Source organism: Ascaphus truei, chromosome 4 (genome assembly GCF_040206685.1).
Source record: "Ascaphus truei isolate aAscTru1 chromosome 4, aAscTru1.hap1, whole genome shotgun sequence".
In the NCBI taxonomy this organism is placed as follows: Eukaryota; Metazoa; Chordata; class Amphibia; order Anura; family Ascaphidae; genus Ascaphus; species Ascaphus truei.
Window position 1 is genome coordinate 59,193,577 of NC_134486.1, and position 144,179 is coordinate 59,337,755.

Here is a 144,179-nt window from a genome sequence, read left to right on the forward strand (position 1 = left end):
CACTACGACATGTGCTTAGTATGTGGGGCTCTCAGTTAGTGACATATCCCCGGCTGGTTGCTCGCTAGGGCCGCAGACGTCCTGGATCAGCTGCTTGGCTCAGCCTCCTCACTTGCTTCGCCGGCTGGCCTCTCCAGATGGCGTCACTGCTCCCAGTTCTCAGCTGTTTTTGGCTACGGGGTACTCAAGAGTCCTTCAAGTGAACCCTTTCATCTTTGCATCTATTCACCATTGTTATGTTGATTGTATGTGCAATCTGTTTTATTAATTTTTATGTGAATATTAAACGTATGAATTTTCCAATCATCCTACATTAGGCCATTTACTGACACTTCCAGTTCTGAATATACATACCCCCAGAAGAAATGCACTATTGTGGCATTTTCTTTTTCTCTTGTTTCCTCTATATATGATGTCTTTGTCGGCTGACACTACCACTAGTCTTCCAAGAAGTAACAACAGCATAGCTGAACCAGACAGTCACCCTGAACGGATTTGGTTCTCACAGGCCTATCTTCTAAGTTTTTCTGCCCATGCGCCATAAAAGTATTTTTTTTTTCCTAGTTCCACATTCTGGGTCCAATGAAAACCAGCTCGACTTTTTAGGCAGCTACTGGATTTTATTTGCATTGGACTTATGATTTGTTGATCGACATTGTACTCATTTTGATTGTATTTACACATTGATATCACTATCACTGACACAATAATATTATAGAACAGAACAGTGATATACAGCACACACTGGATAACAAAAGAATTTTTGCAGGGTGCAACGGACTACGGAGGACCCAATACCTCCAATACACATATATAGGTAACACAAAGCCCAGCACACACTGTCTATAGATAATAGAACAAATGAAATGGATAATGCCAGAAAGAAATGAAATGACATTTAATATATAACACAAACCACCAAAAACAGAACCACATCCCCTACATCAAACAATGATAACATGCAATAAAAAACATATAACAAGCAAAAACAATAATATTATAGTTTAACTAGCGCTTTATTACTAATATCCACCCACTAGCAGTCCACACTGAATGATTTGTTTTGCCTACTTACTTTAGGAGACCTTTTCTTGACCTTTCCAACACTGGTTTTATTTGTTAAAGCTGATGCTCTTTTCAGGAGATAAATATTTGAAAATATATTAAGTGTCCTGGAGGTTAAAGTAGTTTTTATTCTTTACTAAAGATCAGACAAGCTCATGGGGAAAGATAATAACATTATGTGCATTAAATTCATATAGGCTTCATGGGATAGAGTTGGGATCCACTGAATAATGATTTGGGGCACAAAAAAGATGCACTTATGTTAATTACTCGCCTTCTTCTTGCAAGCCTTCATATGATAGAATAGATAATAGACGTAATATAATTGAGACGTGAAAAACGTTCCAAAATGTATTTGCTAACTTGTTTGCATTTTTTTAACCTTAACTAAAGTTTTTCAAAATCATACATTTTCACCATCAATTTTCTGTTCCGCCAATGAATAACAACTCAGCCACAATTCACAAGTGATTTGCCAAGCATTTTGTCCTCTAAAGCAAAACCCATATTTCAGACTCTGGATAGGAGATAGCATCATTTATTGAAATCTCTGGTGATTTTTTACCGTACAGTAACTGAGCTCTGACCATTATGACACGTGGAAAAAAGGGCCAATTTTGCATAGTTCGTGAACGCGGTTGAAAGCTTAGCACATCTCTAATACAAAAGTCCTTATCCAAAAACTAGATTGGCAAAGTCTATATCATTCAGCCATGCATGACTTGATGAAATAATTTTAAATTCAAGTATCTTCTCTTTTCTATTAAGATCTAAAATACATATTTAATGCACATTGTAATTTGCATAGTAAGTTTCATTGTATCCGGGCATATACAGTATAATGTCACTATTAAAATAGCTGTAGCTTCCGACCCAAATTTACTCAATTGTATAAGACTTATGCCAAGGCTATACTAGGTGCACATACGACGGAGCACGTGGTTTTATCCAAGCATGTTTTCTTTTTAACACAGTGATGTTCGACTGGATTCCAGACTAACTCTAACCAGAACTATCTCTGTCATATAATCGGTGTTAAAAATATATATTATTTATTTTGCCAGCTAAATGAAGGAGATGGAGGAAGCTACAGAGCCAACTGTCAGGTAAGTAGACACTTTGTTCAAACAACCAAGCATGGACATCTGCTTATCATGACTACTGTATATTTGGCTTGTCTCGCTCCTCCATCCTTCCTACAGTAGCACTTTCTCACCTTACATGCCTTAAAAGGACCTTTACCACATTTTCCCTTTAAACACACTATGCATCTGACCCAAATCAAAAACATTCTTGCTGTGAATGGCTCTCCTAGTCTGCACTTTGTGGGGTAAGATAACAGTGCTTTACCATAGCACCCTGCTGCCAGGTCGACTATATTATTTGTATTAATAACTGTTGTAGCACATGTACCCCCACCCTTTAGGAGATACTAGTTGCGGATACAGGTGTTATGGTGCGGCATACATGTGAGGGTTTAGGGAGCGGAGTTGTCTGCGATGATATGGAGACCAGGACAAGCTTTTGGTGTCATCTGAGGTTCCTCAGGGTGCTTAGCACCTCCAGCTGAAGTGGCTCCAGGTTGCCCAGAAATCAGTCCACACTAAAGCACACATCTTTCCTCCTGCCCAGGGACTGACAGACAGGAGTATGATGAAAGCAAAGGTGTCTTTATTTGCAGTCACTGCAGATCTTCCTTACAGTGATGCATAGGGTCATCAGAGGACCCCAGGCCTCTGGATGGTGCTGGCTCTCATAGTGTGGAGCCTTCGATCTTCCTGAGCCAGCCAGCCATGAGGGCCTGGCTGGCCTCTCTCTCCCACAGGGAGAAGAGACAGACCCCACACCTCCACTTGGTTGTAAGGGTGGGAGAGAACTAACTAAATTTAGCACTTCCTCTCTGAGGAACCAGAAGGGGAGGGCTCAAGGTCTGTACCTATAACTAATAGGCTATACACAGGCCATGAGTCACCACCACACTTCTTTCACACAGAGAGGAGCATGAGGGGGTCAAAAGTCCACAGGAAGGCCTATCACAGCCTAGACTGTTTAGAGCTTATGTGATAGGTGGAAGAGACAGGCAGAGTAGACAAATCATGTTACATTCTCCCCTGGATAGAATTTCCATTTCGTCACTGTAACCAAATTTGTTGCACCATCTGTCAGTCTGGAACCTGCAAGGCAACAACAATATACATACACATATTATGCATGGTTACCCAAGTACAGGCACAGACAAAATTTATACCCATCACCCACTGATAACAACAATGACATTACACTACTCCTTCCAACATGAAGAAAAGGGGAAACTACTTATTTGTAATACTTGGGATCGGGTTTCTTGATGGCCCGTCCCTCAAGATCCTTAACCCAAACATAATATACTTTGGGTCCGCCTGTGTCCTGGTGAACCTCTACCCTGTCTTTAAAGATACAAGTCCCAGTGACCCACTCCCAAACGACCTATCCCTCACATCATGAGATAACCCAGGTGACACATCATAATCAGGAAACTTTGTTAACACAAAGGGGGTAACAGCAGGGTCAACATGTCTCACCCTCACTGAGCCAATAGTTGAAGATGGGGCAGTGGCAGGAGCAGAATGGGTCTGGGCAAAGTCCACAATGTCCTGCACAGGGGTAACATGGAGTGGTGGTCGGGGCATAGCAAAGTCCATGGTTTGTCCGGTAGAAAGGGGATTTCCTTTGCCCCATGGAGGTGACAAGGGCATGGAGGTAGGGACATGTTGACCCTGTCCCATACAGTGGGCCACGAAGCAAGGGGCATCGTCCGGAAGCAGTTCCACACTCCCCGTGTCCGACACTGGTAGTGTTGAAGCCAGCTCCATAGCCTCAGCGGACGCCATTTTGGTGATGTCATCTGAGATCTACAGTCTCACGAGACTACCGGGCAGGCTCAAATCTGGCGACGGAGATGACGTCACATCCGGAAGAACAGGAAGTTCGTCACCCCGCTGCGCACCAGACAAGGCCACACCTGGCACCTCATCCAGGTAGGTGCAACGGGACCCTGCAAAGTGGAAGGAGCGGGGACCTCAACAGACTGCAGGTAGGCGACGTTCCTGGATTCCTCCAGAGGCAGGTCTGGCACAGCGCCGACGTCATCCGGGATCGCAGAGCTCCTCTGTTGGTCCGGAACCTCCACAGCCTCTCGGATGGACGCATCTGGACTGGAGCTTTGCTTGACACGGTAGGTGGTAGATGGGCTCTTCTCCTCGGGTTCCGCCCGGCCGATGTCATCGGGAGCAGCAACGGATGGGGACACCTCCACCAGGATGCAATGCAGGGGCGAGTCAGTCACCCGGGCGACCATACTTTTGTAGCTCCCTTGCTTTGGGGTCACCTGGGGACTCACTCCCGACACCCCTGGGGCAGTCCACTCACCCTCAGGAACCTTGTTAAACACAGATCCCAGTCCTGGGACCATCAGTACTTGGACAGACACAGCGTGGTTGATCTCATGGTGTATATGTCCTGGCAGGCAGCGGGCGTTGGCACCGGACCACTTGTGCATACTGTTGCAATGATAAGGGCACACAGGCCCACATCAGGAATATTAGTTGGAGCCGCACCGGTTGGCATGGAGGCTCTAGAACACGGCACCAGCAGCTCTTCTGACCCAGGGCTGGCCTTAAATAATAGGTGCCACAGTGTAGACATCGCGCTTCGAGGCCTACAGTAACTCCGGGTAGGCGACAGTGCGGGCAGATGGGTCTGGCCACCCACACGCACAACTAGGTAGCCACCAGGTAGTCCATAATAATAATAGCATGTTCTTGTATAACACTGCTAGCTTTTATGTAGTGCTTTACAGATAAATTTTGCAGGCACAGGTCCCTGCCCCTTGGAGCTTACAATCTATGTTTTAGGTGCCCAAGGTCACAAGGAGTCGACACCGGGAATTGAACCAGGCTCCACTGCTCTCAGTGCCAGTCGGTGTATTTTACTCACTGAGCCACTCCCTCAGCTGGAATAGGTGATTTCCAGGTCATCTGTATCCTGGTTGGACACCATTGAGGTAGGTTTAGTACAGGCATATCCCTCATTAACGTACGCAATGGGACCAGAGCATGTATGTAAAGTGAAAATGTACTTAAAGTGAAGCACTACCTTTTCCCCACTTATCGATGCATGTACTGTACTGCAATCATCATATACGTGCATAACTGATGTAAATAATGCATTTGTAACAGGCTCTATAGTCTCCCCGCTTGCGCACAGCTTCGGTACAGGTAGGGAGCCGGTATTGCTGTTCAGGACGTGCTGACAGGCGCATGCGTGAGCTGCCGTTTGCCTATTGAGCGATATGTCCTTAATTGCGAGTGTACTTAAAGTGAGTGTCCTTAAACCGGGGTATGCCTGTAGATTTGTACTGTAGCTCCTCATGCTTGCTCAGCTCCAAACAGAATGACTCAGGAGCAGCAACTAAAGACTCCTCCCAGCACCAAGGCAGACTCTGTTGGCTGAAAACTCTTTTTTGCTCTTCCCCTGGGTGGAATTAAAGGCAGGGCTGATTGAGTTAGAGTATCCTTGACTCCCGAGGAGCCAATCACTTACATGGGTGGTGCAAACATTTGTCGCTGAAAGGATGCAATTTGGTCCTACATTCACTGCAATGGCTTGTCCCATAATAGCAGAAGTAAAAGTGGGGTTCACTCTTCCAGGATAACTTTCCTACTGGAAGCCCCCAGAATACAGATTTGAGGAACAGAGAGTGGGGGTCACGCTCCTGGAGAGCACCTCCACCCGGTGTGAATCCCCCACGGCACAGTACGTTGTGCCATTTAAGTGACATGGGTGTCCTAGGTCCTGCTTCAAGCATTATCCTGTCCACGAATTCCAACCTTTCAAAGGAGGATTTAGATAGGGTAGCACACTTCCCAGTATCAGGGCCTCGGGGGGTTGTATCTGTAATAACATCCACGTGGGGGTCACACTCCCAGAGATAGCTAATCCTGGTGTGCCTCCCCCACAGCACAGTACATCATGCTATTTTCTTAGAACTGGGTCACCAGGTCCTGCTTCTTGCATTATCCTGGCCCCAACCTTTCACAGGAAAGATCTTGAAGGTATCACCCTGGTGTCACCTCAGTGAGAAAAGTCCTCCTTCTGGGATAAAATATGGGTGTCCAAGGGCCCCTGGGGTAGCATCAGGGGCCCTGGCCCCTCTCTGCATCATTTCCCTATGCTGCTGTTCTGCTGCTTCAACAAAGTCCCCTTTAAACACTGCTGCAAAAGTCCTGAAAGCCTGTCCTGATCTCAGTAGCACCTCCAATTGTAGCACATGTACCCCCACCCTCTAGGAGACACTTGTTGCGGCTACAGGTGTTATGGTGCAGCATACCTGTGAGGGTTTAGGAGAGCTGAGTTGTTTGTGATGATTTGGAGACAAGGACAAGTTTTTGGTGTCATCTGAGGTTCCTCAGGGTGCTTAGCGCCTCCAGCTGTAGTGAGCTACAGGTTGCCCAGAGATCAGTCCCCACTAAAGCAAACTTCTTTCCTCCTGCCCAAGGTCTGACACTCAAACAGGAGTATGATGAAAGCAAGGGTGTCTTTATTCAACAGTCACTGCAGATCTTCCTTACAGCAGTACATAGGGTCATCAGAGGATCCCAGGCCTCTGGATGGTGCTGGCTCTCATAATGTGGAGACTTAGATCTTCCTGAGCCAGACAGCCATGAGGGCTTGACTAGCATCTCTCTCCCACAGGGAGAAGAGACAGGCCCCACACCTCCACTCGGTTGGAAGGGTGGGAGAGAACTAACTAAATTTAGCACTGCCTCTCTGAGGAACCAGAAGGGGAGGGCTCAAGGTCTGTACCTATACCTGATAGGCTAAACACAGGCCATGAGTCACCACCACACTTCTTTCACTTAGAGAGGAGCATGAGGGGGTCCTAGGATGGCCTAACACAGCCTAGACTGCCTTATGTGACAGGTGGAAGAGACAGGCAGAGTAGACTAACCATGTTACACTGTATAACTGTGTGTGTATCTGGCTCTGTAAGATTGTGTGTAACTAAATATGAACTGTGTGTGTGTCATTGTGTTTGTTTGTCACATAGGTCTATATTCCAGGAGCTGCGAGTTGTACAAATTAGTGCGGAAAAAGCCTTTTATGATCGGATGTGCATGTTTTGCTATTCTGTAAGCCCTTCTCGCATTTCCAAACCGTGCGGATAAGGCTTTTTTAGAAGCGGTTTCATTCCGCTTGTGCAAATCTGGGCAGAATGACCAAAAACGCTCCAACACGCATTTTTGGACAACTAGCTGAATTCTAGTAGCTCCATTAATGTAAAAGGCAAAACCGCTTCTAATAACTCACAATTTTTCTTTAGCCTTCTTCAAAGTGGCGAGATTGGTATTGCGAGCTCCATCCAGAGCCTGAAACATGAGAGAGCAAAACCAATATCTCAGCAAAACCCATGTCAGGCTCTCGATGGAGTTAACACACCTTCAGATCACTCTGCTCAAAAGCAAGTACAATCAGGGTGTTTTGGCTGTTTAAACGTGCGGTTTGTCACTTTTTATAGACGCGGTTAAGACGATGCAATTTGCAATACAGAATACAGATTTTTGGCTTTTTGTGACCATTTCAAAGCGTGCGGTTTTACAAGGACAAACTCACCGCTAGTAGAATATCCCCCATAGTGTGTGTCTTTGTCAATGTGCCCATCTGTCTTAGTGTGGGTCACTTTGTCACTTACTGTCTATATGTGTATGTGTCACTAAAACATACTGGACACCTAACAAGCTCCTATTGAACCCCCAAAATGACCACAACATTTGGCCAAAAATGTCAAACTAAAAGACCATTTTACTTATTAGATATTTATACGTATATATTTAGGCACTGTACCGTGTATGAGTCTCACTGGATGTGCTAAAAACTGAGCTTTGTCTGTGTTTTATGTTCTGTCTCTGGTTTTAAAATATGTGTCACTAAAAGCCAGAATTACTAAACCGGTCTAAGGCTCATGACTCATTCAGTGGGTTAGGTTTTATGGTGCCTTAATGCTGTGCACCATTTAAAAATGGTGTGTGTGTTTGTGTTTGTGTTTGTGTGTGCTCAGGTCACTTTAGTGAATCTGTCATTATGGGCATGTGTCTGGGGATCAATGAGTATGTGGGTTGGAGTGGAGGATAGTATGATAGTATGAATGACCAGTGTGTAAGGGTGGAAATGAATAATAGTAGAAATGTGTGAGGGTCTTGTATGTTCCTGAGAGTGAGGATGTGAATGGATGAGTGTAAGGTATGTTGGAGTAAATAAGTAATTTTCATGAGGGTGGGATGAGGGTTTTATGTCTATATTTCAATTGTGTATCTTATTTGCATTATATCATACACAAAATGGTAGATCATAGTGGAATATAATAAAGGTATGGATAGTAACAACATTTATTAATAAAGATACATTCCTTTTTGATGGAGGGAGCATTATGTTACTAAATGTAATTTAAAGGAGCAATACAGTTTGAAGTAGCAACACATACAGTATTTGAAATGCAATTAAACCACAAGTGACACCTCTGCCCCTGGAAAGGTTTTATATTTTAGCATAAAATTAATTTTGGGACCAAAATCAATGGTAATATTGAAAATCTCTGCAACATGTGGAGGTAACTTGCAGCCCACAGCCAAGGAAACAATGCCCCAGTTTTATAAAGTAACAGATATAAATAAAAAAGAGAGTTTTGTTTATTTTTTAGAAAATGTTCACTGGCGGACAGTTATGCCTAATATGTCTGTGAAATAGAAAGCTATTGTAGGATGCAACAGAAGTTATGAAAAAGCCAAACAAAATGTAGTAAGCAGTGTTAATGGTTGAATCAATGGTTGAAACAATACTGGATAGTTCAATTACAATAATTGTTGAAAGACAGGCTAGAACTAGATAAAGAAAACATACTTCAATGGATAAAGAAAAGATGAAATTATCTGCTCGATATTTCACAAATTTCACTGGTATAGAAAGTCTGAAACATCATGAAAAATGAGGTCGATAGTCTGTTTTTTTTTATTTTGTTTTATGTGTGCCTCCAAGATGTTTGGCTTATTAAATATTACTGGATAGATACAATTGGAATAGTAGGTCTATTTATAACGTAAGTATTGAAAATATCAGGCTTCAAGATCTAATGCAGGGTGAAATACATTTAGAGCATCAGTAATAATGATGATTGCTTCTGGGAACCCTTCAAGGAAAATATTTTCTTTTATTCCAACATTAAGTAAAAAAAATTGTGAGAATTAGAGATAAGAACATTTTTCAAAAATGTTTATACAAAAGGCAAGCCACCGAGTTCAGTATTTAATAAAGATCAAAATACATCAAAGTGCACAAAAATATTTTATCTGGCTCTCCGGTTATAATCAGTGTTGTGGCTGACTTTCAAAAATATATGTGTTCTAAAATTATCTGAAAATTAGTCTAATTTTGAATGACCCAGAGATCAAAGCAGTTGCAATATTTACCCGCATTCAAATTCTTTCCTAATATTAAAGACAAACAAAACACTGGGTACGTTGTCTAGTATGCTTAGTACTCTTTAACGTGCAAAGTAGGACAATTTAATTGTGCTTATCCTCTAACAGAAAATATAGATGGGAAATATAAAGCAAATTGTGCAAATATTGTGGCTCTTGATTCCACTGTGTAACAAATAAAGTGTCTGCGGTTCTCTTATACAGTAAATGCAATACCACTTAAAAAGAGAGACTGGAGTTGCAACAGAGTGAAAACCTTTGTTCCAAAATTCCACCCCTGATTAAAAAATGTATACTATGTTTATTATATTTGAATATTTAAGCATTACTCTAAAAGCAGTATTATATAGTATTGAATATGCAATATATATTGCTCTAATTAGGGTATTGTACCGATCAAATATTTGAAACAAAAATCAGAAGTTGCTAAGCTGCAGTGATCAGGTTGTGAGTAAGTTATTAAGTTGTTTTTAGGAAATCTTGAAGGTGTCCTCACAATAATTTATTTATTTTAATATTTCAATCAAATAGAAAGCACCTGGAGTATTTTACAACATAGTATGTGAGTGTTAAAAACGGAAAATGCAGTACAATATAGTATACAATGTACTATTATGCACCTTCTAAGCCCTAAATCCCGGACCTCTGGATGGCAGCATACCAGGTTTCCATGCAGAGCAATATTCACATTTGATTGAAATGTTTTCTGTTTCCCATAAGTCCTTTGCTGTTGTTTTTTTTTAAATAATAATGTGCGTCTACCTTGGGAGATGTCTGGGTTATATCAATGCTGCAGAAGGCACCATAATATTTTGAAATATCTTCAACTCACTACTACTCAATGCCTTTGCACACCTCCCCTTACCCTTCTGCTCCTATTGACTTGAGTCTGCAGAAGTACATGCTTGGAAAGGAACTGTAGCGTTATAATACTATAATACTATTAATTCCTCATATTCAATAGTAATAATATTAAGTGTCAATGGGTTACCACCTTGAGACCTCTGGAAATAAGAGGACGATGTAATACTTTATAAATTTCTGTTCATGAATTTCCTTTGTACTATATTCATTTTCTTGCTTTTGCATAATGAGCATACATGATAATAACAAGAGAACCTAATATTTCAATTATATATATATATATATATATATATATATATATATATATATATATATATATATATATATACAGTGGTCGACAAACCACCAAAAAATCTACTCGCCGAACAAAAAAATCTACTCGCCACCTAGTACCACTTGTGTGCTGCTTGGGCCAATAGGAGCTCGCCACGATGTTAAATCCACTCGCCCGGGGCGAGCAAATGTATAGGTTTGTCGAACACTGTATATATATATATATATATATATACAGTATATATATATATATATATATGTGTGTGTGTGTGTGTGTGTGTGTGTGTGTGTGTATTGTTTTCTAAATATGACTTGATAAGAACATTCACAATGTGAAGTTCAAACAAAACAGTATTCTCCAGTTTAAAATCATAGCATCTTTATGCGGCTGATGACTTAAATATACGAACTGTCATGCCCTCAGTTAAGGATAGTTATTAAGCCTTCAAACTAATCAGGAAATCCTACATGCAACTTATGGCAAAATATAGTAGCACATGAAAAAAAGACACTACTTAGTGCAAGGAAATCTCATCCAATAGTCCATTAGTGCTTGTCATTTTAAAGGAGACAAATAAGAGAAACATTTACGATCTGAAACCTAAAGTGATTGTTTATCATCAGCCTCTCGACATGTAGCCCTGACGTCTTCTATTCCCAAGTCATGCAATTACATATTGACGAGGTGCAGCCTTAGGTAGGAATAACATACATTGCACTGCGAAGAGAAATGGTGTCTTGACAGATAATACTTAACATGGCGATTTCCATAAATTTACCCGCACACTTTTTAATTTTTATTTAAAAAATAAAGATTCTGAAACATTATAGAAATTCAAAAAGACTCTACCTAGAATCACTTGTTTCTGCCAACCTATTGTTCATGATGGCTAGTGCTCCGACCCCTCCAGAAAAGCCGTTTTGTCTCGTATTGATGCAAACAGTTCTCGGATAACCATTGGCTGTTTCAGATAACTGCTTCTGCAATATGGCAAGAGAAACTTTGTTTGATGCTGTGAGGTCTCTCATGGAAATCATCTCGCCAGACAGTCTCCTGCCCTCTGTGTCACTGTCATAGTTTCTGTCTGTCTCCATAGACAGGTGATTCCTGCGGAAGCGAGCTCCTGGAGTGATGGCATTGCGACGCCCAAGACGGGCATTTGATTTTTGGCACATGGAACAACATCTGCACCTACATTTCTTTATAAGCCAGTTTAAAACTTGCTTGATTACAATCGATATGACGTTAAAAAGAGAGTAAATGCAACAAACTCCCAATAGTATAAACATGAAATTTCCAAACCTGTATAATCCCTGATATTGGTACACTGCATTTTGGCTGCTTACCAAATCTCCAAAGCCGATGGTGCTAAAAGTGACAAAACAGAAATATAAAGAGTCAATGTAGTTCCATCCTTCCACAGGAGTATACATGGCTGATGCACAGCAAGAAAGGATTATAGCAAATATACCCAAGATGAGCATCACATGGTATACTGATGGCTTCCAACCTACAAGGCTGTCCACTTGCGAGACAGCTGACCCTCTCCGAATGGTGGGCGGTAAGAGTCCACTTCTCCGTAGCTGTCTTTCATGACAAGCTTTCATGACAAAAGCCAGAAGAGATATAATACGCTCCAAGAAAAGATTGAAAAACAATATTGTCCCGGCACATCCGAAGAGGCCATAAAAGATGAGGAACACTTTCCCAGTGATAGTGGTTGGTGTGGTCATTCCGAAACCTGCAGAAGCACAGAAAATTGGACATAATTAACCACAGTGAAACCTTGGACAATCACATATATTTGAAATGTTTTCCAAGATCTTCTAAACATCTTACAATACGGGGGGTTATTTACTAAAGCCTCCCAGCTGAAAAACTGGAGCAAAACCAGGGCACTAGAATTGCACCCAATTTGTCAAAGGAAATCGTACACTAGCTTTTTTTTATCGGGATTTCTTTTAATTGATAAATATGTGACTTTTTATTTTACGCTTTTTCTTTGCCACAGTTTTGCAGCCAACTTTAGTAAGTAGACTCCTTATTACCTTGAGATAAAAGTCAATGTTTGATATAAACTTATGAGTAAAACAATTAAAAGTTACACTGCAATACTGCAATGGAGCAATCTTACTATTTATATATGACACATGGTTATTAAGGATGTTTAGCAATCAACAGGTTTATCAGAGAATTTGAATGTTCTGCGTATTGCTATATATAAAAAAATAATAATTTTAAGTGACAGAACTACAAACGTATCAAATTATTTGACTCATTGTTCAAACAAAATTTAAGTTACGTGCAAATGTATTATTAGTGCTGACAGTGAAGAAGAGTGAGAGATAAATATCTTAGCGATAAATCCAGATTTGGGCTTGTTATAAATGATACTGCAAAATCATCACGAAGAAACATAATATCTGTCTCTGGGATTCCTCTTAACAAGAGTGAAATGATATAATAGCATTCACTTATTGCCACTGTATGCTGCATCCCTATCTAGTTTGTCATTCTGTAAAAATGGCCTACGTAACCTTATCAAATCTCATCCCGTCAGTCAAATACAGTACAATGTAAGTGTCTCGAGGGAAAGAAAAATAGAAAAGCTAGCTTACATCAAAATCAATAGCTGGGCTCTTTTTCCATACTTTATTGTGATTTTACAGGATTTGTGTATGTGGTTGAGCAAATAAAAATATGTAGATATAATTTATACTCATCTGTTGTTTGATATTTTCAGTAGTGCCACTCACATGATTTACTATAGCACAGGGGAAACACTTAGGGTTATGCTCCGTGCAGTAGTGGATGGGGCACGAATAAAGAAAATAATAAATAAGAAGGTAGCTGTAAATAGGAGGAAGATTTAAAGTTATTTTTTTAACCATTACAAGAGGCCTCACTAAATAAAAAATAAAAAAACCCTGGGCATCTTGATCAAGTGATCCTCTTCTTTTGATCTATATGCCACTTCTCGTCTCCGGCACAGTATCTCTCTAACCCATGCCCTTGGTTACATTAACAAACACGCTTCGCTTGCAACTGCACTCACTCCTCCGAATGCCTCAGGAGGAAATCTGGAACTCATGCTGATTTTCTATACTACAGTATAAATGTATCCTCTCCTGTTTTAACTCTGCTTTCCCTAAGGCCAAACAACACTACATTTCCTCACTCATCACCACACAAATCCAACCCATGCCATCTTTTCTCTGTATATGACTCCCGCCTCCAACCTTCTCCTACCACTTCCTTCTCTCCCTCCTCTGTTCAAGACATTACCAACAACTTTAAAAGCAAGGTAAATGCTATCCACAATGAGATTCTTTCTGTCCCTCCCAAATCCTCTCAGCTTCTACCTATACCTCCTTCTTCCACTCTTAACTCCCTTTCTCCTTTTACAGAGTGGGCAATAGATCCCATTCCCTCACAACTTATCAGAAATCTTTCTTCTTTCATAGTCCCCACTCTCCTCAATATCTTCAACTCCTCCCTGTCCTCTGACAGTTTTCCCTCACCCTTTAAGCATGCGGTGTGTCACACCTTTGCTCAAAAACACCCTAGAAGCTATGTGGCTTACTAACTACCACCCGTTATCCCTCTTACTTTTTGCCTCCTAACTGCTAGAACATCCTGTGTTTTTCCATACTGTATGCCTAACGTCCTTAATGCCTATGCCCTGCTGGACCCTTTACAATCTTGCTTTCATACAGCTCACTCAATGGAGACTGCCCTCACTAAAGTAGCCAATGATCTTCATGGTAATTTCCCCCTATTTATCTTTCTAGATCTATCTGCTGTTTTCAATACTTTTGATCACTCATTCTCATCTCCTTCATATTTTATACTCTGTTGGTATCCATAACCAAGCTCTATCGTGGTTTGTCATAATCCTCTCCCATCACACATATTCTTTCTCTGTTGCTACTATATCTTCGTGTTCTGTTGATCTGTCTGTTGGTGTACCTCAAGACCATTCTGGGACCTTTTTTCTCTTTCTACACACTATACTTATTAACCTCATCAACTTTTTTGACTTTAAGTATCATCTCTAAGCAGATGATATGCATATATATCTATCCACCCCTAACCTCACACCAGTAATTCAGTCCCAAATCTCTTATTGCCTCCTGGCTATTTCCTAATGGATGGCGTTCCGCTGCCTTAAACTTAATATGTCTAAAACCGAGTGATATTATTAAGGGTTATTCTGGAGTTATTATTGGAGTGGATCCCAATGGCAGGAACAGCAGAGAGCATGGTCTAGGTCACAAGCAGAGGTCAGAGGCAGGCGTCAGATAGCGAGGTCGGGGTCACAAGCAGAGGTCGGGGTCACAAGCCAAGGTCAGCAATGAGGAGACAGGAACAGGACAACAGCAATAGCAACAGCAGCAGCAAACACAGGAACCTAGCAGGAGTTGGAGGAACCAGGCAAGGGAGGTTACATAGTAGATGAGGCTGAAAAAAGACATGTGTCCATCAAGTTCAACCTATGTAAATTTAGACAACAGATACTTTATCCTATATCTACTCTTATTTATTGATCCAGAAGGCAAACCCCCCCCCCAAAAACAGTGTCATATCATCCACTGAAGGGGAAAAATAAAATCCTTCCTGACTCCAACAATTGGCAATTAGATTACTCCCTGGATCAAAATCCTTCCCATGATTACTTATTTGGTATATCCCTGTATACCTTTCTTTCTAAAAAGACGTCCAAACTTTTTTGAACAAATCTATTGTATCTGCCATCACAGCCTCCATTGGTAATGAATTCCACATTTTAACTGCCCTTACTGTAAATACTCCTTTCATTTGTTGCTGGTGAAATCTCCTTTCCTCCAACCTTAAGGGATGACCCCGAGTCCTTTGTACTGCCCTTGGGATGAATCATTCTTTTGAAAGCTCCTTGTACTGTCCCCGAATATATTTGTATATATCCCCAATATATTGTAAATATATTTCTATATATCCCCTCTTAGACGCCTCTTTTCTAATGTAAATAAATCTAATTTAGCTAGCCTCATCTAAGAAGTTAGGTTTATATACTTATTGCTGGAGGCATGGGAACAGGTGCAAAGGTGTCAGGTTTCAGAGTCTGGAAGCAAGAGCAACAGCAGTCCCGGTGGATGTCCATGGGTACTGCAGTCTGGTACCTGACAATACTCCCCCTTCCCATGAGCATTCTCCGGACGATCTTTCCAATGCTTTTTCGGATATCTCTGGTGGAAAGCCCTGACCAGTCGTGGAGCATGTACAAAACTATTCCAGTTTGCCAATAAGAATTTAAGTAACTTATATATATAAGTGTATACATTTAAACCGCTATATCCTACATTGTTAGGGGTCTCTGCAAACTTAGGATCTTTTTCTTAACACAGACGCAACAGTGTATTTAGGAAATCAGCTGTAATCACAGTTAGTTCAATAGTATAACTGTGACCACCAATCAAGTCAACAGCTGATTCATCCACTATAACTACTAGCGTTCTGATGAGCAGACCAACCTCTCCTTGTCTCAATTTATTTTAATTGATTTTATTATTTGGTTCATGTTTTGTGTTCACTACACCACATATATATTTTAACAGATGTGTTTATAATAAAGTTTACTTTTGAGTCCGATTTAGGGGTGTTCTCTGAGTGCAACATTATAGGGAGTCTTTCTCTACTCTTTCTCTGAAAGTTTGAGCTTGAGAACAAGCTGGTCTTAATACGCGAGGAAGAAATGATAATAGTTAGATGTCAGGATAGGATATGTGAAATAGACCTAAATTGTAAGCAATGTCCAGTGTTAGGGTTGAAAAATCAATATTGCAAAAATTCCTAGGACCGCATCAGGAAAACAATGCCAAGAGTATGCTTTGTGGAAAGAAACGCAGGAGAAGAGATTAGCAGAGATATAAAGGAATTGCAAGGGAAATGATGTATAGGGAATCATACTGAACTAAAAAGCAATTCAGCAAAACACCCTTCTCCCCCCCTCTCCCTGCTACACTGAAAGTTAGGCTTGTTATATAGTAGGCGCTAGTGTACATGCGGGCGCGCACCCGGCTTTGCGCATGCATGTGGCGCACGCGTTTCATTTATATGTTGTAAGCGGTGGCGTGCGTGGCTATAGAAAGCACAGCGATAGCCTCGCTGTGATAGGCTTGGCAGCATCACGTGGCACGGCAGCAACGCGGAAATATAATTTTTCATGTATTTGCTGTGATCTGCCGCCCCACCGTTCACTGACGTGCGCGCGCGCGGCTGAAGTATAGAACGCCAGGCCTGGACACAGCCAATTCTAATTGACGCACGCACGCACAGATATATTACACGCCTTACACAGGAATACAAGTATGTGCAGTTCACAGGCATGAAATTAACCCAGGAAGAAGTTGGCAAGAATTCTAAAAATAGTTGTTTTCAATTATTTTTAAAGAAATGAATGCATATGATGAAAGTATTCAGATTAGTTATAATTATACGAATGAAAAAGGAAATTCTTATTAAATTAATTTTTTTTGTGCAGGAATAAGAATCAGACTGTTTTGTTTTCACCAAGTGACATTATGGCATCATGCCACTATGTCACTTGATAAAGACCAATAAGGTTGAAACGTTGTGTTTGGCTCAATAAATGAGTTAGTTATTCCAAATCCATTTGTGCCCTGGGTTCCTTCAACTACTACTTGCATTGGATTGATTACAGGCTATCGTTCAAACACAGGAGCACCGGTAATTGTATCATCTTTTATTATACATTTTTTTTTAGGTGTGTAGCATTTATTTCATATACTTGTTTTTGTTTTCAACATGAATGTAAACAAACACTATTGTTTAGTGAAGATTTTAGTATCAATGACAAGATATCATTTTTTAGGATCATATTTAATTATTTGACTACAAATCAGAAGTTTATGCTTTCTGGTTGTCTTATAATTTCTATGTTCAGAGCTGGAAAAAGGGACATCCTTTTAAATGTTTTTTTGTTCGTTTTTTTTTATAGCCAGATTATAGTTAATTGTGTGAAGGAATAATTATTACATGTCGTGGAGTGAAATGTTAGTTTATCACTCTATAGCATATAATGATTTGAGTGAAAAAATCACGAAGGTCAAAATAAACCTATGGAGTATTGTATTTTAAGTCTATTAATATAATGTTTTAAAAGTAAATGTTTGCAATTTAGCAGTTGTGCAAAGACAGCGTCTGTGTTCTATGGGACAACACAGAGTATGAAATACCTATAGGGGTATGGAATATTATTTTAAGATTCTCTTGCACCCAGTTTGACAAAATATATTTGTATTCCTATTAAACGATTGTGCTGTATAGATCACAGGTATATTATTTACCAGACCTAAGCATGGGTTTTGGTGCCCCTGGGTTGGGAGACTCTATGTTATAATTCATGGATGATCTATGGATATGAACAAAAGATAAAGTAAAGTATGTGGCTAAAAAGAAGAAGTTTTAAATAAAGTATTTTATTTTGCTGTTATAGAGAAGTTCAAAGACAACTGGCAATATTTCCACATGTTATGCCAATGTTTGTTTTTGTTGTTATTGTTATGATGTTATTAAAAATGAGTGATACTGACTGAAGTAAGATTACATAATCACCATAGAAGTTTAAAATTACCATATACAGTAGTTGTTTTTTTTTTTTTTTTTTTTAGGAATAATTATTTGTTTTAAGGATTTGGACATCTTTTATATTAATGACAGTTCAAATGTATTAAGCAGCTAATGGCATTACGTTGATGCAGTACGAAGGTTACATATTTGTACTGAGATGCTGGCGATGGAACAGGTCTCCTCTTTTACAAATTGGAGGAGTCTGATGTCTTTATCGATTTTTGTTTAGACTCCCAGCCTCCTTCTCAGCACCGAGTGGAATTAAAAGCTGTTAAATGGGTTAAAAGTACTTTGACATTAAAAATAAATAGTCATTAATGATTCATTTTTATTTTGTTTTCTAGGGAAGATTTTAAAAGATGTTGTTGTTCAGTTTTTTTTTGTTATGAAGGTTTCTCTGTTCAGACTCATGACAGGAAACTGAATGTTTGTTTTGTAACCGGTCCTGTCCGATTTTCGCGCAGCAGCAATTAAAAAGATTGAAAGTTACAGCAGCTACAAAAACAGTTGCAGTACAATTTGCATCTTACTACAACAAACATGGTTATAGAATATACATCAGCTGAGATAGTTGAAAGGATGAATAGGACATTGAAATAAAGATTTAAAAAGATGCAAGCAGAATATGGTTAAACAATGTTAGTCATTTACGGGGAGTTTTTATGTCTATTCGAGCAACGGCCAATGCGGAAACTTAGTTAACCCCTTCATGAGTTAATGACCGGAAGGCGGGTACCTCTAGATTTTCCATCAGGACCTCAAGTTTCGGGAACATTAAAAATGGCCACCGAGCATACTCAATGGTTGTCTGTATTGCAAGATCACTTAGCTAAACCTTTACAGCAGAAAACATGGCCCCCACAGAAAAAGGGGATGCAAAAATGTCTTTTAACATTGGAATATGGACTGTACGATGATTTGGATATAACGCATCCATGATACAGGAAGGGTATGAGTCAATACCTGATTCAGAACAATGTTCGGATGAACCCCTTCCAAAGAAATTTTACCTAGGAAAGAAGCACGACGACGAAAGATCTGGAACTAGGGGATTTCAGTATACAGAACAATTATATTTATTATTATCTTCTGTACCATAGTTTCTTTGGGAACAAACAATGTAATTCATTCTCAATTTAAAGGTACAATTGAGGTAATCAAATATTTGGCAGAAAAAGAATGGGCTGTAGCAAATGCCCTAAGTGCATTAGCACATGATACAGGCGTAGCTTTTTCAAGTATCACAGTACAACAGGATATCTATGTTAATGGAAACATTCTGTTACAGGCATTGGCTAATCACCAAGGGCGATATGAGATACCTTTACAATTAGAGAATTGGAGTTGGGAATATGCTAAATTATGGAAAAATCAATGGCTAGGTTGTATTAATAAGGACATTTCCAATTGGCACTTTGCAGTATTTTTACCAATTAGTGGAAAAGACAAAAACTATATAAAGTCATAGATATGGGTATGATTTCTAATGACAGATAGATTACTCACGATATTTCGGTAAATTTAAAAATAGTAAGGAATTAGACCCATCCACTATTTAAATATGATGACCAACATTGTATGGAACATGATAAGGTTTTTGTTTCCCAGAAGGAGTAGCAGTTAAACAGGTAATTGACTGGTGCGGGCAAGACAAGAATACTTTTTTATTACATGTAGATCCTATTCCTAATCAGTTGAGTTGGATACTCAAAGTTATGCTGGAATTATTTTATGGGCGATGTCACCATGTATAGTGCAAATTGTTCGGTTACCATATATTTGCCTCAAGGAAACTATTGTACTAATTTGTTATTGAAGTTAAAATATATAATCACAATAGTGTTATGTATTCAGTAAAACCAATGGCACCTATTACTGTAAATTCACATTGACATATTACCAGAGGTATGTATATCCAGTGATATTGGGATATGGTGAAGAATTCTATAACAAATTAAGAAATCATACAAAATTGCAACAGATAATCACAGAATTATCCAAACCATCTCATACTTCACGTATGCAGAGAGATTGTAGATGGAAGATTAACTACGATCAAAAAGGACCACTGTGAAGAAAATACATCCTGGGGGCAGAGATGTTTTGCAGGAAAAATGTCTTTTCTTGCCCAAGGAGTGATACACTGGATGACCCATCCTCTGCTAATCATTGCTATTATAATTGTATTACTCATTATATGTTGTGTTATTCTGTTAATAAGAATGAGAAAATTGAATGCAGATATAGCCAATGCTGAGTATAGATGTAATTTTTTTAATTACCAAAAGAGGTTATCAAAATTATTCTTTCAAGTATCAAAGAGGGGCTTGATATATTATTATATACCTATATATTATCTATATTTAGTAGGACAGCAATAAATAAATATATACAGTATATTCAGATCTCAATTGTTTAAGATGTTTTAAGTTGCTTTTCTTATAAGGGATCTTATGGGCAGTTTGACACTTCAGGGGCAACTTGAAACCAAGACATTTTAGTGATAAGATAAGTTCCTAACATCCCTGGACATATACTTGCTGATAACAATTTAGTATAGTACAGAGCAAGTACAGCCTGGTACAGAAAAACAAGTATATAATTTAGTTGGCAAAAGCGAGTTAGCTAAGACAGTGATTTATATCTCTTTGTTCTGGGGTAATAAAAAGTAAGCTGTGTAAGGTATAAACCACAGCCTTCTTAGATACTTGCTACCTTGAATAGAAGTACTGTATCTTGTATGCTGTATCCTTACTAAAATTGCTGAGCTGAATGAATAAATAAAGACTGCTAATTTGAACTGAAAACCTGATTCCTGATTATTACATCGCAAATGTTTTTCTAACACTGAGCGCCTCATATTTCTCCTAATCTCAGTTTATTATCCCCTTTTCCATCACAATAAATGGTACTACCATCAATCCTGTCTCCAAAGCACGTTGCTAGGTTTTGACATTTGACTCCTCATACTGTACTTCCTTTTCCATTCACATTCATGCCATGGCTGAAATTTGTCGCTTCTTCCTCCATACCATTGTCAAGATCTACCCTTTCCTCTGTCAATTTACTGCCAAATGCATGCCCTTATCCCCTCTATTCTAGCTTATTGTAATTTTCTGCTAACAGGCCTTGCTGCTTCACAACTTTCTCCTTTGCAATCTATCCAAAATTCTGCTTCTAGAAAAATGTGATATCTCCCAGAGCAGTCTCTGCTTATTCTCACCTTAAATCCCTCTCCTGGCTTCCCATCAAGTTTCAGATCATCTACAAAGTTCTCCTCCTTACCTTCAAGGCTCTTCGCCCACTCCACTCTTTACATCTTCTACTTGGCACAATTGATATTGCCATAATCGATCCCACCTCTGCACTGGAGTTTGAGCATCATAATTAGAGACACATAATTACACCGTACAGTACTTAAAGGATTAGATGAAAAAAAAAGTGAAGATATATTGAGAAGTTCTGACTCCACTTTATAAAATGTTATCAGTGAGTGCATGATATCAACCATATCTAGGAGAAAATTGCACAGAAAATATTACTTCCCAATACCATTACCAATAGCAATGTAATAGTGGGTAAATTAAAATGGCTACATTTACCTAAAGATTCCTGTTCCTTAGAAACCCATTGTGTTTTGTATCAGCATGATAGAACCATCTGGCAGAATCATTGCTATCCAACATTTATCACTGTGGAAATTGTGAACATTGTACCTTGTATCAAGCACATGACTTGTTTGGCTAGACTTATATTCAACTTAATTTTTTAGGTTGTGTCAAATGTAACAACCCTGATAATCATGTTACTTGCATTTGATGAAAATGTAACAATTTACATTCCTCGGACTCGACATAGATTTTTGTTGAAAGTAAAAGGGATACATGATTGTCTAACATAGATATGAGCCCTACAACTCCAACTACTGCTATTTGTCTTCAAATCACTTCCTGTACTGCAAGCTAGTGCATAGAGAGTAATAGAGAGAGGAAAATACAGTAGCTTGGTGTACAATAAAGAGGATGAAAGACACATGTTTAAAATATATGTCAATTCCATGGCAAAATCTTCTTGGTCTTGTAAAGCCTTCAATAGATTTTCAATGTTGGCAGAGTTAAAAAGTTAGATAATAAAGGGATTTGTAACAACTACTGTAAGTGAAATGAGTAATACTCACATAAAAAGCTGAATTGATTTGTCTGTTAAAGATACTTGTGGAAAGGTACAGTAGGTAGAAAAACTGTGTCTGCTCCATTTTGCATTGTTGTTTTTTCCTTTTCATATTTAAACATAGATTCCTAGAAACTGGTAAGATTGGTAAGCACCATCTTCTTTTGCCTAGTCCCAATAATGACTATAAAACCACAGACCCTGCATAATCTTATGTTCTTATTCTTTATGTCCTAGGCCAATGGGGCTCAACTCCAGTCCTCATCCCACCCCAACAGGTCAGGTTTTCAGGATATCCCAGTTTCAGCACAGGTGTCTTAATCAGAGGCTCAGTCGAAGAGCCACCTGTGCTAAAGCAGGGACTGATTTAGCCACCTGTGCTGAAGCTGGGATATCCTGAAAACCTGACCTGTTGGGGGGTGGGGGGAGGGGGCTTGAAGAATGGCATTGAGCACCCCTGTCCTAGCCCAATGTGGCTCACTTATGCAAAACAGTGTTTCAAGATTGGAATTTGTATGTACTTCTACTGGAGACCAGAACACAGAGTCTGGTGCCTTTAAGCATTTTGTTATTCTGTACTGTATATTAATTTCAACCTCACTAACAATATACTATTTTATTTATCTGAAACCAGAATTTTTTGTTATACAATAAATAATCTGAAAATGTATGGTTGTATCAAAAACAGTGTATTCTTATTTTATAACAAAAGGGTTGTGAAATATACCATGGGCGTTAGGATCAGTGAAATAGCACATGGGTTGTATAACATGTTTATGGGGTAGTGCCTCTTAGCACACACAAAACATTTTGTAAGCAAGTTTACAGTGCAATTTGATTCCTTGGCTTTACATGCTTTGTTGGAAAGGAAGTTTTTTCTTATTTATTTCAACAGCGACCATGAACGGGATAGATAATGTCAATCAAATGCTTCCACAACCATGAGCCCACCCCACCCATGTCAAAGAACCGATAGGGAGAAGGAGGGAGAGGTGTATGGGGATTTTTGCCTGAACAAATTACTGTTTAACATAAAGTGATATCTCACAAAAGGGAATAGCAAGAGTTAATCCAACTCCCCAACCTTTGGCATCTGTTTTTTGTTGCAAGTTTACTACTGTATCAAGATCTTAGCCCTTAAACATGTCCCTTTTAATGGTTCACTTTGTTCGTACATGGGAACATTAATTTAAATTGGTCGTAATTACATATCTACATGTAATTTATTCATAGAAATGTTTCCTTGGAAACAAATATTGCTGTAAAATCAAGGAATGCTTTTTTTTTTGGTTTACTTGATGTTACAGCCAAAAAAAGTCATGTAGTCAGCTATCAAGAATAGCAACCATACTTCCATCATGAGCAATGACCAGGCCAGGGTTTCAAGTGGGGTTTAATTATCCTAGCTCTAAATGATCACTAAGACAACTTGTACTGCCTTGAAAACTGGGCCTGGTGGTTGCCTTCGAGAATTTAGAAAACCCTGACGGGACAGATTTAATGGACCATATGTCCATTTAGTTGGTGAGTTACTCTGTTAATTTGGTTCTTTTTGGCTCAATAACAGGAAGCGTTAGCATAGCCAGAAAGGCTATGAGCAACAGAACCACGGCAAGGTCCTTCCTGTGTCTGTTGAAGTCAGTCTAATCTGTGTAAAAAAGTTACTCAGAAAAGGAAGAGTAAGTGCTTGATCAGAAATATTTGGTGTTATTGCTATTTTTGATAATGAAGCTTCCAAGAAGGGCACGGAAGTAACATACATTTGTGCAATTTAGGTCTTCATAATTATCACATTGTAGAAGCAGAGAAAAAAAATAATTCTACACACCAGGCGGTTACTTTTCTGATTAAAAATATAACATTTTGTTTTACATTCATAGTTTAGAAGACATTGTAAAAATCTTGTTTGGTAGTTTTGATTTGTGTAAGAAAGATAAAATGAGGGCAGCATGCAGTACCAGAATGGCTTGGCCATAATATATCTTCTGTGTGGATATCCAAACTCACGTTGCATTAAAGCCATTTTCTATGGAGTGTTTGTGCAAGATGTTATTAAACAAAAACCACAGCTCAACAATCCACTATTCAGTTCTTTAAAGTCCTGGGGAGGGGGTTCTGTCTAGGTCCAACAGTACTACTGAGTTTGAAGCAGGGGAACCTGATTAAATTCCCGGTGTCGGCTCCTTGTGACCTAGGACAAGTCACTTTATCTCCCTGTGCCTCAGGCACCAAAACATAGATTGTAAGCTCCATGGGACAGGGACCTGTGCTTGCAAAATGTCTCTGTAAAATGCTACATACAACTAGCAGCGCTATACAAGAACATGCTATTATTATTAGTAGTAGTAGGAAGCAGTATGCCATTATATCCGGTGTATGGTGAGATTTATCGATTCCTAGTTCTTTGTGATGTTGTGCTTTAGATGCTTTTAAGTTAGATGTAGATTCGTAGGTTGTAATAACTTTGAGAGAAGCAAAAGACAGAACACTTGAACAAGAGACCTGCGAGCCTGTTAAGCTTGGCCCACTATTATTTCATCTCTCATGTTAGTCCCCTAAAAGATGTCCCAACATCCAAAAAATCTCCAGGACCATTACAGCTACTAGAACCCATTATCTGCAGTTGAGAGAGTAATATACAACACTTAGGAGGAATTGTAAGGTATATGATGAGGAGAGTTTATCTGAGTTTAAATTTAGAGTAATGCCATGTTTGGTCGAGCTACAAAATGATAAGAATAGAAACAACTATATTAAGAATAGTGATCTTGGTATAGATATCTTCATTCGGAAGGTTTACCACAATCTGGAGATAGAGGTTCAATGGCAGAGAGTAAGGTATAAAAGCAAGAGATGTAGAAAAGGACAAAGCACAAATATGATAAAGCAGTTACTGTATATAATGGGATTGATGCATTTGTATACCAGCAGGATAGACACAACTGGAAACAGGGAGTGGGCGATGTTCTATGCTGCACTCACCATGACAATTCCAGTACTCGCCACTGTGGGAGACAGTATAAGTGCTAGATGGACCATATGGTTTTACCCAGTGTTGTCAGTTTTTATGTAAACAACAGAGGAGGGACACTAGAAACTAATAATAAAGGGAGTGGAGAGCTTGCAGTGCAAATTAGTTTTATTTTTCTGCAACATGTTTTATTGAATACTCTCTTAGTATTGCATGCTTCTCTCTCTCACTCAGACAATGGTTAAGTGCCGAATTCTTCATTTAATTAAGGTGGTCTGCAGCAAAGTTTTTTTTTTTCACTTGTGCAATTAGCACTGATTCTCACACATGCACCTGTACAAAATTATCTTTGTAATGAATACCAGACATTTGCAAACTGAAATTAGGTAAACCATGTCATCTGGAGATCAGTGGGAATTGAACCTTGTCATTTGAGAATCTGCACAATGTGAAAGCTACGAGTTAGCAAACATGTAATTTAACATGTTTTATCTTGAACAATAACAGAAATATGCTTATATCACTATACTGAAGGTACCTTTTCAAAATCCATTCTTTCTGCACTGTTTCATTTGGATGTAAGGGCATATAAATTGTATCTTGCAAACCTTTACTCTCCTATCCTCTAACTCCTTTTTTGCTATCTTTATATCCACAGTATTTGTAATGTGTCAATTTTTTAATCTGCCAGCTCAATGCTAGCCAATGGGCTTCTAATATCAGAGAAAGTTTGCGTTAGATAAGACAGGGGAGCGCAAACGTTTGCAGCTGCGCCCCCTGCCTTCCCCCCGCGGGTGCTCGCGCCCCCTCCCTTACCTTGATGCGACATCAAATAACACAGCGGTGTCATGTGATGTCACATCACGTGACCCGCAGAGTCATTTGACGTGTGCGATGTCACATGACCCCACGGCGTCATTTGACGCTGTGTTGCCATGGACACGAGTGACGCCGGCAGAGTCAAGGTAAGTATAGTGTTGCAGAGGCCTCACAGGAAGAGCGTGGGGCCTCTGCAACCGGCCGCGCCCCCCCAGAACAATCTCCCACCTCCCCTGAGGGGCGCTCCCCCCACTTTGCGCACCGCTGAGATAAGACATCCAGTAGGTTGACATGTAAGGGAATACAAATTCAAGGTTATTAACCTAGAAATTATACTATCCATTTTACTTTTTACACCTATTTATTTTCAGATTTATAGTGCAGGAATATATAACACCTGGGGTTTGCTTATTTAAAAAATATGGCAAAACCAGTAGAGATGGGAGAATCCACTCAAATCCGTTTCCCGGATCTTCTCGCATTATCCCCCCAAAATCCGTTTTGTGGTGTAAAATCTACAAAAATGTGGTTGTTTTTAATCCGAGTGGATTCATAAAAAACGCCATTGGATACAACCCGGGGACGGATTTGTTGAATCCAATCTCAGATGGCGTATTCTGATTGCTGAATCCGTGGATTGGATCCTACAAATCCGTCCCCGGGTTGCGGAATCCGCGTAGTGTATCGGTAATAATAATAAAGAAATCTTTCTAAATGTGAATCGCCTTTTTTGAGATTGATCTGCTGAAATTCACGGTTCAAAAGAACCAGCCGATCCGCTGCGGATCCAAATCTGCCCCCTAAAATTTAAAAAAAGCAGTGCAAAAAACAGCCGTATTCATTAAAAAAAGGAATCCCAATAAAATCAATGGGAGTTCTTGCTAGTGCAAATCTTTTGCACAGACTTTGCCCAAGTTTTGCAGCCAGGAGATTTTAGTAAATAACCTCCATAATGTGTGAAGTTCAAAGAATTGTAAAACTGTAGGAGGCTGCAGATAGTTTCTGAACATAATCACAATTTAATAAGAGGTACAACAACTCTATTGAAGCAAGAGCGGAATATACAGTAGATAACTTCAGTTTTGCGTATTCCTGATATTTAAATATGATCTGGATAATTCTGAAGGCTCCTCCCAGGGCTTGATGCTGGAGAGTAGGAGGGGAATATGGTGGTTTGATCTATTCTGAATAAGAAAGGAACACTACAAGAGGAATGGACTTTATACTGTAGGTAGCAGAAGGTAGAGTTGCTGTCCCACACTCAGTTAAAGTGTACAGCTCACAACTGGAACAACATTCCTGAGACTCTCAAAACAACCACCAGCCTAAGTTCGTTCAAAACTAAACCTGTCTCACATTTTAATGTGGTCTGTAATGGTTACATACGCCTTTAACTTATTTTATCTTCAACTGTTCATACAATGTCTTTATATTTAATGTATAACCCTGTTCACCTAATGTAATGCAATGTCTTTATATATAATGTTCACCTAATGTACCCATGTATTTGTAACCATGTGTCTGTCATCATAACTCTGTGCCCAGGACATACTTGAAAACGTGAGGTAACTCTCAATGTATTAGTTCATAGTTAAACCTTTCAGAAAGAAATAAATAACCGGCCAATTATTACATTATATAAACAGATTAGGTTCTATGGCCAGATGCGTTAAACTTTGATAAACTGTGGTTAATATTGAACCCAGTAAAAAAACAATACTTGCTTTATTACAGCAATGTTAAATAGGTATACATTCAACATTGCAGCAATAATTTACTGGGTGCAAACATGCTGGGCGTTAAGCATAAAATAATATAATATATATAATATACATGTGTATTTAGTAATAAAGAAAAAAACTTTAACAATATAACAATACATGAATAGCCCTTCAGTGCCTTAGTGGCTAACTACTACGCCTCCAGGAGGCCTAACCACCCTCTCTGGAAAAACTACCTCCACCTCACTACCCCCATCCCCTCTAGACTAATGCCTAATATCCATATTAGCCAAAAGGGGCTAAAAGTGATTTGGGGCAATATATAAAAAAATACACTACAGTAAAAAATACATACACGATTAATTATCACTGTGGATAACTAGGCCTTCTCAATAGGGAAATAATATTCTGGAACTGGAGAAAGAGTCTCCAAAGGTACCTCTTGTTTGTGTGCACACATTAAATGGTATATAATAGGTAACAGTTGAACAGAAACCCTTCTATTCAGTTAAAGTAGTGAAGATGATTAAAACATAACATTTATTAGGTTATACACATAGAATAATTGGAACATAGAAAGCTCCAGCACGGGTGAAACATACCTTGGGATTGGTGGCTAGTGACGTCTGACGTCACGAGGGTGGGGCTTCATACTGGCAGTCAGGAAGTGTTTGCAGCAAGTGTATTGTACGCATTGAGTCATGCATCTACAGTAGATACTCATGAGCTATCCTTAAAGCTGCAGTCCAAGCAATATCCCACATGTGTTTTTTTTTAATAAATCAGTTCTGTTCTATGAGAAAATACTTGTAGCATTTCTTTTATTTTAAAACCATTCTAGATAACATTAATGTATTATAATGTGGCAACCATTTACAAAGTCACACCCCCTTTCTATTCTGAAACAGGCTCTTCTACACCCCTTTGTGAGCCCTGTCCTCTCTCTAGCAGTGCACCAATTGTATCTAGTGACTGCCTGGTCACATGATCTTCCCCACAGAACTTTGCCATATAAATATGCAAATGCCTTCCACTGACTGCAGAATACTCCTCTGCAGCCATTTAGTGAACCCTGAGCCAATTTTTTGCTAATCGATTACAGGAGAACGGATCGATTGGCAACTTAGCTAATTACATTTCATTCTATAGATTGTATTGATGCACATATTAAAGGGGGGGGGGGATACAACAGCTTGGACTCCTGCTTTAAGGCTAGTGAAGGTATATATCTATATTATTTACAACCCACCTTGATATTTCTGCTAGCAGAAACTGTACTTCACTAAATCAAAGGGTAGTGCTGTGTCAATATTTGCACAGAGACGTGCTGAGCAAGTACACAGGGGTTTAAAAGGCCTGATCTGGTGCCAGCCCTGTTTAGTATTAAAATAGCTCTTTTAGCACAGAACTACTCTACAAATATCAATATGCCACCTCTCGTCAGAATAACTGTGAACTAACCAATATGTTCTTTGTCATTATTCCAATGTTGCCTGAAGCATTATCACAAGCACTGTCCTGGGATCTGCATCTAAGGCATCTTAAATACACCTGCCTCTAGGTTAATCACTATAACAGCTCCTAGTAATAGCAGTTCCCTGCCAGTATATACCATACCTCCCCCTCCTTCAATTTGAATAATTTCTATTAACCAATTATTATATGTGTATAACCTAATAAATGTTATCATCCTATTACTCTAAATCAGTGGTTCTCAACCTTTTATTTTGGTTAAGGAACCCTATGTGAAATTCTGAGGAACCCTAAAACTCTCTAACAGCGAGTCTGAGATTAGATGCATTGTAAATTATTTTTTGCCCATTGAAAACCATAACATTTAAACATGAAAAAAAGACATTACAATAAATAATAACATCACAAATATTAAGCCATTAAATCCATTGATTGGCACAGTGCCAGCCTATGCACTCAATGGTGACTTAGACAAGCACATTGATATTCAATGGGCACCCCAAATAAATACAATTCTTACTTACCATTGCTGGAATGAAGGCTTTCATTCTCCTCTTCCTCTCCGGCATCAAAGGATCCATCCAACAAAGGCTAATATCCAACCAATAAAATAACACAAACAAATCCATGCCCGATGGCACAATAACATTGCAAAAAAACACTGAACAAATCTGTGCCCGATTACATCCCACCCTCCCCAACCCAACCTCAGAAAAAAATCATAAAGTAAAATGAATTAAATCTGGTGATGAAGGGTGATGGTCAACAAGGTAATGTTCCTCAGCGTGATCCATGAAGCAATGATCCTCAACTGGATCCATGAAGCAATGATCCTCAACTTACTAGAAGAGCAGTCTCCAGTGACTAGATTTTCTTTCTTCTACTTTTCTTCTTCTTTTCTTCTCCCCAATGTTGACTGTAGGTCTTCTTCTAGTCAAATAAGATGTCTCAGGCCTTATACAAGGACCGTGACATCATATTTGCCCATCGCATTGTACATTCACCAATACTATTGGTGCATGTACTATGTGATCAGCCATCATGGTTGGTTGAGAAGTACCTCTCAATCAACCTTGATGACATCAATAGAATTGGTGGATATACCATGTAATGAGTGCCCTTTTTTGGGTTATGTGATGTCATTTAAATGGAGGGGATCACATTCCAAAAAAGGAATATGATTCCCACCCTTTAAGGTGACGCCATAGCACCCAAAAAAAGGATACTTATATAAGGCCCGTGACGTCACATTTGCCTGTCACATGCTACATCCACAATTATTGGTTGATATACCATGATGTATGGTTGTTGTGTGATGGCATCAGGGTTGTTGAGAGATCATTCTCAACCAACCATGATGGCTGATCACATGGTACATGCACCAATAGGATTGGTGGGTTTACCATGTGATGGGCAAATGTGGCTTATATAAGATCTGGGACGTCTCAGAAGATCTACAGCCAACATTAGGGAGAAGATAAGAAGAAAAGAAAGAAGAAAAATAGAAGAAGGAAAATCTACTTAACAGAGACTTCTATTCTAACAAGTTGAGGATCATTGCTACATAGATCAAGTTGAGGATCATTGCTTCGTGGATCAAGCTGAGGATCATTGCTTCAGTTAGCCATCACCCCTCATCACCGGATTGGATAGATTTTCCTTGATTTTTATTTTTTTGCGTGGGGCCTGGATTTGTTTTGTGTTTTTTGCATATTTATTGAGCTCTCGGGTATGGATTTGTTTAGCGTTTTTTTGCATATTTATTGTGCTATTGGACATGGATTTGTTTGTGTTTTTTTTTAAGGTTGGGCATCGGCCTTTGTTGGATGGATCCGCTGGTGCAGGATAGGAGGATGAGGATGAAAGCCTTCATCCCAGCAATGGTAAGAAAGACTTTTATTTATTTAGGGTGTCCATTTATTGGCAATGTGCTTATCTAGGTCCCATTGAGGGCACTGGTAGGCACAGTGCTAATCAATGGATTTAATTGATTAGTATTTATAATGTTATTTATTGTAATGCTTTTTTTTATTTTTTATGTTTCATTTGTATGCTTTCAATGGGCAAAAGTCCTATTAGGCACATTTTCCTAATAAGACTATTGTCCATTACTGTCGGGGGTAGGGAATAGGTGATGGGGGTAGTTGCCCCCAAGGGAAGGGGGGGTGGTTAGGCTTTCGGGGGGGAGGGGGTTGTGAGGGGTTAACCCCTTCATTACATTAGCGTTTAGTAAAGCATAGCATGGCAGTGCTTTACTACCCTCTACGGTTGTAGTGTGTTTTTATTCATATATTAACTTCTTTATTGTCCTTTGTGGTCAGCCAGTCATGCAAATCCATGATTAGTTGACCCATGGGCTACTAAGGGGTTCATATTTATTGTAATGTATTTTAATAACAATGTTATCATCTAGTTCAGGTTGGTTTAATTTATCTGGCCTATGTATATAATGAGCAGTATATTGGCCATTATATACATAGGAAAGACATGGCTAACCTCAGCCTGGACTAGGTTATAAATTATTTGCGGTATTTCTGTCATTCATCCCATTCCGACAAACATCGGAACTTGATTTATGGCAGTTTTAACCTAAAAATTAGCTATTAAGCCTGTTTTTTTTAATTGAATTACATGCTTTTAATAAACCCGATACAAAAGTGCCTTATTTGTGATGGTGTAATGTTAATGTATTGCATAGTACAAATAGGACACATTTTTTTGAGATAATTGCACATTTTTAGGTTAATGAGGTTTGATGCATTCGGGCGTATGTGTCATAAACAGCTTTTCAAGACTATCTGACAAAATAAAGATAACCACAAACTTTAGGACTTAAACAAGAAAAATAGCATGTAGTGGAGTTGGGTTTATGACAGGAAAATTACTATGATTGGAATTAGAAATGCCATAGACCAAAATGGTTCATAATTAAATTGGCACAGTGGTTCATTGGAAACCTTAAGAATGTCAAATATATATTTTGCAACTTATAATTAAGTTTTCTTAGCATTTATTATTTTCAACAGGGACAACAACTTATTCCTGCTATCCACTTTGCACTTTAACAAATAAAAAAACATTTTAACAAGGGGTGAGGGAGGCGGTAATACTTAACTTTTTTGAACCTCTCATAATAATAATAGCATGTTCTTGTATAACGCTGCTAGTTTTACGTAGCGCTTTACAGAGACATTTTGCAGACATAAGTCCCTGCCCTGTGGAGCTTACGATCTATGTTTTTGGTGCCTTAGGCACAGGGAGATAAAGTGACTTGCCCAAGGTCACAAGGAGCCGACACCGGGAATTGAACCAGGTTCCCCTGCTTCCAACTCAGTGCCAGTCTTTACTCACTGAGCCACTCCTTCTCCCTTCTTATATGTTTCAATAAATTTTTCCTATTTTGATGTGTAATTGTTGCGCTCGCTGGTAATTGATATTAGGCCAGAATATTGATTTGCATGACGATACAGTTTAGCTTATGTGCTGGTTGATTGGGTAAAAGATCGGGAAGTTACTTATAAGGTAGACTTTTCCTGGCATTTAAGTCATTCTGAAAGAGCTTACATGGGTGTAACACTCATGCAGCATAACCATAGCCTATTTATTTTCCCATTCATCCATTGCACTCTGGATTCTACTGATGACTACTTCAACGGTGACAGTAGAAGTAAACAGATGCTTAATACACCTCATAAATGTAATGAAATGCTAATCATCTTCAGAAATACATGACACCACATCAAACTACTTAAACATGTTTACACATATACAATGTGAACAGCATTCAATATATTTGTCAGTGAAAATGCTTTATCTAGGGTGATTGTCTTACAAATCTTCAGAAACAGTGCCCTGGTTGGTCAAGTTCTTTTTGTTTTTTCAGTTTATTACATTTACTTTTATTTGTAATTTTAAACTAAGACAAGAAATGCCAGAACGAGGCCGCTCGGCGGCTTTATATAGAACACGAATAAAGCTTAGAGCCCAGAGGCTGCAGCACAAACAATGTTTGCATGATAATTCAGCAAAATGTGTTATCAACTACTGTATATATTTTCAGTCCCTGTCTGTAACCTCTAGTCCCTGGGTACCATAAAGAATAACATGTATTTCCCATGACCTAATTTGTCTTTACTCAAAGGTTACAGAGGTTGATATTAGGGGCTTATTCAGCATGCTCCGATACGGTATAACGTAGGAAAAGCATACATGAGTTTGAAGAAAGGCATTTTTCAAAGCATACTTTTTCTCGTGTTTCTCAGTTTTTATAGTGTTTATTAATATTTTTTTGTGTTTAATGTCCTTTAATGTCTTAAGATTCTGACATTTAATTTTTAATGGACTCACTGGGCTGATATTATACTTTATCTCAAATTATAAGTGTACAGCTACTGATTGTTCTGTTTTGATGAATAGAGTATACGATAAACCTCAAGTAAATACTGCCTCGGGAATGCCAATAAAGTTCCATTAATAAGGCCAGTTTGCTGTATAAGAAATGCAACATACTTTACATCAGAAAGGTAGAAGCAGAGGATCAGGAGCGCAAATAGATCCAGGTGTATATGAAAAATAAAATACAAATATAGTGCAATACAATAATTTGCATAAGTACAAAATGGGAACAAAATATGAATAACTCACTCACATGTCCGTGAGTGATTTAGGCAGTGTGGTTGTTCAGAGTAATCAACTCGCGTGTGTATTGGTCCGTGTAATATAGCGGACTTCTCTCTGATTGGTCACTTTTGCTGATTGCCTTGTCGGTTGGTTGTTGGCACACACCGCGTGGCTCCCTGACGTGTGACGTTTTCAGCGAAGGGGATGAGGACCGATGTTGGTGATCCGAACCACTTACACCGTCCAGTCCCGGGATCAGGCTGCTGACGGACGCTGGTGTTCACGAAGAAGAAGGGACGTTTCCCCGTCACGAAACGCATAGGGAGGAGCCAAAGGAGGTGCCGGACTGGTGATCCATCTGACACAGGGACAGTGCGCCGGAACAACACGGGACACACACGGGGTTGTTGGGACTGTCAGAGACTGTGCATTGGTTTCAAGCCTGGTTAGACACCTCTAACAAATGCTTTTAACTTACAGAAACATTGTGAGTATGTTTCTGTTCAAACGAGGATATGTTATTAAATTTTAAACGGTATTGCGCAATCCTCTCTCTCTTTTTATCCCATGCTATGGAGATCTAAGTATAGGAGTATTGAAGCATATCCGGAAAACATTTTCACTGTGAAAGAGGGTCCTTTCCTTGATATCCATCCGAACCAGGGACATCACGTGGGGTTTGTGTTACCCTGGAGAACGATCGGATTTGGAAGGCTCATCATACAGTTCCTCTCCACCGCACACTGTCTTCCTATTTCTAATAAGTAGGCATTCTTTTGGGACATCTACACAAGAGGGCTTCATTGCTTGAAACGTTACTGCACAATGTTGTGTCCCTGTTTTATGTTTCACTGAACATGATAGCAGTTGCTGCGAGGAGGAACTTTACACCATATATTGAGGACTTAGTCCATTTCAGCTTTATCATCATTTAGAAGAATGGACAATTTTCTTCATCCACCACCATTGTTATATCCTTTGTGGACTTTATTTCAATTCACTTTATTTTATCACTTCACACATGCGCCAAGGTTTATTTCTATTTTTGTATATCTTCATTGGTTTTGGTGATTATTTGAGATAGTCCCCATATTAGAAAAACGGTCAGCTTTCCCTATATGACATTTTTGTCCCCTTTATAGTCTATTTTGTGCCCTGCACTGTTTTATTTATTGGTCTAGCGCTATTTGTAGTATCACTTGTTTTTGTATTCAAGTGTGTTCACATTGTTCACTTTTAAATGATATTTGGCCTTCATCCTTTTCTGTTTGTGTACATCAGAAACAATGTTATCCTTTCTCCTTGCCATTGCTATGATTGTATTCAGAATTGTACTGTTATAACAGGAAACTCCAAAGTGAATATTGCCCGCTTAGCGACAATGGCACTTGTACTGTATTTTGAGAGATAAAACATTGTACTTAAAATAATATTTAACCTGGCAGAGTCATTATAATGATTTTTTTTTTTTTACATTGATAAAGAATTCAAGTTACCAAGCAGATTTGTTATTTTATATGCTGTTCCCAGACAGAGTATTTTTCCTATTAGGGGGAGTAAGTGAAATGTACTGGAAACAACCAACATTGCATTCATTGAAATAAAATGCAATTGAATGCAATTGTTCATTTAGTAGCTGAGGTTCTGCCAGGATATGTAAAACAGAAAGCACACTTGGCTTTCAGATTGGAATAATTTAGAGTAATCTAACCACTGAATTCTGACACATGTAGTGATGTCTTTGTAAATAAATGTAGAGGGTTCTATGTATCAAAGCAGAAATATAAGTGCAAAGTCTTTATTTAAAAGCAAATCAGGCTTTAAATACCTGCCTCTTAGTTGTGCCATTTTGGGGTCTGTCATTGTCTATCTGTGAGGATATATTTATGAACTAAGTGTGATGAGTTGGGGGAGAGTTAAATTTGTATATTGGCGAGGTCTATGTATTAAGAAATGTGTGGATTGCGTTACTTTTCTTTACTGTTTTCTGTTTTTTTTTTCCCAATCACCTTAAAGGTACTGTAGTATACAGTAAATCCTTTTTAGTATAGAATACTAATGCTGCATGCACTAAATTCTACGAGAGAAGAAATACACTTAATAAATGTCGCGTTTTAGACAGAAAATAAATAAATATTTCTTGACTCAAATGCGCCAGTGCAAACCAATTCCTTCATACATAGACCCTGGAATGTTTATATGTTGGTTGAGATAGTTTGTGATGTATATGCTCTGGAAATCCATATTTTTTATTATTACCCCAACCCCTGTCCATCATCCAAGCAAGGTCTTAAATGCTCCTAACCCACAGGCCGGTGCATAATGGTCCCTCCCCTGCCCATCAACCAAACAAGTTTTACTAACTAATGTACAGTGCTCTGGATAAGGGCGCTATATAAACGTTGTTATAAATAAACAAATAAATAAATTATACAAGTCAGACTTACAGGGTTTTATTCTGCATGAACACAAACCTAGAAAGAGAGCCCCAGTATTATCTTTTGGGTTGGGCTTACAGCTTGCTGCTGGTCAGGAGCACTTAGCTGCAATAGTGGATGCTACTGCTAATAAACAGTACTTTCTGAAATTATTTTGCTAGATTCAACATGGCGATGACAATTTCCAGAGACGCTTATCCTACTAACTTCCAACAACATATACAATTCTAATTATAATAAATCTACTATTAATCCTTAATCACAAATTGGCTCTTAATATAAATATACATGTAACTCCTACTTATTTTCCCCAGGCTGATTGTACATATCCTAGGGTGGGGACCCAAGTCCTTCTCCCTTCTGTGAACAATATGCTAGGCTGGTAGCAGAGAACTTGGCGGAAATCAAACAGTATGACACAACACGTATCTTTGAATAACAGAGACTTGTATTTATATGCTCCCACAGTAACCTATTGGTGATCCTCAATCGTGAGGATCACATTCTTATCATGCAACACAGTTTATACAATAATACACAAGCATGTGAGTCGCTGAACGTTAGTCTCTCATTGAGGCCTATTCTGGTAGGTTCGATAACCAACTCATCAAGGATTTTGAGCTGTTCTCTCAAAATGTTGCAAGGTAGCTATTCAGAAAGCATCGATGAGTTGGTTAAATCGTTCAGGGAATGCATTTTCTTGCGAAGCTAGTAAAAAGGGGTGTGAGAGAGGCACAAGAAAAAAATTACAACCACCATGGGCCAAATACCACCTTCACCCATCCTCACTTCCCACAATAAACATAAAAACAAAATACAAACACAATACTAAACAATACACCCATTCATTGCCAGTGTGGTTACCTATGCCCTCAATGGGAGCAAAGATAGCCCCAATGGCATGGAATGGACACTCCCTTTACCCCCAGCAACCATTACATCACAGTACAATAATGAGCAAAATTACTATTATCCAGATATGGATAATAGTGTATTTGCCCATTCAAAATAAAACATTAGCCAGCAGCATAAAGTAAATAAAACTTGCACTTACCCCTGCCAGGATGAGGTTGTCCTCATCACCAACCTCCATGTCCATGTCCTCCGTTGGCAGGAAAGCAACAAGAAAAGATACAATCTAATGGCCCCTAACCCCTTAATCACCTTAGCGGTTAATAACCGCTAAAGTAATTAAGGGGTTACCCCCCTCCCGGGCGGCCCAACCACCCACCCCGGGGAAAATATCCCCACCCTCTACCCATTTATTGGAACAATGGTACATCATGCCCATACAATATGGGCATGATAAGCCATTATAGCAGTCAATGGGAAAGCTAAAAAAAAAAACAACAACGCCAAATAGACACAACAATAAAAGAAATATACAAGCACCTAAACACCAGAAGAATAAAAGAACTATAAAGCCCAAACAACACATCAATAAAATTAATCTAACACCAAAACACCAAAAGAATAAAATTAGCCCCTAAATAACAGAACAACTGTAGTTTTTGCAAGTGTTATCCCCTCGGGGAAAATCCCGGAACATGATTACCGGCAAATGAGCAGCTGATACGTGGGGTGGACCTTGACTGAGCTGTCCGTGGCCGGTCTGACTCAGCAGAACTGGAGTAGTTCTGCTCACGTGCTGGTCTTGGCCTCCATCCTCACTGGGACAGTGACACAATCCTCCTTGTCTCAGCAGCTCTCTCTTAAACTCTCCTTCTTTAGCCTCTCCCCCTCTGGATAACCAATCATATCAAACCTGCCTTGGATTCTCAGTAATTGGCTTAAGAGCCAGTCTATCAATCACAGGTATCCTTACAAGGGGGTTACATACACTTTTGACAATTTCCACAAAAGCATGCTAGAAACCATTTTAAGCTGAATTATTTTTTGGAAACTGAGCGGTGACTGGAGAGTACTACAAGTGCACGAGTCCAATGCCCAGGTCACGGGGCAAGTTATTTTGGCAACCACAAGAGATAGAGTTCACTCATAGTGGTTTTTGCTCAGCATTTCTTTCATTTTTTTATAACTTAGATTTTTATTGGTTTTCAAAACATGGCAGGAATAAAGCATACATCCATTGTTGTCATGAAATTACCAATATCCATCATATTTAACATCATTATCCAAAGGAAAGAAGAAACAATAAAAATGTCAAGTGAGAGGAATCGGGTAAGGAAAGGGAGAGAGGGGAGGGGGAAGGGGGTCCGTTAATTTCTCCGGTTATGGTTTCCTTTGATATGTTATCTATGTATGAGTTAATAGAGGAGTTATGTATGTCCTTAGATCCTGTGTGGGACTATCTTAGTCTCAATTCTATCAGTTCCATGGACTCTTGGTGGTATTTTATTTACATCGTCATTAGAGGAGAATGCATCAAGAACTATCAAAGCAGTATTGTGGACATCTCGACTCCTGGGATATCTGTCTGGGCCAGCCAAGGTGTCCAAACTTTTAGAATTTTTTTGCCAAAGTCATTGACCAAACTTGTCAATTTTTCCATTTGGCATACAAACCAAATTCTGTTCCGAATTTTGGGGATTGAAGGAAGCTCATTTTGTTCCCATAATGCTGCGATCTCGCACCTCGTTGCCGTTGCAAAATGAATAACAAGTTTAAGTTCTACTTTGGCTAGGCCTGGTATTGGTCTGTTTAGGAGAAACTGCCATGCGTCTAGGGGAATTGTGAGGTCTAAAATCCTCTGAAGCCAATCTTTAATTTTGTCCCACAGGGTGACAATCCGAGGGCAGGCCCACAGCATATGTAACAGGTCTGCAGATTCTCATTCCCTCCCTCTCACAATTCACCCCACAAGATATATACGAAAAAACTTCCCACCCCAATGCAAAAAACTTCCCACCTCAGTACATACAAAAAAATCCCCAACCCCCAAATATATATAACCTCCCCCAACCCCCCAATGCATAAAAAAACCACCTACCCAATGCATATAACCCCCATACATATAACCTCCCATACATACACACACACACACTCCCCAATACATATAAAAATTCCCCCAAGCCCACCAATACATATAACAATTCCCCCGAGCCCCCGACACATATAAAAATTTCCCCAAGCCCCCCAATACATATAACAATTCCTCTAAGCCCCCAATACATATAACAATACCCCCAAGCCCCCCCAATACATAAAAAAAAAACCCAAGCCCACCATACATATAAAAATAACCCCAAGCACTCCAATATATATATAAAAATACCCCAAGCCCCCAATACATATAACAATACCCCAAGTCCCCCAATACATATACAAATACCCCCAATACATATAAAAATACAGAATTATCTTGGGTCAGGCCAGGCCCAGTGTGTGCGGGGGGCTGCTGGCTGGGGGGACCCAGCCAGCACTGCATATTTCCCCCAGTCTCTGGCCAGTCCCCGACTCTCAGCTGCCTATAAGCCTCTTCCTTTCTCTGCCCCACACCGCCGAGCTTCCACTGCTGGCGCACGACGGGGATCTCTGACGTCAGTGCGCCGGAAGTAAGCTTGACTCAGCTTCCGGCATGTCGTGTGCTGATGTCAGAGAGCCCCATTGTGCGCCGTCAGTGGAAACTCGGGGGCGTGGGGCAGAGAAAGGAAGAGGCTTATAGGCAGCTGAGAGCCGGGGCCAGTCGCGACCGACAGCAGGGCCTGGCCAGAGGTCGGGGGAAATGTGCAGCACCGGCCGGGCCCCCCCAGCCAGCGGGCCCAGTACACTAACCCCGACAGACCCCCCTGTTGGCGGCACTGACTGTGTGAGTGCTTCTAAGGTACCCTGAAGCAAATGCTGTAAGCATTTGTGGAGGCCAAAGGGAGTGACTGGGAATCACACCTGCAGCACCTACTGTTTGTCTACAGAGAGCTTCTGCAGGAGTCTACCGACTTCTCACCCTACAAGGTTCTGTATGTGCGCCAGGTCCATGTATCGCTCAATCTGTTCCATGAAGGAGGGTAGAGGGAAACCACCACAACTGATTCCTCAGTGCTTCTGTATGTGGTTAACCGATCACATGAGGTTGGCACAGGCAAACCTCCAGGTAGCTCAGACCAGGCAGAAGCAATGGTATGATCATAGTACCCATAGTAGAGAGTTTATCCCAGGTCAGAAGGTGCTTGTTATGAAGCCCATTCAACAGAACAAGCTCTTTACTGTATTTTCTGGCCCATACATGATCATCCAAAGGGTGAATGACACAAGTTATGTGGTAGTGTTAGATAGGGACCAAGAAAGGCAGAAAACCTACCACAGCAATATGTAGAAGGAGTGCTATTTGAGTGAACCGAAAGTGATGGCTGTGTGTAGCCCACCGCTGGGAGATTCAGGGAGTCAGGCTCTGCCCAATCTTCCTGTGGAAGCTCAGCAGGGAGGCTACATGTAGTAGGTGGGGATCGACCCCCAACTCTCAGCACCCCACTGGGAGCAGGTGAGAAAGTTGTTAGGGAGGTATGCGGGTCTGTTTACAGACATGATGGGCAGGACCCGTCTCACTGATCACCAGGTCAACACTGGCGATCAGAGGCCCCACCGCAAGAATGCCTACTTGGTCTCCGCAGAACTTAAACAAAGTATCAAGTGGGAAATAGAGAAGATGTTAGTCCTAGGGGTGATTTCCAGGTTGCCAAGTCTCTGGGCATCACCGGTAGCCCTGTTACCCAAAAAAAGATGGTACCACCCAGTTATGTGTGGACTACTGGCAGCTCAATGTTCAGACCATGTTGGATGCCTACCCCATGCCAAGCATAGCTTTGCTCCTAGACGAGATCACAATGTACCTGACCTCCATGGATCTCAGCTGGGGCTATTGGCAAATTCCTTGACCCAGGAGGTGCAGGAGAAGTCAGACTTCTTCACCACAATTGGCTTGTATGAATTTTCGGTCCTGCCATTCGGGATGAAGAACACACCAGCTACCTCCCAGTGCCTGGTCAATAGATTGCTGGAAGGGATGCAACAGTATGCCCAGGCTTATTTTGATGATCTGTCCATGATTAGTAGTTAACTTCCGTCCCAACTAGTTCATGTAGTGGCGGTTCCAGATTGTATCGGGTAGGCAGGGCTTACCCTGAAGCCTACCAAGTACCAGGTCAGCATGGCAGAGGTCTTGTACCTGGGACAGAGGGCAACTCAAACCTGAGCCGACCAAGGTGGAGGCTTTATAAGAATGACCGGTTACCAAAACCCAGAATCAGGTGTTAGCATTTCTGTGGATTGCCGGGTACTACAGTAATTTGTTCCCCATTACAACGCCCTGGCCAAATCCTTGATCCATCTAACCGAAAAAGGCTTCCCACACAGTGATCTGGTCTCCGGAGTGCAAGACTGCATTTCAGGCCCTCAAAAGTGCCCTAGCAAGCGCTCCGATCTTATGGATCCCAACTACATTAAGTGGTTCCTAGTGCTTCTACCTACGTTGTTTAGCTATAGCTGTATGTCAAACAACGACCTACAACATATACAGTTAAACCCTCTTAAATGTACTGTATGACAAGTTATTTATATGTATGTACAGTATATGATATACTTAATACTTTATGAACCTATAAAAATGCAACAAAGATATTTGTAATTACACATTTTCATCACATTATGTAAATTATATGATTAATTTATACTGTATGGAAAAATGTATAATTGATTATTTTTACATTCCTTCATCAACTTTCTTATTCCCATGTTTCAGAATCCCAGTTTCCATAGTCCCTCCGATCATAAAGATTTGTGTTGGCAACAGAATGTATTAGATTCTCTGCTCATAAACTATAGTATAATACAAACTGCATCTCCACAGCTCAGTCATTTCCTCTTTAAACTCTCTTCTAAAGGTATAGCATCCAGTTCCTCATTGTTCACCATTGTGTGCACAGGATAGCCAATAGACAATACCATTCTTCTTAGCATACCTGGTTCTATAGTCGGATTGATCTCGAAAGATTTTGACAACAGTGCAATAGCCAGCTGGACTTCAAGTTTTCTTTCAAATAAATTTATGTTCCACCTCTCCCTAGGCTGTGAGATCTAACTTCAGTTTTCTCAGCTGCCGTAACATACCGTACTTCTACAGAGCTTCTTCTGCGATGCAGTGAGCACATTTTGCAGTTGACAAAAGAATTTGTGTGAAAACTTTTCTAATTCTACTTCTCTGTATTGCTGGTCACACATTTTCTTCCTAAATAACCCCATTTTATCCCAAATGAAGCAGTTTTCAGGCAGATCATTTGGGGTATTTAAACGGTGTTTGGACTGCGCTGTTTCTCTGCATAGATATATCTTAAATAATACAGCTGTACAGTAACAAGTAAAACTAATGTGGATTTGGAAGGCTATTGCTGAAATATAGAACGCCCTAGTTATTTAAAAATAGTGCATAGTTTACTTGCAGATGTAGCTCCCATTATTATACACCATGGTGTGCAGTTATACGGTTACTGAAATACCAGGCTAGAGTGTAAAAAATAACATAAAGAGAAGCTTTTTTTTCTTTTCTTAAACTTGCCACACATTTCTGTAAATGATTGCGTGTCTGTTTGGGATAGGGTCACCACATTTAAGTTTTTTTTTTGTAACTTTTTTGCTGGACAAGTATTAACAACAAACACCAAATAGAGGTGGGTGGGGGGGTGGGGGTTGGGGGGTTGATTGGCGCAGGTCCACTCCTCAGCCAGGTATCATACATCTCCAGCGAGCTCCCTCGCCGCAGATCCCTGTGTGTTTGTCACCCATCCACCGAATATAAGGAACCTGTGATCCTGGTCCTTCCTCGCACCTGTAGTCTATTGGAACTCCTAATCTCTGCCATACTACACACCCATCAAGCGAGAACGCATTTGTCACTATCAAAGCCAGATTGTGTTTGTCTCAACCCCGTGGATGTCTGTCTGGGCCAACCAAGGCATCCAGACTTTTAGAAAATGTACGCCAGTGTCATTAACTGAACTTGTTACGTTTTCCATCTGGCACACAAATTCTATTCCTGATCTTGGGAATTGATGAAATTTCGATTTGTTTCCATAATGCTGCAATCTCGCACCTCGATGCTGTTGCAAAATGAGCAACCAGTTTGTTAATTGCTTTGGATATACCCGGTGTTGGTCTATTTAGGAGAAACAGCCACGGGTCCAGTGGTATTGTGAGGTTAAAGATACTCTGAAGCCAATCTCTAATCATCTCCCATATAGGGATAATCCGAGGGCAGGACCACAGCATATGTAACAGGTCGGCGGATTCTCCACACTGTCAAGGGCACAGTATCCCATATAAATCTGGATCATTTTAGTGGGGTCAGATATCACTGCATTAAAACTTTATATGCTTTCTCCCTTAATGTCATTCGTATCGAACTATTAGCTACCGCTGTGACTATTTTTGGCCTTTCTTCCTCATCTAAAGCTTTGCCCAGATCTGTTTCCCACTGAGCCATTTGGCTTAATTTATGGTTCACTACTGAGCCCGAATCGATCACTTCTCTGTACATCTGTGGTTTGAGTCCGCTAGTGTCAGTCTCCATGAGACAGAGCTTTTCGAATGTAGTTAACTGAGGTGGGAGAAAAATGTATTATAAAATGCTCTGATCTGGAGGTATCTAAAGAACACAGGGTGGGGGATATCTTTATCTGATCTAATTTAGTTGAATGGTTTAATTCCTCTATTTCCTTCCAGATCTTTAAGTCTATAAAATCCTTTTTGTTTCCAAATTAAAAAGTCATTACTATTTACCCCTGGAGCAAAGTCTGGGTTACCAGCCACCTCCCCATCCCGGATAGTACAAACCTTCCCCTGCTCCGGAAAGGGCCAGCAAACTCTCCACCCTCCTCGGTTCACCCCGCTACCCGCCTCCCCCCATGTTCACTTCCCGCTACCCCTCCCCCCTCGGTTCACATAACGCTACCCACTCCACCTTTCCCCTCCAGGTTCACTACCCGCTTCTCCGGTCTTCGTTCCCTCTCCCTCTTTTCTTTTCCCTTTTTTTTTATAAAGAAGAGCTATATTGATATCCTGTCGCTGCTTTCTGCTGTTCACTCGGTGATCCTCCTCTGCCATGGAAGGATGCCAGCTGGGAGTTGGGCTCCCTCGATGGATTCCGCGCAAGGACAGTCATTGAATCACTCGCTGTTGTCTCCGCTGTCAACTCCGACTCTCCACCTCAGGAATCCAAGATGGCCATCTTTCTCCGTGCCGCCACTAGAGATGATGTGAGCCGAAAACCGGGGAGGCTTCAAACTGCTTCCAACTACAGAAACTGGGTAAGTCCCCTTTAAATGCTTAATTGAGCTTAATTGCCATTCTTTAACACACTCATCTTTATTTCCACGTCCTGAAGCTCTCACTCTCTTACATGATGGCTCTGGAGTTAGATCATCAAATGGAGCCTGCTGAGATGGGCTGGAGGGAGCCGAAGGTAAGCCAAGTTTTTTAAGAAATGATTTTCCATCCTCAGCCTGTCTCATGGTGATCGCTGTCCCATTCTTTAAAACCATTAGACCGAATGGGAATAGCCCCCTGTAGCGAACTCCTTTGTCTCGGAGGGACCTGATAACTGGCAGCAATACCCTTCTTTTGGACAGGGTGGTAGGGGATAGGTCTTGAAAGACCTGGAGTTTTATTCCCTCAAACTCTAGATTTTTAGAAACCCTGGACACAGTCCTTTATTTTGAAATAATAAAATCTGATAATTTTATCTCTAGGAGGGACCCCTGATTGTGGTTTCGATCGCAGCGCTCTTTGACACCGATCAAGATGGAGGTCCGCTTCAGATCTATCAGGTAACATGTGTGATAGCCATTTTGCAGTGAACTCCTCTGGATCCATAATGGCCTCAGGGACCCCTCTTAACCTAATATTATTTCGCCTGTCACGATTATCGGCATCCTCCTGTTTGTCACTTAGCTCCAGAATCATAGATTTCAAGTGCGTAGTGGCTTTTTCAGTCTTATGCAAGGCTTTAATGGTGGTATCTAACTTAGTCTCAAGGTGTCCGTTCTGTCCCCCAGACTATCAATATCCTTTCTTAACTCCCAAAGTTCATTCTGAAAAAAGAATTTAATCTCTGTGCAAAACTCTCTCATGTCACTCCGTGTAACCAAATCCTGGTCTTTTGCATCATTCCTATTCTCTGACCTCTCGCTCTCCGAATCTGAGCTCCCCATTTGTTTTGATGGACCGGCGCCTCCCGCTTGCGCTTTTTTACTTCTCTGGAAGAAGTCGGTCAGTATGGGGCCTCCTTTGCAAGCTTGTGATCTTGTTGGCATCCTGGAGTGTTCCTATCACGGATTCCACTCATGTCTGCGTGTCTCTCTTGTTTTAAACGCCGATGAAATATGCTTTTAGCGCCGGCAGGGACGGAGCTCCACAATTAAGCCTCCTTACACCTAGCCGTCGTGCATGCGCCTCCCCACATTTACGTTTTTATAATACGGGACGCCAAAATCCAGCATGAAAGTGTAATGTCACAATGAGTGAAAAATGATTCGCAAATGCTTCGAGCTGAATTGTTTCTCCTGCTTGACCTCTATATTCTTTGGTTTTTTTTTTGTCATCTCTGCTCTTGGTGGGGCAAGATGCTCAATGAGCTAACAAGTAGAGGTGGGAGAAAAAGAAACGCATATGGGGGTGGGTGTCATGGTATTATGAGACCAATGTCCTAACTTTATTATTTTAATAATTTAGTAAGGTGACATCTATTGGAAAAGGTAACTATTACACTCAAGTAGAAATCTATTACGTTTTTATGACTGATTTAATTACAGTAATTTTAAGTTCAAGCATTTCACGTCAAAGCACTAAAATATGGGACAATTATTTGTCCCGACAGACCTTTCCGGGAAAAGGGGACAAGTCAATGAAATTCTGGACAATTCTGTATATACAGGACGTCTGGCAACCCTACTTTGGGAATAGGGACCCCATATGCATTTTGCGTAGCTCCGAGTGCATACAGAATCCCTATTGAGAATGATAGTTTACGGGGTTTACATAGCGTTATGGTAGGGCTTGAATAGTGGCTGGGCTAGGGTTAGGTTTATACTATTTAACTAGGTTAGGGTTACATTAAAAAAAAACAAAAAAAAAAAACTAAGTCTAACCCTAGCCCAACTGTTACTTAAGCCCTATAGAAATGCTACATGAACTCAGTATACTGTAATTCTCAATAGGGACTCCATAAGCACTCACAGATATGTAACATATGGACAGGATCTCAATTTTAGAAAGGAAGTTACACAAGAATTTACGCAATAATTTTCTTTAAAAAAGACAAAAAAAATGCCTTTAATGCTAGGGAGCAGTGCTGGTGAGATTTATTATGCAAACACAATAAATCACCCAGAAATAAAAGACAGTTTTAAACCTGGTCTGCTGCATCTGAACTTCAAAGAGTATTTCGTTTTCAATGACTTTCCTGTTTTGGAAATGAATAAAGCATCAGAGATAATTGAGTCAAAATCCACCTCAATATCCTTTTATATAGTGCGGAAAAAAAAACATTTACTTTTTACTGAAATCTGAGTTTTTGCCTTCAAAATGTTAGATTCCCTGCTGGATTGAAATGTTACTATAATTTTAGAGCATTCTTTTTATTTTTGGTTTCCTTAGCATCAAAACCTACCATTAACTTTAATTATACAGCATGGTGTATTATGCACTACCTATTTCTTTTATTTGACGTGTGTGTTTGATTTCAGCACACAAAGTATTATTTTCAATAATGGTAATGTGAACTACTCTTGAGCATAATTACTGTAGAAAAAAGACAATGGGGTCTATGTATCAAGGCAAATGTGGAGCAATTCGAGGGCCAAAAAACAATACAATATCTATCAAAGACAAAAATTCTATTAAATTCAATGGGATTTTTTTTTGATACATACAGTGTAATTACTTTGTTCCAGAACTGCCCTACTTTTGACTTGATACATATGCCCCAATATTTTTGTCTCAGCAAAATATATTTGCGTGTGCTCTGTTTTCATAATAGCTTCAAAAATCCCGGGGTGCATGGGAGGAATGCAAAATGACAAACAAGAAGAAAAAAACTGCTAAGTGCAGGTGTTTATCTAATAGGTGATTACATATTCATATCTTGGCTTCTGTGTAATTCTTACTCACAATGTTGTATGTATGTCTTTATTTATTTAGTGACGTTAATGCACATAGCGCTTCACAGTAGTAATAAACATGACAATCATATAAATAACAAATAATACATAAAGGGGAGAAGTGCTTCAGGCATAAAAGTGACATTTAGGAAAAGGAATACCTGCTCCGAGGAGCTTACAACCAAATTGGTAGGTAGGACGAACGTACAGAGACAGTAGGAGGGCATTCTGGTAAGTGCGTCTGCAGGGGGCCAAGCTTTATGTCATGTGTGTAGCCATGTCATCTTTGGCTACTAACCTGCCCTTCTCCTGGCAGTAAGCCCTGCTAGAATCAGGCTACCAGTAGTCAACATGGGGTTTTCCCCCTCCTTGGTGCTGCACTTGATTGACAGTGGGAGACAGTGACATCAGGCCTGAGCATGTCCAATCATGGGACAGACGTGGTGCCCTCCTCCTAGCTGTACTTAAGGGCAGTGCTGCCCCAAATGTAGTAGTGCCTCTCCCCTCTTGAGGGGCAGGGATCACACAGGACTACCTGGAGCTTGGCCTACCCTGTTTCTCTTCCCCTTGGGGGAGAGTGAGTGGTACCCTATACCTCTGGTCCTGCTAGAGGGCCAGGGAAGAGCTGGGACTGCTACAGGTACTCTTGGCCTGTAGTGAAGGTCCACGGACCATCCTTCAGTGAGTAGCTGACAGTTGCTATATTGGCAGAACCCTGTCGTGTACTGTGCTGCACAGAGAGAGAGAATAAACCGTTCTTGTTATCAGACCTCCGGCCTAGCATGTGATCTTACTGAAGGGAGAGGTAATTGGTTCTACCGTGGGAGATAATCTTCTGTTCACTGGAGCCTATGGCAGAAGGAGGCGCTGCACTGCTAAAGAACCATGTGGGTAACGTACCCCAGTACCTGATCCTGTGTCCCCACTACCATCGGAGGACAGCTCAGCCCTCTGGTTTCCTGCAGGTATCATGCACCACATACGTACTGTAGTAAGGGCCAATTCTCCCCCTGGGTGGGGGATCACCGTTAAATGCGTATAGTATTATCCACGGTATTACTCCCATGCTTCTTTAAGCAAGTGTGTCTTAAGGTGGGTCTTAACGGTGGATAGAGAGGATGCTAGTCGGGTTTTGAGGGGAAGGGCATTCAAGAGGTTTGGGGCAGTCAGTGAGAAAGGTTTAAGGCGGGAGAGGGCTCTAGATACAAAGAGGTAGAGAGAAGACATCCTTGAACAGAACGCAAGAGTCCGGATGGTGCATAGCGAGAAATTAGGGCTGAGATTTATGGAGGGGCAGAAGAGTGTAAATCTTTAAAAGTGACGAGGAGAAGTGCGAGATGCGGGATTTGATGGGAAGCCAGGAGAGTGATTTCAGCAGGGGAGACGCTGAGGTAGAGTAAGGAAAGAGTAGAGTGATTCTGGCAGCAGCGTTTAGGATAGATTGCAGGGGAGACAGGTGGGAGACAGGAAGGCTGGACAGCAGGAGGTTACAGTAATGGAGACGGGAGACAATCAGAGGAAAGGGCGTAACTTTGTATTATTGCGGAGGAAAAAGCGACAGGCTTTAGAAACATTTTGAATGTGAGAGGAGAATGTGAGAGAGGAGTCGAGTGTGACCCCTAGGTAGAATGCTTGGGCTACTGGTTGAATGATAGTACTTCCAACAGTAATGTGGAAGGAGGAAGTAGGGCCAGGTTTGGGAGGAAGTATGAGGAGCTCTGTTTTTGCCATGTTAAGTCGGCAGAGGGCCATCCAGGATGATATCGCAGAGAGACGTTCAGAAACTTTGGTCTGTACGGCAGGTGTAAGGTCAAGGGTTGAAAAGTAAATTTGTGTGTCGTCAGCATAGAGGTGATATTTAAACTCAAGAGATGTGATTAAGTCACCTAGAGAAAGTGTGTGCAGAGAAAAGTGAAGAGATCCAAGGACAGAGCCCTGGGGTACCCACAATGAGAGATCGCTAGAGGAGGAGGTGTTAGCAGAAGAGACACTGAAAGTACGTTGGGAGAGGTAAGAGGAGATCCAGGATAGAGCTTTGTTACGAATACCAAGAGTATGGAGAATGTGAAGGAGAAGAGGGTGGTCCATGGTGTAAAATGCTACAGAGAGGTTGAGTAATATGGGCAGAGTGTAATGACCTCTGTCTTTGGCAGCATGGAGGTCATTAGTTATTTTAGGGAGGCTGTTTCAGTCGAGTGAGCAGTGCAGAAGCCAGATTATAGAGGGCCTAGGACAGAATAGGCATTGAGAAAATGGAGCAAGGAGAGTGTGACAGGGCTGCTTGTAAATTTTTGTGTAAAGTAAAATGCATATTTGTTTTCTTGCAACTAGTGTTCCACTTGTGTCTGTCTTTTCTGTTTCTGTTTTCTTTTTTCTGGACCCAGCTATCTTTTCTCTATTTTTCCCAAAAGTTTTCTAACTTCTCAATTGATGTCATGAAAGCAGTGAAATTTAAGAAAGGAATTGTTTATTTTCTTGCTGCACAGTCTTAATTTATTTTACCTGTGCAAGATGCAGTTCTAGCAGGAATAAAGGAAGGAAAGTTAATTCACAGGTATAAAGATAAACAAATCCTTACCTGGAATATATCAGGATTTGTTAAAGCTGCAGTTCAAGCATGTGTGTTTTTTTTAGTAAATTATTTCTGTAGTAAGAAAAAATACTTTTAGCATTTTCTGTTTTAAAAAACAACAACTTTGAAAGACCATTTTTTTTGTATTCTATTTTAACAAGCATGTTTGTTCCTATAGCAACCATTTACATTCCCCAGATCTAAAGATGTCGGCAAACTTCACCGATCAATAGACAGAGAATGAATTGACCGGCAGCTATGCAGTTCTTTAGGTAAGTAGAGATTGCCCACATGAAACTATTGAAGTAAAAAAAATAAATTTAAAAACAAAAAACGGGAGCTTGAACTGCAGCTTTAAGGTGGTTTTGTGTTCGGTGTTTGCTGTTTGTTGGGCAGTATCTGTTAAAAGTAAAGGGAGTTTCCTTCCTGCAATCCCATAAATGGTGGATTATACCATTGTAGGGGTTTAAAGAAAGGCAGGTGATACTGCAATGGAGTAAATCCTTAAAACGTGCAGTTGATATTTATGATATTAATGGCTGTTTGGCTGTAGGAAATTGAACATTAAATGCCAAGTTTATTATGTGTCCAAATTTGTTTTGGTGGGAAATGTTTCCCCTGTGAAATTGGCTAGACTTGGTTTTGTCCTGGAATAAACAGGTGGCTGATACTATTTAAGGAGGGATCAGTTGACAGATCAGGGACAGGGGGAAGGTTTGACTGCAGCTGCCTAGCAATGTTCCAGTCTCTTCAGGATCTGATGCTCCTGCCTCCTTAAAGAGCTATTACATGGAAATCTATTTGGTGATCTTAAGGAAACTCTGCAATGGTACTTTAAACCAGAGGTCTATCTGTTTGCTGTTTTTTTTTCTATGTGTGATCTGATTGGTTCTGGATCTCAAGTATCAAACTGTGGAAGGAATAAACTGGTCCTGGTTTAGCAACTAACGCTTGTGGCTGTCTGACTTATTGACTTTTTCATTGCAAGGACACGACCTCCCACAGAGAGAATACAAGGAGTTTAGAGGCAAAAGGCAGGAGGGAGACAGGACAATAGGTAGGGTCAAGCTTGCTGTTTTTGAGTAAAGGTGTTACTGTTGCATGCTTGAAGGAGGAGGGAAAAGTACCAAAGTAGAGGGAGGAGTTAAAAATGTGTGTGAGCGTAGGGGTTATAGTAGGAGCAAGAGGTTTTAGGAGATGGGAGGGAATGGGGTCAAGAGGGCAAGTGGTAGTGGGAGAAGCGCAGATCAGCAATGACATATCCTCCTCTGAACTTTAGTTCGATCTGCACAATGGTCCCTGTTCTCTCTTTTCACTGAGGTACCAACTTCCTGACACTTTCAAGATTGCCACATTTATTATTTGCCCTGATTATACCATAACATTGTGAGTAAGAATTACACAGAAGCCAAGATACGAATATTTAATCACCTATTAGAAAAACACCTGCACTCAGCTGTTTTTTTTTTCTTTTTCTTCTTCTTGTTTGTCATTTTGCATTCCTCCCATGCCCCCCCCCTGGATTTTTGAAGCAATCTTGAATCCGCAGGGACCTTCGAGGGCAGTTCCTATCGGTGGGGTTGAGCAGGGAGTAGCAAATGTATTCATTATCACTGTGCACATATTTTTTCACTGTACACTTGTCACTCAATGTATTATATTAAGTCACTTATTAATATATTCACAAGTTATTAATAGTGTTACTTGAATAGTCACGTTATTATTATTTGTATGTGTAGGAGTGCCTACTTTTTCACATTATTGTTTACACTGTTTTAATAATAGCCAGTATTTAGAGATTGGAGATATGTATGCATGTATGTATTATATCTTTATGGTATATAGCGCTATTCAGGTAGATAGCGCTTTACAGCACTAATACGCGTGACATAATAATATAACAGATACTGTGAATAAGTGCTTCAGACATAAAAGTCACAACAGGAAAAGGAGTACCTGCCCCAAAGAGCTTACAATGTGAGTGGTAAATAAGGAGAACTTACAGAGACAGTACTGTATGAGGGTGTTATGTAAGTGCGTCTGCAATGGGTCAAGGTCAATGGAAATCAGATGCATAGTATCAGTCAGCAGAGCTACCCAAATGCTTTGTTAAAGAGGTTTGTTTCAAGATATTTCTTAAGGGTGGAGAGGAGGGTGCTAGTTGGATATTGAGGGTAAGGGCATTCCAAAGGTGTGGGGCAGTGAGTGGGAAAGGGTTTAGATGGGAGAGGGATTAAGATACAAAAGGGGTACAGAGAAGACATCCTTGAGCAGAACACAAGAGTCATGCAGGTATATAGTGAGAAATTAGGACAGAGAAATAAAGAGGGGCAGAAGAGCCTTAAAAGAGAGGAGGAGAATTTTGTAAGTAATACTAGATATAATAGGACGACAGTAGAGGGATTTTAGGAGAGAGAGTAAAGTAAATTCTAGCAACAGCATTTAGGATAGATTGTAAGGGTTACAGGTGAGAGGCAGGAAGTCCGTAGAGTAAAAGGTTACAATAGTCAAGACTGGAGAGATAAAGGCCTGCATCAGAGTTTTATCAGAAGAGTAACAGAGTAAAGGATGTATCTTTGCCATGTTACAGAGGAAAAAGAAACAGTGCCAGGTTCAGTTTGACACACAACCATCATCCTTCTCTACCCACACTCTTGGGTGGCGTATATCTTCTCCCTCCTCACAGCTGAAGCGTTAGCCTGCGCGTCCCCAATTTATGAAAAAGGCTCTCCCCCCTGTGGGATGACTCCGGCACCTTCATGCAGACCTTCCGGACGATCTTCGATTCTCCCAGTCATGCGGCACAAGGCCATGGGACAATATGCGATTGAGTTTAGGACCCTGGTAGCGGAGACCGATTGGAATAAGGGGCCCTGAAGTCTGCTTTCCGTCAAGGCATTGAGAAGAGACTGAAGGATTAATTAACTTACAGGGACATTCCCAATTGATCTAGAAGGTCTAATCACCCTTTGCATTTCTCTCAATCTTCGGATGAGGTAGAGATGTCAGGAGCAGGGCCGTTCACAGGGTCTGGTCTGTTCCATTGGTCCCACCTCTTGAGGTTCCTCCCAATGATGCCTCCAAAGAATTGGCAGAGCCCATGCAGTTGGGCATTATGCGTCTCATGGAATGGGAGAAGCAGCACTGTCGCTCCTTGGGATTGTGTCTCTACTGTGGCAAGAAAGGCCATATGGTATGGGTCTGTGCTTAGAACTCTGAAGACGGCCAGTGCCCAGCACAAACAGGGGAGTTGCCTCAGGGCATATGCGCCATATCCCCATCTTCCAATCGCCTGGTTATCCCCATGTTTTTATCTTGGCAGAACCATTCGGTTACTACCAAGGCCTTCGTGGATTCTGGAGCCACCGGTATGTTTGTGGATAAAGCCTTCGTTCAGCAAGTCAATATTCCTCTCCAGAGAAAAGACACGCCCTTGGGTATCTCCTCTATTGATTGTAGAACATTCGGATATGGGGTCATTTCGCAAGAGACGACTCAGCTCAAAGTCACGGTCGGTGGTATGCACCACAAGGTTCTTCAGCTGGATGTTATCCATTCCCCAACCATCGATGACATCCTGGGGCTTCCATGGCTACGCATTCATAACCCCCGGATTGACTGGACCTCAGGACAGATACTAACTTGGGGGTCTGCCTGCGATGGGAAATGCCTTCCACTCTGTCATCCTTTTCGGGGTCTCCTATCGCCCATGATCCAAGAAGGTGAAGGCTGATGCCCTATTCTGCCAGTTGTCCACGGACGACATAGACACTACGGATAAGGTTCCCATCTTTCCTCCTGCTAAGATAGTGTCTGCCATTACCATGCTCCAACGCGTCCAGAAAGCCCAGGCCTAGGTGCCCACCTCTCCCACCTCTACCTCCTCCTCCTCTCCAACGTCCCCCAGCCACAGCGCCACCAGTCCTAGTTACAGCCCGACCTTCCCCACCATTCCCATTTACAACCATACCAGTCCCAGTTACTCCCCGACCTCCCCCAAGCATAGCCCCACCAGTCCTAGTTACAGCCCGACTAGTCCCAGTTACTCCATGCCTCCTCATCCATAGCCCCAATTGTCACAGTTACAGTCCAAGCTAGCACAGTTATTCCCTGACCTGCCCTAGACACAACCCAGCCAGCCACAGTTTCCCAAAGTACACCTCAACCTTTCCCAAGGTCCAGATACACCCCAACCTCACCCACTGTGGACATCTAATAAACTAGGATCTGGTCGCCCTGGAGTTCGACCCTGAAGGGGGGGATACTATAAGGGATCTGTCCGGATACCTAAGATGGCTGCAAACAGGAAGTGACCTCTCACCCTCACTGAAGCTACCGTGGCCATCTTGCTTCCTGGCAATTCCTGCTCCTCACTTCCTGACAGAAAGTCAGCCTCTCTCTGGCTCTTATTGCCAGCAGCTGCTTCTGGCCTTTAAATAGCAGGCAGTTGCAGTGCTACAGTCCCACTGCAGCAAGAGATTCTGGGAAATGACATGCAAATGAGCACACAATGTGTCACCTTTTGCCTGGAATATCCATTCACATGGAGCCCATTTAAACTGATATATTGCCGTTCAGAATAAGGTGAAAGGTCACAGCAGTGGCCCAAAAGAATCCTATTTGCACTCGCTAAACCAGAAATGCTAGGCTAGGAAAAATTTAATCCTTGGAGTTACCTCCATAGCCATACATAAACTAATAAGTCCCAAGTACTAAGATCCACCTGTTTAGAGTGGAGGCGGCGCCACGGTACTCAGAGTGACGCTCTGACTTGAGCCTTAGGGACTTAGAGGCACCTTATTCTAGTATATTCTTCCCGTATGCACCCTATCTCTCATATACCAGCACATGTATATAGTAGGACACTAGAGGTGAGCGGTAGCCATTTTTCTTACCTTGTAATATATTGCCGTTCACACAGATTTTAAACACAGCATGGGACTAGCAAAGCCAGTTTAAACCACTCACAGACATGTTTCAACCTTGATGGGTATCAGTGTGAGATTGGTTTATACTTGCTTTTAAATATTTCTAGGCTGGGTAGGTTTACCATACATTTTAAGTTATGGTGGGTGAAAAAGGCGACAGAAAACCTCCACCGTTAGCATATAGCCAATAAAGAATAGCACTTGTGAGCACATTCACATGTCTTAGACAGGTCTGCAACCCTGCCTTTCAACCATTATCACCTCGCATACAGTGCCCCCACTGCAGCAAGGGATTCTGGGGAATGACATGCAAATGAGCACACAATGTGTCACCTTTTGCCTGGATATCCATTCACATGGAGCCCATTTAAGCTGATGTATGTAACGGTGGAGGTTTTCTGTCGCCTTTTTCACCCACCATAACTTAAAAAAAAAAAAAAATATATATGTCAAAAGAACTGCTACTGTGCATGGCCAAATGTATACAACAAGAGACAGAAAAGCCCAATGCTGCTGTATAACCAATGTGACTAAAATACACACATCCTTTTGCCAAAGCGTTATAAGCCTGCAATCCTCATCAAGGCATAACCAGTAAGCAGGTCCTAGCACTAACTGTGAAAATTCTTATTTACCTCTGCTGGAAGGAGAATGACCGCAGTGGTCATATTTTAGTCATATTGGATGTAGCATTGGGTTTTTCTGTCTTTTGTTGTATAAATGGCCATTTTTGTTTGAAAATTATTTAATTTTATTTACTAACCATGTAACTATTACAATACAATGCCCATCAGGCGTTAGTTAGTTGGAATTATTAAGTACTGTATTATTATAGGATGACCATATTTGTCCCGGTAAAAACTGGGTCACACATGCCCTGTCGGCACTCGCTGACTGCACATGCACAAACAGCAAACGCCGACTGTGCAAGCGCGATCGGCACTTGCTGATTGCTCATGCGCATTCGTAAACAGCACTTGCCAGCTGCGCATGCGCGAACAGCGTTTGCCGGTCGCTCAAACGCATGCACAATCAGAGCTGTGCATGAGCAGCCAGCAAGTGGCGATCGCGCAGGTGCGGTCGGCAAGTGCTCTTCGCGCATGCTCAGTCGACACTCGGCAGGGAGATCCAGGACAGCACCCGAAAAAGTCGAGACAAAGCCCTAAAAACCAGGACTGTCCCGGCTAAACAGGAACATCTGGTCACCCTAACTGTATACTCACTGCACTGTAATTGCATTCATGAACATTTTTGTTGCATCTTAAAAATGGCCGCAACTGTAATTGTCCCTCTACAGTTTATGCCCATCTTGTGCTACAGAATATTTTGATTCCATTTATTTGAATAAAGCTGAACTTTTCTCCAACACAAGGGAAAACGAATGCATAGCATATTCACAGCAGCAATTCAACCTACAGTACTCTTTTTTTTTAAAGTTGGTTTTCTTTCAACTTAAAATTGAAACCAGGCAGACCTTGTGACATGACCCGGAATAATTTTGAACTCTGAGGAGCTGTGGTTCCTGAGAAATATACTTTTTATTTACAGGGTCTTGAAAAAAATTCTGGCCTGCTTTTTCAGCCCATTATAGGAAGCCGTGCTATCATCAGGGCCTGTTGCTTTTTTTGGTTTATATTTATTGGCACATTTAAACAGGAATTTCTCAATACTGCAAATCATTTATTAAAATGGGGAAATTGCTGCTTTAAAGCGGCAGTCCTGGTTTCACTTTTTTTTTAGTTTGTTTTTCTGTTTTACTATATGCAGCATGTGAGTAGATTTAATGAGAAACAATTACCGAAGCTGCGATCGATCTGTTCTCCTATCATCTATCCGCCAATATCTTGCTCCTGGGGCTATTGAAATTGCAGGATTCTGACTATGCTGCACTCTTAAATGCTGCAGCTGCAATATAACATTATATTACTAAGTGTAACACATTATTATTACAGCTTTCAGCTAGACAATAGACAGTCTACTGCTGGAAATACTTCAACAGATCTGTTTGTGATACTTTGTTGCCAAAGGGCAGAGCTCAAAAAGGTGTGTGTAAGAGTCTGTTTCAAAAGAGGAAGTGGATGTGACTTTCAAAATAGTTGCTACGCAGCCAACGGATGTTCAGTCCATTATTTAAACTAATTTTAAAAAGGCATTCAAAATTGCAAAAAAATATAAAAAAATGTAGTAAGTATTATCTTATAATACTCAACTGATTTATTTAAAAAAAAAAAAACACACATAGGATTTTGAATGTTTTGGTCCTTAAAGTATCATTATACTACTTAGCATGTTACCTAAGCTTAACATTTTTAAATTACTGTGAATAAATGTCAATTTAAATACTATGGGGGATATGCACTCAGCAGTGAGGTTATCCGTGCGAGTATGAAATTTTGACTCGCATGTTACAAAATGAAGCCAAATGTAGGATTCACTAAGAAGTGAAGCCCATTTTCGTACATGTGATCCAAAACATGCACTATCGTGCAACCTGTTTTTTGTATCAGTGCTATCGTGCTATCAATTCAATAGCGTGATTGCTGATAGAAAAAAAAGGCAGCCTGTAAGAGCTGCAGGGAGACGCTGCGTCTCCATGCACGGTTCTTACAGGCGATCGTAAAGTATAAATATACATTTTAATAATAGTATACATGGGCAGGGGGTCTCCTGAGCTGAACTGCATTGGTTTCAGCCTTGGGGACCCCCTACTTCATGAGATACAGGCCCCGTTATGGGGTGCCGGTATCCCTGTGCTTTTAAATCTCCCGTGTCACGTGACCGGGGGATTTAAATCCTGCAGGGGGATACCGGCACCCCATAACGGGGCCTGTATCTCATGAAGTAGGGGATCCACAAGGCTGAAACCAATGTGGTTCAGCTCAGGAGACCCACTGCTCATGTACACTAGTATCAAAACACCCATAAGAATAATAAAAAATAATTCATTACCGTAGCGGCTATCCGCTATGGTAATGAAGCTGCTATAATTTCATTTTTATTAATAGTGTGGGGAGCAGGGGGTCTCCTGAGATGAACTGCATTAATTTCAGCCTCGAGGACCCCCTGCTTCCTGAGTTACAAGCTCAGATTTGGGGTGCTGGTATCTCCATTATTTAAATGTCCCGCGTCATGTGGCGCGGACACTTCAAAAATGGCACTGGCATCCGATGCCCCATACCGGGGCCTGTAACTCGGGAAGCAGGGGGTCCCTAAACCAGAAATCAAAGCGGTTCAGCTCAGGAGACCCCCGGCACCTGCACACTATTAAAAAAAAATACAATAAAGCAGCTTCATTATCTTAGCGGCTATCCGCTAAGGCAATGAAGGGGGTAAAGCACAATGGCAGGTTTATTGGGGGCAATTGCAATTGCAATATGTACTACCCACCCATCCCCTGTGCCCCCAACAACCCCTATACCCCCTAACATACATAAAAGTTTTTTTTTAATGCACAGGAATGATATTAGAGGCCGGCGGAGGCCCTTGGGTGTCCGGGGGCCCTCGGGTGGTCCCTGCTGGCTGCACAAAAAAACACAACAGAAATAAATACACCCCCCTCCCCCATAACAGTTACAGTACAGTATGGGCAAAATTACTATTATTCAAATATGGATAATAGTGCATTTGCCATTTAAAATAAAATATTAACAAGAAGAAATAAAGTAAATAAAACTTGCACTCACCCCTGCCAGGCTGCCACAATGAAGGCTGTCCTGATCACCATCCATGTCCTCCTTTGCCACAAACAATGCAATCAAAAATACAATCTAATGTCCCCTAACCTCTTAATCACCTTAGCGGTTAGTAACCGCTAGAGCAATTAAGGGGTTAACCGAGCATCCCCCACAAAACAGGCCCAACCACCCTCCCCAGGCAGCTACCACCACCCTCCACCCATTAATTGGTACAGTGGATACATCAAGCCTATATAATATGGGCCTGATTTACCACAATAGCAATAAATGGTGAAGGGAACAAAAAAACAGGCCCAAAATAAAACACATTACATAGCAAAATAAATACATAACAAATGCCAAGAAAACAATTGATTGGTACAGTGGGTACGTCATGCCCATATAATATGGGCATGATTTAACACTATGCCAGTCAATGGTCAACCTAAAAATAAACAATAACAATATCCAATGCATTCAAAACAATCACCAAATAATCAACAATAAGCAAGTAAATACAACAACATTACCACCAATCAATTAAGCAAATACCAATTAAACACCAGAATTAACAATTAAAAACACCAAAACAAAACCATCAATAAATAAAAGAAAGCTCAAAATAAACACCATCAGTCAAAATATAAATACCAAAAATAATCCACTATTAAAAACCAAACCCCAAAAACACCCCTGAAATAATCAATTGAAAACACCACCCAAAAATGCCAGCATACAAATTCAAAACACAAAATAAATAGCAATCAATTGTTTTCTTGGCATTTGTTATGTGTTTAGTTTGCTATGTATGTTTTATTTAGTGCCTCTTTTTGTTTACTTCACCATTTATTGCTATAGTGGTAAATCAGGCCCATATTACATGGGCATGATGTACCCACTGTACCAATGAATGGGTGGAGGGTGGTGGTAGTTGCCTGGCGAGTGTGGTTAGGCCTCCTGTTTGTGGAGTGAGGGATGATGGGTTAACCCCTTAATTACTCTAGCGGTTACTAACCACTAAGGTGATTAAAGGGTTAGGGGACATTAGATTGTATTTTTGATTGCATTGTTTGTGGCAACGGAGGATATGGACGGTGATGAGGACAACCTTCATCGTGGCAGCCTGGCAAGGGTGAGTGCAAGTTTTATTTACTTTATTTCTTCTTGTTAATGTTTTATTTTAAATGGGCAAATGCACTATTATCCATATCTGGATAATAGTAATTTTGCCCATTACTGTACTGAATCTGTTATGGGGGAGGGGGGTGTATTTATTTAAACGTATTGGCTGTTTTTTTTGGCACAGGATTGGTACCGCAGGCCAGCGGGGATCCCCAACAACCGCGGGGACCACCAGGAGGCCCCCGGACACCCGTGGGAACCCCCCGGGGACCCCCCGGGGACAGCCACCTGCCTCTTGGATTAATTCTGTGTATGAAAAAACAATAACAATGGTTTTTTCATGTCTCCATCTCTTTTGCGCCAGCCTTTAGCTGGTGAAAAGAAATGGTGAGTTTTTACAGTGTGATTCACTTATCACTGCTTTGTGAATTGCGCAGACTGGCAAAAAACTGCGGGTCTGACATTTTTTACCTGATCGGGTGACTTTTTTATCACAGATTTTTTGGGGGTGTTAAAAAGCCTTTTAAGTGCGATACTGCACTGTTATCACTGCTTTGTGAATCGCTCAGCAGGCATTATCGCATTTAAAGGGCGTTTATCACACTTAAAAGCAGTTATCACTGCTTAGCGAATCGCCCCCTGTAATACAAGCTGTTGTATCTATTTCTTTGTATATCTGATATTGTTAAGGTGATACCAAATAATGACTTTTAAAAAGTAACCATCAATTTTGATGTGTATTTTCATCCATAATTAAATTACTAAGTATTACTGAACTTAAATATCCGTAATAAAGGTTAAAAGAAGGAGAGACTTCACAGAAACACATAAAGAAATATTTATTGCTTTATTAAGGTCATTGAATAGAAACAGGAATGGGAGCCAGACAGGATTCTCACAGTGAAACTTTAATTGCCATAGCTGATTTGTCAGAACCTATTTTGGAAAGTTTGCTTCATTACAATTCATTAAATAGGCAGTTAAATTTTCCAAGATGTGTGTTAAAAACTAAAGCAAGTCAAAATGCCAGAGTTGATGAGGTCTATTGGGCTTATTCTGTAAAGTGTGATAGCGCAGATTACGTGCTATCGCAGGAGAAGTCCCATTGACTTTTAAAGGACTTTTCATGCAATAGCACGTCGTCTGCACAATCATACTTTACAGAATAAGGGTTTATGGATCAAGGCAAAAGTGAGGCAAAAAACTGCACAAGAAAAAAAAGCCTATTGAATTAAATTAGACTTTTTCTTTAATATATATGGTGCAAACCTTTGCCTTGATACATATGCGCAGGTGTATTTTAGGGGAAGATCAATAACTTGCCTTTAAATGATATAGGGATTATTATTATTATCCAGGTAAAAGTTGTAGCGATGAAGACTAAAACCATGAAAATGCTGTACATTCGTTAGTTGTAAGGTATGCATTTGTGCTTCTTTGTTTCATCAGTTCTAAATTCCAACAAACTAATTTACTGTAGGTTCTGTATTGTATTTTCCATTGTTGTAGTTTACAATCCCTTCTAAACCATGTGGTTATGTTAGATATTTATTTTAAAGTGCCGGTAGGTTGAGATGGGCGAACCAGTCCAAATTTGTTTCCCGGAATCCCGCAGATTTTTTTTAGACCAAACCTGTCTGCGGGTTACTACCGCTAAAGTAATGAAGGGGTTAACCCCTCCTGAAACCTTCCCAGTAGGCCTAACCACACACCCTGGGGCAATTACCCCATTCACCCACCCCATCCACCCCCAATAAACTAGCTACTCTGGCTTAACCCATTAATTGCCTTATCAGCTTGCCGCTAAGGTAATGAAGCTGCTTTTATTTTATTTTGATATCACAGTATTGAAGCAGGGGGTCTTCCGAGCTGAACTGCATTAATTTAAGCATCAAGGACCCCCTGCTTCTTGAGTTATGCCCCGGTATGGGGTGCCGGTATCTCCCTGCTTTGTTTAAATCTCCCGGTCACGTGGGCCATGACGCAGGAGAATTTAAACATGGCTCAGATACCGGCACCCCTGGGATACCGGCAAAGCCTGTAACTCGGGAAGCAGGGCGTCCCCGGACCGGAAATTGATGCGATTCAGCTCTGGAGACCCCTGCTACAATACTGTGTCATTAAAATAAAATAAAAGTCATGCAATCGACTGTTAGAGGGGCACAGAGAGAGTGTCTGATTCAGTCTCACTCAGGTGCAGCCCAGTTGGATTCACACAGTCCCAGTCGAATGCAGGAACACCCACTGTGTTAATCCCATGGGCCATTACGTCTGATTGCTGTGACACCGTGGAGCGGGGGAGGATGCCATACAGGACCCTTATAGAGAACCAAAAAGTCCCATCTGTAATAATTGCACTTTTTGAGATTGATTCGTTGAAATCCGCGGACCAAAGGAACCGGTCGATCCTCTGCGGATCCAAATTCGTAAAAATAATGTGCATATATATATATACACACACAGTATATCCCCTTAAATGTCCCTCCAAATAAATTAGGGAGACATGTGTGCTTATAGTTGCATACCTGAGGTACCTGACTGGGAGATATGCTAACGACTATGCAAAGTGTATTTACATAAGTTCCATCCCACACTTTCTAAAAAGATTTTCATACCAACTATATAGATTTGATAATAAGCCTAAAGCAGCAACCTAATTATTGGAATGGTGTTAGACCCAACAGAACTAGAATCCACAACCAATGCTTTTCTAGGATGCAGCTCTAGTAGTGTGAGAAAAACCAACTGATGGGTTGCAGTGCACCAGTCTACTACTAGTATACCTTCAAGGGATATCTATTTTGCTGATGATTACCTAGAAAAGACGTCAAGCACAAAGTAATAATATGTACTGAGAGCTAGAGTTATTGGGGCCAGGTGAGATTATATGGGCAATAGTGTGTTTGAAGCAGCTTCAACCTGAGTTTGAACCTCAGCCACTAAAACATTGATTGTAAGTAGAGATGTGCACATTATTTTTATGAATTTGGATATATATATGACACACAAAAAGAATACCGCATCAAAACAACCAATATAAATAAATAATGTCTAAACCAAACCAGAATGTGCTTGTCAATAACAAATTACCTCTGTTGGCGGTGCTAGAGGGATAATTAGAATATGTAAACACAAAAAGAAAAAAGAACCCTCATTGAAAGCACTCAGACATGTAATGCAAAATAGGAAAAGAATATATATATATATATATATATATATATATATATATATATATATCTATCTACATACACAACTGGAGACACTACTGAATTGAAAGTCGCGCTCTCACTCATCACTGAAAAGGCTACAGCAAATAGAGTATTCAAATGTGTATGTCTTTTATCCTGATGTACTTTTTACAATGAAGTCCATTAGTCTAATTTTGTGTTTGATGGCCAACAGGCCTCTATAGAGGTAGTTTATTGTAAAGGTAGTGTTAATGGAAGACACACATTATCTACTTCCTGTACATGGATTGTCCATGCAATGTAAGACCCACCTTTTCCACTTATTGTACAAGGATTGCCCATGATGTGGTTGCTAGATTGCAAATGAAGAACAATAGTTATTACAGGTATATGTATGTATATTTGTATTCATATAGTGCTATCAATTTTCTCAGTGCCTACATTATTAAAAGCAAGCCAGTACAGGGAGATAATATACAAAGTGCATTAAACAATGCTTTAATTAGGAATTCCCTCCCCAATAGAGCTTACAATCGTAATGGAATAATGGCAGGCTTATAGAATACAGCAAGTGCAAGTATGTCACATACATTATTTGATGCGGCAAGTACTGCAGGTACATCAGGATTGCAAGTAGTAACCTAATGCCAATAATTTGTTTTTAATTTCTTGCTTTGTATGAGTGTGATTTTTTTCTATGTGTGTTTATTATGTGGATTTAATTATTTGTGATTTTGCTGCCTTATTTTAAAAAAAGCCAAAAGAACTTTGGAATTAAAAATGTATGAAAAATATATTTTTAAAATAGCTTAAAACTCTTTGGAATTAAAGAACCTTGGTAATTAAAAGTAAATATATGAAAAAATATATTCTAAAATAGCTTAAAAATCCTTAAATAAAATCCTTAAATAAAATTTAAATGGAATTGTGTGGTTTTTTTGTGAACAGAAGCAGAATACGTGCTATATGTGGATGACTAACAGGGTGTGTTTATATAGCCTGTTGTTGGTCTGAGGTAAAAAGGGGATAATGGGGCTGGTTAGCAGAGTTTAATGCGCAGTCTTTCCTTCACGGAATGCTGCTAAAAACAATAGCTTTCTCACCCTCCTGGTGGGGGCAGTACGTGAGTTGCTTCTCTCCCGGGGGCCCAAATAGGAAGAAAAGGGCCGACGAAGCATTATTGCGAAACTAGTTGTTCCCTGCCGGAGCCCATTGATTGAAGGACCCAGCCAGCCTGCTGACATCCGGTAAGACCTCCTCTTCCGGTCCCGCCGTCGGACGCGACTACGGGAGCTGTACTGGTGAGAGGAATATCACCGGACGATCAGGCTGATGCTGGGCTGTTTTAAAGCTGTACCGTGAGTGTTATTTTGACTTTGTTTTCTGTACCTAATAAATTCTATTTTGCTCACTCACCGAGTTCGGCCCTTTTCTTCCTATTTGGGCCCCCGGGAGAGAAGCAACTCACGTACTGCCCCCACCAGGAGGGTGAGAAAGCTATTGTTTTTAGCAGCATTCCGTGAAGGAAAGACTGCGCATTAAACTCTGCTAACCAGCCCCATTATCCCCTTTTTACCTCAGACCAACAACAGGCTATATAAACACACCCTGTTAGTCATCCACATATAGCACGTATTCTGCTTCTGTTCACAAAAAAACCACACAATTCCATTTAAATTTTATTTAAGGATTTTATTTAAGGATTTTTAAGCTATTTTAGAATATATTTTTTCATATATTTACTTTTAATTACCAAGGTTCTTTAATTCCAAAGAGTTTTAAGCTATTTTAAAAATATATTTTTCATACATTTTTAATTCCAAAGTTCTTTTGGCTGTATTGTACCGTTCGATTACTAAAACACTAATACCGTGTTCCATATCTTCCTATCCTCTTATCTCTACGTTTGAGCAAAATCCCGTGCGCTGACCAACCCTCCACCTCCACTGCAACTACAAGAAGATTCCGGGCTTTATCTTCTCTACTGGTCCAGCTGCAGAAAACAACAAGGGCAAGTATACACTACCCTTTCTTTGGTTACACACTACCACACAGGCGACATCACAAGCCTATACAAATAGGGAGCGCCCCAACCTCTTTTCTTTTTGTCACATTATTTAAAAAAAAAAATTGCGATTGATTTTCGTTTTTAATTAATGATGTCTTGCGTTGGGTGCTGCTTTTAATGGTTGTGTTGCCGAGTTTTTTTTAATTAATTAATTGCTATGATTGGTTAATGTTTGAATTAATTCCTTGTTGTTTAGCTGAGTTGTTTTATTAATTGCTTTGATTGGTTAATGGTTGAATTAATTCATTGTTGTGCTGGTTAGTGCTTTTATTAATTAATTGCTTTGTTGGGTAATGGTTGAATTAATTCATTGTTGTGCTGGTTAGTGCTTGTATTAATTGCATTTGTTGGCTAGTGTTTTTATTTAGTGAATTGGGGTGTTTCAGTGTTTTGGAATGTTTTATTATTGTCTTTTTTGTGCATTAATGTATTTTGATTAGGTGCCCATTGAGTGTTATAGTGGCTTATCAGTGTGACAGAGGCTTGGGGGAGAAAGGATGTGACGTCATTGAAAGCCTCTGTCACATGGTACTTGAACCAATCAGAGTAGGGATAGACTTCCCACGCTCTGATTGGCTGCCGTACCATGTGAGTCCGACCATGTGTCTTTTCATGACGTCATCTTAAAGGCAATTGAAGCAAAGCCATTCTGATTGGCTGTGCTGTCATTGCCTTTAAGTGACGTCATCATTTTTTTTACATCGGCCAAAACACATGGTTTTCACGGCCCAATCAGGGCCGGGGGAACCATATGACGAAAATGTGACGTCATAGGCCTTTAAAAGCCTATGTCGTCTCATTTTGAAGCCAGACGCCGAGGAGGAAGGACCTCCTCTGAAGAAAGAAGACCAGGGCATGGCCGCAGACGGGAAGAAGACCCCGGAAGAAGGTAGAAGAATACAGATGAAGATGGATTACAACTAGAAGACCCCTGGATTGTCATGTTTTATTATTTTAATGTTTATTATTTTATGGTTTTTTATTTTATGGGTTCTTGTTCGTGGATTGGTTCGTGAGTAAGCTGATCAACGGGAGTCGGTGGGGGCAAGTAATGGTAAGTTAAATAAAGAAATGTATTTAATGTAACTGTGTTTTTTTTTTGCTTTTTCATGTCTTCATTTTTTTTTATGCATATCATTTCTTACCACTGTATTTATGTATGTATGTATGTATGTCTAGAGAGATATATACATACAGGGTAAGAAATGATAGTGTTGTTAAAGCTTGATTTTCTGTATTGTAAATTATTGTGGCTATGCTGCTATGCATAGATGTGTGTTAAATGTATTTTATTATTAGAGAGATGTAAGTTTTGGGCTTTATGCTGTACTGTAGGTTATGGAAAGGCTTGCTATAGTATATTGTAATTGTTGGTGTCTTTTTTTGTATGTTTTGAACTTGTTCTCTGTTACGATAGCTATAGTTAATTGTGTAATTGGTATGGATGGTATTTTAATTGTTTAGGGATGTAATTCATGTCTGTTAATTCATTGATGGTGACTTTATTTGCTGACATAATATACTTCTTGTGATGTCAGGCTATTTGAGTTGGATTACTGTATTGTTAATATTGATTTGCAGCGTGTACATGTAGTTTACATGTTATGCTACATGTATACACTGTAAAAGCAATGTTTTAAGTGGCATTTGAGGCTTCAGATTGAATGATTACTTGAGATTTGTGTAGGAAATTGGTTTTTAATTCATTGAGGATGTTATGCATAAGTGGTGTTGCCATTGCAGGATGGCTTCACCCCTTAATTACCTTTGAGGTTAGTACCCGAAAAGGTGATTAAGGGGTTCCTTGGTATGTTAATGTCATTGAGATGTATTGGCTATTTCTTATTTTGGCAACGGACCCCAAGGATGATGCTGGCGATGGAGCCTTCTTATTGATGAGGTTAGTAGAATTTTCTTTATTTTATTACGGTATTGAAGGTGTTTAATAATGGCCGAATAATGTATTATCCCTATGTGGATAATAGTTATTTGGCACATTATTGTACTGTATGTACTGGGGGAGGGGGTATTGGCCCCAAGGGTATTTGGTAGGACTCCCCTGTGGGTAGTGGGTGAGGGTGGTTGGGGGGGTTAGTGGGGGAGGGTATGTGGGTGATGGTGGCTTAACCCCTTAATGACTGTAGCGGTTAATAACCGCTATGGTGATTAATGGGTTAGGAGACATTACATTGGATGTTTTAATTCTTGTGTCTGTTTTGCAGAAGCGGATGGGGCATGGGCAGGATGAAGATGAGGATGGCCTTCATCGTGCCAGCCGCACATGGGTGAGTGCTATATGTATTTAATGTGTTTATTGTTGTGTATGTATTTTAAATGGACAATTGCACTATTATCCATTTGTGGATAGTAGTAATATTGCCCATTACTGTATTGTATGTTGTGTATTGCAGCTATGTTTATTGGGGGCATTTGTCCCCAATAAACATGCTATTATGCGTTAACCCCTTCATTACCTTAGCGGCTATCCGCTATGGTAATGAAGCAGCATTAATGTATTTTAATAATATTGTGCGGGAGCAGGGGCCCCCCTGAGCTGAACCGCATTTATTTGTGGCTCAGAGACCCCCTGCTTCCTGAGTTACAGGCCCCGGTTTGGGGCATCGGTTACAGTGTGGACGCCATGTTTGTTGCGGGCACGTAGCGTATTGGACGCTATAAACATGGCGGCTACACTGCCCATCCGATCACACATACCGGGGCCTGTAACTCGGGAAGCAGGGGGTCCCTGGTCCACAAAGTGATGCGGTTCAGCTCGGGGGACCCCCTGCTCACTGTACAGTATTATTAAATAAATATTCATGCTGCTTCGCTACCGTAGCAGATACCCTGTAAGGTAAGGAACGAGTCTTTATTGATGTGTGTGTGTTTTATTCATAGTGTAGATGTGCAGAGGGTCTCCGGAGCAGAAACGTTTTTGTTTTAGGTCCGGGGACCCCCTGCTCCCCGAGATAAAGGCCCCTTTTTGGGGTGCCGGTATCCCTCTGCTTTGTTTACATGCCGCGGTCACGTGATCGGGACCTTTAAATGCAGAGGGATACCGGCACCTCATAAAGGGAGCTGTATCTCGGGGAGCAGGGGGTCCCCCGACCTGAAACCAATGCGGTTCAGCTCCGGAGACCCCCTGCACATGTACACTATGAATAAAAGTTGTTTTAAAAATAATTTTAATTATGCTGATGTTTGCGCCGAGAGAGCAGCGGATCTCTCTCGGCTGCAAACACAACTCGGCAGGGGACGGCTTCTCGGCAGTTTCTCGCCAGGCAGCCGTCCCGCCACCGGTTACACGCCATTTCATCAAATGGTGGTGGCTAATTCATTCGCCAGCGATTCGCCCGTTACAGCATACAGACAGTTTAACTCGCCAAAAACATGGCTAATTGCTAAACTGGCTAATGCATTTTTCCGCCGCTTACTGCATGAACCCCTTAGAGTTTGTATAGTTAGTGTAAATTTCATTTTTCACGTCGGTTACAAATCACTTGATCATTATATTTTCTTGTAATTCCTAGAAAAACTTGTTTTTTTTCCTCAAGGCTTTTATACTACAGTAAGTAAAAAGTTCTCACAGCTGATACTGGTTTTACTTAGGGATATAAAAAAAGATGACTGGAAAGTGAACTAAAGCATCCTCGCTGAAAATGCAACAGGGATAAAATATTCATAGAATAAGAAAATAATATAAATGTACTAAAAGTTCACAATTGCAAGATGAATGCATTACCTTGGCAGTATAGCTGCAAATAAATAAAATTAGATTATTGCAAATAAGGAATCAATTAAAAGTAACAAAGTCAGATAATATAAAATTTCCTATTTTAATCCATGTGAGTTACTTAATTCAGTCAGGTGACTTATTAGGCCTTTATAACTGCAGACATAGCAGCCTTTGCTGTCTGCAGCCCATGTTTGAAGTAGCATTCAGTGCTAGAGTTTAAAAGGGAGTTCAAAAGGAGCAGACAACACAACACCTACTGGCCCTGAATCCGGGATTTTGAACTACGCTGGAAAGTAGGACATTATCTATCCCAGACTGCACACCTCAGCAGCACTTAACTATTGCTTCGAGGCCACCTTTACTCTTTATATGTGTTGTGACCTCACTCAAATTTACGCACTTCTTTCTACCAGCCTCATTATGTCTCTAACTCTATTCATATCTCCATCTCTACTTCCTTTACCACTTCTCAGTTCACATGAACTCCTTTCTTACCTGCGCCCTCTGACAATACACAGCTATACCCCCTGCATTAAAACACACCCCTACAAATCCTCACCACACATTCTCTTTCTTTCTGTGCTTCTCCTCCTTGCTTCTGGGGATATGTTGCCAATCCTGGTCCCTGCCTTATTTCTACATGCTCTCGTTCTTGCCTCCCACGTGCAACTTCCACTCCCTCTGGTATGAACCCCTCTAACCTCATACCCATCCCCTCTCACCCTCAATCCTCACTCCCTTTTCTCCGGTGCCCTTTGGAATGCTCGCTCCCTCTCTAACAAGTTCCTCTCTGTACATGACTTCTTTCTCTCTCACTCTCTGCTCCTATTTGCTATAACTGAGACTTGGCTCACTCAGTCTGACTCTGCTCTGGAAGCTGCCCTCTCTTATGGTGGCCTCTCTTTCTCCCACACTCCTCGCCCTGATGGCAGGGGTGGAGGTGTGGGGCTCCTGCTCCCCTCTATCTGCCGCTACCTAACCCTTCCTATTCCTCCCTCGCTTTTCCCTCCTTTGAGACTCACACTGTCCAGATTTTCTCCCCTCTCCTTGTCCATATGGAAGTCATCTATCGCCCGCCTGCCTCTAGTTATCCCCCTTCTGTCTTTTGCTCTCACATTGAATCCGGGCTCTCCTTTCTCTCCTATGACTCCCCTGATCTCCTTGGGGACTTCAACTGCCATATTGATGACCCCTCTCTTCCTTGGGCCTCCCGCTTTCTGTCTCTAACCTCTTGTTTTGGCCTTCAACAGTGGACTGCAGCCAGAACCACAAGGATGGCCACTACCTAGACCTGGTTTTCACTAAAAACTTTTCTCTCTCTGATTTCTCCATTTCCCCCCTTCCTCTCTCTGACCATCATCTAATTTTCTCTCTCTCTCACTTTTCCCCTTCTCCACTTCCACTTCCATCCACCTTGCTTCTGCAGAGACCTGCTTTGCCCTCTTGACCCCATTTCCTCCCATCTCCTAAAACTTCTTGCTCCTACTATAATCCCTATGCTCACATACATTTTTAGCTCCTCCCTCTACTTGGGTACTTTTCCCTCCTCCTTCAAACATGCAACAGTCATACCATTACTCAAAAACAGCAAGCTTGACCCTACCTGTCTTTCCAACTATTGGCCTGTCTCCCTCCTGCCTTTTGCCTCTAAACTCCTTGAACGTCATGTATTCTCTCGCTTGCTCCATTTTCACCTATTCTCTCAGAGACTCTCTACAATCTAGCTTCCAAACTGCTCACTCCACTGAAACAGCCCTCACTAAATAACTAATGACCTCACTTTATAAGCTTTACACTCTTCTGCCCCTCCTTACATCTCAGCCCTATTTTCTTGCTATGCACCGTCCTGCTCTTGCGTTCCGTTCAAAGATGTCTTCTCTCTAGCCCCTTTGTATCTAAAGCCCTCTCACACCTTAAACCTTTCTCACTGACTGCCCCACACCTCTGGAATGCCTTCCCCTCAATACCTGACTAGCACCCTGTCTATCCACCTTTAAGAACCACCTTAAAACACACTTGCTTAACAAAGCATATGAGTAGCACTCTGGCTAACTATACAGTACACATGATACAAAAAGTGTGCCCCCCTGCAGACGCACTTACTAGTATGCCCTCCTACTGTATCTGTATGTTCCTCCTACCAATTAGCTCTTCGGAGCAGGGACTCCTTTTCCTAACTGTTAGTTTTATGTCTTAAGCACTTATTCCTATGATCTGTTATTTGTATTATTTGTTATTTAAATGATTGTCACATGTATTACTACTGTGAAGCGCTATGTACATTAATGGTGCTATATAAATAAAGACATACATACATACATACATATACCTTTCAGAAGTAAAAGGCAATAAGTAGTTGAAAAATGCATTGAGCTGTTTGTATTGCATTTTAGGCAAAATTGGCAAAAAGACTGGACCGCTAAGACAGTTACATTTTGGGAACCCTTTTTGAATGGATGAACATGTTGCCGTATTCTAAAAGCCTTTCTCGCATGTTCAAATCGTGAGAGAAATTATTTTTTAGAAGAAATCTCACTCGCAAATGTTGCCAATCTGCTGGTACTCTAGTACCTCCCTCATGTCCAAATTGTATCTCGTCACCTGGCGAGATTACCCCAATAGATGCAAGATTAGCGTTTTTTAGTTCTGTTGCTCAGGGACTCGTTCATTCAGTTAATTCAGTTATAACCCTTTTCATGCACTTTTCTAACGTCTCCCTGTACTGTCTACCTACTTATGTACAGATGCAGCCACGAGTATTAGAACTCTTGCCTGGGAGAGTTCTGGGGCAGTCTCACAGTAAATGCCGCAACATTGCTGCAACATTGCCTCAACATTTCTGTGAGATTCTTAATGGCCCATCGGATTAACACAGCAGGGGTCCCTGCAGTCCCATTCAGCTTGACAGGAAGACAAATGGAGATATAATTAATTGTTCTTAGATGCAGGGGAGGCTGGTTCAAATTTCAATGTCATTGGCCTTAGACTCCTTTACTTACTAAGTCACTCCTTCAGTAATATGTATATATATATGTATATGTAGCCCTCTTTCCCCCTAGGGTAAGGAGTCTACGGGTGCTGGCGTTACCTGTTGGCTCACAGAGACCCCAAACCTCTGCCACGGGGAGCCTGGGGTGATACAATAATATAACTTGGTACAGCGCCTCCACCTGGGAGGGATCCCAACGTAGTGGGAGTAGCCCCTCACAGGAACCACAACACTGATGTACACACTTATGTGATAAGAATAACCTTTTACTGATGAACATATAATAAACAGTGATAACCAGGTAATAACTCTACTGGTTACAACTACCCCTTCACCTCGCAGGGCCGGATCCACCACCGTGTAATCCACACCATATCCACCGTACCTGAGGGGCCCTCGGGCACCCAACCACCCTGGTGTCCACAAGGATAACAGCCCCCACCCCTTTATGTGGTCAGCGCTACCACTATGGTATATGAACTGTGTTGGTGCACTTAGGATATAGATACCTGCCGGGTGCTCCAGCACCCGGGCGCGCCGACTAAGGAAACACTGGGATCCGCCGATCCAGCGTTGTCCTCCGCAATGATGTCCGCCCCCATGTGGGGTGATATTCCGCAGAATTATCCCACACGCAGAATTATCCCACACGCAGATAGTCTCTCTCTCGCTCACTTGATCTGGTCCCAGACCACCACTCTCCAGTGCTGTGCAATGTTGCAACTGTATCTCTGGCATACACAGCTAATGGGGCAGTGTCCCTACCTAAAGGCCTGTCCCTGTCGCTGCTTCACTCTCACAAGGGGAGTCGGGGCCTAGCTGGGGCCTAGGGGGATGTCTGGGCTAGTGCAGAGGGTCACAGTCCCCTGCACACCTACACCTTCCCTTGTCTGTGTCCCAGCTCCGACTGACTTGTAAATCCCTGGGTGCGCCAAAGTGTATCTCTGTCTGCAGGGAATCTGTAAGCCCTATTAGCTGCTGGGTCATCACATGGTTGGCAGCCCCAGTGGCTGTTGGGTGGTGTAGTCCCTGCGGAGCCTCTACTCTATTGTCGCCGCGTGCACCTAGCGTGCTGCGCATGCGCGACACTGTAATGGCCGCGCTACACCTTCTGCGCATACGCAAACCTGAGGTAGCCCTGAGCTACAGAGCGCCACATCTGCCCATATGCGATTCTTCTGCGCATACGCGAGTCTCCGCGTGTGCGAGCACAACGAACATGGCGGCACCCTGCAGAGGAAGTCGCCGGCAAGCCAGTCGCCGCCTGCAACATCCCCCCACAGTCCACGGAGGTAAGGGGGAAATGGAGGACCGGGGAGCTATGGTGGACCGGGCTATATATATATTGTGACAGAGTCACTGACTCAGTAGGCAGGAACAGTGAATGGAGAGACGCTGCAGCCAGTACACAGAGTGTTAATCTCCTCAGACAGAAAGAACAGTGGAAGACTGATTAAACAGGGGCTGAACTCATCAGTGAAACAAGTGCTTTATAAAGCAGGAAGTTGCTCACACAAGGTGAGCTTGTTTTTCCACGTGAGGGTGGAGAGACCTCTCCCGGCTAGGAAGCCGTACTGTTGCTCTGGTCTCCCAGTCCTGCGAGGAGCTTTGCTGCTGGGACCAGCTGGGACCCCAACCCAGGATAAAGATACAGATTGCTGCGAGCTGGACACAGCCTGCTCCCCAGAACCGTGTTCCTGTTTGCTACTGGAGCTGCAAAACAGATAAGACTTTATTCTTATATTTATTGGTTATCCTTTGTGTAGCATATGTTTTGGGCATAACCAGATTAGCTGGCTGCCCTGTTAGTAAGGGCTCAAGAAGTAAGTTAGTTTCCCTAACGGGAACAGGCTTTATTTTCTAGAAAGTAGTTTCTTAAAGGGACAGTGCACCCGTACTTTATTTTGGTTGTGGCAAATAAACCACTAGTGTTTAAAGTTTCCCATCGTGTCTAGCGTCTTACTGACCCCGCCGCGAGGCCGTCCTGGCACAGGTGGTGTCAGAAGTGGGATGCTACGCCTCTGGGGGTCAGTAGACGAAGATGTGTTGAGACACTGAACTCAAGCGGAAAAAAAACGTGTTATTTTTGCTGAAGCATTCAATTTACAGCTAGCAAGTGCTGAGTGTAAAGTTTGCCCCATCGGGTATGAAAGGATTGCTGTGTAAAGCTAATGCCTTTTGCTGAAGCGAGTGAATTTGCAGCTAGCAAGTGCTGTGTGTAAATTTGCCCTGTCTGGTATAAAAGAAAGTGAAAATGGATTTTGGCAAAGATGCTGCCCTAAGAAGAACCCAGAAGGTTCAAAGATTGTAAAGCCCATACAACTTACGTGTATTGTGCAAAGTCTGCCCCGTCGGTTGTGGATTTTTTTTTTTTAAATAAAGCGGGGTTTTAAAATGGCCCCCGTCAAGTGTCAGTTTTGCAATGTACATAACCATACAAAACAGTGTCCCTTCAGGCCATATGAGGATTATGATGACGACGCACATGTGGCCCCGAGAAGAGAGACGTACCCGCAGATGAAAACTGCAAAAGTGGCCAGTGTCCAGAGGGCAGGTCCCCATAACCTTGGAGTCGGTGACCAGGAGTTCGGAGCTGTGCCGGCTAGAAGGAAACCAGGTGACTTTCTAAAGGATTCAGTATGCTGGGCCTGTCATGAACCAGGACAACAGGCATTAGCAAGGCACCGAGATGTGCTGCAGACCGGAGTGATGGGCAGAATTGTCACAGGAACGGTGGCAAAGGAAAAGGAGGAGCAAAGGGAAGCTGAATCCTTGATCCAGGAAAAAGAGGCCTTAATGTCTGCACTCCAAACTGCCCACCGTGATTATGATGTCTTGCAGGAACAATTAAATAGGGAGCGAGAAGCGAACGCTGAGGTACAGAGGTGTATACTCCCAGCTATACAAGAGTATGAGGATTTAAAGAAAACAGAGCGTCTCTTACGGAGTGAGTTGGAGGAGCTGACGACAAGTTTGGATAAGGCCAACACCGCAATTGGTACCATGGAATCAGAAAGAACAAGTCCTGACTGGAGACTATGCTATCAGATGTCCCAGAGAGATGTGCAAAACTTCATCAAAGACTTAGAAGTTTCTCACCAAGAAGCTTGCACGCTCAAAACAGAGCTGGAGCTCTCACGCCAAGAGGGCCACTGTCTAACTACAGGGCCACTGTCTAACTACACTGTCTAACTACTTTGAAGAAAGCCAATGAGACGGTCCTAAGGGATATAGAGACTGTGAAAATGGAGAATATAAACCTGAAGGAAGAGGTTTTAAACCTGACTGGTCAGGTCAGTGATGGGACTGAGAAGCTTCACCAAGCACAGAAAGTGAAGACGCAATTGGCGCAAGAAAAATTAGAAGAACAGACTGCACTGAAGAATGCAGATAAAATGCTGGAAAAAGAATGCCTCGCCCTGGAGCAGCTGAAGGTCATGTTGAGCACCACAAGAGCATCGCTGTAGGCGGAGCTTAGAAAACAGGTGACTCTGTCTGAGAGGGAACATGAGAAGGTCCTAAGACTGAAGCAAGAGCTGGAGAAGCAGAGAGGCAGCGCCATCCCAATGAGTCAGTATACCAAGGAGAAAGAGGCCTGGAAAACAGAAGCAGCAGCGATCCTAGTGACAAGAACTGCAGAGCTCCAAAAGATGAAGGAGGCACTGATGCAAACCCAGAGTAAGCACCGGAAAGAGGTGAAGGCCCTGAGAGGGTACTGGCAGCATCAGATTGAAGAGTTGCAGATGGCTGAGCACGAGATGCAGCGCGCCAAGAGGGAGGAGGTGTCCGTTCGTCAGGTGGCCTGCCTGTCATTGCACCATGAAACCGAGATGGCTGATATCCACAGGCGGCTGGACTACACGACCAATTAGGGGGCCCGGCTACAGCTGGAGCTGGACAAGGTCCATGAGGAGCACCAGCAGCTGCAGGTCCAGAATAAAGAAACAGAGACAGATTTAAGCTTTGCTTTGAGTCTGCTAGGAGACGTACAATCGCGACTCAACTCTAAAGAAGCTGAACTAGCAGCTGCACTGTGTGAAAGAAGAAAGGCAGAAGGACAGCTTCAAGACCTGAGGAAGGACCTGGAGTCTGAGCATGCTGGCCGCAAGATGGCGGAGAAACAAAAGTGTGACCTAGGCAAGGAGCTTGAGGCTCTGAAGACTAAGCGGGACGCTACGTTGGACTCTACTGCTGCCCAGCAGGAGGTTTCTCAGATGAAGCTGGAGGAAAAGCTTACAACCCCAAGACAGACGTTTGGGTCACTGAAGCAGTCCAAGGAAAAGGTGGCGGTAGAGATAAAGCAAAGGAGACGCACCAGGAAGCATGACCGTGATACCGTTGCAGTACTACAGTATACAACAGTCTACTTTCCACAAGGCACGGAAGGCGAAGGCCAAGTGGCGATACAGTAGCACAGTAAGAATCCAATCATACTACAGTACTGTTATACTACACCTGCTCGGGAGTGGTATTTATACCTCCATTTGCGCCAAGGACGTTGTGTTCTCTAATTTTTATATTAAGGGTTACAAGTAATTTGGATAGACGTTATGTATCGTCTCCTGGCTGCCATTCCATTTTTTTAACTTATGTGATATGTGAGATTTAGCAACACACATATAAGCATTGTTTGTGTTTGTAATTAGTCACATTGTTATACACTGTGCACTTTATATTGGGTATCACTTATGTGACTATAGTTAGTCTGCAGAACCTATAAATGAAAGAAAGGTTCCAATATGTTGAAGTACGTTTGTATTAGCGTTTAGAGCACAAAGTACAGTAGGCAGCTACTTACAATGTAGTAGATACATATGTCTGGGGATGGGGGCAGGAAACGGAGCTTTTGTCACTCATTGCTCATATTAATAACATACCTGGTCTGCTTCACTGCAAATTACAGCAGGACTGAAGTTTTATTCCTTGACACAGTCTATATAACGATAATATAAGGATAATGGTAAACTTTCCACCAGACTGTTCCATAAATCTACAGATAGGAACGCCTTGCTGTATGCGACTAGTTATCATCCACCACCATTAAAGAACGGCCTCGTGTACTCACAGATATTATGTGTACGAGGATCACAAGTGACCCTAAGGAATTGGATGATGCACTGCATGAGATGGCCTTGCGTTTCCAGGACAGAGGTTATGATCCCAAGGAAATTGAAAGTGCTTTGACCAAGGCAAGGCTACCAAAAAGGGGCGAGTTGCTCATACCGGCTCAAAAAAAAGCCGCCTCTAACCACTTTAAAATTATGAGCACATTCAGCACTGGGTCCAGTTACATCAGTCGGAGCATGCAGAGTCCTTGGCATATACTAGCAAATGATAAAAAAAATTGTCAAACATTTTGTATTTCCACCGCTATTCTGTTTGAATAAACAGTGTTTCTTCTGAACACTACATATCTACCATCGAATAGCATAGGATATGCCAGTAACAATGTGGTCTCTAGCATGTAGAAAGTGTCTGTACCTCATGTGTTTGTAACACGATTCATGCATCTTTCTCATTTGTATATAGCGAAAAGGGAGACCAAAAAGCGCACCAGCACAAACGGAGCAGGAAGAACCCAGGACAAAAAATGATTAAAAGGGCACTTTAATGTGACAAAAGACCCATCCAACGCGTTTCGAACGTCACAGCGTTCTTTTTCAAGGATTTCAAGGATTTCAAGGGTTCTTCCTGCTCCGTTTGTGCTGGTGCGCTTTTTGGTCTCCCTTTTCCCTGTATTTTCCCTGGGTTGCACCACACACACCTGTCTTCAGGAGGATAGTACCCATTATATGACACAATAGGTACTATATCAATTGTTAGTACCCTGGTACAGTGGTCTGGCTTATTATCATTTTGAGATATACCTGCATTTGAGCGCTTCAGCTATTTTCCATATCATTTGTATATAGCACCTCACCCTCCGTTTCACGCCCCCACCTATTTCACTGCTGTTTTGGGACATCATTCAGTTCTCTGCATCTTGGAGATTCTCCATGTGGAGTCTGGTGCGCATCTGTGGGACCATCACCATAGCAACTGCAGAATGCTGTTTACCACTTACCAGCTGTGTTTACATGAATGATGACAGCTAATGGGGTATTGCATCCATGTCAGCAGTGACATTCACAAGATGGCTGCCGATCATTATCATACGATGACCATGTTTGCATCACGAGTGATGTCATCAAGATGGCGGTTCATTATATAAGGATACTGATCATGTGATGTTTTCATGGGTTTTGGTAATTTTTTTATTGTTTTCAGCAACTGACCAATTGCTTTTGGGTGTGTGTATAAATATGGGGTTTCTGTCGTTATTCTTTTGTATCACCCCGAGGAAGGTCCCTCGGTGAGGACTGAAACGTTGGTATCTGATGTACCACCTTCACTGATACACTTTTTTTTTTTAATACTACTCTGCTGCACTTGATTTCCAGATTACACAGTATCGTATCACTATACGTGTATATATATATATCCGCTGCAAATGAGCAGGGAGAAACAAAAATCCAATTGGATCCCACAAACTGGGCACAACCCCAAACTGGACTGGTACATCGAAAGCTTTAGACAGAGCCAAAACCACCATTCTAGACAAAGTAAGGAAACAAATGTATAATCTGACACTGATCAAGAGGAGAGCCATAGAATTGCTAAAGGCCAACCACAACATAACAATCAAACAGGCGGACAAGGGAGGAGCAGTGGTCCTAATGAACACCACAGACTACCCGCGGGAAGCGCACAGACAACTCTCTGATGCTAAGTATTACAAAAAAACTGCAGGAAGATCCAACAACAAAATACATGAGAGAACTCAACAGGATCATTAAAACACTCCCAATCCACACGAGAACAAATTCTTGACATGATACCAGCTAACCCAAAACCTGGCACATTCTACATGCTCCCTAAAATTCACAAAGAAGGTAACCCTGGGCGCCCTATTATCTCTGTATCTGGCACACTGACTGAGAATATTTCTGGCTGGGTGGAAGGCATTCTAAAACCACTTGTCAGGAACACCCAGCTATATCCAGGACACCACCAACCTGCTTAACAAACTTAATGCCATTGGCCCCCTCCTATCGGGAACACTACTAGCAACCATGGATGTAGGGTCACTTTACACTAACATCCCCCACAAAGATAGGATTTCAGCCAGCAGATACTTTCTGGGACCGCTGGAGCCACTCACAGAGACAGTGACTAAATGCATAGAATTTATTCTGATCCATAACTACTTCACATTTGGAAATGACACATACCTCCAGACACCCAGGACTACTATGGGCACTCAGATGGCGCCACAGTATGCCAATCTGTTCTGCGCAAAACTGGAATGTGACTTTCTTTCCACTTGTCGCTTAAAACCCCTTACATACCTTCGCTACATCGATGACATCCTCCTGATTTGGACCTCTGGTGAACAGGACCTCCTACAGTTCCATGAGAACTTCAATACGTTCCACCTGTCCATCAACCTCAAACTCATCCATTCCCCAGACGAAGTATACTTCCTAGACACCACCATTACGATAAAGAACAACCAACTACAGACTTCTGTACAGTATATCGCAAACCTACAGACAGAGCCAGCTATTTGAGGGGCAACAGCTTCCACCCCACACACACTAAGCATTTAGCCATATACAGTCAAGCCATACAATACAACCGGATATGTTCCAACACAGCTGTCAGAGGCCAGCGGATTACAGCCTTGAGATAGGATTTCATAAACCATGGATATAACCACAGAGTTGTAGACCAGCACATCCACAAAGCCACCAGAATACCAAGAAGGTATCTCCTTGAATACAGACAGAAAGAGACAAGCGACAGGGTATCTTTTGGTGGTCACATATAACCCACACTTAGAAGCCCTACACAGGATCGCCAGGGAACTACAACCTATTCTCCAGGAAGATACAAGACTGCAACAGGTCTCCCCCGAAACACCCTTATTATCAAACAGACAACCTCATAATCTCAAGAAAATGATGGTGAAGAGTAAAGTATTCAACAGTACAACTGAATGCAGGACAAGACCATGCCAGGACGCAAGATGCAAAACCTGTGCAATGCTCCACACAGCGGGCACAATACAAATACCACACAGGAATCTGGAGTACAAATTCAGAGGATGGTTCACCTGTTCCTCCAGCAATGTCGTGTACCTCATCATGTGCATGAAATGCCCATCATGTGCATGAAATGCTACTACATAGGTGAGACGGGACAGGGGCTAAACAAGAGAATGAATCTGCATCTCCACAGCATCACACGCAGAACAAGATACAGTACTGTCGGCGAACATTTCTCTGACTCTGGACACAAGATGAATGATCTGAAGGTGGCCATACTCAAAGGTAATCTTAGAACACCGAAACAGAGACGGTTGCATGAATACAAATTTATGCAACTGTTCGGGACACCTAGCGATGGCCTAAACCGAGACCAAAGTTTTATTAGTCACTACTGACATGAGAGTACTCTCTTGCCATGAGTGCTAAAGGCCATGTCCATACATACTTCCCTATATATATATATATATATGCACACACAGCTGTCTCTTACATATACAAATACTCTATGTAATTCCATCCCTACATGCCAATAGGGACCACATAGTATCCATACACACTTTTAGTAATGCTACAGCCTCTTACATTTCCATACCTACCCAAACATTGATATACACTCCCACTCCACACACATCATTTGTAAAGCAAAGCACTGTGGGCTCTTTACCAATTTCTATTTACATATACACACATACACCCACACACTCTTACATCACTAACATTCAGAGACTATTTAACACCTCAAGTCATAAATCGCATACTACACAGGGGGGGGGGGGGGGGAAGGAGAGGATGTTAGGTTTCAGTCACAGATAACATTCCTATAGTATATGCACTGTTTGTAAGTTTAACCTTGCTGCTTTATTCAATGTACTATCGCCAGAAGAAGAGAACAGTGTATCTTGAAAGAATTTCATTTGCAATAGAACTGTATTGTCTATTCATTTTTGATTATTAAAGCTTGGCTAACATTGAACTGATACCTCTACATATATATATATAGATAGATATATATCTATCTATATATATATATATATATATATATATATATATATGTGTGTGCCTGTACCGCATGTGTTTGTAACACTACTCATGTACCTTTCTCGTTTGTATATAGCACCTCACCCTCCCTTTCACGCCCCCACCTATTTCACTGCCGTTTTTGGGACATCATCCAGTTCTCTGCATCTTGAAGATTCCCCGTGTGGAGTCTGGTGCGCATGAGTGGTACCATCGCCAAATATGCATGCCAAGATATGTACCATCGCTGTATATGCAAAACCGGACAAGCTCATCTATGTTCAAAATAGTAAGATCTATAAGCTGAATGTTTCGATCCCCACTGGTACCTTTCTCTACAGAGAACAAACAGTGACAAGCAAACCCAGTTATACCCAAGCCCTCACCCCGTGTGAATCCAAAATTGGGCACCAAAAACCCTGGTAGAACCCCCTCAGTGATGTCACAGGAGGGACATGGAAGGGTGCCGTGGCCTAAGAGGCCACAGTGCAGTTGAAGTAGAGGGAAGACTAAGCCATCAAATTCAGTTTGCAGCAAATCACAGAAGGTTGTGAAAAGCAACACATCAACACACTTAATAAAGAGACATACTGTCAATAAATGAGTGTACTAATGTAACGGTATATGCACACTTTGCAACCGCAGGGGGTCATGTATACAGTTATTTTGAAACATAAGTGTCCGATGGTTGTCTGCATCATGCTGCAAAAGAGAGCAGGGAAATCGTAACCAGGAGAACAAAAACCACAAAAGAACATACCATAATCACAGTGCTAAATAAAGTCTTAGCATGGCCTAGGGAAATTCTCCACTAATTTCCATTTAAACCAGTGGGATTCTCTTATTTCATAAATCTGGTACAGAGTTTTCGTACCAGTTTTGGATCTGTGAGACTTTCATGAGTATATTCCTACATTTATTCTCTCACAACATGGGTTAATTTCTAATTCTACACATGTCCTCCAGATTTAATGCGTTTAGCCCCCCATATAATTTTGAATGATTGGAAAATAAACATATATTTTTTTAATGTCCTCATCTTTTTAATATATATTCAACACAAATACAGTGGTCATCGCATCATACATGTATGTTATGATATTCAGTAATATAATCTAATATGCTATTAAAGCATTGCTATTGAATATATGCTGTAGTATACTGTGATATGAAATTACTCCATCGTGGACACCAGAACAAATCAATTATGCATGAAATATTGTTACTTAATAATCATTTATAGAGTAAAATAGTAATACCATTTACTGTATACTACTGATATGACCACCAATTTTGGCAGAAAGAAATCTTGTTACAAAATAAGCAAATCTCAACCATAAAGTATCCAATAAAAATAGATTATAAGTTCACACACTTTGTTCTATTTTTGGTATGTTATTTGCAAAGTTGCCCAAATGATGTCACTTTAATTTAGTATTTATCTTCCTACAATTAAAGATTATGACCTGGAGCTCTACAACATAACATAATTTTAACAAAATGGCTATTTCAACAACATGGTGATTTCATAACTAATCTCAATGAACATACACAGAGCCTAAATTGTATTTATTTATCCTAGTGATTATTAGTCTCACATTTATTACATACATGTGAAATGCCCCTTTTGAAAAATGTACAGTATATTGGACCAGTTCCTAAACAGAGTTGTTTGAAAAGCTCCGTATGAACAGTTCCAAACATTACATTTACATTTCAGAAAATGCTATAGTAAATAAAACAGCTAACAATATTTAAATAATTTAGAAATGTTTAAAAAACCATTCCCTCCCAAAAGTCTAAATTATATATTTTTTTTTCTTAGTGAGACTCAAGTGTGCAGGCTCTGCTGGAGCTAAACCACATGACTTATAGGGATCCTTTTTGGATTATGTCAGTTTAACTATAATTAAAAAGAAAAGTGAGTATACTGTTCTTGACAACATTGACCAAAAATAGCTGTCAAACAGCAATCATTTTCTCTTGGATTTGACAAGTAGTGAAAGCTTTTGTGCCTAATGATGTCTTCTGAAATTAAACAAAATATAACATTGTAAGTGAGTTTTATAGGTAACAGAAATAACTTGTCTTTTCAATTACATCTGCACTTTTACATTTACTACTCGCCTTAACCATCTATGGCCCAAATCCACTAAAGGGAGCTACTGTAAACTTCAGTACGTCTTTACCACCATTCATATGAATAGGTTTAAAGGTATGTTAATGTATACAAACAAAAGACAGGGGTGCCCACTGCTACATCCAATTGCCAAAACATATAAAGTAATAAGTATAAAGTACAAATACTTCAATAATAATATTTACTTGGTTATTTATTTAAACCCTTTGGCCAAAGCGTCATAAGCCTGCATACCATGTCAAGGTAAAGCAAAATTAATGCAGGTCCTAACACTAAACTGTGAACCCTTCCTTTTACCTCTGTATGAGGGGAAACAACTACAGTGAGTCCTGTCCATTCAGCAAAATGCTAGAACCTCCCAAATTAAAAAGGTGGGGAGGGGCCACTTTGCTGAATGGACAGGACTCACTGTGGTTGCTTCCCCTCATACAGAGGTAAAAGGAAGGGTTCACAGTTTAGTGTTAGGACCTGCATTAATTTTGGTTTACCTTGACGTGGTATGCAGGCTTATGACACTTTGGCCAAAAGGTTTAACTAAATATTCAAGTAAATATTATTATTATTATTGAAGTATTTAAACTTTAAACTGTACTTATTACTTTATATGTTTTGTCAATTGGATGTAGCATTGGGACCTCTGGGTAACAAAGACCCCTGTCTTTTGTTTGTATACATTGGCCACGCTCAGTAGCACTCCTTTTGACATAAATATATATATATATATATATATATATATAATGTGGTGGGTATTGGAGTTAAAGCATGCTGGGAATGTGTGTGTTATGTTAAAGTGTGCACCCGTGTTGGATCTGGGCCTTTGTTGTGTGCAGAACGTTTAAGATACATTCACATGTCTCAGACTTGTTACTCATTGGAGGCAAACAGCAATTCCGTTTTTCTTAATTACAATGCCACAGACTCGGAGGAAAAGGATGAACAATACCTTCTTACTGTTAAATGTTTTAGTCGGTTGCTTTGCACCTTATCAACTTTGAGGTTTATTTTAGGCAACCTCCTTAAACAATACCTGATTTCCATGCAACTACAGTAGTATATTTATTTTTATTATACACACTCATTAAAGCCATTGATATCATATGTACTTTTGGTTTGCATGGATAAATATAAGAAAAAGGCTTTATATGATTGAGCAGAACAGAAACGCTGACCGCTTTGCTGTGAATGATAACTGGACTTCTAGAAGCTGAGATTATTTGAAAAAATAAATTAATTAAAATCTATTTAATCTTAGGGAGGGTTGTTTACTAGTATCACAGACAGTAAAGCAACTACACTCTTTTATTTAGAAATGAGGATCACAATTTGAAGGTTTTGCCATATTAAATGCTGCAGCCACATTCATAATGAATTAGAGAAATTGTGTGAGTGATATACCTAGGCTCAGATACAGTAAATCGAGCCCCACTTAAACTGAGTGAATAGCACACCTGGCAAAAACAAAATACTGTGTCTCATACCGTAATTGACGGAAGTCAATGATGGAAGTCTTCAAGATTCCGGTAATAATTTACTGAATGCGATATTTTACCCATAGTCACGATGCAGGAATTAACCTGACCGTTAATAACATCACGTTACTAAAATTTCTATCATAGGGTTCTGGAATATCTATTATTACAGATCCCTATGTAGAAAAAACATTAACCCCTTTGATGCCTGTGGTTACCAAGGTAGACCACAGACATCAAAGGGCTTAATACATTTAAAACCTATATTACCTAGCCCCTTAGTCACCTTAGTGGCTAGTAAATCATTGCCACATACTGTACAGATGCAGCGGCCATTATTCGAAAACGTCACACATTGTATACCTCGGAATACCAATGTCATGGCGCGGGAATACTTCCAACCGTTCCACCTTTAGACATGAGTGCAGATGAGTGCAGGTGAGTGCAGAAAATTGCATTTTAGTGTTCTGGTTTTTAAACACCTGAAATTGACACAGTAGCACAGTACTGTACACATTATGTGCAATGAAATGAATTGTAAAGAAACAGAATCCATGAAATTCAAACAAAGCAACCGTGATAAACATGTGTGCCTGGGGCGATTGGCCGTGTTAATGCCGCGTGGAATACAGCAGAGCACACGAAACCGGCTCCTGTAACCACTTATGTCATCTAAAAGTACAGTAAACACATGGTACATCAACCAACCTGTTTGGCTGATGTACCATGAGACCAAAGACCTTCTGCAACAGCTCAGGCCCAATATAAGGCAGGGCCCTCTCAGAAGACTGGAAGTTACTGAAGAGGCCACATCCTGTGGTTGAAGACTAAAGAGAAAAAAAAGAAGATAAAAGAACAGAAATACTTACTGAAGAAAACTCTTCAATCAACAGAGGATCAAGGCTTTATGGCAAATATAGTATCCAATGTCCAATGTATTTTTGCCATCAGGCCTGGATGAATTGTTTAAAAATTTTGTGAGGTTTTTTTTTATGTTAGCCATTGGGAGTTAGATTTTTTTTTATTGTTTGGGGTATTTTCTTTATGGATGCCATGGACCATCTCCCTTTGGATTTATTTTGTATTTTTTTTTTTTATGGTTGAGCATCGGCCCTTTATTGGTTCTGGGTGTCTTCAGCCAAGAAGATGAGGATGGCCTTCATCCTGTCTAGGGTAAGTAAACCAATTTGTATTATATGTCAACATTGATTGTCACTATGGCTGCTTAGGCCACATTGGGTTTAAATGTGTTTTTTTAATATGTGATTCTCGATAGGTATATTTTTAATGTGTATTTTGTTATGCTTATGAAGGTCCAAAAGCCATATTAGCCAAATGTTGCTTATAGGATTATTGCCCATTAGTCTATGGTCAGGTGGTATGTTTTTTTGGGGGGGCTAGCGGTAGGTGGGATGGCTGATTGGGTAGTTTCCCCAGGGTGGGTGCTTAGGCCTCCCGGGAGAAGGGGGGTAGGGGTTAACCTCTTGATCACCCTGGTGGTTAGTAAATCATTGTATGGCAATGCTTTACTAGCAACTAGTAAAGCATCACTATACAATGCTTTACTAACCAAGGGGTGTAGGTAGTGTAATTCAATGTTGGTAAGTAAGCCAATTTCTATTAGAACTCACCATTGATTGGTAATGTGGCTATCAAAGTCACCATTAAGAGGGCCTACAGTAACAGCTTTATGTTTACAGTGTATTTTTATTATTTGTATTATATTGATTTTTAATTAAAAAAAATGATTTCATGAATATGTAATATATTGTATTTAAAGAAAGATTTTATCACCTATTTCGGGTTGGTTTAGGTTATCTTGCATATGTATGTAATGGGTGATTTATTGTCTATTATACATAAGCAAGATAGGGCTATCACCAGCCTGGAGTAGTAGTTGATAAAAAGTGTTGTTATGTAGAACGTGATGTATTGTATGGCATGATAATGCCCCAAAATGCAGTATTATGACTATTTTTTCATGGATTCGATTAACAATGTGTTATTTTTAACAGTTCAACTTTGATGTACAGTATTGTACAATAAAAAATAACACTTGGGGGGACGATAATAGCGCCTTTTTGGCTTGAGAGCGTTATGTATCCGGGCCCTAGCATCTTCAGGTTTAGCTATGCCTCATAGCGACAATGTGAATTTAGTTTAAAGAAAAAAGGAAGCCATTCCAAACATGGATGATACTATATAATTATAGCCCGTGAGATAAAAAATATTTAAAAATGCATTATATACAGTATATACTGTATGCATCTCTTTGCATTTCTGTCTATATGAGATTCTACAAGTGACTATATGATTCAATTGAAAGATTCAATTTTTTTTATATATATATTATCTGCCAGCACCATTATTGTAGGCTTTAGAATCAGAACTCACAATTAAGCAGCAGCAGCAGCCATGCCCCTGCCATCATTATTAACAAAAGTGCATAGCACTTGTGGTGACACCGAGACAAGACTAGAAAATATCCTATAACTTCTCATCCTCATCTGCAGAATTACACAACATTCCTGAAATCTTTTGAGGAGGTACAAGAGCTGGAAAAGATGGTGATGATGATGATGATGATGAATATCTCGTTGGTGGCGGCACCAGTAGCCATCCCTTATCCAATCACATCAAGTCAAGCAGCACACTCTAGGTTTGTAAATCAGGGTAGCGATAGCAATCAGTCCTCCTGTTTCTTACTCAACCCAAAAATGTTGTGCGATTTTTTTTTTGCCATTAACATTTAGGATTGTGGTACCACTACCTATTATTAGAGCTATGCTATTATGAAGAGGGGGGGAAGCAGACATGTATGTCCTAAATGTTTCATCTTAGCCACGGCGTAGGAGGGAGGGCATTGGGCTATACAGTACTCTTTCTGTCAGTTATTTTATGTGATGCTCATTTATGTATTGAACGGTGTTATGTGACTGAATGTCAGTAGGGTGTAGTTATAGGAAATGATGAATGAATGGGAGCTTGAGAGACTTAGGCCGCGGTCAGGGTGGGAGGGCGTTCGAGCGTCGTGACATCAGGCGCTGGGTGATTTCTGGCCAGCTAGTTGGGTGCTCGTGGGGGTGTGTCAGGGGGCACGGCTATGACATCAAGAAGCTGGTTCACCCTCATTGGTCGAACCGCTCACGTGACGCACCAGCGTGCGGCCAAATCAAATTGATTTGTCTCGCCAAGCAGTTGAGCGTCGTGTGCTTAAGTGCACGAAGCTTGTGCTCCACAATTTACTTTAATTTTGATCTCGCGTTGCGAGCGAGTAAGCACTCTGCGTGGACAAGGCCTTAAGAAACTGAGCTGCTGCTTCTGCTGCTAACTGATACTCACTGTGCTCTGCTGAGTGACCACCTATGTCATTGTACTCCAGCATCCACACCACTATCTAAACCATGTGTCCTGATATAACACTCTTTTCCCTGCTGCACATGAGAAATTGTGCCATTTTTATGTGAAACTTATATACAGTATGTGTTGAACAGTGTCACAGTATGTGACTGCCAACTACTAAAGGTCTAATGTAGAAATTATACTGTAGAAAAACCCTATGAGGCTTAGAAGCTGAGCTGCCGCTGCCTCAGCAGAACTCTTCAACTGTGCCATCGGGCCCATTGCAGCACCTGCCTGGCCTTCACCCCAGTCCACCATCATCAGCACCAATCATCATGTGTGCCAGAAGTGACAATTTAATATTCTTCTTTTCTTTCTATTTTTCTTTTTATTTTGTGGGGACATTCATACAACATTGCAACACGTTAACATCCATGGTGATATCCTGCTTGGTTAGCTGCATGTATGTATTTGTTTTAAATTTGACAGAAGGGTGAGACAGAGGGAGGGCCAAATTAAATTGTATTTTGAGTTATTTTATGTGAATCCTATTGATCTATACAACAGTGTCATGTAGCTGCCAGCAGCATCTTGTGAGATATTGTATGAGAGTGAGAGTCTTAACTTAGAAGAAGAGACATCTGACTTGTGCCACTTCCAAAACCAGTGTCCATCATCAACAGCCCCAGTCCAATACCCCCTGCAAGCAGCTATGCCAAATGGGTCAATATTATGAAACTGATATTAAGATCCTTCCTGATCTTATATGTACATTGGAACGTGTCTGGTAATGAGAGTGAGACTTAGAAGAAGAGCTAAATGAAGTTTACCTGGGCCACCGTGCCATGCACCTGTCACCAACACCAGTGTACACCCATCACCAATATCAGTTTCCACCCACGATCACCAGTAGTGCAACATGCGAGCCAACATACCAAATGAGGTAAAGATTAAGATGTCAGATATATGTATAACCTAATTCTTATACATGACTGTAGGGTCTGAGAGAGACAGTGAGGCTGAGGCAGAGTCGAGCTGCCATTTTCCTTCTCCGCCTCTTCCAGCTCCATATTCACTGGCCCTGATGCTGGCAGCGAAACTAGGGTGTGGTGACCTGATTATCTTGGTTGTGTAGGACAGAATCATTTGGTTAGGAATCCAGGAGGCACTGCTTGCTTTAAAGCCTGTCTATTAATTGTAAAACATGATAGTGGCTCTCCAGTGGTTCCACTACACCTGCTGATGCCGCTCCCTTAATGAGCTCCATTATGAATAAGGGGAATCAACGCCTAATTGTTTCCCCTTTCTCATCTTTCCACTGCTATCCTATTTTTCTCACTCCTAGACCTCATCATCTTCTAATTCTCTTCAGCATGCACCTCTTCACCCCTCTTCATCCTCCTACCACTCCACTATCTTACTATATATTTCTGAAAGCGTCATATGTTTCTGTGTCTGTATGTGTCTCCCTGTGTCCCTCCCTGTGTCCCTAGCGGCAATCCCATTAGACCTTGGGCCAGGCCAATGAGATTGCTCCCTTGGCCCGCCCGCCCCCGCACACCTCTCATTGGCCTGAGGCGGAGTGACGGGCCAAAGGAGAGATGGAGACACACACACACACACACACACACACACACACACACACCCTCCCCCACGCTCTCTGCGGCTCTCCCCTCACATAGGCCGCTCCCCAAGCTGACCATCCCCGAGAGCGCTCCCCATGGCTCTCACCACCCATAGGCCACTCCCTCACCCGGCACTCTCCCTCACCCCCCGCCCGCTCACCCCCCTCTTCCCCCCTCCCCCCTGCTCTCCCCCCACACACCACCCCCGCTCACCACCCCCCCCGCTTATCCCCCCCCACCCACACACACACAGAGCACGCTCTCTGCGGCTCTCCCCTCACACAGGCCGCTCCCCGTCCCAGAGGCCGCTCCTCCGGCTGTCTCTGCCTCTCCCCGCGAAAGGCACAGCACCTCCTCACCGGAGCGTCTCAGCCTCTCCGCTGAGGAGCCCGAGGTGGAGGAGGAGGGCGGCCGTGTGCAAGGTGAGTAAACGCAGGGGAATGGGTTATTAAACGCGTCCCTGACTGCCCCTGCCCTTTGCCCCCCCTACCCTACCTGCCCCCCCTACCCTCCCTGCCCCCCTGCCCACCTGCCCCTTGCCCCCTGCTCCCCCTGCCCTTTGCTCCATGCCCACCCTGTCCTTTGCCCCCTGCCCTCCCTCCCCCTGCCCTCCCTCCCCGTGCCCTTTCCCCCTGCCCTTTGCCTCCTGCCCTCCCTCCCCCTGCCCTTTGCCCCCTTCCCTCCCCTGCCCTTTGCCCCCTGCCCTCCTTCCCCCTGGCCTTTGCCCCCTTCCCTCCCTCCCCCTGCCCTTTGCCCCCTGCCGTTTGCCCCCTGCCCTCCCTCCCCCTGCCCTTTGCCCCCTGCCCTCCCTCCCCCTGCCCTTTGCCCCCTGCCCTCCCTCCCCCTTGCCCCCTGCCCTCCCTCCCCCTGCCCTTTGCCCCCTTCCCTCCCTCCCCCTGCCCTTTGCCCCCTGCCCTTTGCCCCCTGCCCTCCCTCCCCCTGCCCTTTGTCTCCTGCCACCCTCCACCTGCCCCCTCAGCCCTTTGCCCCCTGCCCCCCCAGCCCTTTGCCCCCTGCCCCCCCAGCCCTTTGCCCTTTGCCCCTCCCTGCCCTTTGCCCCGCCCCTCCCTGACCTTTGCCCCTCCCTGCCCTTTGCCCGGCCTCTCCCTGACCTTTGCCCCTCCCTGCCCTTTGCCCTGCCCCTCCCTGCCCTTTGCCACCCCGCCCCTCCCTGCCCTTTGCCCCCCTGCCCTTCTACACCCCTTGGCCCCCCCCACCCTTCGACACCCCTCCCCCCCGCCCTTCCACTCCATGCCCCCTGCCCTTCCACGCCCGGGCAACGCCGGGTATATCAGCTAGTTAAAAATAAAACAATAACTAATAATTAAATAAAAATACTAACTATACAATAATTTTAAATGAAGTGAAAAATTATATAACACTAGAAATAAGAAAAATAATTATGTTTATGGGAGTTGACAAAATAGGACTGCTTGTACTCCTAAGATTTGGTCTGGAAATAGCTTGTAAGAATAAGGACAGAGAACTTTCTGAAATAAATCACACACATGTTTGTCATGATAATCTCAAGAGATATTATGTATTTTAATCAATCTGATGCTTCAGGAGTTAATGTAGCAGTAGTTTGATTTAAAAAATACAATATATTGGGTTTATGATAGGTCAAGATTTGTTCTTTGTCTGTGCAGACCTCCAAAGAGCACATAATTGGGTGGAGGGTGGGAGAGCTATCATGGATGGCCTATTAAAAGTGACATACATGTGTTGTTTTGAAGGCTATAAATGATGACCAGAGACTATGCTGTCAGCCCCAAGAAAACTAAATGTTCATGAATGATTACTGGTGCATTCCAGAGAGAGGTGACCCACAGGACAAGACTTAGTTGGGGATTTTATTGAAAATGAGAATATCCTGTGACGTCATCAACTGTACATAAGAGTTAAATATCTGTAATCATGGCAAAGGCATCCAATAAGACCACACAAAACATGAGTAAGAGGTGCCAAGGACAGATATCCATTTGTCACTCAAACTTAGGAGCATGATTGTCTCAATTAATCTCGTTGCATCTGTCATGATTGCCTGAATCTATTTATATGACTCACGTGTCTAGGTATTAGAGAAGGAAAGTTGAGTGCATTTATATATTGAGGCAAAAAATGTAAATGTCGCTTGGTAGAAGTTTTTTTACTCTGTCGTAAAAACATCAACCTACTGTAGCAGATGATTTATGACAGTGGTGGGCTTATGTTGTTTCAATAGGAAAAAAATAGTACTTAAGACTTGACAAGGTATTAGGAAAATCAGATTCCAACAGAGGTGTGTTTTGGACCAAACGTGAATTCTTATTGCTACACCCGTGACCTCTCTCTGGGAAATCCTCACATGATAACGTAATGTACATTATATGGATTTCTGTTTTATGTTTATCCTGTTATTTTAAGAAACTGTCCTGCATTTACTGTAATTGTATGTTCTTGTAATGTTCTTTTTATGTAATCCAAAGCACTGTATTTCTATATATATTAAAACATTTTTTAATAAGTGAGGCTTTGGGCTCTGAATGAACTGTTTTATACTCTGGAGACAGTATTTACATTTTGGAACAGATTTTGTGTGTTTAGTGTATAGTTTCTTCTATGATAAACAGAGATGTGAGACCCATGCAGATATATATATTAATTTACATATTTTGCATTTTTCATGGTTGGTGGCAGTTTATAGACGATTGCATTTGAGTAAGGGCTTAATATTAACTCATTGAAAGTACCTTCTCCAGAAAAAAGGTGAGTTGGCTAGAGTAGCCATGTGTATTAACACTACTGCACCGACACACTTTATTCGAGCAAATACCCAGTATGTACCTGGCAGATACCTGGAATGCGCCGCTCCTCACCTCTGACAAGCCCCGTTGCGTTTGCCTTCCCAGCCTGGGTTCATGCCTGGCTGACGGGCGGCTGATCTGTTAAATGATAATGATTATGATTTAATAGGCTGCAATGCTTCGCGTGTCTACCAGATGGCATAAATTCATGAATTGTAATGCAGTATATATATATATATATATACTGTGCAGTATTGCAGCCAGCGGGAATAAAATGCTTCAATACCTGCCTGGAAAATAACCCAATGCACTCGGGCAGAAAACAGTCACAAACCTCAATACACCCGGGTATACCCGAATTCGTGGGACTAGCCGAGCTCGAATAAAGTGTGTCGCCAGTGTAGTTGCATATCTAATTCATGTGTTCACTTGTGTGGTGTTCGTGACAGATGGTATATGGGGCCGGATTGAGTGGACATATTGTTAATTTGAGGGACCTTTGTGAAGGTGAAAAGTGGGCCAGCTTGCGAGCTGTGTATTAACCTTTGTCTCATATGCAGGTCACGTGCTAACAGGTGTGCCATACGTGACAATGCTAATCAATAAATTACCTAACACTAACAAAATACTGAAAGTCTCTGGAGCAGTCAAGCAGTCCTGTTTGCTCTCAATGGAAAATCAAAAAGATACACATCTAGAATGATGAAAGAAACAATAAAAAAACTCCCAGAAATGTCTCAATCACTCTCACTGACCTGGAGCTGTTTGTAGATTCAACTAACACACACACATTGCACACTGCCATGTCTTACCGATGTTCTTAAATCCTGCTCACATTTTTTAGGAATGTGAAAAAAAAAATACTCTTTTCGCTCTGTCATGTTTTTCAAGCTGTTTTTTACATTGATTGTTTAGAATAATAATTGTGAAATGTTACAAAATTTACGACTGTACATACTGTAACGCCCAAATATGCCTTTATGGATACATTTAGGTTACTAAATAAGATATTGGAACTTGTTGATGTTTTGCCCTTTTTGCAATATTGCAAAAGTCAAGAAATACTTGTCTACTTTCAAAATGTTAACAAATGCTTCACACATCTCTAATATAATTTATTTGAAATAAAATCAGCAAAATTAGAGTGCACTGATCCCAAGTGAAATATATAAATCTTGTAATTTTTATGTCAACTCTGTTGATCACACCCTATGGGGAATGAATTACAAATGTGTGTCCATGGGTAATACCCTAAATGTACTAATGGTAACTAATATAAACTGAGTAGATAAAAAATAAAACTAAAGATCAAAAGCTCATAAAGAGGATAACATAGTCTGATATGTAATTTAAATGAGTGTACAAGGTTTTCACATAATACATATCTCTAAATATGTGTATTATGTGTAGCCCGTGCTACAAATATATGTAGAGTATACTGTAGACAATATGGAATTAATCTGTTCCACCTATCACATGGTGTGATAAGCAATAAGTGACACTGTCCTTGATCTGCCTGGCAACAGATGACATTAGATATGGGATTGGATAAAAAGAAAAACGGATAGAACCTGGAGATCAACTTTCAGTTTGTGATACAGAGGGAAGCAACTGTCAGTCTGAGACAGGGAGAGAGATAGGTAGTGAGAGGCACACAGAGACAGTCCAGGTGACAGTGAAAGGCATCCTGACACTCAAGAGTTGAAAAGGGAGGCTTGTAGGAGACTGCTAACCATTGAGATAGAAAGTGAGAGACAGCAACAGAAACACATCTCCTACACACAGAGAAGGAGAGATGAGAAGAGCCCCAGAGCAATAGAGATCCAAATACTTGTCAGGCTGTTAAAGCGCAACCACATAACAGACAGTCGGGAGGCCCTTTCCCACAGCTATCGAGAATCCTTTGTGCAACTACACACCATTTTGAGATAAGAGCTCCAAAGCAGTGCTGGCAATAATATTGGCCAAAGTGGTTTCTACATTGGACACTGCGACTATCATAAGGGACAATAAGGGACAATAGCGCAGTGTCCCAATTTATTGTGTATTCATATGTATATATGTTGTGTATGTATAATGTGTTATATATAGAGTGTGTTCTTTAAGAGTAAGGGCCGCCAGCTTAAGTTTGCCCAGTGGTCATAAATCACTGGATAATATATACACAAGTCTCGTCTGATTTTGTTCAAGGGGTCCAATTATGGTGTTTTAAGGGAGGACCCTGCCATAGCTCATATAAACTGTGGAAATAGAGGGGTTACATAAGTATTATGTATTTCTTTCAATCCTGTCTGCCTTTTTGGCAACAGAAAACTTGAACCACTGTGGAAAAGTGTTTCATCAGTTTTGTACTGTTCCGATTGTTAAGTATGACACAAACATAGTTAACCCATATTAACAGAATGTTAGAGCTTGTCTCTTAAAGAGTGTATGATTGATTATGATGACAGCTACTGAAGAAGATATCTGAGAAGTAAAGGGTGTGACTAACTCCTAATTATAGGGTTATGGGTAAGATTATATGACAGATGTTAGACATTTCTATGAAAGATTATGTCACTGATTTTGAAAGTCAGATCAGTTTGATTTCCTTATATGAATGATACTATTCATACAATATGCCAGTTAGACAAGAGACATGGTAATATCTTATACAGAGAAAATGTCAGAATAGGGAATGTCTACATAGGTAGTTTCTCTCTGTATAAAGACTTAGCAGAATATCAGATCAGTTGAAACAGGAATCCATCAGAGAACAGGAATCCAACCTTGAAGGAAGGACGACAAGTTGCCATCTTGAGAACACATGTAAGAACTTGATTTGTATACCATATATCTGTGCGTACGCAGAGAAATAAATATTTATCTGTCAAAAACTAGAATGCTGATATTTATAATCTTGGAAGAAAATATGGCAAGATACTTTGAACATTGGCGAGCCGTCAGATTTCATTTTTTTCTTCACATTGGATCAAGAGGGAAGATTTCAGGAATGATTGCAAAATCCAAGATCCAAGGTTTCAGAATCGAAAAACTGAATCGAATAGAGGAAATAATTATTTTTGCCATCCCCAGTCTAACCACATGGGTGGATGGAATGGGACAGCTGTGAGATGGGTATTCAGAGACCCCCAGAGTAGTGGGGCTGAGTTTTTTTGTTGTTGTTGCATTCGGTTTGGACAAGGAAGACGGTCCTTGGATGGCACAGGTTTAAGAAAGAAAAACTAGTGAAACGCGAGTATGGAATTAAGCAATACATTTGCAGATGATAGTAATAGGGTATTTAATTTCTTACCTCACACATAGTTAGATAATAATCTATGGCATTATTTGTGGGAACAGGTTCACAAAGAAAATCAATTGATAGTAAATGATTTTCCATATACAGGTATAGATAAAGGACTAGAGATAGTCTGAAACGCGTTGGTGTGGTTTTTTCTGGTATATGATCCATTAAAATAAGCTTTTATTGACGGGAACGCATCCTTGAACTTTTTCTGGCATTGCCAGGTGTGGATTAGTGCTCCGTTTTTTCTCCCTCTTTTTTGCCATTCACATCCATTTGCAGGCGGAGGCACAGTTAAACCGTGGATTCTGGATACAGCTGGACTCACTCTTCATCGTGGACATTCAATCCCATGTGAGTCTTTTCCAATTTACCCACAGTTTCAAAAACTTTCAGAGTGTTTTCCTTTTCAACAGTTGCTAACATTACTGATCACCGGAAGGTGTATTGCTATAATTATATCCTTACTGCTTTGCCTAGTGGGATTATAGTGTATCAGTTTGCAGCTTTTGGAAACACCAGACATATGTCTTTATTGGGTTAATTCCACTCCACAGGACTTCATTTATACCTAACACTGTTGTTTTATTCAGAGCACCATACAACGCTTTTTTCTATTGTTTTCAGAATCGAAAAACTGAATCGAATAGAGGAAATAATTATTTTTGCCATCCCCAGTCTAACCACATGGGTGGATGGAATGGGACAGCTGTGAGATGGGTATTCAGAGACCCCCAGAGTAGTGGGGCTGAGTTTTTTTGTTGTTGTTGCATTCGGTTTGGACGAGGAAGACGGTCCTTGGATGGCACAGGTTTAAGAAAGAAAAACTAGTGAAACGTGAGTATGGAATTAAGCAATAAATTTGCAGATGATAGTAATAGGGTATTTAATTTCTTACCTCACACATAGTTAGATAATAATCTATGGCATTATTTGTGGGAACAGGTTCACAAAGAAAATCAATTGATAGGAAATGATTTTCCATATACAGGTATAGAGAAAAGAAAAAACTGGGAAATGTGATGAAAATGATAATAGTGTTTTCAAAGATGAGAATTTTCATTTTGTGACTACTAAAATAGGCAAATGTTCAAACTGTGACATTTTAAATCACTGCATACAGGAACTAGAGCAACTGTAAGGGTTCCAGTCCAGGCCCTTATCTGGCTGCTGTGGACATCTTGGTTGCTGGCAAGCCTCCTTCTGAACTTTGTTATTGGCTGCACCTGTTGCAGGGCTAAAATAGCAGCTTGTGACTTCCAGCCCCTGCCTGAGCATTGTATGCTTTCCCTTGTGTTCCTGTCCAACTTGAGTTCTAATTCCTGAACTTTCCATGTTGGATTGCCTGTCCCTTTGGTTTCCCTGGTCCTGTGGCTTGCCTGTTCCTGAGGCTAGCCTGTTGCTGTGGCTTCATTGTTACCTGTTTGGATTCCTCTATTGCTGACCCCGGACCGTGACCCCGACCTCGCTGCTTTCTGCCTGCCCTGACCGTTTTCCTGTTACCTGAACAATACACCCCTGCCTGCAAGCCCTGACCTCCTGCCTGCTTACTGACTAAGGATACTCTAACAGGTCTCTGTCCCTGGGCTCTGGTCGGTTATTCTGCATTCCTACCTCAGCCCTGCGGGTCCGCTTCCTGATTGGAAACAAGCCCCATCACAGTAACAGGAGATCAACATAGGATGGGCTGGACGAAGAGACTGTGCAAAAAACTATGCAAAAGCACTCGGCAACTCCTTTCTCATACTCCTTGAGAAAGCGCTGTAGAAGCGTGAAACTAGTGGGAGTGCTTTTCCCTTGTTTTGTTATGTATTTTTGTTTTATGTAGTTTAATACATTTCTTTTATTTTTCATCCACCTGGTGAGTTGCTGAGTGCTTTTGCATAGTTTTTTGCACAGTCTCTTTGTCCAGCCCATCCTACGTTGATCTCCTGCGCTTATACCCCGGATTGATGTGACGCACAGCAGCCGTGCAGGTGCACATCACACAGGATTCGATTTTACCTGATGTGGGGGATACCCAAAGCTGCCATACTCTGCACCGCGCTAACTGAGAAAAAGGGAGGCTACGATCAACACTACATTCAGAGAGGGGGCTTCAGAGGTCATTTGATACTTTTCCTCTGTTGTGCATATCCCCCCCACCAAGTGTTGCAGCTTAGAGATAGTGTATCAATACACATCTCATCCCTATATATATATCCGTCTCTCCAATTTAACCCACAATGGACTTTACCTGTATATCACAATACCTACTTATCTGCAAATTACAGCTGTTGCTGAGACTACAATTTGACTTTATGACTATTTATGGAACTTATTATGGTTCAAGGTGAATCTTAGAGCTTAGTAATGGCCCATCTGTTACACCATCACAGTAACAAACTGAAACATGCAATATTAAGAATGTGTGCACAGGACAAGGAAAAAGAGATAATGGTTAGGCTTCATATATTTAGAACACTAGCACAGATCTAGACATGAGTGAGGCAGAGGGAATAGAATTAATTCTGAAAAAATATCTTAATAAAGCCTCATTGACATTATGAGTCAAACAATGCTAAAGTTACAAAGATTACCTGATTCTGTACGTAATAAATGCAGATAGCAAAGTTTTTGGATCCACATGGACCAATGTAAATTATATATACCAATATAATAATACTGCTTTATTTTACAGGTCATAGGTAATTATATTATGGGTGATGGATGGTATTGGACGATTGGGCTCAAGAAAAATGAGAAAAATCAACAGAAGCAGAAATTATTTTTCAACATGAACAGGGTAAATTGCAAGAAATAGAACAATAATGGTCAGTAATGTCAAGATCTGCTTGGTGGAATGCGTTTAAAAAATCACCTACAATGTTGTCAAAATCTTCTGTAGTGTCAGCTTTGGATAAATATTTTTCCATCCTTTTATCATTGTACTTTGTGTGACTTTATTATGTATTATTTTGCAAGTACTTTTAATATGTTTTATGAAAAGAATGTATACACCGATAAAGATGAAAATGATCCAAGGAGAAGAAACATTGATAAAAATGTTACATAGGAAATTACACAAGACATCAAATTTGTCTAGCAAAGATTCTTTACCTTAGAGATATCTTTTAGCATACTGTCTTTATCATTTTTGAATGTGATACAATGGTGCATGATTGTTGCAGAACTTATTTTCTCTATGCTCTATAACATAATTCAGAGAGGAATGTTAGAATTTGTCTCCTAAGGAGTGTATCCTTGATTATGATGACACATGCTGAAGAAGTTATCTGAGAAGTAAAGGGTGTGACTGACTTCTAATAATAGGGTTGGGCGTAAGATTATATGACAGACAACTGTTGTTGTAAATGGCTGTGAAAGATTTGCTCCTTGATTATGAAAGTCAGTCAAGTTTGATTTTGTTATATGAAAGATGCTATTCATACAATATACCGATTAGACAAGAGGCATGGAAATGCCATATACAGAGAATCATTCAGAATAGGGAATGCCTATGTCGATAGTTTTTCTCTGTATGAAGACTATCAGATCAGAATATCAGATCAGTGGGAACAGGAATCCATCAGGGAAGAGAACATGAATCCATCAGGGAAGAGAACAGGAATCCAACTTAGAAGGAAGGAAGGAATGACACGTTGCCATCTTGAGGTTACATGTGCTTTATTTGTGTGGTATACTCTCCAATTGACCATAGGTTTATTCTAGGGTACATTTCACACTTTCAAATAGAAGAGTTGTCTTCAGCACATACAATATTTAATTCCACTACACATAGTGGAATTGCCACTTTACTGTGCATGGGGAATGGACCCTTATGCTGAAGCACCATCACCTGGTAGGCAACAGCTATTTTACTCTATTTCAAAAGACAATATCCTTTTTAGAGATTCCCTGCTCTGTTTTGTCAATAATTATATATCTCAAAAGAGGGGTGCTGTTAGGGATAAATAACTACAAATAACTATTGATATAACAGAATCCCTATTGTTTAGTACTCTGAGAACTGCCTCTGCAATATAAAAAATACTTTTAATTGTTTGTACATTAAAATATTGTGCTTGGAAAAAAACGCCCAAAACTAACACCAATATTTAAATCTGAACAGGAGCTGCGACCTAATGTTTGTATAAGGGCAATCTGTTATGTCAATATTGTTAGGTAGGGGCTGTGCTTATTCTTGCTTACAGAGATAATAAAGTCCAGGAGTGATATCTAAAATATATCCCCTATATCTCCCAATATTTGGTGGTACTGAATGCCTCTTGTTTATATATAAGTGAAATATGCAAACTACAGTACATAGTCCCTATATTAGAAATATCAACTAAACAAATCGTCTGTAAATTATCTATGTACAAAAGAGAGAGAGAGAGAGAGTAACTTTATACACTGTCTGTGTGAAGTACAGTACTGTGACTTTCTATGTAATTTACAAGTGTATCAATTCACATGGTGAATGAACACTGTCTCGTGCATTCTTCTATAAGATCGAGAGGCAAATATGTCTGAAAATATTAAGGTTAATCCTGTTCAAAGTCCATATGATTAAAATAATAATACAAAATAACTACTGTGGCATCTGTTACTTTTCTGCCGCATTGTGTCTGAGCTCCTAGGTCGTGCTCTTGATTTCACCACCGGTGACCTCGCTTTAGCCCAACATGCGTTTCACTCCTGTGAGCTTCTTTGGGTGTGGATTGCCCTGTATCTTGACAACTTTTTGTACGCTATGTTGCTTTGACAACCTCTTAATTGGGTTTCCTGTTAACTTGTTCATTTTCACAGTATTTCTAACTTGTATTTCTACCATCATGTTCTTATGCTTCTCCCTGCTATTAAGCTACCTTCCTGTATTATATATTATATTAAGCCTGCATGTTCAAGGGATCTCTTCTTTAAAACAACAATTAAAAACTAGCCACCCCCCTCCCTCCCCTCTAGACTAATGCCCAATATCCCTATTAGACAAATGTGGCTAATAGTACCTTTGGGCATTAATCCAAAAAATAAGCACATGTATAGCAAAAGCAATCAGAACATTTTTAAACATAAACCCATTGATTGTCACTGTGGATACCTAGGCCCTCTCAATGTGGGCGCTAGACAGCCACATTGTCAATCCATGGTAACCTTTAATACCCCAAAAATATTGAAGTATAATATGCAAATATATTAATAATCCTTCTTCATTACCGTAATGGCTAACTGCTAAGGTAATGAAGGGGGATAACATCTTGGATAATAGAGATATTGGGCATTAGTCTAGAGGGGTGTAGGTTTGGTGGGGTGGTTGGGGTTGGTGAAGGGGTTATATTGACAAACCAAAGGTACATTCTAAGGAAGGGGGTATGGGAGTCAGACCCAACAGAATTAGAACCCAAATCCTCTGATATTCAGGATAGCAGCTCTAGCAGTGTGAACTAAACCAACTGCTGGGTAGCACCACTGTCACAGCATACTTTTGAGCTCTACTGCTCACACGTGTGACTAATACGGCTATTAGCATATCTCCCAGGTATCTCAGTTATGATCTTTTTTGTTCACAAGGAGCACTGAACTGGTAACCAGGAAGGTGAAGTGGACTGTTTTTAAAAGAAAGCAGGGGGATGTGGGCTACAGGTGTGAGAAGAAGAGCTCAAAAGTATGCTGTGATAGTTGTGCTTCCCAGCAGCTGGTTAAGCTCACACAGCTAGAGCTATTTTCCTTAATAGCAGAAGTTGTGGGGTTTGATCCTGTTGGGCCTGACATCACCTGTAAACTCTTCCCCACAATGTGCCTTAGGTTTGTTAATATAGGTCTTATGGAAATCATTTTAAGCGATGTGGAGTGGGATGTGTGGGGGTCATTGAAATTAATTTGCATATCTCCTAGGTATCTAATGAGTACTAAATATGTTATATACTGTAGCTCTTCCCTCTCCTTCCTAGCATTTGCTCTTGTGCTATCAGACAACCCCACTTTTCCTGTTACTACTTCAGCAAATACCATATTATGTTGCCATCAGATATACCTGCAGCACAAAGGGGAAGAGATTATGCTTAAAATGCTTAATTTCCAGGGTCAAATAAGGGTCGCAGGAAATTATGTGACTATCCTTGATGCATAACAAGACAGCAGGCTCATGATGAATAGAATCCTTGCCCTCTTATCAGCAAACAATGAGGGTTATTTATTAAACTTTGATAGTGCAGATTAGAGCACTAGAGCAGGGAAACTCTCATTGAAGTTAAAAGGGGTATCTGTGAAATATTGTGCAATATTGTCCAAATTGGCACTACCAGCATTTAATTAATAACCCCCAATGTTGCTTTGTACTACAGTATCTTATAACAATTCTGAAACTCGTTTGAACACATGTATGGAAGCTCTCCACTTTTTGTACACCTGTTAAAACAGAAAATGATGGATCTATATCCATTTGTAATCTCTATCTCTAAAATTGTAACATTTTCTTGCCAGATCTGTGTTCATCCCACTCTTTAATATATAGCATCAGTGAAGGTTAAATAATTAGGCTGGACATTTTTAGGACTTTTCCTAGGCAATGCCCAAATATCCTGCAAGTGATTGCAATCAATCTTAATAATTAGAGCTGTGAATATGCTACCTAAACATGTCATGCTTTTAGGATATTAACAAAATGCTGCTTTCCTTTAAAATCTATGGACAGTACCCTCTGTTTATGCACCCTTTTCAAAATAGTCAATCCATTTTATGAATAGCAGATCATCTTTCATTAAGAAATCATCATGGTCAGGATACGACCATAAAAATATTCAGCATTTTAATAATCTGGCACACAAACAGTTAACTTGAATTCCAAGTTAGATCTTAAAAATACATGTATTGTTTTTATAGGGGTCAAGCTAGCTAGACCCCGGTCTGGTTTTCTGTGTTTGTCTAAAACTGGGGTTATATAAACCTTGTCTAGAAAGTGGGGTGATTAAAACCTAGATTCACAACTCTTTTTGACTGGAAATTAGCAAAAGTCCTTTTAATGTAATTTAAAAGAAATGAAGGTGGAAACAAAGAGGTTGTGACCAGGCAGACATTCCCTATATCTGGGAAAGTTTACTACTATCAATATAAAATATTGTGGATCTGATATGATTCACAAAAATAACAAATAAATATTTGTAACATTTACGATCAGACACATTAGCATCATTTAAACAATCCATGATTGTGAGGGTGCAAAGCTCAGATATCTGTTTTCTCATATCAAAGTAGAAGTTACGTTGACAAAAGGGGTGTCCACGTGTATCTTTTAATCATAAAAATGCAACAGTGAAGATGGCATCATCTTATGTATTATAGAAAAAAAGTTATGGACATTTTTAATACTCAAGCATTTTTTAATTAAAAAGAAATGTCATTAGAGTGTAATGTGGGTGGGTGGGAGGGTTTAAGGGCACACCCAGAAGGTGGACTTAATCCATTTCCAATGCTGGAGTATTCAGGATAAAAATCATGAATTGGAGATATGAATTTGGAATTTAAGAAGAGATGTGTTCTTATGCCAATAACCCATGTTGCTTTATCATTTTCCTTGCTCCAAACACCTCTTTTGGGAGGAATATGATATTGTTATGTGGTGTCATACAGTATAGGATTCCTGTTTTTTACCCTGTTATATTATTAATCTGTCTGCATATATTGTACTGTATATTTCTTGTAACATTCTTTTTTTCTGTAAACTAAGCACTATACAACTTTTGTATATTAAATCTAAATCTTAATAAGTATTGAACTTTGTCCGCTTTGAAGAGTAACTGCATTTTCGGACATATTTTACTACAATAGATTTTTGGGTATTAATGACATATTTTTCAAAAACTCTGCAAGAAGAACTTGATACTATTTTTGGTGGTTTCAGTGATTTAAGGTTATATTTGTGAAAGATTGAGGGGAGATATTACCCATTTGAGGGATCCTGCAGGGGAAAAAAAGTGGGTCAGCTAGATCAGCGGTGTGCAAACTGGGGGGCGCGCCCCTCAGGGGGTGCACGAGATTAACAGCAGGGGTGCAGTGTTTACAGAGGCCCTGTGCGCTTCCCAAAGGCACTTAAATTAAGTGCCGGGGAAGCGGCGAAGGCCTCTGTAAACCTTACTTACTGTGGTTCAGCTGGCATCTGGAGATGCATCGCCATGGCAATGTGGTGTCATTTGACGCTGCGGGGTCATGCAGCGTCATGTTGCTATGGAAACGTGACATCATGACGCCCAGGCGTGGGGAGCCACGGTAAGGAGGAGGGAGGGTGGCGCACAGAGAGCAGGACAGCCGATAGGGGGGGCGCAGGGTTAAAAGATTGCACTCCCATGAGCTAAATAGCTGTGTGTATTAACCCTTGTCACATATACAAATCACGTGCTCGCAGGTGTGCCGCACGTGAAATTCATAAAAGCACTCCTCTGGATATGATCTCTCGGTGTGTTATATTTGCTATAACAGAGATGGATAATAGGCACAGTCAACAGACTGAACAAAGGCTACTGTATACATCAATCACAATGTTGTTGCAAAATGATTGAAATATATTGGGCTATTTATCAAACTCTTGTGGCTACAAAACTTGAGCAAATCTAGTGCAAAATTATCACCAGATTTATCAAAGTAATAATATCCCCATTACAGAGACATACAGTATAGTATGGGCACAGCCTTATACACAGCACAGGTGGAAAGTAGGGACATATTGAAAGGTTAAGGTAACAAGATCAGTTACCACTTACTGTATATATTCCTTATATTTTTCACATGTTAGCAAACAACTGGGCATATATTGAGATCACAGATGTAGTAGATGTTATTACCCTTGTTAACACTAGTTAATGCACAAAATAATGTGTTAAATTGCCATGCTATTAAATGACGTGTCAGCATTAATGCAATGCATTGCATTAACGTGTGCAATGATGTCTGCTACATCTGTTATACTATGCCATGAAATGGGAAGAAGATGTAAGAATTTAAAAGGGGAGCAAAGATTGATTTAGAAGAGATGTTTCTGGCTAGAGCATTTTGATTTTTTTCTTTTCAACTGGACCTGTGACATTGTTGTGTATCAGCTAGCTATTGCCATCAATGTTTATCTGTCTTAGTAGTGATAGCATCATACTTAAAGCTGCAGTTCAAGCAATATCCTGCATATGTGTTTTTTTTTAATAAATGAGGTCTGTAGTAAGAAAAAATACTTTTAGTATTTTCTGTTTTAAAAAAAAACAACTTTGAAAGACCAATTTTCTTGTATTCTATTTTAACAAGCATGCTTGTTCCTATAGCAACGATTTACATTCCCCATATTTAAAGATGTCGCCAAATTTTGACGATCAATAGACAGAGAACGAATTGACCGGCAGCTATGCAGTTTTTTTTAGGTAAGTAGAGAAAACTAAAGAAGAGCCACATTAAACTATTGAAGTTAAAAAAAAAATTTAAAAAAACAAACAACGGGAGCCTGAACTGCAGTTTTAATCCTCCAAAACATTTGCTTTTCCTCCAAAACATTTGGTTATGAGACCATTAAAATTGTACAACATAGTTTTAAAATACTTACACTTTTTTTTATTTTACAGACAGCAGTCACCTATTAAACATGCCACTGGAAAAGTACACTTAAACCATGTAAGAGGGCCTTGCCCCTTTACATGCCAATATGGGATAATTAACCTAATGATCTAGTTAACTGTTTGATTGGTAATGGCATAAACAGACTAGTTTTCTTCTGAAAATCCTAATACAAGTTGGATTTTCTTTGCTACACTTAAGCACTTATTACATACAGCACGTTGGCTCGAAGGGGACCTTGTGATATTCCAGATATGTTATACTTTTTGGTGTTCTTTTTCTAGGGATAGATTGCATTCACCACCCATCAGAGCATTGAAGCGATTGGAAAAGTGGTGGAACCCTCTCCACCTCCGTGCACAGGACTGGGAGAGAGGTTGAGACCATGTAATCATTCCAAAGCATGGTTGCATAAGTCCAGTGGCTGCTGGGCTTCTGGCATCGTAAAGTTTAGATATATGCAATAGCATCGCAAATTTAGACTCGACACCTAACTTCCAATAACACAGAAATGGATACCATGGTCTATACAATACTGCAATTACTATGCACTAAAAGATTATATGGCACCAAAACAATATACTGTACAAAAACAATCCTAGAGAAAATTGAAAGATACAGTGATTACAGTTGAGTAAAAATTAGTTGACCTCAATATTTCTCCAAAAATAAAACTAAAGAAGCATTCCACAAGAAAGGGTAAAATAATGCAAATGAGCACAAAGTTAGTTAAAATATGTTTACCATTTTAACTTCAATCAATAAGAAGCAATGTAACAATTTATTGTAAGTTTGTGTCACTGTCATACTGAAAAAGTATGGAAATTGGTTCTTTCACAACCAGTGTTAGTGAGTTAAGTGTGCACTTGCTGACTGCCTCTATTTGCAGAGTTACACTTTAGCTGATATTAGCAGTTTTAGTAGTAGTAGTAGTAGTAGTAGTAGTAGTAGTAGTAGTAGTAGTAGTAGTAGTAGTAGTAGTAGGAGGAGGAGGATAATAAAAGTTTTGCTAGGCCTTTAATGAGGAAAACAAAGTTCAGTGAACATTTTATGCTAAACATAGGGTGTTTCTTAAAATGTAAATAATTAGTTCTAGAAATTTGGTCCACCATCACTCTTCTAATGTCTATGAATATAACTAATACTAACCCTTATATATTCCTTATATTTTTCCATCTTTATGAGCCAACAATTGAACATATATTTTTTGACTAACTAAAACACACTAGAATAGTTTATATAAAATACCAACCACTATAATGTAATACTGTCTTGTTCTATGTCCATTTTAATTACTCTTATACAGACTTTAAAGTGCTCTCCACGGCTATCAAGGGATATACACATTAGGCAAAGAAAAATATCATATTTAAGTCATGAAAGAACTGTAATTCCCAGCACTTTACATATGAATAGATCATAGCTAATTTCAATTTAATTTTCAACTAAATAAAATAAATAGGTGATTCTACCTGCTTCTTGCACACTATACACCAGCTGCAATATTAATATATTAATATTACTATTTTCCATACAAATGTATCAGATTATTTATGTATTCCAAAATATGAGAAAATTAAATAAGAATGTTGAATGGAATTTAAAACATGTAACTTGCCTGAAGAAAATGGGCCCTAAATTGTTTTTAGAAATTCATTTTTATGTTTTTCCACTTTCTTCTCCAAAGTAAATACAGCATTTTTTTGTGTTCAGTTTTTGCTTTTTTTCGCTTTTATAATTGTATTGTATGAAAGAAGTTTGTTAATTAACTTTCTTGCATACAGTATGACACAGATGTTTAGGCCAATTCAAACCTTGAGGAGATTTTTTAACCCAATGGCAAACAAACAATGAAGTTAGGTGCAGAGTTGAATGCACCTTATTGTAATGTACAGTATGTTGCTTAACTGTTGCTTAAATCTTCCTATTAAAACTACAGTACTCTACTAGCAACAGTGGCAAAATACATGGAATGTACTAGTAGGATATACAATGTAAGGTGAAAATGCTTCGCCTTTACCAGTTTTGCTTCATAAAGTATCTTGATGCAAACAGTAATTGAAAACCCCTTTGTAGCACACATAAAAACAAGCAAATAAAACATTTAATAGAAACTTAAGTCCTGTCTATGCATGAACAAATATTATTGATCTAGCCAAATGCATTAAAAATTTACATTTACAAATTGTCAAATAGAAGAAAATTCTGCAATCCTAATCTCATGTAGAATATTGTATCCGACTTTAAACTGTGGTTGTACTGTTCTGTTAAATGTAGAAAAAGTGCTCACATGGTACAAAACATACTGCAGTCCTTCAGAGGGCACCACTGCCTTCAGTTACACACTCCAGTTGCCATAACAACATACAGTAAAGAATATTCGAGCCTACAGTAAGGAATATGCTGCAATACCATAACTTTTGCAAAAATGTAAACAATATATACAACAAAAACTTTTAAATAACGATTGTGCTTTCTGAAAAATATACATTTGAAATCAAGGTATTGCAGCACGTTATCAAAATATTTGTACAACTGGAAAATGGAAAAGAAAAAAGTAACATACTGTACATAAAGATAAATGGATAAACATGTATGATTATTGCAACTGATATAAGATGTTGTGACATAATGATTGCGTCTTATTTTTTCATTCCATACATTATGCTGCTAACAAAGTGTGAACATCATATATATTTTTAAGAGTGCCTTACCAATAGTTGACACGACTGTTCCTACAAAGTACAATGCTCCAGTGAAGTCCCACCTTGGTCTGAGGGCATCTGCCCTAATTCCTGCAGCCATTGCTGTTTCATAATCTCGTAGAAAGGACCGAAGTTCAAGGATGCTGATATTAAATGAATGGCTAAAGTTTCTCAATATCCTGTTCCAACGATTATGAGCCACCGTTTCAGATGGGCTCTCAATGGTTGAAAACACTGTAGCCCCAGCTATTAGGTAAAGTATAATGAAAATAGCAAGAAGCAGGAAACGACCGTTGTCTTCATTCAATGGCAACAAGCAGCAGCAGCCTTTAGTTCTCCTGCTAGACATCATCCAAATTTCAGCACCACTGAGCAGGTTGACAGCAACCAACACCTCATTGGATAGAAAGGCATTGGATCACACTTCATAAGGGAATATATCCAGAAGTGACAATGTAGTTCATTCCTCGCAAGTTTCCATCTCAGCAGCCAGGAAACAAAGCTGTTTGTGGTCTCTCGTCATATACGTTTTTAGGTAAATTTGCAGTGGCAACTTGATTGATTATATTTTTTATATTTCAGCAACTATTACATGTGGTATAGTTATTTAGCGCAAAAAAATTACATTAGGGAAAGATGGCTTTTTAGATATCTTCCAATCCGAATATTGGTGATTTGCGAGACAACTGAATTGAGTTTACCTCAAATAATCAAGTGTAATGGCATAGGTTTCTTACACAGTGCATACCATATATGCATAAATATACAGTATTTTAAGGTATGGTCTGTAGGAAATTACTTTGTTTGCACAGTAGAGATCTTGCTTCCACTCCTGTATTCCTTTAAAGCATAGGAGATCCGACCATCATTTTAATTACCATCCGCATAGTATTCAGCACAATAATACTTTCCATGTTGTGGAGCACTTCATACTAATTGATGTTATTTTTGTTATGATCCTGTCAATGGTGATTAATTAATACCCATTGAGGTCACTGAAAATATTTATGAAACTGTATCCAATACGTCCTGTTCCTTTTATAATGTGGCATTCTAAGCTTTAAAAAACATGCCAGCTATTGTACAGTACAGTATGTTTTAACTCCTCTTCATCACAGCACAGTGAAACGTGACTTCTTCATATCCTCAACGTCTGCTCTTGCTTGTCCTTTTGTACTCTAGATTATAAATAATAAAAAAATAATCACAATAATCATCATAATAATAAACCTACTTAGTATTAGATGAGTTTAAGTAAGATATAAGCATCCTTAATGAGATTGCTAACGATCATCGTGAAATATGTATGACAAAAACATGCACTGCAGGGATACATGTACATAATTTCTATGTAGTCCTAAACATTCAATATAATAAAGAGGGCATACAATATTCAGTCCGTGATATATTTAGTATGTAGGAATAAAAGCTTCACCAAAGTTGATTAGGACATAAATAGTCCTTAATAGATGGTTAGAGTTTCTGGAGAATCTTAGTATTATACGGGTTAAATGTAATATGCCACTTTATTTACCTTTTGCCTTTGGTAGCGTTTTTTTTGAAGTATCCTCACACCAGCGAATAATCGTACAGCATTTCAAGTAAAATAAATAGAATAAGGCGAATTCGTATTGTGGAATGGTATCCTGATAGTTCGCATTGTGGAGACAGAGCTGCTATTTCCTCCAGCTGTGCTTGCTCTGTTGCATAATCAGCTTTGCATAGTTTTCCATGCGGTTTCAGGGCTTGGCTCATTTCAGCACCTTGGAGAGCGCGGTGTTACTACTCTGCGCACTGTTCTACATAACAGTAGGTCAGCAAATCACAGAAGGGACAGAAGTGTTGCAGGACTAGTGCCTTTCAAGGCACTGTCTGTCCTATACGTGCACCATCAGCATGGTACTGTAGTTTGAAGCGCTCGGTTCAATTCAATGGCTGGTATTTCCTTCAGTTTTCCTAGGAGCAGACAATGAAATGGCAGATCCGCAGACACAAAAGTGATACATTGATCAACTGAATTGGAGTGCAAGAGCAGCTCCCTCCTCAGAAACGTTGAATTCGTAACAGGATGCGTTAGATTACAAAAAATAAATTGTAGTCTAAACACCAGACATTAAATATATTGTAGTTCCGAGAGGATAACTCCTTCTGTTTGAAATATGAGCTGCTGAATTAACGGCTAAAAAGCTATAATATGCATTACACATTCAATTATATGTAAGGTACAGTATGTGAGTTCCATGTTGCTTTAAAATTTGTTGAACATAAACAAACATACAAAGTACTTTATCGTGAATAATGTTTCTTAGCAACTAGAAACAAGAAGGAAATGTACTGTTTAGGACAGATACAATTTAGTTACTTACACACTTAATAGCTTCACAAACAAACATGATTCCTGAATGTACTCTATTCAAGCCACTGAAGTAAGGAGAAAAAAAGGAGTGCTGTACAGTATGTGTCATTGATCATTGTCTGCTTTTCTGTCCAGTCATTCTACAGAACACGCTGATATTACTGCGTTCTACTGTGAATCTAAATGGATGTCATTTTCTAATAAAGAAACAGCAACGGACAATTGGTGTGTTTCTACCATAAATTAAATTGTAAACAAGCTGATGCTGTGCAATCTATGAATGTTTCACACAGTGATGGATATTTTCCACTTTTATGTCTCACTGCAATATAACTATTATTGTTGGTTTATGAACTTTCCTAGAAGATATCAAGGCTATAGAATGTTCATGAAGGTGAACATCAATATCAATATTCCATATGTCTGTAACTAATATACATCTGTATCACTGTCAGCAGTTCTATCTTTACCACACCTAATTAAAAAAATCTATTTTTAATATTTGTCTTTTTTTAATCATGAGTACATGTACACAAATGTCTTTGCCACTCTTATTTACTTTGATTTGGTGATGCAGTTATTAAGACAGATCAGCAAACCATGATAGCACAATGTTTGCACAGTTTACTCTACTGACACAATCTAGGAACAAATAGCTATTCTTACTTTTTTTAACTTCATATTCACTGTTTTGTCAAGTTGTTTTTTTAAACCTGTCATCATTAATAATGCAGACCTTCTTTGTAGGCTGTTTAAATACAGCTGATTTGTATTTATATTGTAATGCGACACTTTGCTAATAAATGAGGTATACTTCCAGCTTCTAACCAGCTCATCCATATGTCGTATTCATATCTTAAATAGACTGCTGATAGGTAACAGGCATCCCATAAAATGAGCATAACAATAGTTTGCCTTGTGCCTATAAGTTGTTTGATGCAACATTATTAATACCTTACTCCAATGTACAGTAATACTAGAAAGTGTACAAATGTACCCAAGTACATTTAAATGAACATACAAAAAAAAAAATACAGCATAGTGATGATGGCAATTAGAGAGGAGAAAATTTTTGGGGCAGATTTGTTTCTTTTGGTCCGCGGATTTCAGTGGATCAGTCTCAAAAATGGTGATTCACCTTTTTTTAACACCCACAATCCATCTGCAGATTCTGCAGATTCCGCAATCCACTGACGTATTTTAAGAATCCAATTAGCAGATTCAGCAATCCGCATGCGGGTTGTTGAATCCATGGATTGGATTCTTAAAATCCATCAGCGGATTGCGTAACCCCCGGTTGGATTGTTGAAATCCACCAGCGGATTGTATCCAATGGAAGTTTTGGATTAATCTGTGTGGATTGAAACGTAACAATCTGTCGGTGGATTTCACACCACAGAATGGATTTTGAATGGCAAATTCAGAAAAATACTGGAAACGGATTTGGACTGGTTTGTCCATCTGTGGTGATAATGGAGTGTAACTGTGTATTAAGTGCATGGCACACCAGCCTCTCAAAAATAATAAACTTGTATTCACATCTCATCGATGTTTCCATTTAAGCTTACATCTTGATCAGGATATACTTACACTGAAATGTCGATGAGATGTGAATAAAAGTTAATTATTTTTGCAAGACTGGTGTGCCGTGTGCACAGTTAGAATTTTGTGCAGATGCAGCTGCTGCAAGGCTGGACCACCCAGCAAGACATTTAATGTTCATTAGCGAATGTGTGCATATCCATACAGAAATTTTGACGAGTTAGTGGAGTAACTTCCCAATCCTAACAGATTTAGGCCAAGACGCACTAGGCTAATTAACCTAACGTTAATCTAAATAAACATTAGGTTAATCACAATTGAGTCCCAAGTTACCTGTATACCTCCCCCTCTCAGCCCCTCTCACCCTCCTCCTTTCTTTCTTCCCCTTTTCACCTCATTCTCATTTTCCTCATCCTTTCATTCACCTCCTCTGCCTCTCAATCCCCTCCTCTCCCTCTCATTCCCCTCCTCTCCCTTTCATTCCCCTCCTCTGCCTCCCATTCCCCTCCTCATTCTCTCCCTCAAATTCTCATCCTCTCTCTCGCTCTCTCATCCTCTCCCTCTCTGATCCTCTCCATCTCATCCCCTCCCCATCCTATAATGAAATGAGTCTACAGTACTTAATCATCTTTAGAATTTCTGATAATAATTGTCATCATGTTTCCTATTTGCATCAACAAAAACTATGAACTCTTCCCTTGAATTTAAATGACATGGATCAGGTATGTGTTCAAAACACTAGCCATATTTGTATTTTATAAACAGCAGCTTTTAAGCATTTAACCACTGGCATTATGGCCCATATTTCCTAAGTAGTCTTCCGCAATAAGATATCTTCCAGTGCTGGAAGAATTCTTGTCTGGGCTGTACAGTAAGTTGTCTTCCAGCACTGGAAGGTGTCTTGTGGCAGCAGGAGCCTTCTTTGTAAATATGGGTCTATATCAATTTCCTATCATAAGATGGTTTATGCCTCTTATAACTGTGTTGTTAATGGATGCTCCACCCATAGGTGTTTGCAAACGAAAATGTTGCAGTCACTACAGGGTTACTTCCCTATGCTTGCTTGGAAATAGCTATATAATTTAAATATAAACAGTTTCAAGTGGTGTATATTTTGCATACTGGTAGAGGTAAACAATAAAAATTGCATTTAGACTTTAAAATAATTTTACAATACTGCATTGATTTTTTTGAGTATCTTAAAATGTGTGATGTACAATAATTGGGAATTCCTTACAATGTTTATTAAAAAGATGTGTCAAAACCACTAATAAACCCTACAGAATAGGCAACACTTGACATTGCTTACTTAACAAGGCTTTTTTTTGCCACTAGAGTTCTTGTAATTAAATAATATGTGCTGATGAGATCATGGGATTACTTGGAAATGTAGTCCATATTTTTGTAAGGGCTCGCAGTAATACACTGCATGGGTACATTTAGTTAAAAATATGTGGATGTTACCAATACTACACTACTGTAGCTGTATTATTAATATAACAGCAAAGAGAATAAGCTATAACCACATAAGAAAATCATAACATTCTAAGCTAAACAGAAGCTGGGATTGTCCTGTATGAAGACTGTTCCAAGTCCAAGAAATGAGTTGTTCAAAAAGAATCCAGCACATCCTCAAAATAAAAATTAAAAGGGGAAATATATGGTTAAGTATGTTCAAAATTGTGTACAGCAGTAAATGTGGTAAGATCTACACTCACATGGAGTGCCTGAACCATAGGCACTAACTGGTATCTTTAATAGTCCATCTCTCTTGCTGCATTTTCTCCATAGATGTTTCACATGTGAATAAAACAGAGCAGTCTCATCGCACAATATGAAAATACATTTATAAAAGTTTTAAAAGGGATGAAGATAGAAACTCACAAAGTGCCAAATATTGTGAGCTTTGCACAGAATTTAGATCTCAAGGAGCAACTGATGTCGGTGCAGAAAGGAATCCCCATCTCCCATATATGTCCATCTCTACCGGCGTCTGACGTCACATCCGGGCAGGGCCGGCGTGATTACAGTGCCCGTCGGTGCCACTGCACTGAGCCCCCGCGCTCTCCCCCATGACAATTAAACTGATTGTCGAGGTGAGAGCGCATGGCCTCTGTTACTCTCTTACCTTCTCCGACGGCATCTCCCAGCATCTCCTCCTGCACTGTGCTGTTATCATGCATCATGGCTCCGTGATGTCCAATGGCATCGCATTGCCATCCAATGGGGCATCACATGATGTCCGGAAGTCCTCTGGAGCTGTGTTGCCATGACAAAGGCACATGACGTCCCGTTGTCATGGCAACGTGATGCCATTTGACATCGCGGTGCCATGATGACTGGACAATGCAGAGAGAGATGCCGAGAGGAGGAGATGCCACCAGAGAAGGTAAGAGCCGAGGCCCCGCACATGTCTTTGCACCAAGCCCCACAAACATCCCAGACGTCCCTGTTCCGGGATTCTCTGTCCGTCTTTAATTTCAGTCCTCCATCACCCTATTTGTTTCACAGGGGTACCTGGTTCCTCAGAGGCTTGTGTCCTCTATCCATGCATGCTACCTTAAATAGCAATCTCTTTTAACCCTATTAAATAGATAGTTATTAACTAACTTTAATACATATTATACTTCTAATTCAACAACAATATTGACATTTGTTACAAGAGGTTCTAGCATGGTTCTAAGAGTCCATTAAAAACATAATGAAAAACAATTAAATAAATAAATTGTAAACATATAGCAGACATATCTAGAACACTAAAATTGAGATTTCACATATGAACCATATTGCATATTGCTCTCATTCTAAGTTAGGAAAAGTATTTCTCGATATTTCATTTTATAACATAAATGTATGCTATATGTGATTTGACAGATAAAGGGGAATGACATACAAATCCTACAGTTATATTGCACATCTACACATAAACCCATATTATATTTTATTATAAATTGAGAAATATTTCTCAATATTTAATTTTGCTCCTGAATGTATAAATTATTTGTCAGGTAAAGGGGAACCACATGAATTCCCTGATATTTTTCAGTACTATGTTTATCCTCGTGGGATTGCATGGAAATGTAGTCCATATTTTTGTAAGGTTTCAGCACATGTTAAAAATCTATGGATGTTACTAATACACTAGCTGTATGATGTCTGGAGGCCATAGTGAATGTTCCTACTATACTCTCTCAATACTGCAAGAAAAATACTAGCTGACTTTGAAAAGACTTCTTCAGTAAGAATTTACATGCTAAAGGGTCATAAAAAGTATCTTTATATTATTTTGGACAAGAGATGCTTCGTTCTTGCACCTGGATATGAGATGTTAAGGCAGTTTAAAAAAAAAAAAAAAGATTTATTGTTCTTTTGATTCTCAATATATAATTAGTGTAGTTTGTACGTGTTGTTCAAGATAACAGTCATTTACAGTACATAACAGAAATATTTTATGTACTGCTGATTAGTTTGACAATCTTTCAACATAGAATGTACTGTATTACTGCAAAAATGCTGCTCTTTGGGTTCTCATAGTATTTACAGCACCAATTATAATGTTAGGTTAAAGTGGCTTTTAATGCTTGTGTAAGATTCAGTTTGTTGCATAGTTACATAGTAGAGGAAGTTGAAAAAAATCATGCGGCCATCAAGTTCAACCTATGCTAAATTTAGACAACAGATACTTTATCTTATATTTATACTTACTTATTGATCTAGAGAAAGGCAAAAAAAAAAACCCTGGTGACATATCATCATAATGTAATCTCAAAAATGGAAAAATAAATTCCTTCCTGACTCCAAGAATTGGCAATCAGATTACTCCCTGGATCAACATCCTTCTCATGTTTACTTATTGGGTATATCCCTGTATACCAGTCATTTCTAAAAAGATGTCCAACCTTTTTTTGAACAAATCTATTGTATCTGCCATCACAGTCTCCATGGGAAATGAATTCCACATTTTAACTGCCCTTACTATTTGGATATTCCAATTTTTTTCCCACCTTGAATGAATATTAGACAATATCAAAACTTACTTGAATAGAATTTTAGAAAATATATCCTTTGTCCTTCAATTGAAACTATATAGCGGGCTAGTACACATCAGTAAGTTGTCCAAAATGCAATACATCGATCATAAAGTGCATGTTATAAACTAATTAATAATCTAAACTATACAAGTGTGACAGGGCCTTTCCCCAGTTTAAAAGGGCAGCACACCCAAAGCCTTTCTGTAGCTGATGACTCCAGCATGAAGCTGGTTAATTGCAGCCAGAGTCAATTAGCCAGTCTCCACCTGGCTCAGCAAGCAGGTTTAAAGATGTACTGCACAAACTGTTTGAATTTGTTTTGAGCACAGAAGAACTGGGCTGCCAGCAAGATCCCAGGGAACTATACCTTCTATTCCAGTATACAGCAGTCACTAGAACCTGCCAGAGGATGCCCCCCATGGATACCAACCAAGACCCAGAAACTGATGTAAAAAGCTCCTTGTTTACAGGTACCTCTGTGGACTTTGGAGTCAGAGGCTGGTAAGAAGCCTATTCTCCCAGCCTTGCAGATAGGGACTGAGAAGCATGAGACAGTCCTTACAAAGGGAGAGGCTGTTGCTTATATTGTATGTTGCCTTAAAGCTGTGTTTTTGGAATATACGGGCTAAATAAAAGCCAATGTTTATTTCCCCCGAATCTATGTCTCCCTGGTTATACCTCTGCAATTGTCTCCTACAACAAAGTTATTTTATAACTTGAAAGAAGTATGCTGAATCCACCTCAATATTTTATTGTGACTTAATAAAACTATGTGTGTGCTTATGACCGTTAACTTCTTTGCAAGTCTCTTGTGACCGAGGAAATATGTTTTCAAATTAATTGTTCCATAGTTTGTTATGCTTTTGTTGCCCAGGCAGTTAACTTTTCTATTGTTCATTAATATTAATTACACAAATCAATGATGTAACACACACAGCTGTGGCTCAATGCACTGCCAGATACAAAATGACAAAAGTGTCCAAATTGGCTTAGCCTTCATTAGTCTTTTCATTGTGGCAATTTTTAGAGGAAAGCTAAAACTGTTGTACTATTTTTTTTATACAGCCACTTTAATACATTTGTTACATAATTGTAAAATTATTTAAGTATCAACAGTTCTGCATGTTTGTCACCCTTTTGGTAAGTAACCCCCCACCATAAGGTTTAATTTAATTTACTAATACGTATCTCAAGAATATTGTCAGAAAAAAGTACAAAAATCCTTTCACCATGCAGGATACAATGACACATGCATTGCTATATTCCTAATGATTCTGAATCTTAGCTTATTGTTTAAAGCATAGTACAGTATCTATTTGTTTTACATAGTCCAAGAGAGGAAATACTAATTCTTCAGTATGCAAACTAACTTCACAACATCAAATGTGGTTGCATAGAATCAGAATTTTTAATGTGTTCCTCATATAAAACTCCATATACTTGGAATAATTGCAGTATTGATAAGCAGGGAAGACGTCTTGGGATTAACAACAGGAAGAACTACCAATCAGATAACAACATAAACTTTCTTGAATAGATAATTACATAGTTACATAGCAGATGAGGGTGAAAAATTACATCCATCCATCAAGTTCAACCTATGCTAAATTTTGGCGACAGGTACTTTATCCTATATCTGTAATTGCAAAATAATAAATTGTCCTACCAACATGTTAATAGTTATATTATACTCTATTATAAATTGAAAAAAAAATTCTGCTAATGCTAAACATCAGGATTTATAACCTATATTTGGGGATATTTATATTTCCAACTTGTTACATTTAATTGCTGATATTCCGGTTAAAGATTATTTTTTCTAAATAATGTGTTTTGACTTGCAGTGATGTACCAAGATTTACAGTACTGTTTGAATCAGAAGGTATAAGAGAAAATTCTCCAATTCAATGTGGGAATATATTGACAACATTTAAAGTAAAATCAAGATTTAATCCTGTTTTAAGACATAGGGGCTCATTCACAAATCAGTGATAAGTGGTTTATAGGGCTATAACTGCCCTTGTTGCGCAATACTGCCTCCTTTGCTATTCACAAAGCAGTGATACCAGTGCAGTATTGCACAATAATGGCTTTTTAGCGACCATTAAAAGCCTGAGGGAAAAAAGTCGTCCGACAAGCTAAAAATAGGCAAAATATCATTTTTTTTGCCAGTAATAGCAATTCACAAAGCAGTGAAAAGCTTATCGTACTTTAAAATCGCTCAATATTTTGTTGCCAGCTAAAGGCTCGTGCTAAAAATATTGAAAGATAAATAAAAGCATTTTTTTCTGCACAGGATTGATACCAGAGGCCAGTGGGGCCCCCGTGAGTGTCCAGAGGCCTCTGACTGGTTCTCGCGGGTGTCCAGGGGTGTCCGGCTTGTTCTCAAGGGTGTCTGGAGATCTCCAGGTGGTCCTCGCGGGTCCCTGCCCGCCTCAGATGTCAATCCTGTTCAGAAAAAAAATGGCAGTGCAATAAATTCAAATAATTAAAACCCCTCCCCCCCCACAACCCCAATACATACAGCACAGTAATGGGCAAAATTACTATTATCCAGATATGGATAATAGTGCATTTGCCCATTTAAAATTAAACATAAACCAGCCAGCATACAGTAAATAAAACTTGCACTTACCCCTGCCAGGGTACTTACCCCTGCCATGGTAATTACCCCTGCCATCCTCATTCTCATCACCATCTTTGTCCTCCATTGGCAGCAACATAACAAACAAAAATACAATCTAATGGCCCCTAACCCCTTAATCACCTTAGCGGTTAGTAACCGCTATAGTAATTAAGAAGTTTACCCACCCTCCCCCAGTACCCACCCGGGAGGCCTAACCACCTTCACTGGGACAATTACCCCCACCCTCCAGCCCATTGATTGGCACAGTGGTACATCATCATATAATATGGGCATGATTTACCACTATGACAGTTAATGGTCAACCTAAAAACAAAACAATCACCAAAAGAAACACACCAAAAATAATCCACAATTAAAAAGCAAACACCAAAAAAATAACAGAAATAAAAAATTGAAAACCCCCCAAAAATTACATAATTAAAAATCAAAATACCAAAAATATATATTAATTACAAAAACAACCAACAAAGAAACACAGGATTCATACACAGCAATCAACCAAAATACATTTAAAACATATAAGCATTTGCCAAAGAATGCATTGCTATCATTTTATTTATCTATAGCCCTAAAGGGGCATATATAAATACATTGGCAATCAATGTGCAAGCAAAAAAAATACAATCGAAATACCTGAAAAATACACTGGATACTGGATAGTGTACATAACCTATTCTTTTTGTAAAGGATGTGACGTCATGTAAAGGGAGGGAAGCCAGTATATCAGGAAGGCTGTGCTTCCCCCCTCCCCTTTAAGATGATGTCACCAAAAATAAGACGGCTTCCATCACATGGTTTACTTCAACCAATCAGATTGTGAGATATCATCTATCGCCCACCTACCTCTACTCATCCCCCTTCTGCCTTTCTCTCTCACTTTGAATCCTGGCTCTCTTTCTTTCTCTCCTCAGACTCCCCTGTTCTTCTCCTTGGGGACTTCAATTGCCACATTGATGACCCCTCTCTCTCTCTTGGGCTTCCCGCTTTCTTTCTCTTACCTCTACTTTTGGCCTTCAACAGTGGACTGCAGCCAGCACCCACAAGGATGGCCACTACTTAGACCTGGTTTTCACTAAAAACTTCTCTCTCTCTGATTTCTCCATTTCCCCTTTTCCTCTCTCTGACCATCATCTCATCTCATTCTCTTTATCTCGCTTCTCCCCTTCTCCACCTCCATCTACCCCCCCGGTTCTGCAGAAACCTGCGCTCTATTCACTTACCTGACTTTGAGTCCACTTTACGCTCCTCCCTCTCCTCTCTCAGCTCTGCTACAGACCCTGACAACCTGGTCAGAAAGTACAACTCTGTCTTGTCCTCGTCTCTTGATCTACATGCCCCGCTTTCTCTCTGCCACCCTCGCCCTTCTAACCTAGACCCTGGCTAAATTCCCACACGCGCATGCTGCGTTCCTCCACTCGTTCCTCTGAACGCCTCTGGAGGAAGTCTCACACTCTCGCAGACTTCCTTCACTGCAAATTTATGCTATCCTGTTTCAACTCTGCCCTCTCGCAAGCTAAACAAGCCTACTTTTCTGCACTAATCAACATGCACATGTCTAACCCACGCCGACTGTTCTCTGTCTTTGATACTCTACTCAAACCACCCTCAGCTGCCTCTCCTTCCTCCATCTCCCCTCAGGACTTTGCTGACTATTTTAAGGAAAAGGTGGAATCCATACGGCAGAACATCCCCTCTGTTTCTTCCCCCCATCCTACACCTCTTCCTAACTCTCCTCCTGCCTTCCTTGACTCTTTTTCCACTGTCTCAGAGGAGGATGTGTCGCTGTTGATCGCCTCTTCTCCCTCTACCACTTGCCCTCTTGACCCCATTCCCTCCCATCTCCTAAAACCTCTAGCTCCTACTATAATCCCTACGCTTACACACATTTTTAACTCCTCCCTCTGCTCTGGAACCTTTCCATCCTCCTTCAAACATGCAACAGTCATACCATTACTCAAAAACAGCAAGCTTGACCCTACCTGTCTTTCTAACTATCGACCTGTCTCTCTCCTGCCTTTTGCCTCTAAACTCCTTGAACGTCTTGTATTCTCTCGCTTGCTCCATTTTCTCAACACCTATTCTCTCCTAGACCCTCTACAATCTGGCTTCCGCACTGCTCACTCCACCGAAACAGCCCTCACTAAAATAACTGACGACCTCCATGCTGCCAAAGACAGAGGTCATTACACTCTGCTCATATTACTCGACCTCTCTGCAGCATTTGACACAGTAGACCACCCTCTTCTCCTCCACATTCTCCATACTCTAGGTATTCGGAACAAAGCTCTATCCTGGATCTCATCCTACCTCTCCCATCGTACTTTTAGTGTCTCTTCTGCTAACACCTCCTCCTCCTCTATTGATCTCTCTGTGGGTGTACCCCAGGGCTCTGTCCTGGAACCTCTTCTCTTTTCTCTGTACACACTCTCTCTAGGTGACCTAATAACATCTTTTGGGTTTAATTATCACCTCTATGCCGACGACACACAAATATACTTTTCAACACCTGACCTTACACCTGCTGTACAAACCAAAGTTTCTGAATGTCTCTCTGCTATATCATCCTGGATGGCCCTCCGACGCCTAAAACTCAACATGGCTAAAACAGAGCTCCTCATACTTCCTCCCAAACCTGGCCCTACTACCTCCTTCCACATTACTGGTGGAACTACAATCATTCACCCAGTAGCCCAAGCACGCTGCCTAGGGGTCCGATCAAATCCCGCTTCTCACACTCCATTCTTCTCCTCACTTTTAAAGCTTTACATTCTTCTGCCCCTCCTTACATCTCATCCCTAATTTCTCGGTATGCACCATCCAGACTCTTGCGTTCTTCTCAAGGATGTCTTCTTTCTACCCCCTTTGTATCTAAAGCCCTCTCCCGCCTTAAACCTTTTTCACTGACTGCCCCACATCTCTGGAATGCCCTTCCCCTCAGTACTCGACTAGCACCCTCTCTATCCACCTTTAATACCCACCTTAAGACACACTTGCTTAAAGAAGCATATGAATAGCACTGTGGATATTCTGAACACGATACATAATGCTTGGCCCCCTGCAGACGCACTTACCAGAACTCCCTCCTACTGTCTCTGTACGTTCTCCCTACCTACCAATTAGACTGTAAGCTCCTCGGGGCAGGGACTCCTCTTCCGAAATGTTACTTTTATGTCTAAAGCACTTATTCCCATGATCTGTTATTTATATTATCTGTTATTTATTTGATTACCACATGTATTACTACTGTGAAGCGCTATGTACACTAATGGCGCTATATAAATAAAGACATACAATACAATACATACAATATACCATGTGAGGCATCACATGGTATATCCCCAATCTCATTGTTTGTATTAAACCATGTGACAAAGTCCATTTTTGGTAAAGATTTGATGTCATCGAAAGGGGTGTCGTCACATCCTTTCCAAAAATGGACTCTGTCACATAGTTTACTACAACCAATTAGATCGGGGATATACCGTGATGCCTCACATGGTATATCTCACAATCTGATTGGTTTGAGTAAACCATGTGACGGCAGCCATCTTCTTTCTGATGACATCATCTTAAAGGGGGGAAGCACAGCCTTCCTGATTGGCTGGTTTCCCTCCCTTTACAAGACGTCACATCCTTTACAAAAAAAAGAGGTTCTGTCACATGGTACACTATCCAATAGAATTGGGGGGTGGGGGGGTGTAATTTGATGTAAAATGTGATGTCACAGGTTCTTATATAAGACTGGTTCCATCTCATTTGACCTTAAGAAGCCGACGGGACCACATGCACCCCCCCTGGAATGGCTTACAAGTACTCAAGAAAGAAGAAAAGAGAAGAAAAGAAGAAGCAATTTACCCAAAGCTGAGGATCAGTGCATCTTTGGTCAAGAGCTTCCTGAGACCCTAGGACTTGGAGGGTGATAACATCTAAAGGTAAGAAAAACATTGAATGTTGGTAAATTTAATTTTTCAGGTATTTTGATTGTATTTTTTAATTTTGACTTTTTTGCTTGCCAATTTATTGCCAATGTATTTATCTATGCCCCTTTAGGACTATATATAAATACAGTGACAAGCAATGCATTTTTTGGAAAATGCTTGCTTTTATTTGTTTTAAATGTATTTTTGCTGTTTGTTTTTATTTATTTATGGGTTTTTTTGGTGTTTAGATTTTTAATTATGTTTTTTGTGTTTTCGATTTTTTATTTCTGTTATTTTTTTAGTGTTTGATTTTTAATTGTGGTTTATTTTTGGTGTGTTTCTTTTGGTGATTGTTTTGTATTTAGGTTGACCATTGACTGTCATAGTGGTAAATCATGCCCATATTATATATATATTTGTAATGTGTAAATTTTTTATGTAATGTGTTTTATTTTGTGCCTGTTTTTTTTTTTAGCTTCCCCATTTATTGCTATAGTGTCAATGCATGCCCATATTATATCGGCATGCTTTAACCCTGTGCCAATCAATGGGTAGCGGGGTTAAAGGGTGGAGGTAGTTGCCCCGGGGAAGGTGGTTTGGCATCCCGGGTGAGTAGCAGGGGAGGGTGGGTTAACCCCTTAATTACTATAGCATTTATTAATCGCTACGGTGATTAAGGGGTTAGAGGCCCTTAGATTATATTTTTTATTGTACTGTTTACTGCCAATGGAGGACATGGACAGTGATGAGAATGGCCTTCATCCTGGCAGGCTGGCAGGGGTAAGTGAAAATTGCATTCACTTTATGCTGCTTGATTTAAATTTAAATGGCATATGCACTAGTATCCATATCTGGATAATAGCAACTTTGCCCATTACTGTACTGTATTTGTTAGGGGGGGGAGTTGGGGGTACAGGGGGTAGGTTGTGTATTGGTGGGTAGTAGATATTTTAATGTTTACTGGTGGTTAAAGATTGGGTAAAAGGGGTCCTTGGCCCAGGGTGGGTGGTTAGACCTACCGGGTGGGTTGCGGCAGGGGGGGGGGGGTTATCCCTTTCATTACCATAGCGGTTATTACTGTTATGGTAATGAATGGGTTAACGCCTCCCACAACCTTCCCAGTAGGCCTAACCACCCACCCTTGGCCAAGTATCCCTTCACTCAACCCCTCTGCTCCCAATAAACCATCTACTCTGCCTTAATCCCATCATTGCCTTAATGGCGAGCCGCTAAGGTAATGGAGGTGCTTTAATTTCATTTTTACTTATAGTGTATGTGAGCAGGGGGTCTCCTGAGCTAAACCGCGTTGATTTCAGCCTCGGGACCCCCTGCTTCCTGAGATACAGGGCCTGGTATGGGGTGTCGGTATCCCAACAATGTTTAAATTCTCCCTCGTCATGTGATGTGGGGATTTAAACACACAGGGAACACCGGCACCCATTAACCGGTCCTGTATCTCATGAAGTAGGGGGTCCCTGAGGCTGAAATCAATGTGGTTCAGCTCTGGAGACCCCCTGATAATGTACACTATGATTGAAATAAATATTTGAACTGTACGATCGTCTGTAAGAGCCGTGCATGGAGACACAGAGTCTCTATGCAGCTCTTCCAAGCTGATTTTTTTCTATCAGTTGCCAAGCTATAGGATTTAGAATGCGATAGCACTGATAAAAAAAACTGGTCGTACAATAGTGCATTTTTTTAACACACATTAAAAAATGGCGTTCATTCTTAGTGAATACCATTTATATTTATATATATAATCAGTGGTTGAGAAATCACCAAAAAATCTACTCGCCACACAAAAAAATCTACTCGCCACCTAGTACCAAACGTGTGCTGCTTGGGTCAATATTTACTCGCCCAGGGGTTAAATCCACTCGCCTGGGGCGAGCAAATGTATAGGTTTGTCGAACACTGTATATAATAATATATAGGTAACAGAGCAGATGGCACACAAATACAGATGAAGACAGGTGCTTAGTCCCATATGAATGAATATAATCAAAGGCTCCTTACCAGGCAGACCAGAGAATCCAGGGAATCCAAAGTAGGCACAGCAAGGAAGAGACAGCACACTTATTAGCAAAAAGAATTGTATTAGTAAAGCAGGCACAAAACACCAACGTTTCGGTCCTAAAAACAGCACTCCCTTGATAAAGGTCCTGTTTTTAGGACCGAAATGTTGGTGTTTTGTGCCTGCTTTACTAATACAATTCTTTTTGCTAATAAGTGTGCTGTCTCTTCCTTGCTGTGCCTACTTTGGATTCCCTGGATTCTCTGGTCTGCCTGGTAAGGAGCCTTTGATTATAATAATATATATATATTCAATGACATTAAACATCTTGATTGCTTGGAAAGATATATAGGTAAAGAAAATCTTATTTATGTAGAGCGAAAAACCCTTCAAGCTTTATCAGTGAACAAACAGCTAGTCTTTACATCTTCTGATAAAGATAAAGCTATTGCAAAATGTAATGTACATTGGGCTTCTGTACTGTATGTACGTCTTACCTATGGTGTTTATGATTACTGCAATTATTTACTGCAATAATTCCAAGTATATAAACTTTATATGTGGGGGAAAAAAATATTATTTTTATGCAAACAAATTTGATGTCGTGAAATTGGTGTGCACAGTGAAGATGTTGTATATGCTGGGTCCTGTGATGCCTGTAGCACTCTATTGTTTGTATCTTCTGCTTATTTATACTAATGTAAAGCACTTGTTCCAGTTTGTGCTCAATTCACACCATGTTGCCATTTGTATAGTGTCAATAGAAATAGCTACCCAGTGTACATAATATAATGGGATATACTGAATACTGCACCTACAGTATGCGGTTCCCTTTGTGCTGGTCTCATGAACCTAAAATTGGGTAATGTGACCTCTGTTTAGTAGAAAATTACATTTTTTTTAAAAATCGCAAGATATTACCAATTTCAGCAAATCTGAAATCAGCAAAAAAAATCAGTAAAAAAAAAAAAAGTCAGTAATTGATCTGAGGTAATAACCCACATAATTTTTGCAAAATTTTGATTTGTTTTTAAATTTCGCAAAAAAAAAAAAAAACGTGTGAACCAAACTTGGGCACATTTGCCCATCTGTATTTGTGCCAGTAAATCGGTCTGCTGTTGTTTAAACCTCTCTGGTTCACAGCCTATTTCAGATGTCAGAAACTTGACTGACAAAATTCTTATATACTGAACCATACAACGTGAGCAATACAGTAGATGGAGCATTGCACCAAAACAAATTTTGCTTTATGATGATGGATCTCCCACTAAATGTAACAGACATTCCACTTTTCTCAGTTTATCAGTAACATTGGCAGTTTTATTGTAAAATTAATAATTCAGAGGTATGCAATTTACAGATTGCTGCATTGGACTAAAAGTTGTACTGTATGATCTTATGGTTTAAATAGCCTAGAGATCAATTCTCTAATGAATTGCTTACATATATGCACCTTCACACACAAAAAACAGTTAATATTTTAGAAGGGACAAACAGCATATTGATCTTCTTACTCACAATGTACATAATGTAAAAAGTGCCAGATAAGTAATTGCTTTTCTAATTCTCACATCTACATAAAGCAGAGTGAATCTATTTATGATTATTTAAGACATGAGATGTAAAAAGTTCAAACTATCTTAATGTCATTTAAAAGAGTGAAAAGTAAAAAAAAAAGTGCAATCGTATATATTACAGAGGTTAGGAATCAAAACTAAAGTGGTGCAATTCTAGTGTAAACAAACTGCACCAGATGTAGCAAAATAAAAGTCCTATTGCATTTACAGTAATAGGATCTTTTGCCTCAGAATTACACTACTTTTGCTTGGGTGCATATGCCCCAAATATGCATACGTACAGTAGAAGTCTATTTACTAAACATCACAAATGTAATTTCTGGTATCGAATTGATGCACGAAAATCACCAAATATATCACATTTGTGTGCGTTTATAAACTAACCTTTTATTTTACTATTGTGCACCTTAGGATAAAAACAAAATGGTTTTATTCAGGTATATTGGTGCAAACAATGCCCGTAGAGAATGCACAGATATAAATAGTATATACTAAAAAATGTAAATTGTATCTGAGCGCCAAATACATTTTATTATGTATCAACTAAACATGTATTTGACGTTGCTCGAATGTTTCATTATATAATGTCAATACATTTTTTATATTGACAGTATGGCTATAATAAATAATATTACACTAATAAATCATATTTACTAATACTATTTCTAAATTAACAAAATATACACATTGTTCTGTTTTAATTCAATAAACAACTATAGGGGATATTATCATAACTGCGAGAAGCATACAGTATATTAGTGTAGAAAGAGGCCTTTTCTTTCAGATATGCAGGTCCTCGTATTCTGTAAGCTCTTCTGTGGCTCCAAACTGTGCGAGAAAGGGATTTTTTTACAAGTGGTTTCATTCCAGCCTTGCAAATCAAAGCGGTATGACAAAAATGGTTCTAACTCACTGGAACTTTAGTAGCTCCGTTAACACAAAAATGTAAAACTGCTTCAAATGACTTGCATATTCTTTCTCAACACCTCAAGGCTTGCTAGAGAGCCACAATTGATGTGGAATTGCATCAGTAAAATAGGTCAACATGTTATGCCTATCTTACCTACAGTAAATGTGGTGTTAGATCCATCCAGACCCTGAAATATAGATTTTGCTGGAGGGGGAATCACCTATTTTAGTAGAGAACTAAGCATTATATATATCCCTCAAACCTCCCTTCAAATAAAATATGGAGGGACACCTATGCTCAAAAAGGTGCACACCTTAGATGCCTGGGAAGCTCCACTTTTGAGCTCTACTGCTCACATCTGTAGCTAATCATACTCATTAACAGGATTCCCCCTGCCTTCCTTCCTATACTTTGCATATCCTATTGGCATATCTCTCAGGTATCTCAGGTGTTCTCACTTTTGTGCACAGGTGTCTCTCCACATGTTTCCCTCCCATCCTCTCTTTCTTCCTCCCCATTCTCTCTTCCCCCCCCCCCCCAATGCAAAGTACATCTGCTCGCATTGGCTGTTTAACTGCTAGTATTCTCTATTTTAATAGATACCATTTGTAATACAGAAATGTAGAGTGACCATTTTTTTTTAAAATACTTAAATCTATGTTATTAATACATTGCCAGAGGATACGAAACAACACCTAATAAAGTGATTTAAATACACAGATTGGTTTTTGACCAGTATTCTGAGAGGTGAAAATCCAGTCAAAAGTCAGAGCAAGGCAGTGTTAGAAAATAAAGATATTTAGCCAGTTGGTTGATAATGGATAACTGAGGTAAATAATGTTGTCTGGGGAGCTGCACTTAATGAAGTGTTTCACTTCAAATGTGTTTGTGTTGTTATAATTTGTAAAAGACTTATTAGGAGCCATGAACTCACAGGCTCAACATGAATGGCATTTGAATGAGTCTTTTGTCTTTTTGGTGAGCCAGTTATCCTTGGTTTTTCTTGAAAAATGACTGGGTACCAGGGAGTCTTTAATGTTCTTAGCCCTTTTCCAGACATTAGTTGGCCTGGATGCCAAGACTTCACTTAAGTCAGTATCATTAAAAGAATATGCCAGTGGGTCTGTATGATATTAATGACTTTTTGAAGTGAAACTTCTCTAGCGGCGTGAATGCAGGTGATTGGGATGGAAGTCAGTGGTGACGGAAGTGACATCACTCCTGGCAGAAGAGGCCACCAGTGTTGCCAGCTTCCACCAGGAGGAGTCACCGCTGGATAGATGGAGACACACACACACGCAGTTACTGTGCCCTGTCGCCTCCCATGGCTCCTGCTCCGGTCCGCTAATGGGGGGGGGGAGGGGTTTGAGCACACCGCAGCACTGCATCCCTCACTCCCATGAGCACTGTGTGGTCCTCACTCATGTGACTGGCTGATGGATTGGCGAAGGGGTTGGGTGACGGTTTTGGCTCTTGCCTCGTGGGGCGCGAGAGTGAGTGGCATCTGCACGCGAGAGCGAGGACTAGACCGGCCTTGAGGTGAATTAAGTACGTTGCTCCTGCCAGTCCCTCACTTCCGAGGTGTATGGGGGCACAATGCCAAGCACGGCAGGTGTAATTGGCCCAGGAAGAGGCGGGACCAGTGTGTCAACGTAGAGACAGGGAGGACACACAGAATAATGTGATGACACCCTGGGTCATGAGGAGGAGGATCACCACAAACTCACTGGAATACCAACACACATACACACACACACACACACACATACACATACTAACTGACACACACTGACTGGCACATTGACTGACACACGCACATGCACACATACACACACACACACACTGACACACACACACACACACGCCGGCTGAGTTCTTCTCTCCATCACATCTGGTTGTATATTTAATTTATTTATCTACCATACTGTGTGTTTAGCGCCATTGATACCCATCCAGTACCACACACACTGACTGATACACACACTAACTGACACACACACTGACTCACACACACACATACACACTGACTCACGCACACACACACTGACTGACACACACACAAACTGACTGACGCACACACACACTGACTAACGTGCACACACACCCACACCCACACAGACACATACTGACTGACACACACAAGGAATTCACCGATACTATATATAATTGAGTAAGCTATTCTGCTCCCTTTTTTTGTGATGTCTCTCCTAGTCACCCAATAAATTCGTTTTTTAATACCTGTGTGCCATACTTGCCTGCCAAACATCCTGTCTGCTGTGTTCCACCTACTCCTCTCATGAGGCCATTCCTTCCTGTAATCTACAATCAAGTTGGATGCACGCCCTGATGAGCCTTTACTTGAAGCCTTTTTCTGAAGCCACATTGGATGCATGCTCTGCTGAACCTCCACAAACAGTGAGTCATTCCTGGAGCCTTCATTGTAGTAGATATATCTGCATAGCCTATTTGCTCTAAGTAGTGTATCTCAGTGTGGTGGTGAAAAGGGGAGCACTTTACCCTTGGGTTGTTGTGCCCCCCCTAGTATCCCATAAATCCCACTTTGATTAGCCTACAAATTAGGCAACTACTATGCACTGAGCTCTAGGCGTTCAATGCTATAAATATCATCTGCACTCATTTTGCTTGAGCAATATACATTGTATCATACTCCAAGGATTAACATGAACTGCTCACTATTAAAGGAATATTAAGAAGATTTCATGACAATATCCTCCTGTTGATTGTTTTCTGTCGCACCGATTTACAGACTAGACGTCTGCTCACATGCGGTACACTGTTGTTGTGAGGGTACCGTCTGGATTTTTAGTTATCATCAGGTCCAGGAAATTGATGCTTTTTGTGTTGACTTCTGATGTTAAATTTAGATCATGGTTGGTAGAGTTTAGCTGCAATGAATTCCTGCAGCTCATTGCTTGTACCACTCCAAAACAGCAGCACATCATCAATGTACTGCAGCCCAAGTTCTATGTGTTTTGTATACTGTTGGAGATGGTCAGAGAATACCCTTTCTGCTTCCCACCACCCCAGGTGAATGTTGGCGTAAGTTGGGGCGAAAGCTGTGCCCATGGCCCCTCTTTGTATCTGCTGGTAATATTTATTGTTGAAAAGAAAATAATTATGAGTGAGAATGAATTCTAATAATATGCAGATGAACATGTCATGTGATCTATGATGTAGACTCTGTGTTGTAAAGAAGTGTTGTACTGACTGAATACCATGTTGTGTTCAATGCTATCGTATAATGACTCAATATCGAAACTGGCCAACAGTGTATATTGTGGCAGAGTGCTGTCTCGAGTTTGACCAATACCTGTATATCCTTAGTGTCCCTGATATACGACGGTAAAGATGTAACAAATTGTCTCAGGACTTGGTCTAAATATTGACTTTCTTTTTCAGTCAAATTCCCTTTTCCTGACAGAATAGGCCTTCCAGGTGGCTTGGTAGGGTTCTTGTGCACCTTAAAGATGCTATAAAACGTCGCTATGGTGGGATTTCCGACATTCATAAAGTCAAATTCCTTTTTTCGTTATTAGATTGTTGTCGTAACCATCTCTAAGGATGTTGTTATGTCCTTTTTGAACACTAGACTTGGATCCTGTTGCAGAAGCTTATAACATATCCTATCGTTTAGGAGTCTGAAGTTTTCTTTTACATAATCATCTGTCTTGAGCATCAAGATATTACCTCCTTAATCTGAGGATTTAAACGTGATTGATTCATCTTCCCTTAGATGTTTCAAAGCTTTCCATCCAGTCATCTTTATTAAAGTTGGTGGCTTTTTTATAATGATCGCTCTCATCTTGTTTCTCAAGAAACCAAACTTATAAGGGCCTCTACTGAGACACTCTCACTCTCACTGACCCCACAAGTGGTGTGAAATGGCGTTTTGGCTTCAAGGTGGAATAGTTCAGTCTCTTCTAATAAGGACTCAAGAGTTCTGAGATCCTCAAGATCTTGTGCGTTCATATTATAACCTAGTTTTTTTAGTGTAATTAAATCTATTTTGGCAAAAAACGTATGGGGGAGTAATTTTCTCTCAGATAGATTGATATCCTTGAAATGATCAAAAATCTCAAAGCCAGCCATGGGTGAAAATGATAGGCCTTTTGTTAGTACTTTGCATTGTTATTCACTAAGTACATTACATGGTCTGTGAGGTTTATAATTTGAGTTGTATTTTCCATTTTAGCTGTGTTACTTAAGGCCTGTAGTTTGGTTTGAAGGCCCAGACTTGTCTGTCTCTTAGCCTGCCTCTTCCCCCTTCTTGTCTTCTGTCATCAGTATGGAACTTGTTTCTTGGGGTACACTCTTCTAAACAATTAGAGGACAATGATGATGGAGCATTGAAATAATGTATTTCTGATTATATAATCCTAGCCTAGATGTCTCAGAAACACATGTAGCTGTCGTGCGCTCAGGAGTGTGTTATGGAGATGCCAGGTGACTGTGTCTGAAGCGGGGGTAGGTTCAGCAGGGGTTCCATCGGGTTGTATATGCCTGTTCTGGAGATATCAGTGAAAAACAGAAAGTGAATCCCTGCACTTCTCCCTTTGGGATAGCAATACATGGGGAATAAATATACACTATATGAGGTAAAAATCTATACGATAAAGGAGATTTTTGGTTACATCCTTTGATCAAATAATGCCAAGCCTGTTAACCACGTCAAGGTAAGTCTCTATAGCAGGTCCCTATGCTAAATGCATACTAATGTTATTTGAAATAAACCCAGGAGGGGTTAATTATCCATGCTTATATAACCTAGTGCAGTTAAAAACTGGTAAATACCAGTGAGAATATTTACATGTCTGCAAGTAAAGTGAATAGTGAAAATACAGGGACCACACTGGAAGATTATATACCTTGAAAATGGAGGGGCTAGCCTCCCACAAACTTCTCATTAGGCAGCTGCAGGTGATTTGGCTAAATACATTAATAACACCCTAATAGTGGTGCCCTCTAGGAGCGTTCTGCTAAGGATTTAATTCAGCCCAACAGAAAATGTAAAACAAATATATAATCACCGCGCTTCTACATGTAAGAGCATGCAGCCTGCTAACCACAGAACATACAGAACATATCTCCCCACTCTATGCAAATAAACTTCAACCTAAGACAATTTGATTTTGGAGACTAAACCCCATCACCTGAATGGAGGGAACACCTTTGTGCCAAGATGGCTGAACATGAGGGAGTGTTCTCTCAATATCTCAACATCAGTTGTGCCAAGAGCGCTCTACACACTATTCGGTGTGATTCCACTCCATTTCAGAAGAGGTCTATGTGGAAAGTCCCCAAGCATATTGGGGACATCCTGAAAGTGATGAAGGCCTCTGGCATTGTGACTGGATCCCGCAGTCCATATGCATCACCCATTGTGGTGATGTGACAGAAAAATGGATCTGTGCAGTGTTGTGTGGACTATCGCACGCTGAAACAGAGAACTACAGTATCCTGGGACAATTCTGTACACCCTACCCCGGATTGGGGAGATAATTAATGCCCTGTCAGGCAGTCGATGGTTCAGCGAACTGGACTTACTGTACGTTCCCATGAATCTGGAAGGAAAAGACAGCATTCATTTGTCCTTTGGAATTCTAGCAGTTTACCCGGTGCAACAGGGCATTTGTGGGGTGCCAGAAATTTTCCAGTGGTTGATAGAGAAGATTATTGGTAACGTGAACCACCAAGAGTGTCTTGTGTACTTAGATGATCTCATCGTTTTTGGTCAGACACTGCTGGAGCATGAGCAATGCCTCCTGGAAGTCGTGGATCGACTCCAACAGGAGGGTCTGAAGTTGTCCTCAGACAAGGGCATGTAACTGCCGAATGTCAGTTGCATATGTGGGTCACATTGTGTCTGCAGATGGGATAGCCACAGACCCCATGATAGTAGAAGCAGTGGTGAACTGGCCCAGACCTGGGAACATCACAGCATTTTTCACCTTTTTAGGGTTCTGTGGTTACTACTGAAGGTTTGTGGAAGACTACTACTGTATAGACAAAGAGCTGCATGGCTAGCTGAAGACTTGCCCTGCTAATAATACCAAGAAATCCGAAGACTCCATTTATATATAAATGGAACCCGACCTGTGAAGAAGCATAACTTTAGTTGAAGAAAAGTCTCACATAAGCCCCTTTACTGGCCTTTGCTGATCAATATAAATCATATGTTCTACATGTAGATGCCAGTTTCAATGGGTTGAAAGCTGTCCGATTTACTGTATGGGATAAGATACAGTAAGATATGGGAGTCAGTGAAGCAACATTTCAGGAAATGCATGAGATGTATGTAATGGAAGATGTTGCTCACATAAGCAGTCTCAATGGGTCACTTAAAGAGCTCCGCTCCCATGGATTTAGTCTGTATGGACTTCCTATGTATAGAGTCTGGCTAGAGAGGAATTATAAATGTCGTGTTAGTTACTGATCACTACACAAGTTATGCACATGCTTTCCCACCAAAGGTCAAAGAGCAATAACAGTTGCTAAAGTACTGTGGGGAAAGTTCTTAATTTGCTATGGGCTGCCCAATATGTTGCATTTTGATCAGTGTCGGGACTTCAAGAGCAGCCTCATAAAGGATCTTTTGAAGCTACTCAAGATTGAGAAATCCTGTACTACACCTTACCACCCAGAGGGGATGCACTGCTTGAAAGATTTAATAGGACTCTGCTTGAAATACTGGATACGTTAAAGGATTCTGAAAAAAGAAGTTGGAGCAGTACCTTGTCCATGCCTACAACTGTACCCGACATGAGTCCACTGAGTTTTTTCCTTACTTCATGATGTTCAGTAGAGAAGCTAGGTTGCTTGTTGATATACGGTTGGCAGTGTCCACTGATGGAGTGCATAACCCCGCTCATTATCAGTACATTCAACAGTTGAAAGGAAGCCTCCAGAAAGCTTGGCAGAAGAAACCATTGCCAAGCTAAATCAGAACAACAAGTGATGGTATAACAACTGCAAGGTGCACTACCAAGAACTGAGATCTGGAGACAAGGTTCTACTTCAAAATCAGGGAAAAGGTATATATACCAGGAAAGTATAAACTGGCTAACAGGTGTAGAGATATCCCCTCAGAAATGGATTCCATGCTGCCTGGGATTTCCGTATATCACATCAGAGAACCTGAAGTTAGGGTGAAGGTCTTGTATCTAAATCCATTCCCCAAGTGAATTACGTGTCTGGAAAAGGGAGCAAGAATGATTGTCTGAACCCTCCTGGAGTTAATTATTGGGATAAAACAAACATCAGTGGATACTTTGGTATGAAGGCATTAAACTCTGATATGTTACAAACAGGCTTTTAGCTGATTAGCAATACCACTTTTATAATTATATAAGTAGCTAAAAGTTGAGTCTTAACTAAGTTACTGTATTGCCATTTCGTCACTTTGGGTAGACTCCTATTAAGCCACTGACACAATCAGACACTACTGGAATCAATTACACAGGAAGTGTATGCTGAATATAGGCTTTTTTTTTGCAGCTGATCACTCATTTACACCCACATAGTTATCATTTCCAATTACACTTACTAGATTGCTACAAGAAATTAATTCAGATTGCCTAAATGCACACCATTGGCAGTTTAAACACTCGTATGCCCTCACATAGTTTTTACCACATCTGCTCACTGCAGCTGTTTTTATTCTTTCAATCACATTAATAGTTTTACCCTATGGGTCATTCAAATAATTTGTATAGCTAGTTATTAGCAGCACTTTTGAATTCCACAATTTGATATTAGCCCTCATTGGCCTAATTTGTTTCTGGTTAGGCTTTAACTCTAGACAAACTGAGTATCTGCCTCTATAGACAACTAATATGGTATTCTTCTAATTTGATTCATTCTCTCTCTCTCTTCTCCCCCACCCCCCCCCCCTTCCTTAGCTATTTTAATTTTGATCCTCAGGTGGCACCTAAATTAAATTGTAGAACGTTTTACACTACATTCATAGTTCGCGCAAAGCATCCTTCCTCCCACTTCCCTGTTCAGCTACCAGTTGTTAACCCTTCTCCAGACTTCAGCTCACTATACCATCATGGCAGGTTTCTTGAACTTTAATGAATGGGAACAAGAATCGGAGAGTATTTTCTCATCAGATTCCACTATCCTCACACAGGAAATTACAGATAACATCAGACAGTATTTCTTAGGACTGGATAAAATGTATTAAACACAATCTTGTTGTGGTGGGAGATTAGAAGCCTACAAAATAATATTAGCTGTGGCTTAATACCCATAGGACCGAGAGTTAATTTAAGCCCTTCCAAACTAATAAAAGAACCAGAGTTTATCAAAAAATGTTCAAAAGACTTAATGCAACTATTGGTGGAGCATGAATTGAATGAACTTAAAGAGATTAATATCAATCTAGAGTTTAAAAAAACTGAGATAGATAAATGGGACCAGATACCAGAGTTGCCAAAATTTTAACAACAATTAGTATATACAGTATACAGTACATATATATATATATATACACTGTACTGCATTCTGTGAACAGAATATACTGTAAAGTTTAGATCACACTTTGCACCCATTCACACTATTAACTGCCATCCTTCAGCCCCCATCGCCAATACAGTAATAGCCACCAAAAATAAACACCAAATAAATGAAAAGTTAACTAAAATAGGATCGAATTTAACACGTGTTTTATTTCTCACAACAAAAGGACTGAATACCAACACCACATTATAGTACCTCAACAGTAATGTCACCATGATAATGTCCTTGATTTGGGCAGATTTTAACACATTTATAATTATTTTGACACCTTCAGGGCTACAGTATCTCATATTTCTCACCAGTGTAAGCAACAATAATTACATATATTCTGTATAAGGCTTATTTTTTTAAATAATCTGCTGGATACATTCTTACTACATGCCAGTAGCATGTCCATTATGCTGTAACACAATGGGCAAAACGCTGGCAACGTTATTAATATAGTTGTTGCCTTTTTCTACATTTAGAGTGTTTGCCCAGAAAGCTCGTATTCCCTTTACTAGTTGTTCCTTGTTGGCAGGTTTGATGACTTTCCTCAGGTGACATTTCCTCTCATGCCACACCAGTTCTACAGGGTTAAATCGGTTGATCTGCAACATGAGGGGACAAAAAAGGGGATGTAAGAGCAAATATCCATACAGTAGAAATTAACAAGAAACAGTTACAATGCAGCACTTACTCTTGGGGAGTCCCAGTTAATTCCACGTGCGTGAATATGGGTAGCCGAGGCACTATGTTTTGGGTCATTATCCTAGAAGAACCGATAACCAGATTGGAACTGAGCCTGAATATGGTCAGCTATGGAGTTTATAATCTCTTCTTGAAAAAAAGTTTTATTCGTGATTCCTGTAAAGAAAAAGGGATATAATGTCATACAGTATATTCTTACGGCACATAAAATTTAATTTCCAAAAATGATAAACTGAGAATTACTGTTAAATATTATTATGGACCCTAGAGATAGCACCCCACACATGGATCTTGAGTAGGTTATTGGGACGTGGCTTCAGGGATAGACATTTTTTTTTGTAAAAGGCAAAAGTGGCAAATCTTTCAAGAGCAACTGACGTCTCATCTGAAAATATTACATTGTCAAAAGTTTTCCCACTATCGATCCAAGCTTGCACTTGCTATACTCTCTTAATCTTGTTGGGCTTCCTTATAATTGGATACACTCTGTAATGACAAGATAGAATTTTACAGGTACTGTTAACTCGCACATGTGCATCCTCAAAGACAACACTATTGCATTATACAATATTGCAGCAAAACACTTTACTTGACACGTCTGTACTTCCAGCCCATTTCATGTCTCATTCTCCTGATGCTGGACTCGGCTATTGTCAGGTTATGATCCTGCTGCAGAACTTCTTTAACTGTGGCAGCACAGAGTTCATCCTTTTAATTGCTGATCTCATCCACAAGTAGCTTTGCCATCCTAGAATCGTTCCAAAATGTGAACAATTACAAGTGTGTATACATTTTTGTCACATGACTCACATAAAGCGCTATGTACATTAATGGTGCTATACAAATAAAGACATACAATACACTACAATACATGACTGAAGTTAAATATGACAATGGATAAACATTTTTTATTTCTACATAATTGTCAAAAAAATTGTTATAAGGGAAAAGGGGAAGAGGGAGGGAGATGAGGGAGGAAGAGGGGACGAGGGAGAAAGGAGGGAAGTGGATAATGGAGAAAGGAGGGAACAAAAACAATAATATTCTCATTCAATAATATAAAGTTAGGCTGTCTATACAGTACAGTATTTACTCTGTTCTGACCGAGTGAATCCTCTTTATAACTTTAGTCTTTGCATGGGCATGATAGCAGACACAACTATGAGTGACGTCGAGGCCAGAGCTATTTAACCAGGCTTGGATATGGCTTATTTGTTGTCTTTCCAGGTACATTTGCCATATTCTCATGCTCATCTCCTTTGAAATAACTGTTCTGGGCATTGCTGCTTTAAAAATAAATGAAACGAAGCACAGTGAATGTACAGGTTTTGTCATGTAACGTTAATGTTTACACCCTCTATTAACACCTGTACCATCAAGTCGGGGATACAGTGCATAAAAGGTCAACCAAAATGGATGTCCTCCACAATGGCTGATCTGTCTCTGAAACAACTGCTTTCTGTCCAGATACTGTATTATGCTTAATATTCTGGCATGGGTCAGTCCCAATTCTACACACGCAACAAGCGGCTAACTGCTGTGGTCCTTGCGAATAGAAAGAGAAATTCAGCAGCTGTCTGGGTGCCAAAGGCAAAGATGGACAGAAAGCCTACGGTGCCTAAAGAAAAGGCACTAAAAGTTCTCCAATGCAAAACATCCTAGATCGGGATTTTGCAGGAAGAAAATTGGAACCGTCGTAAATAATTACATTGAATGGGTTCAAGTGAACGTTGCCGAACTAGACAACCCTCGGTCTACCCAAGCTGAAGATGCACAAGAAGTCCCCAGCACCACATATGCACAGCCAGACGTCCACTTGATAACAGAAGCCGAACCAAACGTCCCCTCCTGCACTGATGCACAATCAGACAGCCCTCTGACACAGAAGCTGAACCAGACATCCCCTGCCACACTGATGCACAACCAGATGGCCCTCTGAAAACTGAAGCAGAACAAGACTTCCCCTGTCCCACCGACGTCCCCCTCCGATCACCCTCTTAGAGAGAGAACACTATTCCACCCTCACACCTTTTGTCAGTCCGAGCTCTGTAGATCGCATTCTGGAATCTTAAGTGACTACGGAAGAATTTGCAACACAACACCGCAATACAGGGAAAGAATGGAGGCAAAGTTGGATCAACATTTGGAGAGAATGGAGGGGATGGAGAGGGGCATGGGCAACATTGGCTATGACATTGTTGGGCTCTATTATTTTGTTTCTGTCCCTCCGCCTGTGTGTCCGACGCAGGAGCAGGAGGGTGACCTGGAGGAACGCCATACGCCACCTGCACCTTTTTCTTCACCGGAATTGCATACACGCCGCCAAGACGACGCACACCACAGGAAAGCATCCTACCAGACACTCTACCCTCACCCACTCACAGACGCACATGTCTTCCACCAACACCTGCTGCACCCAGAGGTGTACAGGTGCAAATGCGAAGCCCCACAAACCATCTATCCTCACCCAGTGAAATAAGCACACCTGCTGCACAACTTACGGCACCCAGGAGAGTACAGCTTCAAATGCAACACGATCTGGGCACGATCCCAGACATGATGCTAACAGACCTCCTGCAGAGCATACGGGAAAAATACTTTTCCAGAAGCACCGGAAAGTAACCATACTAGCGCTTCTCATTATGAAACACCATGTCAGTTATGAGCTGTGTCTTTAGTGGTTTAAGGTGATTAATTATGATGGCAATAGGAGCAAGAAAGCACTGCCTTCGAATTTGCGCAGAAATATTATGGACGAAATAAAACGTCATTTCATTATGACCCCGATTCTTTTCCGAGCTGTGAAAGACAACATAAATGCCTTTTAAGGCATCTTCCCTAGAACACCCAGAGCTATGGGGACAAACACATTTGTTTAATTAATTTCACAATAATCAACTAAAAATGTACTGGGATTGTTTTTCATATAATAAAAAATATGTTTTGTTTTATAAAGTGTTCACTGGTTTCATTGTTTTAAGACGTTTTACTGTTTAGCAGTAAATTTAATACACTTATTGTACATAAAGTACTAAGGTTTTCTAGCCCATGTCAGCATGTAAAATGCAGTACAGTGAGTGTCACTCAACTTGGCCCTTGTCAGCATGTAACATGCAGTACACATTCAACCTAGCCTTGTCTGCATGTATCGTATCATGCAGTACAGTGAGTGTTGTCACGGTAGACCAGGTCTTACCAACAAATTAATACCGAGATTCTGGACTGAGCAATACAAGGTGGGTAAAATTAATTGTAATTTATTTCCTTTTAAGACAAACACACAATACGTCACAATTACAGTCAATAAACACTTACTGGGATGGGGAAATGAAATAAAATGTCCACGGAATGAAACAAAGTCTCTGGGCACCCCTGCACGCATGCAAGTGTGTGCGCAATGTGAGCTGTGCGACAGTCCTGGGCTAGGGGCGCAACTTGCCACCCCTATATCTCCGCCGACAGGAATTCTTTCGTAATGTCCTTACAAAATTCATTTGGGAATCCTTAGCTCAAACGAATTCTGGAAGAGGGGCATGATCCTTGGTTACGATGTAGTCAACCCCTTACACTCCGGAACCGCTGACGCTGTATCTGGGATGTTCTTGGTTGATCTTAGATGAATCTCACTAGGAGGGGACTGCAGGCATTCTTATAGGGCTAAGGGTCCTATTCCTAACATGCACACCCAATCCTCTCGTGGGAACAACTTTTCCCACCTATCCCAGACTTGCCAGTACCTTACAAAAAGGGCAGAAGTTGCTTACCGGTTTGCACAGAGCATGTGTTAACCTCACACCTGAGCTACTCAGCATACCGGGCCAAACCTCTTACCTGGCGACAGTAAGTCTGGGGTTTGGCTACCAAGTGTGAAGTGCTCATACTTCACACCGGTATCTGGTACTTACAAATATCCCGGCCACCCTAACACCTTGAGTCTCTGAGGCTTTATAACTCTGGACTTCTCTAGACACTGGGGCACCATCTTAGCAGGATGCCCTTTGAAGTGCGGAGATGAAAAATCCCTCAGCTCATTCATCCATAACATATGGGCATGTTAATGGATTCATTGCCTGTCTGGCAAGGAAAGGGTTCCTGCCTGTACATTTTAAAACACCATTACAATACATTATGTTTATAAATGTATGTTTTGCATATGTAACAAATAAAAAACTCATATGTAAATTCATGGTACATGTGTAACTAACTGCACTCCAAAAATTAGAGTGCTAGCTCTTTCCTAGCGCAAGTTATCCACTTAATTGAATGGGTTCTGTGATGTGGGCTGCGGTTTGACCTATAATTGGTCTGGGTTACAAGCTGGCATACAATGTATCCGTGCTGGCTTTTGATCGATAACCGCAGACACACGCCAACAATTCAGCTTAAGTGGATAACGAGACCGCTGGATACATTTTGACAAGACGCCACTTCAGCTAGACCGGAAACCACTTATCCAATTGACTTTTCGGTTTAGAGGGCTACGGCTTAGAAAGTGATACCCATCTCAAAGCAGCCACTTATTCACAGGCACGCTTCTTCACTTAGCGCTTAGGTTCAGCGCAAGAAACTCCCCCTTGTGTCACAAATACAGTTAGCACATTTTCATTCATTCGTTTAACTGCAGCTGGCTTCAGAGCTGCAAAACAGGGACAATAAAGGTAGTGTAGGGGAAAACACAGGCTGATGGTTGCAATATATTTTAACCCCTTCTGTCCAACACCGTTTAGGGTTAATCAGCCGGGCATAATACCTTTATTATTGGCCTGGTTAACCCTCTCACCGCCACACTTAGCCTAGCCCTTGTCCTCATGTAACATGCAGTACAGTTTTTCCTACAGCTAGATGGGAGGGGACACAATAACCGACTTGAGTTTCTGGCTGGTATTGCATATAACGCATATATTAAATTTCTGCCCGCCTTCAGGTCTCACTACACCCAGGTTAAATCACGGATAACTTGTGTAAATGTCTTGGGAAATCTCATGTAAGGGACAGGCTCGGGTCAGTTAAATGCCAGATACAAATAGACTACATCTGTATACATCTGTTAAACGCCTGCTGATTAAAAGTGTCAGGGACATTCTATAGCTCTCGCTCTATTAACAGTTCCCTTCCATGTCCTCCAGGTGGGCTGCTGCTCCTGTCTTCACTGGGAGTACCTCTGCTGTTTCCTGTTGGTTATTTTTAGTATCCTCTCTGCATCTGTCTTATGTCTTTTTCTCTGTCTTTATAAGCTTTCTGTTTCTGCCTTTGTGTTGTTGCTACAAACTCTTATTTGTGCATTGCCTGTTCTCTGGCTGAATTCTGCTTTGCCTGTTGCCCTTGTTTTGGTTTGTAGTTTAACTAAAGGTCCTTGCCTGTACTTTAGCTTGTCCCAGTCCTGCTCCTGCATTCCAGCCCTGTTCCCGTGTCCCAGTCCTGTTTCCATGTCCCAGTCCTGTTCCCGTGTCCCAGTCCTTTCCCCGTGTCCCAGTCCTGTCCCCACGTTCCAGTCCTGTCCCTGTATTCCCTCCTCTCCGCTGCCTGTCTCTGACCTCTGCCTGTGACCCCGATGAGGCTACTTTGCTGTCTGCCCTGATATCTATGAGTGACCCCCCCACGATGCCTCTTCACTGCCTGCCTCTGAACTCTGCATGTGTCCCTGACAATGCTCCTATGCCACCTGCCCTGGACCCCTGCCTGTAGCCCTGTTATTTCTTCACTTCAAAGTGTCCCAGAATTGCTTCCAGGTATAGCCGATGCTACCAAAATTGTGCACACAGACACTACAAATAATCCAAAAGGTATCCAATGAATGAATAACGTAATAAAAACTCCCGTTCAGAGTCCAACTTTAGAAAATAATGAATAAATGTGAGCCCTGTATGTGCTCAGTGTGTTAGTGACTCAGCCACCGGACGGAGTAATCATATGGTAAGGAGGATAGATGCAAACGGCGGCGCCGTGTCTCCAGCCAGGAGACTATGACCGGCAACACACACCGCGATCCTCCGCCACTGCCCTCACAGACCCAGTGTCACACACGGAAAGCAGCCCCACTGCGGGGGAGAGAAAGGGTATTTACTCACAGTCTTGACACGTCGCATCCGACTCAAATGCTGACAGAAGTTACTCTGATCCGGGAGAGTGATGACGCGTGCTCCAGCCCATGCAGGTAAGGTAGTCAGAGGGGGTAATCAGGCGGTGCACAGCTGCCGTCAGAATATGAATCAGGAAGTCCACACGCTTAAAATCTAAAAGGCTATATTTAATGAGTGCATAACACAAAAAGGTAAACTGCTACAAAAAACTTCTTGACGCGTTTCGTCCCTCTGGGGACTTTGTCAAAAGAGTAACTGGCATTGACCCCAGTGACGCTTATATAGGGAGATAAGAATATCTATTGGGTGGATGTGATTGAATCAGATGTTAACCACACCAGATGTATAATGAAGTAATAAGGGTCTAGGTAACATAACCTCTAATTAACCCTCTCACAAATCCTCACTTGTAAGACGTCACTCAGGGCCAATCTCATGCAGTAACATACATAAGTAACAAACTAGTAACACAAAACGTTTAAAAATAGATCTTAACACTGCCGTCTAGATACAAAGATCTATCTTGCACCAAACAATTGCCAGTATTAATGTAGCAGAAACAGCAACATATATTATTTAACATGTATAGTACTAAATGGACGAAATCACAATTCATGTAAAGTTATTATATTACACTATGGACTCTGTATAGAATATGTAGAGTTATATCTCTGCAAATTATACATAATGTCTACTCTAATCTAATCACACAATAGAATACATTTATGTTTAATAATAATAAATCACACAATCTATGTGATCTTTATTTTTAGCGGTATAATGATTATTATAAAATTGTGTGATTTATTATTATTAAATATAAATGTATTCTATTGTGTGATTAGATTAGAGTAGACATTATGTATAATTTTCAGAGATATAACTCTACATATTCTATACAGAGTCCATAGTGTAATATAATAACTTTACATGAATTGTGATTTCGTCCATTTATTACTATACATGTTAAATAATATATGTTGCTGTTTCTGCTACATTAATACTGGCAATTGTTTGGTGCAAGATAGATCTTTGTATCTAGACGGCAGTGTTAAGAACTGTTTTTAAACATTTTGTGTTACTAGTTTGTTACTTATGTATGTTACTGCATGAGATTGGCCCTGAGTGACGTCTTACAAGTGAGGATTTGTGAGAGGGTTAATTAGAGGTTATGTTACCTAGACCCTTATTACTTCATTATACATCTGGTGTGGTTAACATCTGATTCAATCACATCCACCCAATAGATATTCTTATCTCCCTATACAGTATAAGCGTCACTGGGGTCAATGCCAGTTACTCTTTTGACAAAGTCCCCAGCGGGACGAAACGCGTCAAGAAGTTTTTTGTAGCAGTTTACCTTTTTGTGTTATGCACTCATTAAATATAGCCTTTTAGATTTTAAGCGTGTGGACTTCCTGATTCATATTCTGACGGCAGCTGTGCACCGCCTGATTACCCCCTCTGACTATTTCTTCACTTCAGCCTGCTGTTCCGGCCACTGAGGTCCATCCTGCACCTGACACCCTAGGGTCTGTGACAAAAAGATCCAGAAATGAAAACACTCAATGATTGGATTTGCTGAATGTACTTTTGGCATCTATATGAGGTTAGACCATACCTCAAGGACAATAGTTCTTCTTAAAGGATATTAGCTTGCTTCTTCTTCATTACTCATTTGAAATAAAGATACATAAATAGAATGAGTAACTCGCCCAGTTAGAATTTAACACAGGGTAAAAAAATTCCTCGAGGTCTTTTTTTCAGCCTAATCTACTATGTAATACAAATACTTAAAGTCACAGAAAACGTTAGCGAGTGTGCTGTACAAACGCAGTCTGAGACTGTAAATTATGTACGTTTCACAGTGATTGTGCACTAAATGCTGCATGCTGA

At 40.5% G+C, this 144,179-nt stretch overlaps 1 protein-coding gene across 1 annotated transcript; it reads right to left on the bottom strand.

Moving 5' to 3' along the window:
* Window positions 1-11,078: 11,078 nt before the first annotated feature.
* On the bottom strand, window positions 11,079-109,819 carry KCNK12 (potassium two pore domain channel subfamily K member 12). Its single transcript, XM_075594734.1, has 3 exons — window positions 109,507-109,819; window positions 107,982-109,150; window positions 11,079-12,457 (listed from the first exon to the last, which is right to left on the bottom strand). The coding sequence occupies exons 2-3, from the start codon at window positions 108,322-108,324 to the stop codon at window positions 11,562-11,564; spliced, it is 1,239 nt and encodes a 412-aa protein (XP_075450849.1). The 5' UTR covers window positions 108,325-109,150; window positions 109,507-109,819; the 3' UTR covers window positions 11,079-11,561.
* Between the last annotated feature and the right edge of the window lie 34,360 nt (window positions 109,820-144,179).

What these genes read in the sequence shown, in the direction of transcription:
- KCNK12 (XM_075594734.1), bottom strand. Translation starts at nt 108,324, where the DNA reads ATGATGTCTAGCAGGAGAACTAAAGGCTGCTGCTGCTTGTTGCCATTG. An exon ending in AACAGTCGTGTCAACTATTG is followed by an intron (nt 12,458 to 107,981) that starts GTAAGGCACTCT and finishes GTGCTTCTGCAG; the next exon opens with GTTTCGGAATGACCACACCA.